Source organism: Meriones unguiculatus, chromosome 2 (assembly GCF_030254825.1).
Source record: "Meriones unguiculatus strain TT.TT164.6M chromosome 2, Bangor_MerUng_6.1, whole genome shotgun sequence".
NCBI lineage: Eukaryota > Metazoa > Chordata > Mammalia > Rodentia > Muridae > Meriones > Meriones unguiculatus.
Genome location: NC_083350.1, coordinates 111,481,700 through 111,625,878, shown reverse-complemented (window position 1 = coordinate 111,625,878; position 144,179 = coordinate 111,481,700). Strand labels below are relative to the sequence as shown.

At 37.2% G+C, this 144,179-nt stretch overlaps 1 protein-coding gene across 1 annotated transcript; it reads right to left on the bottom strand.

Moving 5' to 3' along the window:
• Positions 1-54,176: 54,176 nt before the first annotated feature.
• Slc6a15 (solute carrier family 6 member 15) lies at positions 54,177-110,427 on the bottom strand. The gene is made up of 12 exons (XM_021626431.2): positions 109,957-110,427; positions 90,265-90,718; positions 86,068-86,225; positions 84,910-85,036; positions 83,717-83,898; positions 76,334-76,444; positions 72,674-72,915; positions 72,380-72,572; positions 64,569-64,761; positions 63,102-63,261; positions 56,729-56,891; positions 54,177-55,544 (listed from the first exon to the last, which is right to left on the bottom strand). Exons 2-12 carry the CDS (start codon positions 90,551-90,553, stop codon positions 55,173-55,175), a joined length of 2,190 nt encoding a protein of 729 aa, XP_021482106.1. The 5' UTR covers positions 90,554-90,718; positions 109,957-110,427; the 3' UTR covers positions 54,177-55,172.
• Between the last annotated feature and the right edge of the window lie 33,752 nt (positions 110,428-144,179).

The following is a 144,179-nucleotide window of genomic DNA, read 5'->3' as shown; positions in this document are numbered from 1 at the left end:
AACCAGTTCATAAAATAGAAGACAATCAACTCTACCAGCACTGATCCCCAAGTTCAAATCAGCTAAGCAAAACTGAACATATGAATTATTTCTATGAATTTTACCAATATTTATTAAAATATTGCTTAAAATTTGTGTTTGGACAGCTTTGTCTTTCTTTTTTGCTTCATTTTATGTGTTCTCTAGTTTTCAAAAATATTGGGAATAAAACTCTGAGTGCATTCATTCCAGGAAAACATGTTATTCCTGAACAACATTCTTATCTGGATGATTTTAAAACATTATGTAAGAGCTGTTTTGCATTCGTTTTTGAAATTTTACTCAGTCAGTTATTATTTATCAAATATCTAGCTGTTTAGGCAGTGTGGAAACAACAATGATTACAAATGAAGAAAGTTAAATAATAGCACACAGAGAGAAACTGTAATAAAAACAACCTGAAGTGATATTTTTAGGGCATTTCCTTCTTATTTGAGAATTTCATAAAATATATTTCAATCCTATTTACCCCCTTTCCCATCTCTTCCCAGATTCACCCCACATCTTACCCACCTAACTTAATATTTTCACCCCATCACTCTTCTTTCTCTTATCAAGTCCAATTTGTGTTGGCCAACAACACCATCTAGGTGTTTGTTCTATGCGTTCTACCCTGGAGGGTGTTCAGTATCTCAGTTGTCACACCATTAAAAGCAAAGTGGAGAAACTGACTCTGCTTCATACAGCAGCTATCAAATGCCAGCAGGACTTCAGCTAAAGGTGGAACTTCATACCCTCTCCCTACTTCAGTGCTAGGTATTTGTATGGATTGAACTGTTTCCAGTGCGTGGTGTTATGATTGCTGTGAGTTCACATGTGCATCTGCCATGTTGTATCCAGAAATTATTTAAAATATATTATGTATGACATTTGTAATGATTTTTCAAAGGAGAGGTTATGAAACCAAAGCATTTAACAGTGAAAAATAATTGAATTCAATGAATAAAATACAAATTAGAACAGTATTTTTCAAAACTAAATGAAATAGAGTTCATAATAAATAAACAAAAAAATGTAAGTATTTAGCAAATTAAAGGCTGATCACAAGCACTTAAAGTGTGAAAACTCTGTACTTAAAATTTAATGACAATTATAATGTTATCAACCACAGTGTATGTTCAGGAGAAATTCATTAAATAAGAAAGAGACTATACTATACAGACATCACTGTGGATGGTACTCAAAATACATTACTTCAAAGAACTGTGACTTGGAATTTGATATGGTATAGATGTGTCTATTCTAGAGATGGGAGAATATAATTTGACATCCATTAAATTCTGAATTCCATCATGTTTATAACATACTTATTTTCATATATATATATTTATCTTAAATAAAAGACACATTCAATAGTTTTCTATGACAACTCTGGTTCATATATATTTGAAATGGAGTTACAGCATACTCTAATGTTTCAGCCTCTAACCTTAAAATGGACTTCAATTCAGTCCTTGGGGAACTGAATGGAATTTGGTATCTTGAACTTGTAACAGTGAGTAAAACTAGTCAATAATAAAAACAATAAAAGTAAAAGTGTTCAATTTTAAAAGACCTTAGTGAGATTTGGTTTCTACATACAAAAAGAAGTCTTAGCATTTATACACTTTTCTAATATTTTTATGTTACACTGGATAGCCTTGATTTATGTTCCTGCCTAGTATTCCAATATCTAGAGCAGATAAACTATGTAATAAATGATTGCACTTCATTCTCTAACATAATTCATAGATAAGAAAGACTTTCAAATAAAATCCACATTTTAATTATCTCTTCAGTTATAAAAGTCCATATCTATTTTGTACTGATTCATAACAAGAATTAAACTTTGTCTATCTTTCCATATTTGTTGATTGCATTTTTAATAGCAAAATGTATTACATTTGATGATGTTTTATAATTATTCTCTGACGGACATCAAGGGGTTTCTACATATGGATTGAGTTATTACTCTTAACATGACAGGATAATCAAAATTACCCACAGTTTCATTTCATTCTGCATTACACAAGAGTATCCAGAAAAATGGGCTTCCTGACAATATTCTGTTGACAGTTATAGGTAGGACAAGCAAAGTGTCAGCGTCAAAAAGTATCAGCATTGAAGGAGACAACAGATTATATATATATATATATATTATATATATATATATATCCTGAAGAAAAAACAAGGACACTTGCTTAGTTATGTTCATAGCAGCTTTATTCATAGTATACAGAAACTGGAAATGGTTTAGATGTCCCTCAGCTGAAGAATGGATGAAGATAATGTGGTACATTTACACAATGGAATATGACTCAGCCATTAAAAACAAGGAAATCATAAAATGTACAGGCAAAATGATGGAACTTTTCATCCTGGATGAGGTAACCCAGACCCAGAAAGACACGCATAGTATATACTCTCTTACAAGTGGAAATTAGTTATAAAATAGAGGATAACTATGTTATAATCCATAGACCCAAAAAAAGTTAATTAACAAGGACAGACCAAGGCAAGATGCTTGAATCTCACTCAGAAGGGGAAATAAAATAGACATCACAAGTAGATAGAGGGAGGGAACTGGGTGGGAGTTGGGGTGGAGAAGGGGACAGGGTGGGGATCATGTGTGGGTAGGGGGAGGGAAAGAGGGCTAGGAGAGAGAATGAAAATTAGTGGTGTGGGTGGGCATCACTGAGCCAAACTTGAGACCTGGGATGAAGGAGGCTCCTGGGAATCTGTGAGGTTGAACCTAGTTGAGACTCTTAGAAGCAGAGGATATGGAACTTGAAATGGCCTCCTCCTGTAGCCAGGTGTGATTTCCAGTGGAGGGAGGAGAACACCAACCCACACATAAAATCTTTGATCCAAAATTTGTCCTGCCTGCAAGATGTATAGAGATAAAAATGGAACACAGATTGGTCAACCACTGATTGCCCAACTCCATACACCCCTCCCCATGGGAAATAGCCACCCCTGACACTATTAATGGTGCTCTGCTATGCCTGCAGACAGGAGCCTAGCATAACTGTCTTCTCAGAGGCTTTATCCACCAGCTGATGGGAACAGATGCAGAGACCCAACAACAAATAATAGGTCAATCTCAGGGAGTTTGGTGGAAGAGTGGGAGAAAAGATAGACGGGTTAAGGACACCACAAGAAGACCTCTAGGATAATTAATCTGGACCCTAGGAGGTTCACAGACACTGTGTCCATCATGGGCTAGACCTAGGACCCCTACACATTTGTAGCAGATGTACAGCTACATGTGGGTCTTCATGTGGGTCCCCTAACATTTGGAGCAGAGTTGGGAGTTGTCCTGACTTTGTTAGCTGCCTTTGGATACCTTGATGGCCCATGGTTATTATTTAAAGGAGGCATGGGTGGAATGGGTAGAAGGGGGTATGAGAGAGAGACTACGAAGAGAAGGGTGGGTTGCAATAGGGATGTAAAATGAATAAATAAGTAATTTTTAATTAAAATACAAGAAAATTACATTGCAACAGTGAAAGGAAAGAAAAGAGGAAAAAAAAACAATTCCTTGATGGGAAAGAGAATCGCAAACAGTCTTAATAACACAGAAGATATAATTATGGACTATTAAGGTGGCTCAAAAAGTAAAATACTCGCATTTAAACTGTAAGATATTTTCAAGACCAGTGGTTCTCAACCCTTTAATACAGTTTTGCCTATTTTGGTGATCCCCAACCATAAAATTACTTTGTTGCCACCACTTAACTGTAATTTTGCCACTGTTATGAACAGTAATGCAAATTCTGCTATGCAGAATTATCTGACATGCTACCCTCAGAGGGATGTAATGCACATGTTTGAAACTACTGTTCTAGATTATTGATGTTTGATCTTTAAAACTAAGAGTGAAGAATGAAGCCCTTCAATATTCATGAAAGGCTGTTTAAACATGTATTTGCCAATAGTCAAATAAATCAGTGTCCAGGGTGAGAGGAAGGGTGAGGAAAAGCAAAGTATGCATGTTCCCTTCTCATCTCCAACCTCAGTAAGCCATTTTTTGAGGATCCACATTACAGCAAAATTTCCCAAAAAATAGCCCAATTTTCAATCAATTCAAACTTTGTTTCTTATTTTTCTTTAAATAATAATGTGACAATGTTCCAGTTTTCTCCCTTCTCTAGAGAAGCAAGAAAGAAAAATCTGCAGTGATTGCTTCGCTTTCTTTGATCACCTCCCCCTGAAATGGGGGCCAGGGGAGCAGCCTTAGCAGGCTACAGAGGAAGACAATGCAGCCTTTCCTTCTCTTACAAGCCATCAGTTGACAGATTTCACAAGTCACAATAGGAATTTTAATTGCCTTGTCTTGTGCATTTAGTCTCAGCAGGTATGTACTCATGTGAACAGTTGTGTTGTTACATTTGGTAGATAGAGTTTTGCTACAGTTCCTCTTTGTGTCTCATAATCTTTCCATGCAATCTTCCAAGATGATCCTTGAACTTACAGGAAAGAGGATGTGATTTAATGTTCCATTTGAGACTGAAAGTTCTACAGTCTCTTTTTCTCTGTATGTTGATCAGTTGTATCTGTACTCTCCCTCTACTGCAAAGAAAGTTCCCCAGATAAGATCAGAGATATACTATTCTACCAATAGAAAAATAAGTTAGGAGAGAGTTTATTACTATGTCCATTTAGCCAAGTAACAGTATTGGCTCTTTGGGTGTTTGTTTGTTTGTTTTTGTTTTCCTAATTAACCGTACTAGGTAAGCGTTTTGCCTCATAGAGTAGACTTTAAGTCCAATCAGAAACTTTTGGATACTTCCCTGACATTTGTGTCACTATTGAACCAGTGGAAACAACTGTAATGGCCTGTAATGGTACTTCCCAGGGTTCACAGCTAGGTGGAACTGATCATGGCTTTTCTTCCTGGTTTTTGTGTATAGAAACTTCCAGTACTGTCAATGCTGACCAGCAAGAAATAAGCTATATTAGTACAAGCTTGATTTGTCCATGTCTTACGACTTATATACTCATGCCTTAAGCAACATAGTCTTTCCATCAAATCAAGAACAATAGCAATAGCCTATGATGGTTTTGTGTGTGTGTGTGTGTGTGTCTGTGTGTCTGTGTGTGGAGAGGGTGTTCACTGGACTTCATTAAACAATAACTCAAAAAGAAGTAACCCATAGATGTGTGGTACTAGACTTTTGATTTGTTAACACATGGTGTCTGAGAGGTCACTGTCCCTCCTGTTACAGGCTAATTCCATTTAAACCCCTTTTACATAATGCATTTGTATGTATTTTAGGGCAGTAGTAGGTTTCCATATGGCATTTTCAAAAGTCTTTTGGATGAATTATCTTTCTCTATATTCCCTCCCTAATTCCTTCTTATAATTTTGCAGTACCCCAATACTTTCCTGAAACTAAGTTTACAGACAAAACATTACCTACTTAAGAACATCAACGCACCTACAAAAATTTCAAAACAAAATTTATCCTGTCTATAAGATGTGCATGAACAAAAATAAAGCAAAGATTGAAGGAATGTCCAACCAATGCCTGGCCCATTCTAAGACCTACTCCATGGGAGACAGCCAACCCCTTACACCATTAAAAATACTCCGCTGTGCTTGCAGATGGAGCCTAGCATAGCTGTCCTCTGAGTCACTCCACCCAGCAGCTGGTAGAATCAGATGCAGAGATCGACAAACATTGGGTGGAGCACAGGTAGTCTTGTGGAAGAATTGGGGGAAGGAGAGAAGAACTCAGAGAAGATGGGAGCACTACAAGAAGACCAACAGAGCCAACTAACGAAGGCCCAGGGGGCCTGAGGAGACTGAATCATTAACCAAGGACCATGAATGGACTAGACTTAGGCCCCCTACACAGATGTAGCTGATGGGCAGATCGGTCGTCATATGAGTTCCAGTAAGATGAATGGGGGATGACTCTGCCATAGACTGTTGCATTCTCTTTGGTCACTTTCCCCTGGCAGCACTACCTGGCCAGCCCACAGAGGGAAGAGGATGCCCTCAATCCTAATGAGACTTGATATGCAGGGGTGGGTGAGTAGAGAGAGCTCCCTTTCTCTGAAAAGTAAGGGTTGTGGAATAGGGGGAACATGGAGGGAGGCTGGGACTGGGAGGAGAGAAGGGAGGGAGCTACAACTGGGATGAATTAAAAAACAACAATAAAATGAAATAAAAATACCAAAAATATTACAATTAATCAAACATGTGTGTAATTCAAGAGAAATGACTTCTGAGAAGTAAAAACATTATTTTATAATTTAATATTTTCTTTCCTATGAGTGATCAAGATTTACACTATTTACATAAAATGATTATGTGTATTTGCTAATACCATCTGTGGATTTCTAACCAATTCTGATCTACACTATATGCTTACTTAAATAATATCAGAGTTACTATTACTTACTTCACATGCCACGATAGTAACTATCTGCCAGGTTCACAAATGCAATAGTGAACTTTAATAACTTTCCTTTAGTGTGCAGAGCAGTTGTTCTCATACATAGATGAGTTTGAATTAAATTGTGGAAAATTCTTTGTCTTTATTCTCAAATAATTTTATTCAAATTTATGACTTCATGGATATTAGAAGTCGTGCAGGATATAGACAAAGTATACTTTGCATAGAGATTTTCCTACATTGTAGAGTTTCTACCTTCTTCTTTACTGGCCCTGAAGCTAACTGCCTAAGAACTTGTCTTTTCCTACTATCTAGGTAGTAGTTATTTACACAACTGTTTAATAGCCACCGTGTTCTGTTGTAAACGAAGAAGTAAATACTTCAGTGGAAGAATTAAAAGAGTGTAGACCACAGCCCTGACACAGTTTACCAAATTACATTCCAGTAAGAAGGATCAAGGTTCGGAGAATTGCAAGGACGTGACTCCTGACCTGTCTCCTCTAGCTGGCACAGAAAGAAGGGAAGACTCTCCTTCAGGCCCAACATCCCACTTCCAAGCAGCACAACTAACAACAAATGTGCCACCACATGTGCTCTCGTCCTTGCCTGGCTGCCCTTGAATGTCTTGTGCAGCATTTATCAGAGTAAATGTTGGAAACAACTTCTGAACTCTTAACAGGAAGCTGGGATGTAGCCCTCATGCTTTGCTTAGAGCCAGGATGTTGAAGTTAATACACTGATACCTTGGAATTTGAAACAATTTATTAGTCCTCTTTTCATTAAGATTAAACTTTTAGTCTGCCACTAACAATAAACTACATATTTTTGACATACACTAGAAAAATTACAGATACTTGAGTTTTTAATTGTTATCAGAAATCTGTCCTTTGACTGATTTTTGAATGCACAGTGTGTTATTGTGAATCTGGGGGATGACTACAGTCCATCTAGAGCAGATCTTTAAAACTTACCTTGTACAAAATTTTCTAATTCCTGAGCAGTAGTACCCCTCTACTTGTTTTCTGCCTTTGCAATACTTTATTCACTTTGTATCCTCCTTGTGGTTCCCTCCCTCCTCCAGTCCGAATCCCTCCCTTCCTCCACCCTCTGCATGCATGCCCCTCCCCAAGTCCACTGATAGGGGAGGTCTTTTTTTTTCTGAAGGTTAAGTCTTAACTATAGAACAAGCACATCAGTCAACATTTGTTTAATGAAATTTAATTCATTATGATGTGTATGTCCATGGTTTTGTCTAAATTTTATTCATGTTATGGTTAATTATAATTGTTGGACTAATATCTGTAATTTGTTCTTGGTTTGTCATTTTAGAAATGATTGCTTTGATTTTAAACAATATTATTATTGTAAATAACACTATAATATTTTGAAATTGAAACTTGCAGTGATTGCTAATTTCTATACATTCTTGTAGAAGTACCTAAGTCTGGATAAACCACAAATGCCAAGCCACATTTGACTTTTTTTTTTAAGTTTGGTAACCTATGCTACTATCCACGCAAATAAACCAAAGGGAAAAGTTTTTTTTTTAAAATCACTGAAAAAATACACAGATGCCACATTCAAATCCATTGTACAACCCTGAGCATGCTTGGCTTGTGCGTGCCATTCCCGTGTGGGCAGCCTCAGCAGCTTTGGGGTCCCTAAAGTGCTTTGCAATGGTAAATAATAGGCTCTGTAAGATAAAAAGTAATCACACATGAAATGGCAAGCTTTTGATAGACCACAAGAATGTTCAAGTAGAAAACCAGCATCTCACCGTGCCATTCCTTCAGCCATGTGTGTGAATAGGCCCCAACCTGAGCCAGACCCCCAGTGCCTCCTCGCCTTTAGGAGAGTGCTGGGCATCTTTTGGAGCCAAGAATGTGGGGTGGAGGGGAAAGGAACATCTGAACTCCTGAGCTGTTCGTGACAAACCGACCAAATGGACTCACTCTGTTTCTAAACATTGCTCGATGAGAGGATCATGGCACTGATGCCGAAAAGAAGCCATCAACTGATTCTTTTGCCCCCACTTTAATAAAATTAATAAATCAACCGCCAATACTACCAATACCAATACTAGCCTTTTTTTTTAAGTTCTGAGAACTTTAGACCAAATAAATTACTTATTAGGTCACGCAAAGAATAGTTCTCTAATCCCAATTAAAAACCATTTAATATGTATTAGCCACCGACCTTCCTAGGTGATATTATAGCTGCTTAGTAGATTCCTTAAAGAAAAAAATAAAATCTGTGCTTAAAGATTTTATCTTTTCAATAAAACAAAAATTAAAAAAAGTTATGTATTTGTTCAAAGGTGTGCACATAGAAACAAAAGCAGGGGATTATAAAGTAGTAAAATAGGGCAACTTAACAAAGAGCTAACTGAGTGGGAAAGATATTGAAAAGTCTTATCATTTGCTGGGAGTGTTGGGAGTGACATTAGAGCTTATATGCACTCATTGATTTATAAACTGTACCTCATGCCATGGTTCTCGTCCATGTGGCAGTAGTTGTGAACAAACAGACAAGGTTATCCATCAGTTCCCTTCTAGTGATGGTAGAGAAGAGGGAAAAATAAAACTGTATTGTTCTGTGAAGAGCCTGATCTATGGCATATAAGGTAACACAGATAAAATGGGTCAGAAGAGTTCTTGCAAAGTTTATATTTACCTAAGGTGGCTAGGAAGAGAGCATATTGAGGAAACAATATTTGAGCAGAGATTTTTTTTTTTAAGTTAAGTGTTGTCTGAATTTTTCTCACCCCAGATAAAAGATGTGACAGATCAAAGAAATGATTCCTTTCAAATCAGCTTCAAGAAAGCAGTAAGTTTATGGAGGCTACTTACAAGAACAAGGAGAGGGGATGCACACATGAGCATCTGTGCATTAAAAGCCCTCCCCAGCCCTCAGACAACACACAAGCCAGTGGCAATGTCTCCTTCCCCAGCAGCCACTCACTTGACGATGGGCTTGTAACTTTCTAGGGTTTCCTGAAATTCGTGGTTACTGTTTACTGTTCAAGTCTTCTAAGTTTCCTTTACCTCCTATGTGTTAGAGTCTCACCGTCAGAGAGGTTGTTTCAATGCAGCAGAAACACACAGAACAAGAGATAAGGTATCCAGCCACAGAATAATTATAAGGGAATCAGCGTCAAAAGCAACATGAAGCAACGTTTGTCTCAGGTTTACAATAAATAGCAGGGTGAAGTATCTGGAGCATAGTTGAAAAGGGAGAGGTAGCAAAAACCAGTTTCGCAGAAGAGAAGACAGGCTCTATGAAACATTAGAAAGCTTTTTTTCTTTATTTCTTTTTTTTAAAGGTCTGTGGTTCCCCTCTGGATGTTAGTCTAATGACTGAGTGACACACTGATTTTTGACCCCCATATCAGTTTTCCAGGGTTTGAGAAAGGGTAAGAAAAAATATACCTGATCATACTGACACCTTTTTCCTTCTGTCTCTTGACCTCTAACAACTTTACCCCAAGTCTCCATCCCTCACTCTTTCTCCACCCTTGCAGTGGAGAAGAGTTGATAGTACATAGCCCCAGGTGAGATTCCATCATTGATGAAGTTTGTGAATTGCCCACAGATCAGAATCACCTCTGAAAAAAGCATGATTCAGGACTGGTCAAAATACAGGCCTCTATTTCAGTTCAATGGCTCCCCCAGGTGGACAGCTTTGTATGCAACCCACTAAGATCTTTTCCTAGCTACGCAGTTTAACCTGTTGCAAGAAATCCTATCTAGTTTTCATCACAGAACTTTGAGATCAGAAACTGCACTTTTTACTCCTCAGGTATTTCCTGATAATATTCAAGAATTGTTGAGATTAATTTCTCTAAATTGCTTCTGCACACTTCTTTTTCACCCAGTCTGTGTAAATATGTACAGGTGCTTCTCCTGTGTTTCTGACAGAAGTAACTCTGACCAAAGCCAGGAAGGTACTCTTTGTGACAAACACGATTCAGGAGGCTTTTCAAGCAAGGAAGTTCCGCTTTGTTGCCCATGTTTCATGATATGGAAACAATTTTTAAAAGTGTTCATGCAGTCAGAAATTCAATCATACTAATTCTGCATAGCTTGATATAATAACAAAACTACTGGTCAGTTAATTTCTAAAACCTTTTTGAAAGTTTGAGCAAAGGATATCTGTAATCTTCTCCTTTCTTGTCTTGGAAACAATGCATTTTCTGAGTGTTTGATATTGGAAAATGTTTAAATTTGTGGAGAAATAATTGTAGAGTAAGAATACATCTCCAGGTAAGGCAACATATATTTTTTATGTGTTTTCTTCTGTGTTTATCGTTTTCTTTTTCATTTTCTTGTTTGTTTTTCTAAAGAGATGTGGAGTTGGATGGGTGAGGAAGGTGGGGAGACTCTTGGAGGAGATGCAGGAGGAGAACTGTGATCAAAATATATTGTACAAAAATTTTACTTTCAATATAAAATATTTCAATAGAAAATAAATATGTACTGAGTATTACATGCAGAAAAACACTCATGCACACAATATATTTTGTTTTATATATATATGTATATATATTGTTATATATAACAATGTATATATATCGTTATATATGTATATATAATATATATGTATATTGTTATAGATAACAAATATATATATGTATTTTGATTACTTTTACATATAAATAAAACAAAAGTAATCAAAATTCAGCAATGTAGGCCATTTTGGTTTAGGAGACGGAAAGTTAGTAGAACACTTTGAAAGAATACATCAAAATTCTGTAATAAATTAAAGAGACAAAACACCACTAAAACAGCATACATCTGCTACATCCAAACTTGAAACAGATCTTCAGTTACGCTGACTTCCACTCTGACATGTGAAGACCCATGGCAGTGAGCAGTGTATACAGGGATGTAGCATTCAACACAACGGTGTTGAATGCTACACCATTCAGAGTCTGCGTTCAGAAAAACAAAGTGCTTAGGGTTGCTCCTAACGTGTCCTTGCTCTGCGCTCATAATGAATCTGTTTTCTACTTAAGCACATGCTTTCCCAACGTGACTCTTTCATCTAGTCCCAGTGAAGACATGAGGAGAATCTTCATTTGTTGTAAGATTTGTTAGAAAATGTGGATTCAAAACCACATGCAAACTGAGCTTCCATTTTTAGATTAATGAAAATATTATACAGTTAAAACTGTCTTCATTTTAGCTAAATCTGTCAAACTTCAATAACCACCTATTGTGGAACTGAAAGTGAAAAGAGTCTAAATTAAGTTAGTATGAATATTTCATGATGAGAAGTAGCATGTGACTCGTGTGCTAGAAGAGAATATGTGAGCTGTGTCAACTTCCGTAGGCAGAATGGAGAATGGAATGCTAAGAAAAGCAGTCAATGTGCATGAGGGGATTCAGCAATTCCAACACTAATCCCTCCTCAAAAGCAGTAGCCACAACACTAGCATCATGCAAATCTGAGTCATGGATAATCAGGACACTCTGGGGGTAACAAATTCTATAGGAAAGTCCAAATATTTTAAAACTCTTTTTAAAATAGAACAACTTTTATTGACAGATGTGTCTTTTTATGCTATTTCAGTACTTTCTGTTCTTGTACTCTAATGGATTTCATTCATGGTATTTAATAGAATTTGCACAAAATTTCATTCCTCAAGAGGAGTCTGTTCCACGACACCTCTCAACATGAAAGTTTTGCATGTATACTTCTGATACTCTAGATGTGTGTATTTGTCTACATATAAAGTACAAATGTATATTATCTTGTTAAAGATAAAAACTAAACAAAAAATTGGACATTTGTAATGCCTGCATAAAAGCCTGTAAATAGTATTCAGTATTTTGGGGTCAGCCTAGTTGAAGATTTAGATAAATGGTTTTATATAAAGCATAAAACCACACTTACTTTAGATCCTATAATTTTCTCTAAGATTGGCCATGTTGACCACAGAATACAACTGGGCTGTCAAGCCAATGTCCTGTGGTAAACAGAATAATTTCGGGAAAGAGAAAAAATGAAAAACATATCTCTACAATTATTATTTCCCATACTCCATTAACTCATGTTTATTCTTACCAGTGTTTCCTAGAATATTGCTCCATCTCTTGTTATTTTGGGATTTTGCTTGTGAAATAAAGGAACAAACTGCTACAAAAATTTTAGGGTTACTTAAAGAAAACGTTTTTTTTTTTCACATTACATATCCATTGACAATATGTCTTATGATTTCACTTACTCCCATGATGTTTGATACTTTTCAAATTCCTATATTTATTTATTACTTTCATTAAGAGAAAATTGGAAAATATATCAAGCTAGAATTTTAAGAAAAGGCCATTGACATTATTATATTTAATGACATCAACATCAGCTGACAAGACCATTTGCTAAAATAATAATGATTTTTGTTTTCAGACTTGGTAATTTTTTTTCATTCTGCTTTTTAATACTTTAGCTCAAAAGCACAATGGAAAGGACTATTTCTGACATGAACTCAATAAATGGCTCTTTGATCACCTTCCCCCTTCAAGGAAGGAGCAGCCTTGCTAGGCTACAGAGGAAGACATCGCAGCCAGTCCTGAAAATACCTGATAAGCTACGGTCAGATGTAAGGGGAGGAAGACCTCCCCTATCAGTGGACTTGGAAAGGGGCAGGGAGGAGTTGAGGGAGGAAAGGTGTGATAGGCAGGGAATGAGGTAAGAGGGTACAGCTGGGATACAAAGTTAATAAACTGTACCTAATATTAAAAACATAAAAATTTAATTTAAAAAATGAAAACATTTATACTGAGCTAATTCTCCCTTTCTCACTTCAGTAGTTTTTCATATGGAGACTGACAGAAACTTAGGGGAGGAGGAAGCAAAACAAAGTCTTCTCAATGGGAGAATACATGCACAAGGCTGTGTATTGGAGCTGAAGCCTTTTTATGTTTATACTGTTTTTTTATGTTTATACATTTTATGTTTATACCATTTTCACATAATTGATAAAGAGCTATTGCATGAAATCTTCCAAAAGATACTTAAAAAACAAACAAACAAAAACAAAAACAATAACAATACATTGTTTGTTCACTGAGCCCTTTCCAGATTGTTAAATCACAGTTCCTGAGAACTATGAAGCTACGTTTCAAAGGTGTTTCCAACTGCATTTTAATTACTGTAAAGTGTTAAAACTGCTGATACGAAGGGGCAAGTAAGCATTATTTGTTATACTTGTATATTTAGGAATTAACATAAGATCATCATGCACCTAACTTTATTCTGGGAGCAAGTCTTCCACCCTTCCCTCATTCTGAAATAAAGCCTTCTTTTTGCTACATTAAGATGGAAAATCTGTGGTAACATGATAAAGTAGTAACTAGGAACCCCCTCTCCATAATCCCCTCTTAATTCCAGGCATCTGATACTGCATTGCTATGTACAAGCAAATAATGAAGTATCATCTCGCACCATCTATGTATACCTGTTGGCTTGTGGCTACTCTAATCTAAATCAATGTGGTATCTATCTATATTTCTGAAAATATTTTTCAATACAAGAAATTACAGATGGGGTCAGATGTGCAGAAAATGGACAATTTTCATTATTCATCATTATCTGTCAGCCCTTCGTGTATGGCTTTATACATAATATGATCCTATGGAGAGGTAAAAGCATTGATGTCTGCATGGTAGGGAAAATACAATACAGAAAGCCAGGTGTAACAAAGAGGACCATGGACCACACTGACAATTATTATCTGTAAACTATAGTTGCATAATGTACAAGCACATGCACTTCAAATGTCCAATAGCAATTACATATTTGAGTGCACCTAGCCCATGTCAGTAAATCCAAGGATAAGTAACAAATGGAGCTGAAGTGTGAAGTATCAAAATGGGATTTGATTTTGTGAGCTTCATCTAAATCTAGGTGGCATTCAGAACAGTCTGTTTAAAGTTTGCCCACATTTATTCATTATTTATTTTAAACAGGATGACTCATACCACTGATTGTTTCTTTTCTTTCTTTCTTTCTTTCTTTCTTTCTTTCTTTCTTTCTTTCTTTCTTCAATTTACATCCTGGTCTTAGCCCCATCCTTCCTAACCTCCTAGGCCTACCCTTCCTCCCTTTGCCTCCTCCTCTCCCCTATTCTACAGCAAAGGGGAACCCCCCCTTCACATCTACTCCAGATCATCAAATCATTTCAGTGCTGAGCATGTTCTCTTCTCTTGGCCTGCCAAGGCAGTCCCTTCAGGGGGTTGTTGTTGAAAGGCTGGCAAAAGAGTCCATGTCAAAGAGAGTCACTGCTCCACTTATTAAGGAACCTACATGAGACCTGAGCTGCCCATCAGCAACATCTTTGTAGGGGCTATGTCAAGTCCATGCACGGTCCTTGGTTGGTGCTTTAGTTTCAGCAGGCCCCTCTTGGCTCTGGCTAGTAGAATCTGTTCTTATAAAACTCCTATCACCTTCTCCTCCCCCATACTCCCTACTATTCCACAAGACTCCCTGCACCATTCCCAATGTTTGGTTGTGAGTCTCAGCACCTGTTTGTAGGTGCTGCTGGATAGAGCCCCTTAGAGGACAATTTTGCTTGACTCCTGTCTGCAAGCATAGCAAAGTATAAAGTATTGTTAATGGAGTCAAGGGTTTGTTCTCTCCCAGAGGGTGGGTTTTGGATTGGGCCAGGCATTGGTTTGACCTTCCCTCCATCTCTGTTATGTCTGCTCTATCTTTATCCCTGCATATCTTGTAGGCAGGGTGGATTTTGAGTTAAAGTCTTTGTGGCAGGGTTGGTGTTCCCTGCCCTTTACTAGGAGACTTGTCTGGTTAGTGAGTATCCTCTTCAGTCTCTGTCGTTCTTGCTACTAGGAGTCTCTGCTAGAGCCATTCTTATCCCCCCAGGAGCCTTCTCTAATTCAGGTCTCAAGCTTGTCTGAGAGATTCCCTAACCTACACTGACAATTTAAACGAGCATGCCTTAAAATTGGGTACATTTTTACATCTGCAGGGTGCACTATGAATGGAAAGTGTGGGCCTTACTTTGTAGTTGTGACTGAAGTTCTCAAACGACAGAAAAGAAAATAGGATTTCTCTAAAAGGAAGTGTCTTTTATAAGATTGAGAACAGACAGACCTTAATGTGGGGGATCAGGACTAACTTTAGGCAATAGAACCATAGGTCATAAAGTCTACTGAACATTTTTTTAATTGAAAGCAAGATGGAACATCCCCACTTATCATAAAAGGAAAGATGTTTTTCCCTTTCTCAAAGGACATAAGTGGGAGTTGACCCATTAATTCAAAAATAAAATTAACCAAAATGCAAGCAACATGCAATGGTGGTTTACTATTATAATGTTATTTTAGGAAATAAAGGGAGGCCACCTCTTCCCTGAATTCATCTTGAATAAGTTGATATATTATTTACTGAAAGCTAAGGCTTATTGTTCCAGTTAAAAGGTAAGTTAATAAAATTAACCAAGTATTTATCAGCATTTCAGTATTCACTTGGTTGTAACTAAAAAATAGGCATTCCTTTATGGGATGACAAGATTTCATCAGTTTTTTCACAGGAAGAAAAGAAAAAGCCATTCTAATCAGGACAAAAGTCTTCAGATTTAAGTCATAAAAGTTAAATTTGTTCAATACAAATTTAAATTTAAGGATCAGTGATAAAAAGAGTAGATTCAACGATGGTTCTTATAAGCTTTGTTTCTTTTGGGATAATCAAATTAAAATTTAAAAATATTTCAAAATATTACTAAATATTGCAAATAATTTATTAAATGTATTCAATATTGACAAGTCCTTATAATTATATAAGTGGGACAAATGAACTGAGTCCAGCAAGAATCAGGAAGCAGTAGTTCTCTGACCTGCACTATTTCCCAGGACCCACCACAATTTGTGGTTCCCAAGATCAGCACAGATCAGGGAGCACCAGGAAAAATAAAGGACTGAGGCCATCTGAGACCATGTGCTCTACCTACAACTACAGAGACTTATTACCACTAGAGACCACCAGGCCTGCTAATGACAGAACCACCCAAATGGCTAGAAATCAACATAAGAACAACAGCAAGAAAATACAGGCACTATGATACCACCAAAAACCAGCTATCCTACCACAGCAAGTAGTTAAAATACTATCACACTGGAAAACCTATCTTAAACCTGAGGTTATGAAAATGATAAAGAACTTAAAAGAAGAAAATAAATCCCTTAAAGAACTGCAGGACAATACAACCAAACAGGTGAAGGAATTGAATAAATCCCTTAAAGAAATATAAGAAAATACATCTAAATGGGAGAAGGAAATGAATAAAACTCACCTGGACCTAAAAGCAGGAATAGAAGCAATAAAGAAAGCACAATCTGGGGCAATCCTAAAGATGGAAAACCTACAGAAGAGAACAGGAACTAAAGACACAAGCATCCATACCAAAATACAAGAGACAGGAGAGAAAACCTCAGGTGGAGAAGAAATGATTGAAGAAATAAAAACTTCAGTCAAATAAAATGTGAAATTTAAAAAGTTCCTGACACAAAACATCCAAGAAATCTGGAACAATATGAAAAGACCAAACCTAAGAATAATAGGAATAGAAGAAGATTCAAAACTCCAAGGCCCAGAATTTTATGAAAGAAGGGGGAGATAGAAAGACCTGGAGGGTACAGGAGTCCTACAAGGAGACCAACAGAGCCAAAAAAAAATGTGCCATAGGGGCCCTGAATAGAGGCACCCCAACCAAGAACCATGCATGGAGAGGACCTAAAATCCTTTCTCAGATATAGCCAGTAGATTCTGTCTCCAAGTGAGTTCTTTAGTAAGAGGATCAGGGGCTGTCTCTGGGATGAACTCAGTGGCAAGCTCTCTGATCACCTCCCCCTGGTGGCTGCAGCCTTGCCAGGCCACAGAGGAAGACAATACAACCAGTCCTGACGAGACCTGATAGGTTAGTGTCACATAGAAGGGGAAAAGGACATACCCTATCAGTGGACTAGGGGAGGTGCATGGGAGGAGAAGAGGAAGGAAGGGTAGGATCTGGAGGAGACAAGTGAGGAGGCCGTAACTGGGATACAAATTGATTAAATTGTAAATAATAATAATAAAAAAATAAAGATTCAAAAAAGGAAAAGCCTATAAACATACAAGAAGCCTATAGAACTCCAAATAGACTGAACCAGAAAAGAAAATCTTCCCAACACATTATAATCAAAACACTAAATAAAACTTTACAGGAACTAAAAGTGGGAATAAAAGCAATTAAAAAATAAAATCTGAGGTAATCCTGAAGATGGAAAATCTAGGGAACAGAACAGGAACTATAGACAAAAGCATCAATAACAGAACAAAGAAAAATGTTAAAAGCTTCACAGGAAAATGGCCAAGTCACATACAGAGGCAAAGCTATAAGAATTACACCTGACTTCTCAACAGAGACAATAAAAGCCAGAAGGGCCTGGACATATGTCATGGAAACACTAAGAGAGTACAGATGTCAGCCCAGACTACTATACCCAGCAAAACTTTCAATCACCATAGATGGAGAAAATGAGATATCCCATGACAAAACCAAGTTTAAACAATACCTAGTCACAAACCCAGCCCTACAGAAAATACTAGAAGAAATACTCCAACCCAAGGAGGCGAAAAACACCCAGGAAAACACAGGAAACAAATAACCCCACAACTGCAAGAGCAAAGGAAAGAAGCATGTACCCACAGTCCACCACCACCAACATCAATATAACAAGAATTAACAATCACTGGTCATTAATATCTCTCAACTCCACAATAAAAAGGATACAGGCTAACAGAATGGATGCATAAACAGGACCAACCATTCTGTTGCAAACAAGAAACACCTTGCTATAATGACAGACATTGCCTCAGAATAAAGGGCTAGAAAAGGTTTTCCAAGCAAATGGACACAAGAAGCAATCTGGACCAGCTATTCTAATATCTAATAAAATAGACTGTCAACCAAAATTAATCAAAAGAGATAGGGGGTGGGACACTTCATGCTCATCAATGTAATCCACCATATAAAACTGAAGCAACACACACACACACACACACACACACATTATCATCTCCTTAGATGCCAAAAAGACATTTGACAAAATCCAACACCCCTTCATGTTTAAAGTCTTGGAGAGATTAGGGGAAGAAGGCACATAACTAAACACTACCAAGTCAATGGCCAACAGCAAGTTAAATGGAAGAAACATAAAGTGTTCCCACTAAAATCAGGGACAAGACAAGGCTATCTACTCTTACCATATCTCTTCAATATAGTACTTGAAGTTCTAGCTACAGCAATAAGACAAGTAAAGGAGATCGAGCAGATACAAATTGGAAGAGAAGAAATCAAAGGATTACTATTTGCAGATGATATTATGGTATATCTAAGTGAACCACTATATTCTATTAGAGAACTATGATGGCTGATAAACACCTTCAGCAAAGTATCTGGATACAAAATTAACTCAAAAAATTCAGTAGCTCTCCTTTATACAAGTGACAAAAGGACTGAGAAAAAAATAACAGAAACAACACCTTTAATAATAGCAACAAATAGATCCAAGATGGCGGCGACAAGTGTGCACAGTCTCTGAGAGGTAGAGGAACTGAAGTGCCAGAGTTCGTGAGGGGAGAGAGGACTAAAGCCAGGGAAATGACAGTGAGGCTTTCTGATAAAAGAGGGAACATCACACGAGGTGAGACCTTTAGTGTCAGGTCACCCGTGGACTTCTTTGGGGAAGGAGAGAAATGCTTGTTTGATCTCCCTGCACTCCCCTTTTCGGGCCTCCCTCCTCCTCAGCACAGCCAGCTTACTAAGATTCTCAGCTCAGAACTCACTGCCTAGGGACTGCGGCGGCTGAGGTGGGGCTCTTAGCCCCTCAGCCACAGCTGCCAGCTGTACCTGCCTTCAAAGTCCCAGATCCACGGCACCATCCTCCCCAAGTACCACATCTGCAAGCAGCCTTACCGACTCCACAGGGTCTCCCAGCCACTGACTGTATAGCCAGCCCAAACCATCAGTGGCAGATAGTAGGCTGTACAGCCACCAAAGTCCAACAGACCTGCCAAACAAACTAGGCACACCAGGCGCCAGGCCTCCCAGGCCTGGAGAGCACAATGGAGAGCCCCCAGGACTTCCCAAAAGGCCTCTGGACTGGCATCACAGTCTCCAGCTGCAGCTGGACTTCCTAACCTGCCGGCTGCAGCAGCACTGAGCTGGCGGAGCTCATCAGTCCTCCTGCATATGACTAAGCAGGTCCAAACCAGAAAGTAGAGAGCCCAGATACCCCGATCCTTGCCAATGTGACCTGCTTGAGAATGAGTGCAACCTTAAGTGTCTGCAGAGCCCCAGATCCAGGGACCTTCTAAACTAGCAGCCAGACATCAGACCCCTCCCACCCACACACCCATTGTGGGAAACAGAGGGACTCTTGAGACAGCGAAGCCCCTGCACTGCAGGTCCAACAATGGAGTTTAGGCAAATAACATGGGAGCTCAGACAGAGCCAAATACCAGTAGCCTGTAGGCCACTGAGGTATGCAGGGAATTTGCATAAGGAAATTATGCCATGGTTATCACCAGCACCTGCTACATCTATAGCACATGCACAAGTAACCCATTAGATGCCTGCAAGGCAGAGCCCCTCCCACACACTCAAAGGTTCAACATTCTCTATCACTCTGTCCCTCAAGGCATACTTACACACACTTCCAAGCACACACTCACTAGCATTTGTCCTTCTGTGCCCACAGAATCTCCTCCCACAGGTACAGCTGAAACACCAACACACACCCTGAAACCACATGACCTCTCTCAACTTCCTGAAGAATTCTCCATACACCAGAGAAAGATGGTACCAGTCTGCACTGCAGAATCCAGGAACAAACAGGGAAGGTTCCAGATAAGCCAATGGCCAGGGGTCAGCAGAAGAGCACACCCAACAAAAGTCAGGATACCATGGCTTCATCAGCAACCCACAAAATTGATGGATACTCCAATTCATTGGAAACAGGAAAATTACTTTAAAGCTATGCTTATTCAATTATTTGAGGCATATATAAAGGAAACAAATGAATCTCTTAGAGCAATAGCCATACAAATATGTACAGTTACAGAGGAAACAAACAAAATTCTCAAAGATTTGGCCAGTCAATTGGAGGCAAAGAAAGAGGAATAATATTCTCAAAGAAACACAGGCAAATATAACCAAACAAATACAGGCACAAGTAGAAACACAATTAGTGGCATATAGAGAGGAAATGAACAAAAAACTGGAGACCATCATAGAGAGACAGGAATCCACATTCAAACAGATGAAGGAAATGGTGCAAGAAATGGACACAAAATTAGCATCAATAAAGAAAACACAAACTGAGAAAACCCTAGAGCTGGAGAACTTGGAGAAAAGATCAGGAACCACAAAGGTAAGCATCACCAACAGAATACAAGAGATGGAAGAGAGAATATCTGGAGCTGAAGACACACTTGCAGAAATGGATACTTCTCTCAAAGAAAAAGTAAAATCAGAAAGGTTCTAAATACAAAACATCCAAAAAATCAAGGACGCCATGAAAAGACAAAAATCTAAGAATAATAGGAAGACAAAAAAGAAGATTCCAGGCTCCAAGGTCCAGAAAATATTTTCAAAAAAATCATAGAAGAAAATTTTCCCAACTTAAAGAAAGAGATGTCCATAAATACACAAGAGACCTACAGAACACCAGATAGACTAGACCAGAAAAGAAACACATCACATCACATCATAGTCAAAACACTAAATCTACAGAAGAAAGAAAAAAATATTAAAAGCAGCAAGGGAAAAGGGCCAATTAACATATAAAGGTAGACCTATCAGAATCACACCAGACTTCTCAATAGAAACTATGAAAGCAAGAATGGCTTGAAAAGATGTCATGCAGACTCTAAGGGACCACAGATGCCAACCCAGACTACTATACCCAACAAAGCTTTCAATGAACATAGATGGAGAAAACAAAATATTCCATGACAAAACTAAACTTAAACAATATCTCCATAGCAACTCTCCTACAGAAGATACTAAAAGGAAAACTCCAATCCAATGAAAACAAATTCACCCAAGAAAACAGGGCATACAGATAATGTCCCAACAAAAATGAAAAGAAAACAAGCAATGAAACAGGGTTAGATCATCGACTCCATTACAAAAGGAACTAACATGCATTGGTCACTATTATCTATCAATATCAATGGACTCAACTCACCAATAAAAAGACACAGGCTAATAGATTGGTTAAGGAAACAGGATCCAACATTCTGTTGCATCCAAGAAACACACCTATGCAACAAAGACAAACACTACCTCAGAGTAAAGGGCTGGAAAACTGTTTTTCAAGCAAATGGTTCCAGAAAACAAGCTGGAGTAGCCATCCTAATATCTAATAAAATAGACTTTCAACCCAAGTTAATCAAAAAAGATAAGGAGGGCCACTATATTCTCATCAAAGGAAAAATCCACCAAGAGGACATCACAATCTTGAATATCTATGCCCCAAATACAAGAGCACCAACATTCGTAAATGAAACATTATTAAAGCTTAAATCATACATTGATCCTAATACCTTAATAGTGGGAGACTTCAACACTCCACTCTCACCAAGGGACAGATCAACTAGACAGACACCAAATAGGGAAATAAAAGCACTCACAGAATCCCTAAGTCAAATGGACCTAATAGACGTCTACAGATCATTTCACCCAAACTCAAAAGAGTACACCTTCTTTTCAGCACCACATGGAACCTTTTCCAAAATAGACCATATAGTGGGCCACAAAGCAAGCCTCAACAGATACAAAAGGATTGAAATAATCCCTTGTATACTATCTGACCACCATGGACTAAAGCTCGACCTCAACAACAACAGAAACAACAAAAAACCGACACGCACATGGAAACTGAACAACTTACTACTCAATGACAGCTGGGTTAAGGAAGAAATAAAGAAAGAAATTAAAGACTTCCTAGAATTCAATGAAAAGGAAGGCACAACATACCCAAATTTATGGGACACATTGAAAGCAGTGCTCAGAGGAAAATTTATAGCACTAAGTGCCTACAAGAAGAAATTCGTAACATCACATACAAACAACTTAATGGCCCAACTGAAAACCCTAGAAAAAAAAAGAAGCAGATACACCCAAGAGGAGCAGAAGGCTGGAAATAATCAAACTAAGGGCTGAAATCAATCAACTAGAAACAAATAAAACTATCCAAAGAATCAATGAAACAAAAAGCTGGTTCTTTGAGAAAATCAACAAGATAGACAAACCCTTAGCCAAACTAACTAAAAAGCAGAGAGAAACTATCCAGATCAGCAAAATCAGAAATGAAAATGGGGACATAACCACAGACACTAAGGAAATCCAAACAATTATTAGGTTATACTACAAAAGCCTATATGCCACAAAATTTGAGAATCTAAATGAAATGGATAATTTTCTTGAAAGTTTCCATCTACCAAAACTAAGTCAAGATCAGGTAGAAAGACTGAATAGCCCTATATCTCCCAAGGAAATCAAAGCAGTCATTAACAGTCTCCCCTCCAAAGGCCTAGACAGGTGTCATGCAGACCTGAAGAGACCACAGATGCCAACCCAGACTCTTATACCCGGCAAAGCTTTCAGTCAACATAGATGGAGAATACAACATATTTCATGACAAAACTAAATTTAAGCAATATCTACACAACAAACCACCCCTACAGAAGATACTAGAAGGAAAACTCCAATCCAACGAAAAAAAACTATACCCAAGAAAACATAGCATACAGATAATTTCCCAACAAAAATTAAAAGAAAACAAGCAATGAATCACAGTAAGATCACCAACTCCACAATAAAAGGAACTAATGTTTATTGGTCACTGTTATCTAGCAACATCAATGGACTCAACTATCCAATAAAAAAACACAGACTAACAGATTGGGTGCCGAATGAACTACAACATTCTGCTGCATCCAAGAAATGTACCTATGCAACAAAGATAAATGCTACCTCAGAGTAAAGGGCTGGAAAAATGTTTTTCAAGCAAATGGACCCAGAAGACAAGCTGGAATAAATCAATTAGAAATGCATAAAACTATTCAAAGAATCAATGAAACCAAGAGCTGGTTCTTTTAGAAAATCAGCAAGATAGACAAACCTTTAGCCAAACTAGTAAAAGGCAGAGAGAAACTATCCAAATCAGCAAAATCAGGAATGAAAAGGAGGACATAACTAGACACTGAGGAAATCCATACAATCATTAGGTCATACTACAAAAGCCTATATGCCACAAAATTTGAAAATCTAAAAGAAATGGACAATTTTCTTGATACATTCCATCTACTAAAATTAAGTCAAGATCAGGTACAAAGATTGAATAGTCCCCAAGGAAATAGAAGGAGTCATCAAAAGTCTCCCTTCCAAAAAAGCCCTGGGACAGATGGATTCAGTGCAGAATTCTAGTAGACCTTCAAAGAAGTGCTAAATCCAATTCTTTTCAAATTATTACACAAAATAGAAACAGAAGAAATATTACCAAACTCATTCTACGAAGCCACAGTCACCTTGATACCTAAACCACATAAAGAACCATCCAAAAAGAGAACTTCAGACCTATCTCTTTTATGAACATTGATGCAAAAATACTCAATAAAATACTTGCAAACCGAGTCCCAAGAACACATCAAAGATATCATCCACCATGATCTAGTAGGCTTTAACCCAGGCATGCAAGGGTGGTTCAGTATACGGAAATCCATCAATGTAATCCACCAAATAAAGAAACTGAAGGAGAAAAACCATAAGATCATCTCCTTAGATGCTGAAAAAGCATTAGACAAAGTCCAACATCCATTTATGTTTAAAGTCTTGGCAAGATCAAGAATACAAGACACATACTTAAATATAGTAAAGGCAATATACAGCAAGCCTATCTCCAACATCAAACTCAATGGAGAGAAACTTAAATCAGTACCACTGAAATCAGGGACAAGGCAAGGCTGTCCACTCTCTCAATATCTATTCAACATAGTACTGGAAGCCCTAGCTAGAGCAATAAGACAAATAAAGGAGATCAAGGGGATACAAATAGGAAAGGAAGAGGTCAAAGTTTCACTATTCACAGATGACATGATAGTATACATGAGCATCCCCAAAAATTCAACCAGAAAACTCCTTGAGCTGATGAATACCTTCACCAAAGTGGCAGGATACAAAATCAACTCAAAAAGATCAGAAGCCTTCCTCTATGTAAAAGTCAAAAGGGCCAAGAAAGAAATCAGGGCAACAACACCCTTCACAGTAGCCACTAATAACATAAAGTACCTTGGGGTGACTCTAACAAAGCATGTGAAAGACCTGTTTGAAAAAAGATTCAATTCTCTGAAGAAAAAAAAATTGAAGAAGATATCAGAAGATGGAAAGAATCCTGTGCTAATGGATTGGTAGAATTAACATAGTGAAAATGGCCATCCTGCCAAAAGCAATCTACAGATTCAATGTTATCCCATCAAAGTACAAACACAATTCTTTACAGACCCTGAAAGAAAAATTCTCAGCTTCATATGATGGAGAATCAAAATTTCCCGAATTTCCAAAAAGATTCTATACAACAACAGATCATCTGGAGGTATCACCATCCCTAATCTCAAGCTGTACTACAGAACAATAGTAATAAAAACTGAATGATATTGGCATAGAAACAGAAAGGAGGATTAATGGAACTGAATAGAAGACCCAGAAGTAAACCCACACACCTATGAATACTTGATATTTTACAAAGAAGCCAAAACCATTCAATGAAAAAAGACAGCATCTTCAACAAATAGTGTTGGTCCAACTAGATGTCTACATGCAGAAAAATGAAAATAGATCCATATTTATCACCCTGCACAAAACTAAAGTCCAAGTGGATCAAAGACCTCAACATAAAATCAGATACTCTAAATCAGTTAGAAGAACAAGTGGGGAAGAGCCTAGAATTCATTGGAACAGGAGACAACTTCCTGAACAGAACACCAACAGCACAGGCTCTAAGAGCAACAATCAATAAATGGGACCTCATGAAACTGAAAAGCTTTTGTAAAGCAAAAGACACTGTCATTAGAAAAAAGCGACAGCCTACAGACTGGGAAAGGATCTTCACCCTCCCTATATCTGACAGAGGGCTGATATCCAGAATATATGAAGAACTAAATAAGTTTAAAAGCAAGAAATCTAGTAATCCAATTAAAAAATGGGGTACGGAGCTAAACAGAGAATTGTCCGTAGAAGAGTATAGAATGGCAGAGAAACACATAAAGAGATGCTCAACATCCTTAGCCATGAGAGAGATGCATATCAAAACGACCCTGAGATTTCAACTTATAACTATCAGAATGGCTAAAATAAAAAACTCAAGTGACAACACATGCTGGAAATGTTGGAGAGAAAGAGGAACCCTCCTCCATTGATGGTGGGAATGTAAACTTGTAGAACCAGTTTGGTAATCAATCTGGTTCTTTCTCAAACAATTAGGAACAGTACTTCCTCAAGATCTAACTATACCACTCATAGGCATATATCCAAAAGATGTTCAAGTACACAACAAGGACATTTGCTCAACCCTGTTCATAGCAGCTTTATTCGTAATAGCCAGAAGCTGGAAACAACCCAGATGTCCCTCAATGGAGGAATGGATACATAAATTGTGGTACTTTTACACAATGGAATACTAATCAGCAATTAAAAACAAGGAAATCATGAAATTTTCAGGGGAATGGTGGGATCTAGAAAAGATCATCCTGAGTGAGGTATCCCAGGATTAGAAAGACACACATGGTATATACTCACTCATATAGTCCTATAAGATATTATAAACATGATGAAATCTATACACCTAAAAAATATAAAGAAGAAAGAGGACCCCAGGGTAAGATGATCAATCTTCACTTAGAAAGACAAAAGAGATGGACATGGAAAGTAGGAGAAAACAAGAAACAGGACAGGAGCCTACGACAGAGGGCTTCTGAAAGACTCTACCTCGCAGCATATCAAAGCAGATGCTGTGACCCATAACCAAACCTTCAGCAGAGTGCAGGAATCATATGATAAAAGGGGGAATTAATATGACCTGGAGAGGCCAGGAGCTCCACAAGGACAAAATATATCAAGGCATGGGGTTCCTCTATGAGACCATTTCTCCAATCAAGTGCCATGTTTGGATATAACCTAGAACCCCTGCTCGAATGTAGCCCATGGTAGCTCAGTATCCAAGTGGGTTTTCCTAGTAAGGGGAACAGGAACTATTTCTGACATGAACTCAAGGACTGGCTCCTTTACCTCCCCCAACCCCTGACAGAGGAACAGCCTTGCTAGGCCACAGAGGAGGACATTGCAGCCAGTACTGAAGATACCTGATAAGCTAGGCTCAGTCAGATGGAAGAGGAGGAGGATCTCCCCTAGCAGTGGACCTGGAAAGGGACAGGGAGGAGATGAGGGAGGGAAGGTGGGATTGGGAGGGAATGAGGGAGGGGGCTATAGCTGGTATACAAAGTAAATAACCAGTGATGAATATTAAAAAAATAAAAATTAAAAAAAAAGAAAACTCCCCTGGATTACATTTTCCAATGTTGATAGTTTCAATTCACCTTTTCAAAGATGCATACCAGTTTATGGGATTATGAAAGAAAGAAACAAATCCATGTTATCTCTAAGAGATAGTCTTCACTGGTAAAGAAACCTACAGACTGATAATCAAAGGCTGGGAAGTCATCCTTTCCAACAAGTGAAAGCCACCCACAAACAGGCTTTGCTATTCTAATATCTTCATGTCTTTTTGCTAAGTCATTTTCATTCTTAAAGATTTAGTTTAGGTGTAATCAAAATGTTAAATGGTTCCTTTACACATAGAAAGTCACGTGTCCTAAGTGTAGATATGGGAACATTAATGACATATGTTTTTTATGTTCTAGTTTTTAAAGTAAATTTGTTTCAATTTTTTGAGGTTTTATGTCAAAATATTGGTTAAATCTCAGACTCACTGAAGCGTGGCTCTGCTACTTGCTAATCATAATGAAGATGAGAAACAAGTTGTCATCTCAAAGTCTAAAATGGTGTTCGTTGTGTTGACTAACACTGCAGAAAAAAAATGAGATATCAACTATAAAGTCACACTTATGGACTTTACCTGTTATGCAGTTAGCACTTAGCTGACTTTCTGACACATTTCCTACATTCTCAAAGCCAAAATTATAAATTGCCCAGTTACAATAATAAAAAAAAAACTGAAGTTCTTTCTAAAGCATATTTTAACAATAAAAACTACTGTTTACTTCTGAGTGTATTCTTGAGAATGATGTGAATACATTAATTTTGTTACACTGTTATAAAAAGTTACTATTGTTTTAAGCCTGAATTTATTCTGAATTATAAATATTATGCTAATTCACATTCCTACAGAGAATTCCCACATTCCCACACACATAATAACGGTCTCCACAATGAAAAAAAACACTTAACTCATACTTTTAACTATCTTACTTAGATAAAATATTATTTTATGAAATATACACCATCATTAGCTACAAAAGCAACTCATTATTACCTTTTAACTTGCTTTCATTGAGGAAGGCAATATTTTTCTCAGTATATGTATTTTTCTTTTAGGAGTGAAAAATATTGTGTTTTCCTCTAAAACTAAAGATAATCTTTTCAACATCTGCTAACAATTGTGTTGGAATTTAGATGGGAATTACATTGAATCAGTAGATTGCTTTTGGTAGCATGACCATTTTTACTACGTTAATCCTACTGATCCATGAGCATGAAAGATCTTTCCATCTTCTGATACCTTCTTTAGTTTCTTTCTTCGGTGACTTAAAGTTTTATCATACAAGTCTTTCACATGACTGATTAGGGTTACCTCATGGTAGCTTGTACTATCTGAGGCTATTATGAAAGGTGTTGTTTCCTTGGCTTCTTCCACATACTGTTTGTCATTTATATATAGCAGGGTTAGTGACATTTTAGAGTCACCTTTTTATCCAGGAACTTTGCTGAATGTGTTCATCAGGGGTAGTAGTTTCCTAGTAGAATTTTTTATGATCAGTTATGTATCCTGTCATATCATCTGCAAAAGCTGATACTTGGACTTCTCCCTTTACAATTTGCATCCCCTGATCACTTTCAAGTGTTTTAATTCTGTAGCTCAGACTTCAAGTACTATATTGAATAAATATAGAGATACGGGACAACATTGTCTTGTGGACTTTGGGCTTTGAATTTGTCTCCATTTAAGTTGTTGGCTATGGACTTGCTGTAAATTGCCTCTGTTATGTTGAGGTAACTTCCTTGAATCCATAATCTTTCCAAAACTATTTTATGAAGGGATTTTGTAGTTTGTCAAAGATCTTTTCTGCATGTAATGAAATGAAAATATGACTTTTTTTAGTTAGTTTCATGGATTGCATTTATTAATTCACATATATTGACTCATTCCTGCATCTCTGGGATTAAGACTACTTTATCATGGTGACTGATTTTTTGGCATATTCTTGGATTTATTTTGCAAGTATTTTATTGAGAATTTTTTAAATCTATGTTCATAAGAAAATTTTGTCTGCAATTCTCTTTCAATTGGTCTGTTGAGTCTTTTGGGGCTTGGGTATGAAAGTAACCCAGAATAGGTAAAACAATATTAAATAATAAAAGAACTTCAGAGGTTCAACCTCAAATTTTATTTCCAAGCTACAAAAACACAAACATCTTAGTATCACACTGATCAATGGAATGAAATTGAAGATTCAGACATAAATTCCTACATCTACGCAGACCTCATTTTTGGTAAAGAAGCCAAAGATATACAATAAAACAACAACAACAACAACAAAATCTTCTTCCCCACATGGTACTGATCAAACTGAGTGTCTGAATGTTAAAGAATCTAAATAGACCATTTAGATTTTATGTATAGTTACAATTATACATAAAACTCAACTCCAAATGAATCAAATACTTCAACATAAACTCGGATACACAAAACCAATAGAAGAGAAAGTGGGGAATAGTTTTTAACTCATAGACACAGGAAATGACTTTCTGAATAGAACACTATTAGAACCAGTAATAAGCTCAACATTCAATATATGAGACCTCGTAAAGTTGAAATGCTTTTGTAAGATAAAGGACACCATAATTCAGACAAATCAACAACCTACAGAAGGGAAAAATATTTTTATCAATTACATTTCTGATAGAGGACTGATATTGAAAATATATAAATTAGGGGGAGCCAAGATGGCGGCGCCGGGAGAGCACCGCGTTTGAGAAGCAGGACAGCACTCGCCATACAGAAACCAGGAGACTGAACTCTGGGCCCTGAAACTACATCAATCGTGCTTCCCAGGTGAGGGGAGGCTCCCACGGTGTGGGAATCAGTCGGGTCCACTCACAGCTACCCAGCCAGAACCCAGAAGAAATCCCGGGTAACGCGGGCTTTGTGTCTCCTGGCTGGAGCCGCAAGCGTCCGTGTCCCAATCACTTTTCCAGGCTGATCCGTGAGCACAAGGGTGCCTGAGGCTGGGAGTCCCAGCCGCGGGGGGACCCCACTGGGAAGCAAAGATGCCAGACTGATCACGGGTCACCCAGTCTATCCCTGGAAGGTCGCTAGGACAGCTGGTACCCACCGCCAACACAACTGAGCTCCTGCCGCCCAGAGATCTGCACGCTCAGCTCAGCGGTACAGACAAGCTGTGCGCCCCAGTACAACAGGGACTGGGAACCCCTGTCCAGAGAGGACCCCACAGGGAAGGAAGAAACCGTGCTGCTGGGGTCACCTAGGGAAAGTCTAGCAGCCTGCAGATCGCAGACAGGTGAGTACGCCCAGCCATCACAGATCTGGGCCCAAACAGGAAGCACAGAGTGATCAGAAACTCAGCTTCCGCAGACTAGCAGGCGGGCGCACGCTCCACCAGCCCAGAGGCCTGCATTGTACCAAATACACCTTACAAGAAGAACTGTGCGCCCCAAGACACCAGAGCAGTACTCACCCGCCACAAATTACCTCTTGGGTTCTGGGGCACAGAGCCCTAAACTCAGACCTACAAAAGACCGGGAACCCTGAGATCAACACCCCAGATACTGCTCCAAGGGGCAACCAGTTATCCCTAACAAAACCAAACAAACCACGGGACACACAGGTTACAGCAGCTGATCACTAAATTTACAGCAAGAAACCCAGAAGGAGGGCAACTGTCTCCAGGACTTCTCCCAGTGAGAGGAGAGCCCTCTCGACTAATCAGGACCACAGTTACTACCCAGGTCTCTATGCCTGAGGTGAGCTGTAGCAACTCCTGAAAAACACTGGACATCCAGTGACTATACCCAAAAAGCTGGAAAAGGTTCTTTCAGGAAAAACCATCCTCCTGCCAAAGGGATTCTCTCCACTACAAGAGTCCAGGAACAACCAGAAACTAAATTCAAACAACTAAGATAGCCCAATGGGTAGAGGACAGCGTAAAAGTCCAACCAACAAAAGCCAGAGCAATATGGCATCTCCAGAACCCAGTTATCCAGGGGCAAATAGCCCTAGACACCTCAGCATAAATGAAATTCAAGGAGATGACCTAACATCTATGCTCATGAAGAAGATAACAGAGGAAACAAATAAAATACGAAAATAATTAGAGGAAGATAAAAAACAAACAGATCATGGCTATCCGTAAAGAAATGGAGGAAATTAAAGACAAGGAGATTATGGCCATCCGTGAAGAAATACAGGAAGCTGCAGCCAAATAGTCTGTGGCCTTTAGAGAGGAAAATCACTGAATGAAATAAAAGAAACAGTGGATTGTTCAAACAAATAACTGAAGGAATTGACGGAAAAACATGAAAATACAGTCAGACAGGGGAAGGAAACCAACAAAATAGCTCAAGACCTGAAGATAGAATTGGAAAAATTAAAAAAAAAAAACACAAATGGAAGAAATTGTGGAGAGAAAGAACTTAGGGAAGAAAGCAGGAACTACAGAGGTTAGCATAACCAATAGGATACAAGAAATGGAAGAAAGAATCTCAGGTGTGGAAGATACAATGGAAGAAATAGATGTATCTGTCAAAGAAAACGTTAAATCTAAAAAATTCCTGACACAGACCGTCCAAGAAATTCAAGACAACATAAAAAGACAAAACCTAAGAATAATAGGAATAGAGGAAAAAGAAGATTCCCTGCACCAAGGCCCAGAAAATATTTTCAACAAAATCATTGAAGAAAATTTCCCCAACTTAAAGGAGAGACCAATAAGAATACAAGAGGCCTATAGAACACCCAATAAATTAGATCAGAAAAGAAAATCCTCCCGCCACATAATAATCAAAACTGTAAGTGTACAGAACAAAGAAAAAATACTAAAAGCTGCAAGAGAAAAAGGCCAAGTAACATATAATGGCAAACCCATTAGAATCACACCTGACTTTTCAACAGAGACTATGAAAGCCAGAAGGGCCTGGACTGATATCATGCAGACCCTAAGAGAACACAGATGTCAGCCCAGGCTACTATAGCCTGCAAAACTCTCAGTCCTCATAGACGGAGAAAACAAGATATTCAATGACAAAAACAAATTTCAACAATACCTACAAACAAATCCAGCATTACAGAAGACACTGGAAAGGAAAATACAACCCAAGAAAGCTAGCTACATTCAAGAAAACACAGAAAATAAATAACCCCACTACAGTAAAACAAAAAGCAACCAAGCACACAACCTGATGACCACAGCAAACATCATATTCAAAGGATCTAACAGCCACTGGTCATTAATCTCTCTCAATATCAATGGACTTAATTCTCCAATAAAAAGACACAGACTAGCAGAATGGATGTGTAAACAAAACCCAGCAATCTGTTGTATTCAAGAAACACACCTAAGTCACAAAGATAGACATTACCTGAGGGTAAAGGGATGGAAGACCGCTTTTCAAGCAAATGGACACAAGAAGCAAGCAGGAGTAGCCATTCTAATATCTGATAAAATAGTCTTTCAACCAAAATTAATCAAAAGAGATGGGGAAGGACACTTCATACACATCAAGGGAAAATTCCACCAAGAAGACATCACAATCCTGAACATCTATGCCCCAAATACAAGGGCACCCACATTTGTGAAAGAAACATTGATAAGACTTAAACCACACATAGATCCTCACACACTAATAGTGGGAGACTTCAACACCCCACTCTCAACAAAGGACAGGTCAACAAAACAGAAATTAAACAAAGAAACAATATCTCTAACAGAGGTCATGAATCAAATGGACCTAACAGACATTTACAGAACCTTACACCCAAACACAAAAGAATTTACCTTCTTCTCAGCACCTCATGGAACCTTCTCCAAAATAGACCACATAGTTGGTCACAAAGCAAGCCTCAACAGATACAAGAAGGTTGAAATAATCTTTTGTATCCTATCTGATCGCCATGGACTAAAGCTGGACCTCAACAAAAAGCCTACACACACATGGAAACTGAACTTGTTACTAAATGACAGCTGGGTCAGGGAAGAAATAAAGAAAGAAATTAAAGTCTTTCTAGAAATCAATGAAAATGAAGACACAACATACCCAAACTTGTGGGACACAATGAAAGCAGTGCTAAGAGGAAAGTTCATAGCACTAAGTGCCTTCAAGAAGAAATTTGAGACAGCGCATTCAAGCAACTTAATGGCTCACTTAAAAACCCTAGAAAAAGAAGAAGCAGACACACCAAGAAGGAGCAGACGACTGGAAATAATCAAACTCAGGGCTGAAATCAATCAATTAGAAACAAATAAAACAATTCAAAGAATCAATGAAACCAAGAGCTGGTTCTTTGAGAAAATCAACAAGATAGACAAACCCTTAGCCAAGCTAACTAAAAGGCAGCAAGACACCATCCAAATCAACAAAATCAGAAATGAAAAGGGGGACATAACTACAGACAATGAGGAAAACCAAGCAATCATTAGGACTTACTTCAAAAGTCTATATGCAACAAAATTTGAAAATTTAAATGAAATGGACAATTTTCTTGATCGATTCCACTTACCAAAGCTAAATCAGGACCAGGTAAATCAATTAAATAGTCCTACATCTTCCAAGGAAATAGAAGCAGTCATCAAAAGTCTCCCATCCAAAAACAGCCCGGGACCTGATGGTTTCAGTGCAGAATTCTACCAAACATTCAAAAAAGAGCTAACTCCAGTTCTCTTCAAACTATTCCACAAAATCAAAACAGAAGGAACATTACCAAATTCATTCTATGAAGCCACAGTCACCTTGGAACCTAAACCTCACGAAGACCCAACAAAAAAAGAGAATTTCCGACCAATCACCCTTATGAACATTGATGCAAAAATACTCAACAAAATACTCACAAACCGAATACAAGAACACATCAAAGATATCATCCACCATGACCAAGTAGGCTTCATCCCAGGTATGCAGGGGTGGTTCAATATACAGAAATCCATCAATGTGATCCACCATATTAACAAACTGAAAGAAAAAAACCACATGATAATCTCCCTAGATGCTGAAAAAGCATTTGACAAAATCCAACATCCATTCATGTTTAAAGTATTGGAGAGATCAGGGATACAAGACACATATCTAAACACAGTAAAGGCAATATACAACAAACCTATAGCCAACATCAAACTGAATGGAGAGAAACTTAAAGCAATCCCACTGAAATCAGGGACAAGACAAGGCTGCCCACTCTCTCCATATCTCTTCAACATAGTGCTGGAAGTCCTTGCTAGAGCAATAAGACAGTTGAAGGAGATCAAGGGGATACAAATTGGAAAGGAAAAAGTCAAATTATCACTATTTGCAGATGATATGATAGTATATGTGAGTGACCCCAAAAACTCTACCAGGGAACTCCTACAGCTGATAAACACCTTCAGTAAAATGACTGGATACAAAATTAACTCAAAATTATCAGTAGACCTCCTGTATACAAAAGACAAAAGGGCTGAGAAAGAAATTAGGGAAACAACACCCTTCACAATAGCCACAAATGACATAAGGTACCTCGGAGTAACCCTAACCAAGGAAGTCAAAGACTTGTATGAAAAAAATTTCAAGTCTCTGAAGAAAGAATTAGAAGAAGATATGAGAAGATGGAAAGATCTCCCATGTTCACGGCTTGGCAGGATTAACATAGTAAAAATGGCCATTTTACCAAAAGCAATCTACAGATTCAATGCAATTCCCATCAAATTACCAACACAAGTCTTTACAATCCTAGAAAGAAAAATTCTCAACTTCATATGGAATAACAAGAAACCCAAAATTGCTAAAACAATCCTCTACAATAAAAGATCATCTGGAGGTATCTCCATCCCTGATCTTAAGTTGTACTATAGAGCAACAGTTTTAAAAACTGCATGGTACTGGCATAATAACAGAATAGTGGATTATTGGAACCGAACAGAGGACCCAGAAATAAACCCACACACTTATGGACACCTGATCTTTGACAAAGGCGCCAAAACCATACAATGGAAAAAAGATAGCATATTCAACAAACGGTGCTGGTCCAACTGGATGTCTACATGTAGAAAAAATGAAAATAGTTCCATACTTATCACCCTGCACAAAACTGAAGTCCAAGTGGATCAAAGACCTCAACATAAAACCTGACACATTAAATCGGCTAGAAAAAAAAGTGGGGAATACCCTAGAACTCATTGGTACAGGAGAAAACTTCCTGAACAGAACACCAACAGCACAGGCTCTAAGAGCAACAATCAATAAATGGGACCTCATGAAACTGAAAAGCTTCTGCAAAGCAAAGGAGACCATCACCAAAACAAAGCGACTGCCTACAGATTGGGAAAGAATCTTCACCAACCCTTTATCTGACAGAGGACTCATATCCAGTATATATAAAGAACTAAAGAAGCTGAAAAGCAGCAAACCAAGTAATCCACTTAAAAAATGGGGAACAGAGCTAAACAGAGAATTCTCTGTAGAATACCGAATGGCAGAGAAGCACTTAAAGAAATGCTCAACCTCACTAGCCATTAGGGAAATGCAAATCAAAACAACCCTGAGATTTCACCTTACACCCATCAGAATGGCCAAGATCAAAAACTCAAGTGACAACACATGCTGGAGAGGTTGTGGAGAAAGGGGAAGCCTTCTGCACTGCTGGTGGGAATGTAAACTTGTACAACCACTCTGGAAATCAATCTGGCGCTTTCTCAGACAACTAGGAATATCGCTTCCTCAAGATCCAGCCATACCACTACTGGGCATATATCCAAAAGAGGCTCAAGTACACAAAAAGGACATTTGCTCAACCATGTTTGTAGCAGCTTTATTTGTAATAGCCAGAAGCTGGAAACAACCCAGATGCCCCTCAACTGAAGAATGGATGCATAAACTGTGGTACATCTACACAATGGAATATTACTCAGCAATGAAAAATAAGGAAATCATGAAATTTGCAGGTAAATGGTGGGATCCGGAAAGGATCATCCTGAGTGAGTTGTCCCAGAAGCAAAAAGACACACACGGTGTATACTCACTTATATAGACATACAACATAGGACAAACCCACTAAAACCTGTGCATCTAAAGAAACTAAGCAAGAGAGAGGACCCTAACTAAAACATCCAATCCCCATCCGGAAAGGCAAAGAGGATGGACATCAGAAGAAGAAGAAAACAGGAAACAACCTAGGAACCTCCCACAGCGGGCCTCTGAAAGCCTTTGCCCTACAGACTATCAATGCAGATGCTGAGCCTGATGGGCAACTGTTGGGCAGAGTGAATGGAATTTTATGTAAGAACTGGGAAATAGTAAGAGCTGGAGAGGACAGGGTCTCCACAAGGAGAGCAACAGAACCAGAAAATTTGAGCATAGGGAACTTCCCAGAGACTCATACTCCAACCAAGAACTATTCATATAGATAACCCAGAACCCCTGCACAGATGTAGCCCAGGGCAGTTCAGAGTCCAATTGGGTTACATAGTAATGTGAAGAGGGACTGCCTCTGACATAATCTGATTGGCCTGCTCTTTGATCACCTCCCCCTGGGGGGGAGCAGCCTTACCAGGCCATAGTAGAGGACAATGCAGCCACTTTTGATGTGAACTGATGGACTAAGATCAGAAAGGAGAAGAGAACCTCCCCTATCAGTGGACTTGGGGAGTGGCATGCATGCAGAGGGAGGAGGGAGGGTGGGATTGGTAGGGGATGAGGGAGGGGCTTATAGGGGGATGCAGAATGAATAAAGTGTAATTGAGGAAAAATTAAAAAAAAAGGGGTGGTGAAATAATTTAAGAACCTTAAATGACTTTCAAATGTGGAGCAAAACATGGAGTTAGTCAATTTACATGGAACATGTCTCGCCCCTGGGTGCAATGGTCTCCTGAACCTACTCAGACCTCGGATACCACCACTGCTAGTTCTAGAACTGATGCAAGATGTTCCAACGAAGGGGTTAAGGCTTCTCATAATATTTCCTATAAGCCCACATCTGTTTGTTTATATCCCCCATTTTTATTCATTATTAGCTAGATAGAGCCAAGTAATTGTGGTGATGATACTTGCTTTTTTGCCCAATGCTGGAATGCTAGTGAATTTAGGTATGCCCTGGTTACTCGCATGCCTCGCTGGGTGCCTGTGCCCATTGATGCCCCTCACGTTATGACTCTCTTCAGACAGAAAAGTGATCTTGGAACTACAGCCACCACTGTTACTGCCATCTCATTGGTGGCTGTTGGAACTACCACCGCGGCATTAGCCCTGAGTCATACTGTGCAGACTGCTCAGACCCTGAATAATCTTTTAGCCAATGTAGCTCATGCCTTAGATGTACAAAAAGGAATTAATGCTCAACTAAAAGGAGGCTTGATCGTGTTCAATCAGAGGATTGACCTCGTGCAGGAGCAAATTGATACCCTATGGCAAATGGCTCAACCAGGCTGTCAATGAAAGTATGCTGGACTTTGTGTCACTAGCATACAACATGAGAATTTTTCCTGTGCTGCAAATCTGTCTAAACAATTGTCTAGCTATATTTTAGGTAATTGGACTGGAGAATTCGATACTACGATGGAGCAGCTGAGAGTGGCCATTATCACAGTAAATTCTACCAGAGTGGACGCAGGACTAGCCACAGGATTATCACCATGGATTCCTGCAGCCATGAATCATCTGAAGGATTGGGCGGGAATGGGAGCGTTAGCAAGCCTTCTGGTGTTGGTCTCCTTGGTTTGCCTGTGGTGTATATGCAAGATTAGAGTCTCACAACAGCGTAATGCAGCCATGATCATTCAGGCCTTACAGCCGTTGAAGCAGGACATTCTCCCCAAGCATGGTTGGCTACCATAAAAAGCTAAAATGTTACTCTCAGGATGCGAGGCTAAGCACTGCACTCAGGGTCAGCCGCTTTCAACCCAGAGAAGAGCATGTCTGATTGCATGCGGGTTGATGGCCCAGGTACTGCCTCTGAGAAAAAGGTATCGGACGGGTCTGATGCTCTTTGGGTGGATGACACCTAAATGAACATCAGTACAAAGTCCCAATTTATTTCTAATATCAGAGATCAGACCTCTACTCTTGCCTGATGCGTCTAAAACAAAAAGGGGGAACTGTAGAGAGCTGCGTAATGCCGCGCCTTAAAGATGGAGTTGGTTTCCACCTTCCATCTTCCCGATGGTGAGTGCTCTCTGTCACGAACAATTCCACATTTGGCTAAGGCTGAGGATCTGGCTTGCTTCCATGTATGTGGACCTATCTGCATTGCCCACGTGGCACGCTGGGGTTGGCTACCCAGAGGCTATTTAAGCTGTGGGCTGGCTTTCCCCAGGGTCAGATGATTGTTCAAGGTTCTGAATAAACTGCATTGAAAAAAAAAAGGAAAATATATAAATTAATCAAGAAAATAGACATTAAAAATCAACCCAATTAAAAAATGAGATATAGTTCTGAAGAGAGAATTCTCAAAAGTGGGAAATCAAATGCCTGAGAAATACTTAAAGAAATGTTCAGCATACTTAGTCTCATGGATATGCATATCAAACCTACTTTGAGATTTCATTTCAAATATGTTAGAATAGCTAAGGCAGACAGAATAAGTGACAACTCATGCTGGCAAGGATGTAGAGTAAGAGGAACACTCATCCATTGTTGATGAGAGTGCAAATGTGCACAGCCACTGTGGAAATAGATGTGATGATTCCTCAGGAAGATGAGAATTATTCTCCATCAAAATCCAGCTATACCACTCTCAGGCATATAACTAGAGGATTTTTTTCATCTTACCAGAGAGACAGTTGCTCAACCATGTTCATTTCTGCCAGAAATTGGAAACAATTTATGTGTCCTTCAACAGATGATTGGATAAAGAAAATTTGGTACATTTAACAACAAAATATTACTCAGGCATAAAAATGAATGAAATCATGAAATTTTTCAGGTAAACAGGTAAGAACTAGAAAAGTCATTCTGAGTAAGGGAACCAAGACCCATAAAGACTAATATGTTATCTACTCATTTACATGTGTGCATTTCCTGTTAAATTAATAAAAACAATGCTACAGTCCAAGAAACACAGAAGTTAAGTGTACAGTAAAAACAGATAGTAAAGATAGTTCTTTCTAGGAACAACATAGAATAGATAGTTATGAATGTATGTGGATGGACCTGGAATAATAAGATCAAGTGGGGAGCAGGGAGGAAGAAGAGGAGAAGAAAGGGAATATATGGATTGACAGGTAAAATTCAGGGTCACTTGAGTGGTGACCCTAATATGGAAGCCTAATGCAGTTCTTCCTAAAATATATACATATCTAAAGATTATCTAAAAGAAATCTCCAAATAATGAGGTAAAAAGAACCCAACTGGATGTCTTTTGTCACCAGTACCAGAATTGGGTTACATGTAATTGAGTTGTCCAAATGGATCCCATAACAACTGCGAAACAACTCAGAGCAAGATTGCAGATTGCTCTCCATAAACTGATGGCAAGACCTTATTGGTGAACACAACACTTATATAATTCATTGAACATGGAGAAGCCAAGCTGGTGGCCTACATACAGCCTTTACCACTACTCGCTAGAGTCTTTGGTATAGGAAGGTACTCTACGTGCTATCAAATGAGAAAGGCAAACACCAACCCAGCCACAAATACTTTGATCTAAAATAGTGTCCTGTTCTCTCCAGATCTTACTATTTCCCACTGCTTTTCTAAGATTCCCTGCACTCTGCCCAAAGGTTGTTCATAAGTCTCAGTGTCTACATTGATAGTCTGCAGGGAAGAGCTTTTCAGAGGTCCTCTGTGTTAGGCTCCTGACTTGTTCCCTCTTTTCTCCTTCTTCTGATGTCCAGCCTCTTTGCCTTTCTGGATAGGAATTGAGCATTTTAGCAAGAGTCCTCCCTCTTGATTAGTTTCTTTAGGTGTACAGATTTTAGTAGGTTTATCTTATATTATATGTCTATATAGTGAGTATATACCATGTCCATCTTTCTGCTTCTGGGATAGCTCACTCAGGATGATTTTTTCCAGATCCCACCATTTACCTGCAAATTTCATGATTTCCTTGTTTTTTATTGCTGAGTAATATTCCATTGTGCAATTATACCACAATTTGTGCATCCATTCCTCCACTGAGGGGCACCTGGGCTGTTTCCAGCTTCTGGCTATTACAAATAAGGCTGCTACAAACATGGTTGAGCAAATGTCCTTATTGTGTACTTGAGAATCTTTTGGATAAGAGCAACAGAACCAAAAAAATCTGAGCACAGGGATCTTTCCTGAGACTGATACTCCAACCAAGGACTATGCATGGAGATAACCTAAAACCCCTGCACAGATGTAGCCCAGGCAGTTCAGTATCCAAGTGGGTTCCATTGTAATAGGAACAGGGACTGTCTCTGACATGAACTGATTGGCCTGCTCTTTAATTTCCTCCCCCTGAGGGGGAAGCAGCATTACCAGGCTACAGAAGAAGACAATGTAGCCATTCCTGATGAGACCTAATTGACTAGGATCAGAAGGAAGGAAAAGAAGTCCTCCCCTATCAGTGGACTTGGGGAGGGGCATGCAGGCAGAGGGTGGAGGAAGGGAGGGATTGGGATGGGAGGAGGGAAGAAACCACAGGGGGGATACAAAGTGAGTAAAGTGTAATTAATAAAGATAAATAAATAAATAATAAATAAATAAATAAATAAATAAATAAATAAGATAGTGTCCTGCCTGCAACGCATGCTAGTGCAATGGTTGTACAAATCTAGGTAACCAAGAAGTATTTAATTTGACTTGAGGCCCACTCCTTAAAATGGAACCAATACTTGTCACTGCTTGGGTAACCAAGGACCTGAGATGAGATCGCCCAGTAATGTACAACAAAACCAAACACAACTACTTCTCTAAAGGCACAGAGCAAAAAATGAATATTAATAACAATCTACTGTAATCATAGATCAGTGTCTTGCTCAATATCATCCGAAAAGCTTCCTCCTGCAGACGTCAGAAGCAAATACAGAGACCCAGGGCCAACAATATGGGTAATGTGAGAGACATCGGAACACTTAGCCCAAAGAGTATGTTACCATCCAATCCCTCCCCTCAGGATGCTGAGAACCCTGCAGAAGAGGTGGCAGAAAGAGGGTAAAAAATAGGAGGAATTGGAGAAACCAAGGTGACATGGCCCCTTAAAGCAATGGTGTTGACACACATATAATCTCACAGAGATGGAGGTAGCATATAAACACAGGGCCTTTTTTTTAAATTTTTATGTTTTATATTAATCACAGGTTATTTACTTTGTATCCAAGCTGTAGCTCCCTCACTCAGTCCCTACCAATCCCACCCTCCCTCCTTCATCTCCTGTCTTTTTCCAAGTCTACTGATAAGGGAAGTCCTCTTCCCCTTCCATCTGATTCTAGCTTATCAGGTCTCATCAAGACTGGCTGCAATGTCCTCCTCTGTGGTTTAGCAAGGCTGCTCCCCCCTCAGAGGAGGGAGAAGGTTAAAGAGCCAGCCATTCATAAAAACAGAAAGGAGAATCAATGGAACCGAACAGAAGACCCAGAAACAAACCCACACACCTATGAATACTCGATTTTTGACAAAGAAGCCAAAACCATTCAATGGAAAAAAGACAGCATCTTCAACAAATGGTGCTGGTCCAACTGGATGTCTACATGCAGAAAAATGAAAATAGATCCATATTTATCACCCTGCACAAAACTAAAGTCCAAGTGGATCAAAGACCTCAACATAAAACCAGATACTCTAAATCTGTTAGAAGAAAAAGTGGGGAACAGCCTAGAACTCATTGGCACAGGAGACAACTTCCTGAACAGAACACCAACAGCACAGGCTCTAAGAGCAACAATCAATAAATGGGACCTCATGAAACTGAAAAGCTTCTGCAAAGCAAAGGACACCATCATCAAAACAAAATGACTATCTACAAATTGGAAAAGAATCTTCACCAACCCTTTACCTGACAGATGGCTAATATCCAATATATAGAAAGAACTAAAGAAGCTGAAAAGCAGCAAACCGTGTAATCCAATTAAAAAATGGGGAACAGAGCTAAACAGAGAATTCTCCACAGAGGAATATCGAATGGTAGAGAAACACTTAAAGAAATGCTCAACATCATTAGCCATTAGGGAAATGCAAATCAAAACGACCCTCAGATTTCACCTTACACCCATCAGAATGGCCAAGATGAAAAACTCAAGTGACAGCACATGCTGGAGAGGTTGTGGAGAAAGGGGAGCCCTTCTCCACTGCTGGTGGGAATGTAAACTTGTACAACCACTCTGGAAATCAATCTGGCACTTTCTCAGACAATTAGGAATTGTCTCAAGTACACAAATTTGCTCAAGTACACAACAGAGATATTTGCTCAACCATGTTTATAGCAGCTTTATTTGTAATAGCCAGAACCTGGAAACAACCCAGATGTCCATCAATGGAGGAGTGGATACAGAAATTGTGGTATTTTTACACAATGGAATACTCCTCAGCAATCAAATAGGAGGAAATCATGAAATTTGCAGGCAAATGGTGGGATCTAGAAAAGATCATTCTGAGGGAAATATCCCAGAAGGAGAAAGACAAAAACGGTATATACTCACTTATATAGACCTATAAGATATGATAAACATAATGAAATTTATACACCTAAAAATGATAATCAAGAGAGCAGACATGGGGTAAGATGATCAATCCTCATTTAGAAAGACAGATGGGATGTGCATTGAACGTATGACAGGAGTCTACCACAGAAAGCATCTGAAAGACTCTAACTAGCAGTGTTTCAAAGCAGATTCTAAGACTCATAACCAAACCTTCAGCAGAGTACAGGGAATCATATGAAGAAGGGGAGTTAGTATGATGGGGAAAGAAAAGGAACTCCACAAGGACCAAATATATCTGGGCACAGGGTCTTTTCTGAAACTGACATTCAACCAAGGACTATGTATGGATATAACCTAGAACCTCCACTCAGATGTAGCCTGTCGTAGCTCAGTAACCAATTGGTTTCCCATAGTAAGGAGAACAGAGACTATTTCTAACAGGAACTCAGTGGCTGGCTCTTTGACCTCCCCACCCCCCAAGGGAGGAGCAGTCCTGTTAGCCCACAGAGGAGGATTTTGCAGACCTGATAAAACAGGGTCATATGAATGGGGAGGAGGTCCCCCCCATCAGTGGTCTTGGAAAGGGGCAGGGTGGAGAGGAGGGAGGGAGGGCGGGATTGGGAAGGAATGAGGGATCGAGATACAACTGGGATACAGAGTTAATAAAATGTAACTGATAAGAAAAAAATAAAAATAAAAATAAAGAAAGTAAACATCCTAAAAAAAAAAGAGCCAGCCATTGAGTTCAGGTCAGAAATAGTCCCTGTTCCCTTTGCTAGGGTACTCACTTGGATACTGAGCTACCATGGGCTACATCTGAGTAGGGGTTCTAGGTTATATCCATGCATTGTCCATGGTTGGGAGAAACAGACTCATAAAATACCCCTGTGCCCTGACAAATTTGGTCCTTGTGGAGCTCCTGTCGTCTCCAGGTCATACTAACTCCCCTTTCTTTCATAAGATTTCCTGCACTCTGCCCAAGGTTTGATTATGGGTCTCAGTGTCTGCTTTGATCTACTGCTAGGTAGAGTCTTTCAGAGGCCCTCTCTGATAGGCTTCTGTCCTATTTCTTGTTTTCTCCTGCTTGCAATATCCATTCCATTTGTCTTTCTAAGTGAGTATTGCTCATCTTACCCTGGGTCCTCTTTCTTGTTTATCTTCTTTCAAATAACAATAATAATAATAATTGAAGTGAAATTAAACTCAACACCAAGCAACTGAAAGAAAGAATTCCACAGCGGAGGTTTTGTTTCACATAAAAATTTCAGGCATTTGGATCCAATTTCCTCTATAAAAGAAAACAAAATGCTATGACCAGTGTGGCGAGAGGATGCTGTATTTTCATTTTTTTTTTATTTGCTGTAAAACCTACTGAGTCTTTTCTGAAACTGATAATCCAGCGAAGGACCATTCATGGCTATCACCTATAATCACTTCTCAAATGTAACTCATGGCAGCTCCGTCTCCAAGTGGGTTCCCTAGTAAGGGGAACAAGGACTGTCTCTGACATGCACTCAGTGACTAGCTCTTTGACCACCTACCCCTGAGGAGGGAACAGCCTTACCAGGCCACAGAGGAAGACAATGCAGCCAGTCCTTATGAGACCTGATAGGGTAAAGTCAGATGTAAGGGGACGATGTCCCCTATCAGTTGACTTGGAGAAGGGCAAAGGAGATGAGGGAGAGAGGGTGAGATTGGGAGGGACTGAGGGAGAAGGCTGCAACTGGTATACAAACTGAATAAACTGTAATTAATATAAAAAATAAAAATTAAAAAATAACAACAACAAAAACCACAGGGCCTGCACAGGTCTATACCAGATGGTTCCCAGAACTGAAATTGTTGTTTTATTTATTTGTATTTTGACCTTTGCATATATATTAAGAGTTTCAGTTTTGCGTTTTTATGGAAATCTTGAGTGTATGAATGAGTGGGTATCTGTGTCTATATCTGATTTTTGCACCTTTTCTTGGGTTTTCTTCCTTCTCTTTGTTTATTTTGTCAAATTTTGTTAATGTTTTGGTTTTCATTATATCATATCATATTGGCCCTTAGAAGCTTGTTTTCTTTCTAATGATAGACAGAAAGGGGAGGTGGGGAGGAATTCATGAAATAAAGAGAGGAGAAACCATTATCAGGATGGTTCATATAAGAAAAAATCAATTTCAGAAAAAGAAAAAGAATAATATCAGTCATTTTCTATTTTTCAGTGTAAATTCTTCACAAAAATAAAAAATACTCTAGTTTAAATTGCATAACAGTAAAAAGTTATAATATAAAATGGTAAGTCAAGAAAAGAAGAAATTATGAAAAAATGACTTTCCAATACTAAATTATTAGTGTCAATGACTTGGTCATAGCATAAACATTTACAATCCTCTAGTGATAAGGAAATGTGCTATTGCCCTCTTCTGGAAAATACACAAATGACAGGAATTCTACCTACCCAGTTCAAAATGAAGCTAGATTAATAGTGTCTAAACACTATGATTCTTTCTTTGGTTTTATTATGTTTCTTTATTGTTTTCTTTTATTAGTTATCAAATTTAAATCATATTTTGAATATTTTTCCAAATTTTCTCTTATCCCCTAGAGTAATCAGTATATCACTTCAAGGAAATTTTTTTATCTCTTTTCAGAATACTTCAAACTTGTGTTGGAATACAAGAGTATAATTTATGGGGAAAATTAGACATAATGGTGATACATTTAGGTTTGAGGACAAATATGGGTATGGTGGTGCACAACTTTTTTTAATTAAATTTTTATGTTTTTAAATATTAGTTACAGTTTATTAACTTCGTATCCCAGCTGTTTCCTGCTCCCTCATTCCCCCCTAACCCAACTCTCCTTCCCTATCTTTTCCCTGCCCCTTTCCAGGTCCACTGATAGGGGAGGACATCTTCCCATTTTATCTGACCCTAGCCTATCAGATATTTTCAGGCCTGGATGCAAAGTCCTCATCTGTGGCCTAGCAGGGATGCTCCTCCCTTGGGTGTGTGTTGGGGAGAGGTCAAAGAGCCAGCTATTGAGTTCATGTCAGAAGTAGTCTCTGTTCTCCTTACTAGTGTACCTACTTGGATACTGAGCTACCATGGTTTACATCTGAGCAGGGGTTCTAGGTTATATCCACACATGGTCCTTGGCTGGAGATACTGTCTCACAATAGACCCCTGTGCTCAGACATATTTGGTCCTTGTGGAGCTCCTGTCCTCTCCAGGTCATACTAAGTCCCCTTCTTTCATATGATTCCTGGTACACAACTTTAACTCATAACTCAGAAAGTGTTAAACTGAACTCTAGTAGTCTGTGAAACCTAGTCTGCAAAGTTACTTGCAGACTTCCCAGTGCTGTATAGTGAGACCCTATCCCTATATATACACATACAAAATAAGGTAATGTCAATGGCAAAATGAGAAGGCTCAATTGAGAAATAACTTGCAGTGCAGTTATTAGGAAATGAGGCAGAGTCCCCAGCACCCACACTAAAAGCCAACTACGATGGCATGCACATTAAGCCCAACCCTGGAGAAGCAGACAGGAGTGTCCTGACAGCTTGCTGACCACCCTGTGCATTTAAATAAATGAGCTCAATTCAACAAAAGATCCTGTCTTAAAATGTAAAATTGAGAAAAGGAGACTTTTGTATTCAACCTGTAACCTCCACATACATGCATACAAACACACACACACACACACACACACACACTCACACACACATGTTTAGGTCATAGTTAAACCATGAATTACCTTTCATTATTGTTCTTGCTTCATAGCTAATGACTCTATGCTTTTAGCTGCTATGTTCTCATATAAACCTTGAGGGTTGAGCACAATTTCAGGTGTTGAAATGGAAGAGTAGAGAAACTGCATAAATTAGTCACATGGGTATTAAGTAACTAAGGTAACATTTTGTGAGGGTAAGAAAGATAACATAGAGTTGGTGAATTCATGCCTAATTAGACAATTTTAACTTTCAATAATAATTTTGGCCACTAATGTAGTGATACACAAATACTTCTTTTTTTTTTTGACCTTAAAAGTTGCTTTATTTAAACAAAATCGATGCCAACTTTTCTATCTATATACAAACGTGTTTCAGAACCAGAGCAGCAGACACAAACTGTTCACCAGGAACTGTAACGCTTGACATGTTAAGACAAAGTTTTGTTTTTGGCTCATAAAGACATTTCCAGATTCAAAAGTCATTCTGAAGGCTGAACAACACCATACCTTCATCTTCTTATGTAAATTCACCATGTGGCTTATGCATATTCTAAAGAAAGGGCATGGAACTTTGGAGAGCCAATACATGGTGTTTAGTTCAACAGTATGTGTCCCATGATGGGGGCTCACAAAATGGACACAAATACTTCTTAAAATAGATGAGCTAAAAATAAATTTACTTACATTATTTTTAATAGTACGTTTGAAAGCACAAAAAAAATTTCAAACCTAAAGCAACTAACAGAAATAATAAGGTATTGCTGTCACTGTGTCCTTTCAGATTTGTATAGACTGGGGGAAGAGCATGGGAGGAGGAGTGGGAGAGAGGGAGGTTGGGATTGGGAGGGGATAAAGGAGAGCTACAGCTAGGATAGAAAGTGAATAATTTGTAATAAATAAAAAACAAATACATAAATGAGTAGACTGTTTTAAACCTGTAATTTCAATCTGATCAAACCCTAGTCGGGTTTGAGAACTCATGAATTCAAGTTAGACAAGCCAGCTATGGCTGACTAATCAGTGATGGACAGCCCACACTGGAAAGAAAAACAAGAACTCCAGTTTGTTCCTCTGTCTAATGCATGCCTTTCTTTAATTGTGTTACAGAGGTAGTTAAAAGAAAAGAGACTCTCATTCAACTATAAACTACTTCTTCCTTACTGATGAATAGAATGATAATATGCAAGTAAAATCCTACTCAGTCTTGGAGATATCAGAGATACAAGGCACATACCTATACACACAAAAAAGGGAACATACAGGAACCCAATAGCCAACATTATGTTATATAGAGAGAAACTTAAAACAATCACACTGAAATGAGGGTGGGGAGTTGATGTGGGGAGAGCAAAAGGGAAGGGGAAGCAGGACAAATACATGCAGTGAGAAGAGAAACCCTGGCCTGGGGCATCTCTGAAACAGGCTGGAGACCAATGACAGGGTAAAGGCTTCTGGGAGAATATGTAAGTGTAGCTGAGAACGCTGCTGGCAGGGTTCACGTAGACTCAAAAGGCCCCCTCTAACCAGACAGGACTCCAAGGAGAGGGAGGGGAACACCAACCCACCTACAAAATCTTTGACACAAAATTGACTTTGTCTACAAGATGTGCAGGGATGGAGCAGAGATGGAGGGAATGTCTAACCAATGTCTGGCCACACCATGGGAGAGAGCCAACCCCTAACACTATAAATGACACTCTGTTAACCTTGCAGACAGGAGTCTACTATAGCTGTCCTTTGAGAGGCTCCACCCAGCAACAGATTGAAACAGATGCTGAGATTCACAGCAAACATTGGGCAGAGCACAGGGAACCTTGTGGAAGAGTGGGAGTAAGGATAGAAGGACCAGGAGGGAACAGAATCTACCCAAGAGGACCAACAGAGCCAACTAACCTGGGCTCGGGAGGACTTGCGGAGACTGAAACATCAACTAAAGACCATGTATGGGCTGGACCTAGGTCTCCTACACATATGTATACAATGGAGAGCTTGGTCTTCATTGGGGGTCTTAGTGGCAATGGGAGCAGGGCTGTCTCTGACAAGGACTCTCTTAGATGCTTTTGGACCCTCAGGGCTGCCTTGCCAGGCCACTGTGGTGAGGATGTGCTCAGTCCTGATATTATTTGCTGAGCTGGGATTGGTAGGTGGGGGTAGGGAGCTCTGAGATGGAGGAGAGGAGCTATTCTGGCAGGAGGGAAGAGTGGTGGGACCAGGAGGACATGAAGGAGGGGACTATGATTGGGATGTAAAGTGAATAAATTTTTAAAAATACACTTGAATAAAATTTAAATTAATAAAAAAATTCTACTCAGTTTATTGTCGAACAAATTCTATGATTATTTTTTACTTAGAAGCAGCCTGCCAAAATTATTTTCACTATTCCCCTGATTTTTATGCAACAGTGTTACTTAAAATTATATGATCATGTCAGAGACAGTCCCTTTTCTGACATGAACTCAGTGGCGGGCTCTTTGACTTCTCCTCCGTCCATGGGAGGAGCAGCCTAGCTATGCTGCAGAGAAAGACATTGCAGCCAATCCTGATGAGATCTGATAAGCTAGGGTCTGATAATCAGTGGAACTGGATGGGGACATTGGAGGAGATGAGGTAGGAAGGGTGGTATTGGGAGGGAATGAGGAAGTGGGATACAGCTGGGATACAAAGTAAATGAATTGTAATTAATATAAAAATTTAATGAAAAATGAAAAAATATAATCATAATAAAACACTGTATCTTAATTATATATAATACTAAATTCCCATGAAGATAATATTTGCAAAGAGTTAGGCACTTTCAATTAGTCATGGAAGGATTAAGTAAAAAAAAAAAATCCCAGTATATGCTTATCTAATTTATTATCACTGTGTACATTACACTAAGTGTTTTCTGGTCAACAGTTTGAAAAATATAATTATTTCTATTTATGATCCCCATCCTGGAGATATCTACATACTAAGACTGAAAATAGAGAATTAGGTCAGTCTAAATTGAGCAAATGATAAAAAATGAAAAAAATAAAAATAAAGAAAAACCTCTGAGCACTGTGAAAACCCTGAAATTTAGCATAGAAATTATTTTTTTCTAAATTAACATAGAAAGACAAATAAATACCGAGGTGTTTGATTACAGCAAGTATATATTGTGCTACTGGATGGGTCCTTACATTTCAATCATAAAATAAGTTTATATACATGTTGAAGTTAGGATTTGTTGGAATGTAAGCATTTTATTTTCTAAGTGGAAACAATTTACTTTTGAATAAGAAAAAAATTGTTCCCTGTGTTTCAGGACTATGACTTATTATTATTATCCAGTTTCAGAAAATAAACATATACTATGATGTTATGCAAGCCTTCTAGAAATGATTAGTTGTCTATTGAATAGAAGCTTACTAGTTACTACAACTGGGTAAAGAAAATGAAGACTATGGACTTCTATTGAGAATGGCACATTGGTTGGATCTGTGATATTGTTGTGTTATTTTTCCTGGAGTAGTTAATAGAAAAATAATTGATATAATTAAACTTAAAGAAGAGCTTTGAATGTCTGAATTTAAATGTTGTTGTTTTTTTTCAAAATGGATTAAGCAACTATAGAATTGAAAATTAAATACTTTTGTACTTTTAGTAGTGACTGGCCTATCTGGGCACCTTTTTACTGTCTTCGTTTTACAATTTCATAAGTGAGTTGTCTGCATCTTTGGGTGGTGGATCAAAGATCAATGTTAGTGAAGGGAAGATTAAATGGATGCTGTATTGCCCACTCACTTGAAAACGGCAAACTTTATTTCTGCTTCTCAGGTGAGGGTAGACCTGTGCTAATATCCAAAGTCAGTGGACTCTTGGTAATCATTCTTTTAGTTAAGGGTCTTCTGGGATACCATGATCTCCAAAGAGGTTAAACCAAAGTCGCAAGTTGTAAGGTCAGGTTAATCTAAGGTAAGTACTATGATCTCAAAGCAGAGTGTACTAGAGCAATACACACACACACACACACACACACACACACACACACATTGAGGTTAGAGCACACGGAAGTATAATGATCTTATGTCAGGGTATAGTAGGATATAATCTAATGACAGGGAATGGGCTGATATCATGCTCTCAAGTCAAGGAAGAAGGGGGTATCATTTTCTTGGGATACAGTACACTGGGGTATGATCTAACGGACACTAAAACAACATATTTTTCTAACTGGTATAACTGCCTTTAGTGAGTAAATTTTATTCTTAGTACTATATATTGGTCCCTTCTACCTCTTTTTATAATTAGAACTGCTTTAATTTTAATATTTTTAATCCCTCTTTCATGTTTTCCAAGATTTCTATGAACAATTTACTGGATTTATAATGAAAAATGTGATTGTATGAAAAAACATTAAAATATGCTGGCTTTATCGTGGAAATTCATATCTCAGCAGTACAGGCTGTTTCATCTGGCAGGTCTGTTATGCTACCTGGTAGTAAATGACAACCAAAGGATATTTATTTGTCTGGGAAGTGAGAAGTGTTTTCATGGGTAAAACATAACCCATTACTATAAAGAGAGAGATGGGCTCTCAAACTTTAGACAAGTTTGCTGCTGGTCTAAGATGCAGGTATCAAGGTGATGGAAAGATTGGAAAAATCACATTCAAACGTGTGTGTGTGTGTGTGTGTGTGTGTGTGTGTGTGTGTGTGTAGAAAGTCACAGAGATTTGATTATATTGAATCTATACTTTAGTAAAATGATTGTTTTCACAATAGTAATTCTACCAATCCAAAATAAGACTTCCCATTTTCTAGAATCTTCCTTGACTTCTTCAGAGACTTAAAGTTTTCGCTGTAGAAATCTTTCTCTCTGCTTAGATTTGTCTCTGGCTATTTTACTTTCTTTGAGGCTGTTGTAAGAGGGAGTGTGCCTGTGATGTTTTCTCAGCCTGTTTGTTCCTGGAAAAAAATTTTAAGTGTGATTTGTTTTTTTTTCTTTTATTGAAAATAATTTTGGCATATAATAAATTCTAATTAACATTTATTCTCCCTCTATTCCCCTTGGTTCCCCCCAAAACCAGATACATCCTCTTTATGTCTCTCATTAGAAAATAAATATGGGACTTGGAAAGGGGCACGGTGGAGATGAGGGAGGGAGGGAGGGATTGGGAGGGAATGAGGGATCGGGACACGGCTGGGATACAGAGTTAATAAAATGTAACTGATAAAAAAAATAATAATGAAATCAAAAAAGAAAACGATGATAGAATAAACCTTTAAAACCACTTAAAAAAAGAAAATAAATATGTTTCTAAAGGATAATAATAAAATAATTGTAATATCATTAGATAGTATGAAAGATAAGATGTCAGATGCACAAACAAAAAGAAGGGAACTAGCTTTTGTGTGTTAAGGCAGAAGAGATTTAGACAGAGGGACCCACAAAGTTCAGACACTCATGCATCTCACAGAAACACTAAACTGGAAGCTGTAGTGTATGTGCAAAGGTCCTGGAATATAAAAAGAGAGAGAAAAAATATATAAAAATAAAAATACAAAAATTAAAATATCTACTTTTACATTCATTTATTGATTTGTGTCTGTGTCTGTGTGTGTGTGTCTGGCTGTCTGAGTGTGTGTACGTGTGTGTGTGTGTGTGTGTGTGTGTGTGTGTGTTAGGGCATCACAGTATGCAAGTTGAGGTCTCTCCATTTACCCTGTGGATTCTGGGCATTAAACTCAGGCTGTCACGGTTGGTGTCAATCCTCTGAGAAATCTCAGTACATTTTTATCTTTCTTACCAGAAAACTGAGTGTAACCTATAAAGTATATCATCTCTGCCTAGTAGAAAAAGAAAGGATCTTATATTTGTAGCCATTGCATCTTCTTGCCATCTTCCCACTGCCAGGAATCATGGGAGATACTAGAATGGATAGAGTGAAAAGTTGATTGAAAGGCAGCTCCACAATGTACCTTCTGTGTTTCTGTCCGTGATGGAGTAGAACTTGTGGTAATGAAGCTGTGTTTCCCTCATGCAGGCTTTATAAGCAAGTCCAATAAAGCGATTGGTTCACCAAAAAAAAAAAAAAAAAAAAAAGAAAAAAGAAAAAGAAAAGAAAACTTACCCTAAACAAATGACAGTTAGACAGATGTTTAAGACTTGATGTGCATCTTAATGAAATCATGTTGCATCACCTGATCGAATCATAATATTTCCTATACTGAGACGCTAACTCCCACACTTAAGAGCATTTCCTCTGTCACCATTCATTTTATTCTCATCACTGCATTAAGGATTCTACCACTGTTCCTTCTACTTTGTAACTGTAAAAAAATCTCTCTTAGCTTTGGCTCTTAGGTGTAATTATGGGCCAAGTCTTGAAGAGGTAGTACAGAAAAACAATTGACTTAAAATTTTAGACTATAGATAAAAATATCTCAAATTACTATCTTATTTTGTTGTGGTGGTTGTTCTTGCTGATTACAAATACAATAGCTGAAAAAGAACAGATACAGTTCTCACTGGCAATAGGAAATGAATAAGGAAAAGATGATTGTACCTATGTTTTAATTATCACAGTGCATTGACTCAGTATGTATGAGGAGTAATGTTGATCTTTATTTACTTACGTATTTATTTGGAGACAAGCTATCTATTTAGCATTGTGTCTATCTATCTCACTGTGTAGATAAGGTTGGAACTGAAGTGCAGCAATCTCTCTGCCTCATCTTATGAGTAATGCGCTCACAGACAGGAACTGCTGAATCTTGCTTAGACTTTTATTTAGGAGGTGCTGAAGTCAAGGCAAAGGCTACGTGAAAGGACAACTGAAGAATTAATTGCATGGCAATACTAAAAGGGTCATTTTGCTTTGCTATCCTCATGTAGCAAGTGGGAGGATTGGAACAGATTTAAATTGTTTTCTAAACCAAAATTATACTTCCTAAGTTTTTCTTCATTTCTGAGTAGAGGGTGGATATATGTTTCACTGTGTAAGATGGGATCCCAAACTACCAGAAGATGAAAATGTTACCAGAAGAGACATGAAATCATCCCTTCATAGAGTTTATCTGCTGCAACATCACAGGGAAGACTGAGGGTATGGAAGCAACATATGTGTACAACAAAGCACTGAGACGTAAATAAGTGGTCATATATAAAACAGTGGAACATTATTTAGCCTAAGAAAGGAGATAGTACCATCTGTGACAACACAGAAGGAACCAATGGAGTGAAAAGATTCAGAAAAAGAAAGTCAAATATTACTTTCAATTATGTGTAAATTTAAAAAAAAATTACATAGTTGGAAACTGAGGGTAGAACAATAAGCATCAGCTTAGGGAAGGAAATGGAGAGAAACAGACTTGCAATTGTGTGTGATGCATGAATGAAGAGGGCAAATGTGAAGCATGGCTATGAACATGATTGGTAATGCGTTCTAACTCAGTGGTAGGACACTTGCCTAGATTGTAAAATATGATAGGTTTAATATCCAGTAACGGAAAGAAGGAAGGGAAGGAGGTAAACAAGCTTTTTATAATTAATAATATTATAATGTATATTTAAAGTTGTTTTATGTGCATTTTCTATTCTTCAACTAATGTTATACATGAAACAGTTGAAAGTACCAACTGCATTCAGAGATTGCTAAAAGCTATATGATTTTTTTTCACATTTTGAGGCTACATTAAAGCAACATTCAATCATTAAACTCTATTGTGAATTTGTCTATGAAGTAGTCTCAGCCCTGGGACATTTTTAATCTTACTTGGAATGTGAACATTATTACAAAATGCATTAGTACTGGCTGAAATGCAAGACAGTGTAGCTCACAGGTTGTAAGGGACAATCCAGTTCAGGTGAGTCGAGGAAAATCAATGAAGGAAGCAAACACCATTGTTTAAACTTTGTTTATTTGTAGGTTAAAATGTAATGCCATACAGTTTTAACAATCACTTAAAAAAGGATTTATGTTTGCAAAAAATGAAGCAAAACAGAAATATATGAAATCAAATGCTATCTTGCTTCAAGTTTTCAAATCAGCACTTAAGAGTCTGATACTCACCTCTATACATTGCAAGTATATTATATAAATATACTATAAGTGATCTCAAAACCACAATAAATATTAAGTAGGTTTTTAGGCACACGGCATAAGAAAAATGCAGTCTGCATAATTCTTGAGAGTGTGGAGCGACTCACTTGGGTCATTTTCACACACCTATTTTACACAAAACATTCAGCCATCACATGTGATCCTCAGCCACCTCTGAACTTAACCTCTTCATCCAGGATTAGTGCCTTCTTGCTCTTTGATACTATTGCTCTATACAGCTATCATATAAGAAAATACTTTGCAGTTTTCTTCAGCTAAGTGCCTAAGAAGGTTTCAGTGCTACCAAAATAAGTACAGACTATCTACAGAACTTATGCATGGAAATGTGCCGAGAGGCACCAGCTCACACAGCTCTTCGTGGTAATACTGGGACTTACTCTGAAGGCAAAATTATCAAATGTAAGATACAGGGATTTTTTAAATTGCCAATAATATTAAATTCAGAAATTATTAGAAACTGAGGTAACACCTGTTTGTTTATTTTTGTTTGTTTGTTTTTGAAGAGATAGAAATACTTGAAAATATGTCAAAAGTGCTTTTTTAAAAATACTGGCAAAATATGACCCCAGTCACTGTAAGCTTTGTCTGCATTCATTTCTGTGCAAATGTAAACTGAGGATTGCTGTTCTTGAACTATCTTAAATTGTGGGGATTAAAGATCGCAGCCATGGAACCTGAGATCACTTTTGATAAGTGAAGCCCAATGCTTCTCATAGTAGAACCACTGTTCATTACCAATAATGAACCAAGCTTAACCTCGGCTTTTATCCCAGCTACAAGTCAGACTCCGGCATATCCGGCATGTCTGCCATCAAATACCCAATCCCATAGCGTCCATTGGGAGCAGTGTCCAGAGTCGGGGAACCACTTTGTTTTCGGTAAATATTTTTACCAAAACTTGGAGATGACATTTCGCTGGGTATCTTTCCATGAATGAGGCTTGCGTCATCTCCTTCTAAGTTTACAGGCTCTTTCAGGACTCTTCCTCTCTTATACGTCACAGAGGCCAAATTACCAGAACTATCGTCTATGAGGTTGCAGCGACGAATGATGAAAACAACTGGAACAGGAAGTATTGCAAGAGCCATCAGAGAGAAACAGACAACCATCCCCCACATTGGGTAGCTCAGGAATTCTTCTGATGCCTGGTAAAGCCGGGAGAAAAATGAACGTCAACCATCTTTCTATGTGCTCATATGAAAGTTACATTGGTCTTGGGTTTATTTATCAAACGCTAAGATAATTATGACAAGGGATGTGCTGTGACTAACAATAAATAATGGAAGTGACATTCAGCAAATTCAATGATTATAAAGTTAAATCACTTATATTTTGGTTAGAATTCTGCCCTGGACCCATGAAAACTTGAGAGAACCTAAGAATGATACAAAGAGAGAGAGAGGAAGAGGGGGAAAAGACCAATTGACAGACAGACACTCATACACACACAGAGAGAGAGAGAGAGAGAGAGAGAGAGAGAGAGAGAGAGAGAGAGAGAGAAAGAGAGAGAGAAACAGAGCAAGATATTCAACTCCCTAACCCAACAACCCAAATACATATGCATCTGTTAACCTAAGAAAACCCCAAAGAATTGACAATAATATAGCAAAACTCTCAGTCACTAAGTTTTGGGGTATTCTGTTACTACCAGCTATGTCTACCATACTATCTTTCAAAAATCTAAAAACCTGGGCTTTGATGCACATCTGGTCCCAAAGGTTTTGATACAGATGTCAGGCTGGTCTGTGTTTACATTGTGAATTTGTTATTATTATGTAGAATTATTGACCATAGACTAGGTAAAGCAAGTGCGCTGTCTATAACAATTAACACAGATCTCATATAGATCCAGTGTGGATAGTGCTGCTTGAAAACAGACCTTCCGTAGCTACTGCTCATAGAAGACAATTGTAAAAAGACATCTTTTCAGTACTTCTTTAAAGGATGTCTCAATCACTAATATGTGTTATAAGTGTTGTAAGTAGCTGAGATGTAATGAATTTCTACAGAAAAAAACAAATATTTCTGGAGGTTTTCTATGTTTCCTAGTCCAGCCTTTGACACTAGGAAACATAGAAAACCTCCAGAAATATTTGTTCTTCAACTACAAGATGAAGAGATTTGGTTGAATAAATAGGAGACTAATGAGTCTCAGTTGCTAAAGAAGTTTACAATGTATGAACATTGGGGCTGTGAGAGGTACATAGCATAAATCTTAATATCCCCATACTGGAGCAACACAGTCCAAAGAAAAGAAAAAAAAGGCTCTGAAGCAAATAAAACCTTTGTAAAATTTTCACTCCAAAATAATCTGTAATTTGTGTTTTACCTTCTCCTCGATCCATGCATTGTAGCCAGGAGGACTTAATCCCATGTTCACAATGCTAGCTATTAGCAAAGTCAGTAGCATTAAAGGAGAAATGTACTTCCACATGTAATAGTAGTATTTGCTTGGAGCAAAGCCTAACATATCGGTTAGGTCTTCTATAAACCTGGGTGTAAAAACAGTATTTAATTATCCTTCCATTTTAGTACATTGACTTAATAACTTAACAGAAATCTAGATTTAAACACTTTGGTATGTTTTCTTTAATGGACCACATCTTCAAGGAAGAGAGGGATGGCTCTGTGGACCAAATGCCTACCATTAAATCAAGTTCAGATTCCAACTCCCACATAAAAAGCCAAGGCACATGAGTTTGCATCTCATCCTCAGCTCTGGGGAAATGAATATTAACAAATTCCAGGGGCTTCCTTGCCAGCCAGTGTAGCTGACATGAACAATAAGAAGGTTAGAACAGGAGAACTCAGTGTTAACCTCTGGCCTCCACAAGCACATGGACAGACATGCTCACTTTCACATAGATGCCTAAATACAAACACAAACATTCACAATGACTTGTGCATTACATATTTACTTACAAAATAAAATAAAGCTATTATCATCGTGTTTAGTGAAGCCCTTGACAAATTATTGAAGTGGTGTTTATAGTTCTGGGAAATCTCACTGTTTTTGTTCAGTAGTGTCATAATTGAAACAGTGTTCCCATTTTTTAATTCATTTACCTGTCTCTTGAGTCCAATCTTATTATTCAAGTTCCTCTCTTACATTTTGTGTTTTTCAAGGACCATGGTTTCTTAGAGGAAATTACCTGAGTCCATCAACATTGTCTTGTTCACAAAGGCATTTGATTCCTTACTACTCACAAATTAACCATAGTAGCAGAGTCTTGATTGATTAGACCTCTAAGTCGAATTTGGGAAATTTTGTCTGACTATTGTGGCATCATTTACAGGGAAAGAGACTCAGCCTAACACTGTAACAGCACTGAGCCACTGCAAAATAGTCAACCTTTTTATTTAGTTAAGAGTGAGTCTTGGGGCCACCAAGATGACAAAGTTGGAAAATGTGCTGGTCACCAAGCCTGATGACATGAATAAGATCTCCAGGAACCACATAGTGGAAAAAGAGTTTCCACATTTGAAAATGGTCCTCTGGTCCCCCTGGGTTCACTGTAGTACGTGTTCTACACACAGATGTAAAAATGAAATGAAATGAAGAATATCAAGATAGATAAGTAAAAAGTGAATCTGATTGCCACCCATTAGTTTTGTAGTGATGTTTTCCACAGACTTTCTAGGAATCTAACTCCAGATCACTGGTAGTTTCTTCAGTGAGATCGTAATAATTTTTCCTATGATTTTTCACAAGTGTAATTGTTGACAACCGCTACACTTGAATGTCAGTTTATCTATGTTGAAAAATAGTTTTTGTTTTTCATTTTATTGTTTATTATTATTAGTTACATTTTATTAACTCTGTATCCCAGCTGTATCCTACTCCCTTATTCCCTCCCAATCCCACCCTCCCTCCCTCAGCTTGTCCCTGCCCCTTTCCAAGTCCACTGATAGGGGAGGACCTCCTCCCCTTTCATCTGACCCTGTTTTATCAGGTGTCTTTTGGGCTGGCTGCAAAGTCCTCCTCTGTGGCCTAGCAGGACTTCTCCTCCCTTGGGGGGTGGGGAGGTCAAAGAGCCTGCCATTGAGTTCCTGTCAGAGATAGTCCCTGTTCCCCTTACTATGGGAAACCAATTGGTTATTGAGCTACCACGAGCTTCGTCCAAGCAAAGGTTCTAGGTTATATCCATACTTTTTCTTTGGTTATAAACATACCCAGCTAAGAAATAATTGAAAAAAATATTGACAAGCAATTATTTTTTTTCTATTAGAAATAATATTGCTTAGTCTGAACAAAGTTTTGGTATGATGCTCAATATTTTTATTCTTGTACTAATAACTTAGAGATGTGGTATTGCCGATTATTTCTTGTTTTAAAGAATTCTGCGTGTTCTTTCAACAATCACTTACTTCAGGTCAGTTTCTTCAGCATAGTTTTTTTGTGTTTGGTCTGCTATACATATAACTTGCTCTGAAACACACACACACTTATATATGTATATGTACACTTATATATGTATATGTATATATATGTATATATATATATATATATATATATACACATACATCCTTCCTTAACTTCTGCCCCATTCCCTTTCCTAAACCATTCACAATTTTTAATTGATTTTGTTAAATAAATAAATAATAAAAATATTTTCTATTCTCATATAATTAATTACTGTGCTTTCTCTTATGTTCCTTTTATTTTAAGTCTCATATGTGACATATTTACATTTTATACAGTTATTTCCTGAGTTCCAACACTGCTGCTTTTAAGTCTTTTTCTTTGTCATATTTTTGAAGGTTTAAATTATTACACAATTCCACCCTTTTGATGTATTTATCAGTTGTAAAACTTTACTTCAGTATCTTGTGAAATATTTTTACTTTTGTTTCTTTGCTCTGTATCTCATTCCCTTGTTTTCTTTCTTTTGAAATGATTTGTTTTACTTAAGACTTCACTACACTTAAATAAAATTTACTTTTCTGAATTTTCAGGAGGAAAGAATTAAGACACTTACATATTTGCAAATGATCAGGGTCTAGCCTTGTAATGGCCCAGACCTATGATCTCTGCTCCTCTCATTTATCTGTTCTTTCTTTTTTTGTACTGTCCCTGACTACATCTAAATTAATTTTTTCCTGCTATTTTCTTTTCAGATTAGAGTTTAATTTTAGAACGAAACACTGGTTTGTTTCTTTTTTTTTCAGAAACTGGTTCATTCTCTCACTAATGTTCTTTCTGTGGTTTGAACTCTCTGTAGTCCTTGCACCAAGCAAAAGTATCTGGGACATTCACTTGACATTTGGCCATGTCTTCGGAAGAGCATGGTACCCTTTGATGCAATGAATTAAATATATTAAAGAAGGTGCCGTAAACCTGGGGGCATGTTCTCTGCTGCTCTCCTCACATGTGTGACACCGCATAGTTCTTGAGGTTGAGAGTGGCTTATCCTTAACCTTTCATGAAACTGTCTTTCATGGAGGCATCTTCTTGCCAAAAACTGTATTATTGCCAATGAAGAGATAAAAAAGCAAAACAAACAAAGCAAAAACTCAAACAACCAATAACTATGCTGCCACCATTCCCATTTTCTTAGAGTACTCCTTTTCACATTTGTATTCATATTTACTAATATTTACTGTGATGCTATGCTTCAATATATTCCTCTTCTGTGCTAAACTATTTGCTATCTCAAAACTTTAGATTTAGGCTACTTAATATTAATTGTCTATGATCTTCCAACTGTATTAGTGGAGATTCTGGTGAAAGCTCATGAGGTTACTGAACTAATAAGATCATAAAATCACTGGAGGCAAACAAGAAACGTTCAAAGCTACTCCATGATGTGAAAGAAATAATTAAATAGAAAAATTTCTGTTTGAAAAGTTTATACCAAATCCCAAGGTAAAATGTGAAGTTTGAAATCAACATATGTTACTTCAAGTGACAATTCTGCTATCTCTTAATATTCATCTTTCTTTCTCTGAACTTTACTTTGGCATTTCAAAAAATAATGTACCTGCCTTGAGATATTACTGTTATAATTATAAACTGCATATGCAGAATATATTATTTCACACACAATAGGTATTCAGCAAATGCAGTTATTGTCAGTGTTACTTTTCTTCCTGTTGTTACTACTGGCTATGAAATAGAAAAAAATATATTCTCTAGCAAGCCTTCTGCAAATAACGAACTATTTAAATGTAAATCTAAATTGGTAACTTATTGATTGAGAGAGAAGTCTGATAACAAATCAGATTCTGTTACAATGAAGGTTAAGGGTCAGTGTCTATGAGTTAACACATCAAGAGATGTGGATTTGGAATGAAGATCTTAACCAATATTCTAGCTGCACAGTTAGAACACTGTATCTTCCTACAGAGGAAGGAACAGTTTGCCATCTGAATGGTGTGTAAAATTTTAGCCACTAGAGAATATTTCCTCATATATATTTAATTTTTAGAACAAGTTTAAGTTCATAACAAAATTATTGAGAAGAGGCTGAATCAGATATATTCCTGACCCCAACTCATAAATCATATCCTCCATTATAGACATCCTATACTTAAGTTGTATATGTGTTTGAAATAATGAAACCTTATTGACATACCATTATCATCTGTTGCTGATGACTCAATATAAGGATTCACTGGTCTCATGCTTTCTATAACTTTGGACAAAACCACAACAACAATATCCATTATTATAATATCTGTTCTAAATATCCCTTGGGCTCAACCTATTCATCTTTCATTATCCCCAACACTTGTCAAACACTGATCTGGATACTGTATAAATAGACAGTAATAAGTTGACTTCCAACAGGATGCAGCATTATCAAATATGGCTTCTGTCTCTTAGCAATACACATTTATATTTCTAACATAATTTTTGTGGCTTGGTAGAAATTTATCTAGGACTAAACATTATTTGATTCTCCAGATGAATTTACCCATTCATCTGTTGAACAACATCCTGACTGTTCCAAATTTTGACCATTGTGAGTAAAACTGCTATAAATATTCCTGTACATATTTTTGTCTGAAATATATTGTCAACTACTTTTAGTAAATATCAAACTATGCATCTGACATGTCGTATGATGAAAATATCTCCATTTTTATCACAGGTTATAAGACTGTATTCTGAAGTAGTTGAACTCTTTCATCTCTCCATTGGCAACAAAAGAGAGTTTCTTTTAACCTACAGTCTCACCATTGTTTTGTGTTGTTGGTGTTCTGAATGTTGTCCATTCTAGTAAGTATATAAGGATATCTCATTACTACCATAATTTGCATTTCCTTTTTGATGTGCATATATGTAGGCATAGAATGTATGTATGTATGTTTACATATCTGTGTGTGTGTGTTTGTGTATGTGTTTGTGTAGTGCAGAGGTTGACACTGCATGACTTTCTCAATCATTTAGTCAGACAGGTTTTTTTTTTTAATGTTACCTTTTGGCTAGCCAACTTACTAGCAATTTCTATCTCTGTTTCCTTCGTGGAAAGATAAGCAGGCCACCATACTCGACTCACATCTTTCATATGGGTTATAAGAATCTGAACTCCAGTATTCACGCTAGCTGGAAGTGCTTTATTTACTAACCATCTCCCCAGTCCCGTATCCTATTAATTTTCATGACACAGATATTTTCACCCACAATTAAAGCATAAGACTTTATTTACTTCTAATATTTATATTGCCACTTATTCTTCATGAAACATGATTAGTGAATGCAATTTCCTATTCTTCCTAGCTTTTAGCTTTGGACAACAATAGTAAGACACTCTCAACTTTGTCAAAACACTTATTCAATACCAATAATATTATTCATATTACAAAAGTAAACTTTAGTCTTTATACAGACTGCACTTTACACAGACTCTCATCACTCAATCTATGTGTCAGGTGAAGGCAATGAATTTAAATTTTAAAATGATTTATACTGAATAAATACTTCAAAGATCTCTTATCCACTGAGGTGAACTTTCTTTTTTATTTCATGTCAAGTTCACAGGCTTTACACATAAAAAGTGTGCAACTGAGATTCAAACATATAGAAAATTTAGTTAATTACACATGAAGTTTGTGTGCATCAAATTATGTACGTATCTCAAAATAGAACAATTTTCCCAAATCTTTCTGATACTATAAACCATTAACTCACACTCTCTTTTTCTTTATCTCTCTCTCTGTCTCTCTGTCCTGCTCAGTCTTTTTCTCTCTGTCTCTTTCTGTCTGTTTCTCTCTGTCTCTCCCTCTCTCTGTTGCCATCTCATAAAAATTCAGCAAAATAACTAAAGCATAAGCTTTAGAAAAAGTGGGGAAATCTGTGAATCACAATTATGCAGTTGTTCAGGCTTTAAATGAATAAGGTGCCTCCTGTTTTTCTTATTATTTTTTTTCATACATGAAATGTGGGCAGCAATAACAAGCCAAAGAAACCTGAGGATGTTGGAACACATCAAGTGCTTATCGATTGTGGATGTTAGTCTTTCATAATAATTAAACAAATGCTTAGAATTCTAGGCAAACTTAACATTGCATGTAATTTTCAGTCCTTATGCACTGGGGTAATAGACCTCAGTAAACTATTGAATCAACCAAAAGCCTGTGAAATATTTGACTATGTGAGGATTAGTCCATTTTCCTCCCTCTTCCCTTTGAAATGAAATATTGATCGAACTTCTCGAAACAAAGTTGAAAAATAACTGAATGCAATTAAGTATACTTACTTATCTATGCCGTAAACAAAGCTCACAGCAATATTCTCCAAGATGACCACAATTAGCAGAGGCAAAGTAGCAGAATAATCATCAAACATTGTAACAAAGTAATTTCCAGAGCGCTGCACAAATATCAGGCCAATACAAAATGCTAGGAGGCAACAGATAACTAAAGAAAATAAATAAATAAATAAATTAGCCTCTAGCCAAAGCCCAGTCTTTCCTTCATTATAAATGACTACATTCAAACAATGTTTTTCAACTTTTATAATTTGTTGTAGGCAATAGTTTCTCTGATTCTATGGAAAATTACATGTTGGTAGTTAGATTACACAGGGTTAACCTCTACTAAACTTAATAATACATAGCTCATATCCTTAATTCTGTGGAATCTTACCTACCAAGTGCAAATAATAGGAGAGCGGAATTGTATGAAAAATTTAAAAATTTCTATTCACACTGTTTCTATCATTAATAGAAAAGTGACCTTCCAGGCAGCACTGTCCTAGGTGATAACTACATTTAATAAGCTTTTGTAGTTTTGAAATCCCTATGCAAGTTGTATTTAATAATGTGTCTAGTGTGGCTTCTAATGAGATTATCAATCTTAAATTCATATTTGATTGAAATATGATTATCATTATGGCATAACAGAAAAATCTTCATCATTAACCCATATTTACATATTTATCTTGCCTGGACATCTTCAGTGTGCAAAGAAAAGTGATGATTATAGGGCTGAACATTCTGATTATCCAAGCAACATCTAGGAAAAGCTATTTGTCCTGTTTAACATCTAAGAAATAGATTCATAAACTTAGGGACACTTGCTGTTTCTAGAACAAGTTGTAGACACATTTGTAATCTGTGTGCTTCCCCCCCATACTTTAAAGCTATTATAATAGGCTTCTTGGCAGTTAAGATAAGTAAATAATGACTATATTATATGTCTCAATCCCAGTTTAACATAGATGAGTAAAAGTAAAAAAAAGCAGGCATAGCTTTCTCTACTTCCTCTTTGAGGATCCAGATGGGAGTTCTCAACTGCTGCTCCAACTACCTGCTACCTTAGAGTCTCTAAGGTAGTCTCTGAAAATGTAAACCACAAGTAAGCATTTTCTTCTATAAGTTGCCTTGAACAGAAATTGATGAGTAACCAACATAGAACAGAAATAAAAACTACTTTTGTAGAAGATAAATATGCAAATGTAGCTTTTATTAAGTATATCCTTGTTCTGTAAAAACTAATACACTAACATAATTATACTTAGTATTAGTGTATTATTATATACATTATTATATAATTATATTATATAATATATATTATGTAACTAGTATTATATAATATAATAATTATAATATAATATATTGATAGTAACAAAATCCGAGAGATAACACAGTCTAATTACAACCTTTAACTTCTCACCAACATAAATGAGATACAGTTCATGTTGAAAGTCAAAAGTGAAATCTCACCAGTGAGGACTTCCTTCCTCACTTTGAACGTGTCCACGATAGGAGTGATGATCCCTTCAATGGTTCCAAACATGCTGCCAAGCCCGAGATTTATCAGCATGAGGAAAAACATCACTGACCAGAAGGGAGATGCAGGGAAATGTGTCATGGCTTCTGTAAAGGCAATGAAAGCCAACCCAGTGCCCTGTACAGCCTGCAGAACACAGAACAGAGGAACATTAACCAAGAGCAAGAGAATGAGATGCTTCTATTCATCAGTGAAGGTAAAAAAGTCACTAAGTAATGGTCAGAGCTACTACAAAGAAATACACTAACATATGCTTTTGTTTTTTAAATCATGGTCCTATTTCCAGAACCCATATGGATAATAGTGAGTAATCCCAAGAATGAAATATAGTTCAAAGTTGCTAAAAATAATGTACAACTATACAGTATTGCTTATTTTTTCAAAGATCTTGGAATAATATAGTGTAATATTATATGATATTTTTAATAGTGTTAAGGACTGTGAATATGAATATAAGTACTGATTTATTGTAATAAAAACAGAACACAATATGTATGCAAGTATTTCTGGCCTATGAAATAGCTTAGTTAACTAGAATAAAGAAAGCAGACAATGTAAAAAATAAGCTTTTTAAAATAAAAGACTTCCAGAAGAAGGAACTGTTGAATTATAGAAAGTCAATTTTCAATATTTTTATTTTTAATTAGTTAATTAATTAATTTAAATAATTTATTCACTTTATATCCTGGCAGTAGCCCTCTTGTCTTTTCCCAGGCCCAACCACTATCACTCTTCTCCCCCTGTGCCCTTTCCCTAGTCTAGGGAAGGACATCCTCCCATCCAATCTGACACTAGCCTATCAGATCTCATCAAGGCTGGTGGCATCACCTTCCTCTGTGGCCTGGCAAGGCTGCACTCCCCAGGAGGAGGTGATCAAAGAGCTTGTCACTGAGTTCATGTCAGATACAATCCCTGGTCCCCTTACTAGGAAACCAACTTGGAAACTGAGCAGCTTATAGGCTTCATCTGAGCAGAGGGTCTAGGTACTCTCCATGCATGATTCTTGGTTGGAATATCTGTCTCTGAAAGCATCTCTGGACCCAGGATTTTTGGCTCTGTTGGTCTCCTTGTGGCGCTCCTGCCCCCCTCCAGGTCTTTACAGATTTAATGCAATTCCCATCAAAAAACCGACACAATTTTTGCAGACCTTGAAAGAACAATTCTCAATTTCATATGGAAAAACAGAAAACCCAGAATAGCTAAAATAATACTCTACAATGAAATATCTTCTGGAGGTATCTCTGTCTCTGATCTCAAGCTGTACTATGGAAGAACAGTAATATAAAAGACATGGCACTGCCATAGATACAGAATGGTGGATCAAATGAATCTAATCAAAAACCCAAAAATAAACCCACACACCTTGATACTTGATTTTTGACAAAGAAACCAAAACCATTCAATGGAAAAAAAGGTACTGCTTTTTCAACAAATGGTGCTGGTCTAACTGGATGTCTACATGTAGAAAAATACAAATAGATCCATATTTATCACCCTGCACAAAACTAAAGTTCAACTAGATCAAAAACATCAAGATAAAACCAGACACACTACATCTGTTAGAAGAAAAAGTGGGGAAGAGCCTTGACCTCAATGGCATAAGATACACAAAACACCAACAGCACAGGCTCTAAAATCAACAATCAATAAATGGGACATCATAAAACTGAAAAGCTTCTGTAAAGCAAAGGACACAGCCATCAGAACAAAACGAAAGCCTACAGACTGGGAAAGGATCTTCACCAACCCTTTATCTGACAGAGGGCTAATATCCAGAATATATAAAGAACTAAAGAAGTTTAAAAGCAAAAAAAAAAAAAAAAAAAAAAAAAAAAAAATCAAATAATACAATTAAAAATGGGTACAGAGTCAATTTTCGATATTTATAAAATTCATTTCAAAGAAATTTTAAAGAAAAAAACAGCAAGAAACATATTTTGCTCTGTTTGGGTTTTTTTTTTTTGTCGGATTGTTAATTTTTTTTTGGTTTTGTTCTCTAATTAGAAAGAGAATGAAAAGGAATAGAGTTGGGTGGATGGGGAAATGGGGAGGAGGTGGAAGGAACTCAGGGAGGGGAAAATGTGATCAGAATGTATTTTGTGAAAACACATCTTTTCCTCCTATTGGGTTGCCTTTACCATTCTCAATATGAAGGATATTGCCTTGTATTATTGTCTCTTCTTTTGTCTTGTTTGGTTGTTGTCTCTCTGAGGCCTGATCTTTTCTGAAGAGGAAACTGGAGGGAGTGTGAATCTGGGGTAGAAGTGAGGTGGGGAGCAGCTGGGAGGAAGAGACAGTGGGGAAACTGTGCTCAGAATGTATTTTGAGAGAGAAAAATTTATTATCAATGATTTTTTTAAAATGCCAGTCCCCACATTTTTCTATAACAATGTATTGCATCATTTTTCTTATCTAAAACTAGTACTCCTATATTCTAATATTAAAAAAATGGGTTAATTATAATTCTTATAATCACTGAATCTGTTAGAGAAAAAATTAGGAAAAAACAACAAATTACGGGTACATACAAACACATATACAAAACTAGGAGTTCATTTGAAGATAAAATTAATGCCAACAACTGAAATATTAGATATCATGAAATTAAAACAATTCAGGGCAACAAAAGAAACATTCAAGTGAATATACAGCATGCAGATGAGAGGAAGTCTGCTAGCTTTACAACTTGACAGATGATTAATACCCACAGCACACAAAGAACTTTAGCTACTGGATAACAACAAACAACACAATAAATAAACAGGCTAAAAAAATGAGCTGATATTTCTCAAAAGATGAAGTTAAAGTGACCATATGCAAAGGGCTCAACATAGTTAACCATCTTAGAAAAAGAAAATTAAATCTGCAGTGCTATCCTATCTTTCTCGTTAGAGAGGCGGTCATCAAGAAAAAAATCAACCCCTGGGGGGTGGAGGGGTACACCTGCCATCTTGCCAGGCCACAGAGGAAGACCATGCAGCCAGGCCTGATGAGACCTGATAGACCAGGGTCAGATAAAAGGGGAGGAGGACCTCCCCTATCAGTGGACTAGGGAAGGGGCATAGGGAGAGCTGAAGGAGGGACAGTGGGGGTACAGCTGGATACAAAATTAAAAAAGTAATCCAATTAAAAAAATGGAATACAAGGCAGGAGAGTTGGCTCAGAAGTTAAGAGCACTGGCTGTTCTTCTAAAGGTCCTGAGTTCAATTCCTAGCAACCACATGGTGGCTCGATAAACCATCTATCATGAGATCTGGTGCCCTCTTCTTCTGGCATGCAGATGTATATGCAGGCAGAATACTGTATAAATAATAAATAACGTCTTGCAGATTATACTTCAATTCATGTTAAAAAAAATGGGGAACAGAGCTAAACAGAGAATTCTCAACAGAGGAATATCAAATGGCAGAGAAACACTTACAAAGAAATGCCCAACATCCTTAGTCATCAAGAAAATGCAAATCAAAACCCTGAGATTTCATCTTACACCGATCAGAATGGCTACGATCAAAAACTCAAATGACAACACATGCTAGAGAGGATGTGGAGAAAGGGAAACCCTCCTCCACTGCTGGTGAGAATGTAAACTTGTAGAACCAGTTTGGAAATCAATCTGGTGCTTTCTCAGACAATTAGGAATAGCGCTTCCCCAAGATCCAGTTATACCACTCTTAGGCATATATCCAAAAGAGGCTCAAGTACACAACAAGGACATTTGTTCAACCATGTTCCCATGTTCGTATCAGCTTAATTCATAATTGCCAGAATCTAGAAACAACCCAGATGTCCCTCAATTGAGGAATGGATACAGAAATTGTGGTACATTTACACAATGGAATACTACTCAGTTATTAAAAACAAAGAAATCATGAAATTTGCAAGCAAATGGTGAGAAATAGGAAAGATCATCTTCAGTGAGGTAATCCAGCAACAGAAAGACACACATGGTATATACTCACTCATAAGTGGTTATTAGACATATAAATAGGATAAACATACTAAAATCTATAGTACTCAAGAAGCTAAACAACAAGGAGAAACCCTAGGAAAGAGACTTAATCCTCATTCTAAATGGCAAAGAGGATAGAAATTGGAAGTAGGAGAAGACATGGAACGGGACAGGAGCCTACCACAGAAGGCCTCTGAGAGATTCTACCCAGCAGAGTATCAAAGCAGATGCTGAGATTCATAGCCAAACTTTGGACAGAGTGCAGGGAATCTTAGGGAAGAAGCGAGAGATAGAAAGACCTGGAGAACATAGTCATCAAAACAAAACGACAGCCTACAGTCTCAGAAAGGATCTTCACCAACCCTACATCTGACAGAGGGCTGAAATCCAGAATATATAAAGAACTAAAGAAGTTAAAAAGCAGCAAATCAAGCAATCCAATTAAAAAATGTGGAACAGAGCTAAACAGAGAATTCTCAGTAAAGGAAAACAGAATGGCAGAGAAACACTTAAAGAAATGCTCAACGTCCTTAGCCACCAGAGAGATGCAAATCAAAACGACACTGAGATTTCACCTTACACCCACCAGAATGACTAAAGATCAAAAACTCAAGTGACAACGAGTACTGGAGAGGTTGTGGAGAAAAAGGAACCCTCCTCCATTGCTGGTGGGAATGCAAACTTGTACAACCACTTTGGAAATCAATCTGGTGCTTTCTCAGACAATTAGGAATAGTGTTTCCTCAAGATCCAGCTATACCACTCCTAGGCATATATCCAAAAGAGGCACAAGTACACAACAAGGACATTTGCTCAACCATGTTTGTGGCAGCTTTATTCCTAATAGCCAGAACCTGGAAACAACCCAGATGCCCCTCAGTTGAGGAACGAATACAGAAATTGTAGTGCTTTTACACAATGGAATACTACTCAGCAATTAAAAATGAGGAAATCATGAAATTAGCATATGGTGGGACCTAGAAACTCATAACCCAACCTCTGGCAGAATGCAGGGAACCAAAAAAAGAGAGGGGGGTTAATACGACCTGGAGAGGACAGGAGTTCCACAAAGACCAAATATATCTGGGCACAGGGGTCTTTTATGAGACTGTTTCTCCAAACAAGGACGATGGCGGGCTCTTTGACACCCTCCCCCGCCCAGAGAAGCAACCTTGCTAGGCCACAGAGGAGGACTTTGCAGCCAGTCCTGAAGACACCTGATAAACCAGTATCAGATGGAAGGGGAGGAGGTTCTCCCTTATCAGTGGACTTGGAAAGGGGCAGGGAGAAGATGAGGGTGAGAAGGTAGGATTGGGAGGAAAATAAGGAGTGGGATACAGCACGGATACAAAGTTAACAAACTGTAACTAATACTAAAAAATAAAAATTAAAAAAAAAAAGACCTGGAGGGGAGCTCCACAAGGGAGACCAGCAGAGTAAAAAATTCTGGGCTCAGTAGGTCCTGCAGCCACTGATTAATCAACCAAAGACTATGCATGGAGAGGATCTAGACCTCTGGCTCAGATGTAGCCTGTATCAGCTCAGTCTTCATAGGGATTCTCTAGTAAGGGGAGCAGGGGCTGTCTCTGACATGGACTCAGTGGCTGTCTCTTTGATCGCCACCCTCTAGTGAGGTGGCCCAAACAGGCCTCAGAGAAAGAGGATGTAGACAGTCCTGATGAAGCCTGATAGGCTAGAGTTAGACAGTAGGGGAGTAGGACCTCCCCTATCAGTGGACTAGGGGAGGGACATAAGGGGAGAAGAGGGAATGAGAAGAGGGTGAGATGGGGAAGAGATGAGGGACAAGGCTATAGCTCATGAATAAAGTGTAATAAAGAAAATATTAAAAAAAGAAATGAAACAATTAATTAATTAAAAAGAAAACAAATCACAACAAAGACCTGTGAGACTGTGGGGAAAGAGAAAGCTTACACACTACAGATAAGAATGTTAACTGGCCCAATCTTGTGGAAATTGCTATGAAGTTTTCCTTCAAACTACAAATAGACATAGCATAAAATACAGCTATACTATTCCTGATGTTCACTCAAAGAACTCCAAAATAACATGACAGATATAATTGCACATTAGTTATTGTAGTTATGGAACCAACTTAGATGTCCGGCAACAGGGGAATGACAGATATGATGTGATATATATATATATATGTGTGTGTGTGTGTGTGTGTGTGTGTGTTTGTGTGTGTGTATGTATATGATGGAATTGTTTTAGCCATAAACATAAAAGTTACATCATTTCCGGAAAAGTGTGTATAACCGGAGATAATCATGTAAAAGAGGTTCAGTCAATTTCAAAAGGACTGATCTTTCATGTTTTCTCTCATTTGTGATTCCTAAATTGTGTGTGTGTGTGTGTGTGTGTGAGAGAGAGAGAGAGAGAGAGAGAGAGAGAGAGAGAGAGAGAGAGATTAGGGGAAAAGTAGCCCATTTATTGATTCAGTGGTTTGATTCTTCTTATTTTGTTGTTTTCTAGCACACACACACACACACACACACATATATTTGTGTATGTATGTATGTATGTATGCACGGATGGATAGATGATATATGTATATGTATATGAATGTATGTATATGAAGTTTCATGTACATGAAAGCATAGGCAACATTGCCTGGGGGAATAAAATGTAGGAAGAATTTTGAAGAGGAGTATGTATGGGAGAAATAAAACTCCCAAACAAAAATTTTCTCATGTAACTTAGTACTGTGTGCATTGGGTATCCATCCGTGGGACAAAACTAAAAGTAAAATTTAAATTAAAAAAAATGAGGCCGTGGGTCAGTAGGTGAAATGTTGGCTATGCAAATATGAGGATCTTACTACAGATCCTCAGCACACATGTTTAAGTAAAATCTGCTATGCGTCTGTAACTGCAGCACAGGGGTGAGGGTTTGGTGGCTTACACAGACGTGACGAGCACATCCCTCTAGATCACAGTGCTAAGTTCCAGGTCTTTGAGAGACACACTCTCAAGTAACAAGGTAGCAAAGTGATGACTGAAGACATCTGACAACCTGCAGCGTCTCTACATGCCCACATAGGAGAGTGACTCACATGCATACCCTACCCTACACACACAGTGAAACATCCCATTATTAACCTACCTGCAGCAGATATCAGATATTTTTCAATTACTAAAAGCTAGAAATTGTATTTTCTTTTAGAATTTGAGGTTATTATAACCATTTATGGCTTCAGCCATTCATGACTTCAGCCATAGTTGCTAGCAGGAGATCTTTATGTTGAGTTCTAGGCATAGTTAACTTTCTTACTGAAAGTGACTAATGGGCAATTTCTACCTTCCTTTCTGACAACATGAGCAGACAGTAGCAACCAACAGAAGAATATTTATTACTTTTCTCCAATTCCTTGTTGATTAATATAATATAAATATAAGAGTCTACAAAAAAAGACATAATAAGAATGTTTAACTGTACTGTCAAATAACAAAAATTATTATTTTTTATTCATCCAGAACTCAGGATTCAAAATTTAAAGTCTGTACTAAATTTTACAGCAAAATATATATCAGATTAGTCCTCATTCTGGAAAGGATATTAATGTATTTATGGTAAGACTCAATCAATGAGACTGCTTTCTAAAATAAAGAAAACCTTAGTATATAAACATATTCTATCCAATAAAAAATTATCTATAAAAAATTTAAAGATGCATCCCCAGGCATTTTGCAACCCACTCTCCTGAAGAAGAGTTTTGGATGATGCATACTTTAACTGAATGGCAATTGCCTGACTGCTCAGACATGTCCTACTAACTTTATTTAGCTCATCCTCAATTTGACAGGAGTTGATATGAAGAGCTGCAAACTCTTCTTCCTTCACTTTCTGAATGATGTCATAAACTAAATGATAATCTTCTGCGGTGACAGCTGAGAGGTTAATGTGATGGGGAATGACATCCCGACTAATGTTTCCCAGTTTCAAAAATTGCAAGATCATTTCAGAATTTCTGAAAAATAGAACAGATTGAAAATGAGCATTCGGGTTCTTTGATCCATATTTCACAGAGAATTATGCCATGAAAAACTAATGGAAATTTATCATCCATACTGTGAAATGCATTTTTCATTTATGATATTGGCTTTGAAACCCAGAACTGCAAACACCACCAGTGTTGCCAGAACAGACGTGAAAAAATTGATGAAGGACACGAGAACAGCATCAAAGTGGCAGTTGTTGTCTCTCTTGTTGTAGCTTGAAAAGGCAATGACTCCACCAAATCCCAGACCTAAGGCAAAGAAGACCTGAGTGGCTGCCTCTCTCCAAACCTTGGGCTCCAGCATCATTTCAATCTGTTTGAAATCAAAGAGAACAGAAGCAGTAAGAAATCCATAGTTCTGTGCACGTTGGTCATACGAAATTAGATAATTTTAATCTGGATAAATTATATGTGAACCCAAATATTATTTAAAATAATGAAATAAATTATCCCTTATGAATAAATAACTATTTTTTTTCTAAGATAGCAGCTAAGAAAGTAACTAGAGATACTATCAAGTCCAGACATGGAGATTTTCTAATTGTAAAGGAACTTTTCAGTGTTTTCAGGTAAATCATCACGGGATACTATGACAAAGAAATTACTAGTCTTTGATAATTCCCCTTTACATATCTTTCTTTTTCTTTTCCAAAGCATAATAAATAAACGACCAGCACAGATGAAATAACTACGTCCCATCCCAATCCTTGTGAGTTTGGCGTTTTCTGCTTGAAACCTGATGTCGGAGCTAACCGGTATAAGATTGGTGGGGCTAGGCTGCCGGTAACCTTTCCACCGGTATTATTCATTCACTTTGAAGTTTCCCGAGGGTCATTTCTTTGAAAATAGAAGAAACTCTATTGCATCATTACTGTTCTGAATGTGTAAACATGTTTAAGAGAGTGGTGCCTTACTTAAAAAAAAATCAAATCTTTCAATAAACATTTAGGTTCATTTTCAGGCATAAAAAATGCTTACTTAGTACTTGTTTGTCTTTCTAACATTAAGGTCAAATTGTCTTTATTGAGGGTAATGTCAAAGGTCAGGGGGGAGTCCTAAGAGTGCAAGTTCTGTCAAGTGTCAGACGGTGATGCCGCCACTAAGTAATTTAACAAAAGAGCAAGCGAGGTAAGTCATGCTTCTCTGGATTCAACATTGTCAATAGAAATATTCCCACAGTATCAGACAAATTCCAAGTGTCCAATATTGATGGTGTGTGAAAACTGTACGAGGCAAACACAGATAAGTGCTTTGCATGATTTTTCTGGTTTAATATTCACAGGGCCCCACGTAGTTGTTAAAACTATTAGTTGAGCCTTTAAAAGGATGAAAACCTAGCCCAACATTACACAACAGGTCAGAGGCAGAAATAGTCACATGTGTGCCCTCTGAAACTCCCACTTTTCCTCAGATGTCGGAATGCAGTGCTTCGATTAGCATTGCATCTTTATTTATTTTTAATATTTTATAAATTATTATCACACATAATGGTTATATCCATATTTTAGCAATCAGCTAATATGCACATACAGCTTGTGGAATATGCCTACTTTACTGCTCGGTGCCGACGTGCTCAGCAGCGAATACAGTCGACTGTCTGTCACAACATGACCACTAGATGGCAGGAAAGAGCCATTTCTAAAGACTTCATTGCTCTTGTTTCCAAATTCAGAACTGAATTTCCACTTGCTGTTTCAGAGTGTTCTGTGTGCTTAGGCACTTTCTTCCCAACATAAACAACGTACATTAAAAGTAACCGGTAACGTATAGCTGGGTGTGGTAGCTCATGCCCGCTATCCCAGCACCCGAAGGCTGAAATAAGAGGGCTGCCACCGGTTTGAGGCCAGCCTGAACTAAGGTCGAGACTATCAGGGACTATATACACCCTGTCTGAAAGCAAACAAACTAAGACTAAGTTTACAATTATCAGAATTTTATATCAACACCTTAGAGCAGTGGTTCTTTACCTTCCTAATTCTGTGACCCTTTAATACAATCCTTCATGTTGTGGTGACCTTCAGTCATAAAATTATTTGTGTTGCTACTTCGTAATTGTAATTTTTGCTACTTTTATGAATCATAATGTAAATATTTTTTGGAGATTTTTGTCAAAGGGATAGTGACCCACAGATTGAAAACCACTTCCCTGGATAAACTAACACCATTTTATCAATGGTAACTGGAAAGTAAGCTGAAAAAAAAAGAAGGAAAAAGAAGAAGAAGAAGAAGAAGAAGAAGAAGAAGAAGAAGAAGAAGAAGAAGAAGAAGAAGAAGAAGAAGAAGAAGAAGAAGAAGAAGAAGAAGAAGAAGAAGAGAAAATGAAAGAAACTAACATTTTAATGTGGATCCCTAATGCTAAAGAAAAAAACGTTAATTTATGCTGAAATTTTAAATGCTAGATCCATTTAAATGTCTGTATCAGTTCTAAACTACGTACAAAAATAAAACTTCACAACTACACTGTATAACAACCAGTGGCAAGCTTGGAGAGTCGTTTCCAGAAGTTTACCCAGAAAAATTAGTTGCATTGAACTCAGGAAACAATTTCTTCAACGCTCTGAATATAAATAGTTTTGGTTATTAAGTATGTGAGGCTTGAAGTGGATATTAATTCTAACGAGGCCACAATTTATGATTCTCCAGCGGTGTTTCATTGAAAGTTCTAAATGGCACCAAATATTAAAGAGCACTTTTGAACTACAGAAGAAAACCAGACGCCCACGTCAGCATTTTTGCTCCTACAAAATGAATACAAACTCAGAACCAGACATGCAAAGAACACAGCTCCTTTTACCTCTGAACAAGGCAGCTGACAAAAAATTCCACAGAAGCTAATCCCTCCCGCCCCTGCTTAAAGGACCACCCTAGCTCCACACTTGTCCTTCACATAACCTCCAGTGTCTGAACCATCTTAACTGCATCTTATGACCTCCCTACCAGCATCTTAACAAGCTAATGGTGAGCCGATCCTCTAATTTGGTGAATCACAAAACACATGCACACCGAAACCTATTTCTGTTCTCTGTTGTTTAAAAACAACAAGGCATGATTAATTCCACAAGCTCTTTATGAACAATCAGAGTCGAGGTGCACAGCAGTATGTTTAGATCTATTTAATAGAACAGCAGTATAATTTCCAAACTCTCTATGAAGCCAATAGAAATTTTCCTGAAATATGTATGAGTCTATAAAAATTCCCAAGCTTACCACTATAACTATGACCCCAAAGGGGACAAAACATTCTCAAGAAAACATTAATTTTTATGAGATCATATTTTCTAGGAAATAGTAGGCTCATACCTAGAATCTCTGGATTTTAGATTATCTAACACGCAGACCCTCAGAAGATTAGTATTTCCATTAGTTCTTCTAACGGAAAGATACTGTTGTTGATGTTTCAGATAATCACTGATGCAAGATGGATATGAACCACTCAGGTAGAGGGTGATGAGTAAGTGCAGGTCAAAATGTCTCAAATTTATCAGTTTAAAACCTTAAACTATTTCATAAGGAGAGCATTTTCTCATTTAAATAATGACAATCTTCCTCAAGAACCAGAATAGTTGGTTTTTAAAAAAACTGGATATGGACTTATTTGAGAATACAGAAAAGTGGATGGTTAACATACTCTAATTTAGAAATCTAATATACTTATGTTAGGAAGAAACAGGCCTTAAACATAGACATGCTGACATTTTTATAATAAGTGTCATGGAAAATAAGATTCCTACCTTAGGAGTGAACATGTGTCGGATGCCATCTAGTGAACCATTTAAAAGGAGAGATCTGATTAGGAAGCATATAAGTACCACGTAAGGGAACAGAGAGCTAAAGTACATGATCTGCAAACAAAGAAAAGTAGCAGTAGGTGAGAAAGACTAATGACCAGTCTTATACTTCAAACTACACCCTTGATAGCCATTGTTTCTGTAGCAATATTAATAACAACTACTAATGTCACTTTTTAAGGGGATTGTTCTGGATCCAGACCGCTTTAAAGTCTTACTTTACACATAAATAAAACTTTGTTCAGACTGATTCATACTGCTGCAAATATGTAAAGGGTGCAACATAATTAAATACATGTATAAAATGTTTAAGATAATTAACATTTTAGGTTGGGAACCGTTAAACACTTCTCTTGTTATTATTTTATGATGCACAGTAAATTGGTATAAACTATATTCACCCCTGTGTGGTACAGAATGCTAGATTGTGTTCTTCCTTTTGTCTTTTGGGTGGCATTGTCCATCAGTTCTTTATTTTCCTCTTCCCTCCCCAGACTCTAGAATGACCTCTAAATCTGTGTAATAGACTTCTTTACTATCCAGACAGGAGAACACACAGAACTTGTCTTTCTCTTACTGATTTATTTCACTTAAGTTATGTTCCATCTGTATTTCTGTAAATGACAGGACTTCATCCCATTTAATAGATGAATAATATGCAGTGTGTGTGTGTGCATAGAATTTAATATATATTATATTTAGATATGCAGTGTGTGTGTGTACATAGAATTTTATATATATATTAAATATATATATATATATTTACCATCTATGCTGCTTCAAATAGCAGGACTTAATTCTGCTCAGTGACTGAATAGTATATCACTATGTGCCTGCGCATAAAAATTCAAACTTTACTTCCTTTGAATTGGTGAATAAATATGGTGTAGGATGAATGGTGTTGGCTGTTTATAATGCATCCACAAAAGCAGTATTAGGAAGGAAATGGCATGAACTTCCTAATAAATCCTGGTTCGTGTTTCACATCTATTTTGCGCAATGCTTCATGATGAATCAATCTGTAAAACTCCAAAAGTACTAAGTAATTTTTATGCATTGTGTTCAGTATAAAACCTTTAACCATATTTTCTGCAGTGTTTCCCTCTGAGAAACTCAGCAAATTGCTATCATGGAAAGGAACCATTTTATCCAGGCATTAACTATCTCCTTGAAATCTCCACGTGGTGATCTAATACCTCTAAAACTTTCCCACTGGAAAAGCAAACTTCTAAATTTCCCTCCAAACTGTGCCCCTCTATTTCAGGAATGGCCCCAGCTACTTTGTTGCTGAAGTCAAACATGCAGAAAGTTCTAAGACAATCTGCAATATGCTCATGGTTTTCAGATCAGCTTCCCAGCTGCATTATTTTCTGCTAAATGCACCCTAAGTGTTCTAATAGCATTGAACAAATTGCTAATTGTTCCCTCAGCCCAGTAAAGCTTTAAACTCCTGTGTTTTCTTCCTGCAGAACTCAGACTCTCAGGTCATTACCATCTGGTAGGTGCAGCATGATCAGCCACTCCCTGTAGGCATATTCCTCTGCTCCTCCTCCTCTTCACTACACTCGGATCCATCTTCTCCCAGAATTCTTTCTGAGTATCCCAAGTAAGACTGCTTTTTGTTTGTTTATTTGTTTTTTGTTTTTTTTTCCAAACTAAAATCCACCATCTTCTGTCACGTCTGCCACAATACAGGTGATGATATCACCTTGGAGATATTAGCATTAGGTTGGGTTATGTCTGTGGCAGACTGTAGCATGCTGAAGTGACCTTACTTGAGTTTTCTTATGCTCTGTCCAGTTTGCTGTTACTTAAGCTCTCTCTGGATGGAGGTCTTGTCTTTCCTGCTCCATAACAGATCTTGAAATCCTCAAACACTTGCAGACACAGAATAGCTGCAAGATATGTTTATGGGTAAAGGGAAATGAAGGGGAGCTGGGAGAATAAGGGGGAAACTGTCAAAGCAGAGGAAGCATCCCAGGAGGGAGCATGTGAGTTGAGAAACTATGAAGAACATATAACATAAAGAGAGTTGTTTGTCTGTGCTTCCTCTGTAGCTTATCCTCTGTAAGTCGTATTTCAACATGTGGAAGATAACAGGGACAAATTAGTTTTATGTATAGGATGTCAATATATTAAAATCAGTATTTTGCTGAAAGAATTCTATTTTCATTAGTGAAAACAAACATCTTTTCCATAAACTTAGACTGGCCTCTGCTTTGATGATATGGTTTCATTTTCATTTCCTCATTCCTCCTTATTAGGGTGCTTTCAGCAGCGGGGGTTACTTTTCTGTTTCTCTCTGATGACTTTAACATTCTTTCAATCTGCCAATTCCCTAGGTCTCATTTGATTGTAGTTTTCCAAAATTTTGTGGTTACCAAAATCATAAAGTCTTTTCCGCACACTTTTTAAAATCAAACTCAATTTGCTGCTCCATAAGTGACTTGGAAGACTCTCCTGATTCTCATTTAGTTTATTTCCTGCTCATCTTTCTTCCAGAGTCTCTGTGTTAGCTCTCCTCTGCATTCCAGAGATCCGATATCCATGCCCCTGCTCTCTGGAGTTTCCTAGAAATCCGATGTTATTGTTTGCTGAACTGTTAAATCTCTTCAGATCTTTACAGTGCTTATTATATAACAGCCCATCGCTTTAGCATTTTCTGCACACACTTCAGTGTCCATCCAAAACCAGGTAACAGTTCTTGCTTTATCTTCCTCCGACTGCGCAAACTGTGTCAGAGTCACAGAGGAGCACTTAGCACCTCGGGGCTTGAGACTGCTGGATTCTGTGCCTACCACCCCCTTCTCTGAACCTCCTGGTGAACTTTCCTTCAACAGTCTTAGGGACACCAGAAATTACCCACTTTGTGAAACCTCCCAAACTCCAGGATCATTTCAGTGATTGTCTTGTTCACGTTCTCTTTGCCTCTATTACCGTAACACAGCAATGAGCTGCCTAGCTACTTACACTGTAGACTTTTGGGGATAGAGACTGCTTAGTCAATATCTATATTTATTAGTGCACAGCATACAGTAGATCAAGAGAACTTATAGAAGGTTAAGGTTTCTTTTATGTACATATTCTCTAAAATACAAATTCTTTATTCCATACTATTTTAAAATTGTATCCTAATTGTGAGGTCCCAGTTATTTCCAGTTTCTTTTATTATTTCAACATACATTTGTTCTTAAATACACTAATCTGAATTTAGTGATAAGAATTTAACATGCATTCTTAAGAACAAAACAGAAATTTTTCGTTTACAGTGTGAAAAACTGTCAAAATTCCAAAGAGATGAACACTAATAAGTATGCCGAACCCTTGACTCTATTCTTCTCTAAGCAGATAAAGGTTTACATGTTCACATCTAAAATTCTAAGGGTTAAAGGAATGTGTCTTAAGTCAACTCTATACAAAGCACCTTTTTCTTAAACACAAACTTACATTTACACAAATGGCTATATTTTATATAAAAATCTTTTATAAGATTGCTAATAAAAAATTAAATCTATTGGTATATACCACAGATGCGTGTATATTGGTATCTGAAACTGCTTCATTTCATATAGCTACCTAAATCTTAAAGTCTTATACATTGTATACATTGGTGTTGTACACTTGTTACCTGGAATTATTTTACGAATTTGTGGTTTGCCTCTGTTATTAGAATGGAAACTTCATAAGTGTCCATGAGCCTTGTATAGTCTGAGAAGTACATTCTCTGTTCTTAGAATAGAGAAATGACATATGCTTCTTTATTTAATATTAAGCCTTCTTAGAGTTGTCACTTCATAGCAGTTAAATAAGTAAAAGATTAGTTTATCAACCAAAATATTATATAGGATGCTTCCGTTGTTACACTACTGAATTAGAAAATACATAAAAATCTCATAATTTTCTAATTATATTAAAATGTTGGTTATAAACACACACTCAGAAATAACCTTACTTTTGCTAGCTTAGTTGTTCTGTCTCTTATTGGTTTCTTGATTCTGGAAAGTTAACCTACTCCTTCTAAACTTATCAAATTTGTTGTAAATTAGAGCTAAAATCATATGAGCCATTTGATTGACAAACTAAACAAACCAATATATGCAACATATTTAACAGGGTAATACATTAATAATGAAAATATACCAACAAGAAACATCACCCTGGGGCTGGAAGCAAGTTGATGGCAATTTATATCACTCTTATATTCTGGGGGCAGGAATTCAGTAAGATGCTGTTTCTGTAATGAGGGCACACACAGCCTCTGAATGTAGCCAATGCTACAATACAAAATAAATAGATCAATGCAAATGTCCATGAGCCTTGTATAGTCTATGAAGTGCGTAATCTTACTATAGAGTAATGAAATATGTCTCTTTAATTTTAAGCCTCCTTAGAGTTGCCAACCAAAATAATTTTGGACTGTGTACTCTGGAGGTAATTAATTTCACTGTCACCAAGCTTCATTCCTAAAAAGGTTTTCTTCATTTGAAGATTTATAGTCCTTCTTTATTCCATCTATAGTCTGATATTGGGTCAGAGTCCTAGTCTTTGAAGCTGCACTGTCTCCTTTTTATTCAGCTAGATGTTGATTGTGATCACCGAACAACAATGTCTCCTCTCCATAATAAAGGCAGAATAATAAAAGCTAGACAATTCAGTGCTGCTGTTGCATTCTGGGGCATGTTTACCTGGCCTGAGAGATTACCAACATCCTTCCCCTTGTCCCTCACATGGCTTCAGTGAGCATTTCTTCCTCCCCAAACTGTGTATATTTGCATGTTTAAGAAACAATTTAAGGAATTCTCTTTAGCTGGGACTTCTCTACTTCTCTAGGACAATTTACACGTGCTTGCATCAGGCACTCTACTTAATGCTTACATAATTATTTTTTGAAGGCTTTTGTTTGATTGTTTAATACACATACAGAGCTTTAAATTCCTCCTTTCCAGCTCTGCTCTCACTCCTCCATCCTAAAGAACTGTGGACTTAAACATTCATTACTACTGGATTTTGTCCCAACTGTACTGCTAAACCATTTTTGTATAAGGATAAATAGCTCAGTGGAAGAGACCCTGGATTTTATGAGAGCATCTTGTTTCAAATAATGCCTCAAAGTCACTCACTCGCTAAGGTCCTCCCACTGGATTAGTAAATCACTTGCACTGCATAAATTGTACTCCATTCTACTGATACAATTTTATTGCACGACATTGTAGACAAAAACAGGAGAGTAACACCAGTATCCCTGGGAGTAAATTTCAAATAGTCTCATTATAAAAATTGTGAAACATTTGATATCACAAATGTATCAATTAACTTGAACCAATTATCGTATATTTTCCTAAAAAGTTGTAACATCAACTTTGCATTTCATACATGTATACAATCAGAACTTAAAAATATAGCAAAAGAGAAACTAGTGTACTTTTTTAAAGGAAGAAATTAGTCTTTAAGTGGCAAAAAGGCACAAATCAGAAATCCTTAGCGAACTTGATCGTGACAACTTTTAAATATTTATGGCAGATCAGAGGAGGCATAACATTACCTTAGCATTTATGTACACGTGGTTAGACATGGCTTAAGAACTTATTCCTGTATTTATAATCTAACTTCAGTAATTCTTACATAGCTAAGGTGCCCTCAATCAAAACAGTGTCTAAAATTACTAAGTTGCTGTTAACCTTAATAACACTTACAAAAGATTTAAAGCCGTTTAGTTGTGTTTGCTATTATGTTCACTTATTTATATGAAAAATAAGTAACAGCTACAACCAAAAAAAAAAAAAAAAAAAAAAAAAAAACAAAAAACGGGGGGGGGGGGTGTCAAGCCAAGTGTGATTCACATGTTAAAATGGCATCAATATTTTTTTTTTTACTAAAATTAAACTAACAGGTAGCAAAAGTGAACTAGATCAACTTCTGTATACCCTCATCCCATCCCCAAGTCATCATTTGGTGGGCAGCAATACATTAAGAAGCAACAGAGCGTGTTCCATACCAAGGGCTCTTCAATTAAAGACAGTAAGACAGCATTACTACCATATAGGAAGCAGGAAGACCCCATCTCAGGAAAAGCTGAGCTATATATATTAAAAATAAAACTAAGAAAAAAATGAAAGGGAATAATAAAATAATAATAATAATAATAATAATAAATAACCCCTTTCTCTTCTCTCTTCATATTTATGTGCTTATTTGAGTCCTGGGACTGATTCCTCATGAACTTAAGCAAGTTACCTAGTTTCCCAAGCCTCTTTTTAAAGTCAGTAAAGTGGGTCTGAAAGTACTAACCACATCTTAGAGCTTTTAGGATTAAGTAAGATAAAAACTACTACTAAACAAACAAGCATGTACTAAGCATCAGTGCCTAATACAGGCTCAAATAACCTGTGCCAATATTACTTTATTATTATTATCAACATGCTTTATTGTTATTAATTATTCTTATCACTGATAATAGTAGAATAGCCCAACTGTCACTTTTCCCACTGCTGCTAACCTATGATGCCCACTTAGGCTGAAAAGATACATTATCGCAGCCATACATTGAGAAGAAAAATTATAATATACTGTTAGGGGTCAGAGAGAAGAGCCAAAACTGAAATCTTGATATGAAGCAGCTGAGAGATGAAAAGAGCTTTAAAACAATGGCAGTGATAAGAATAGGATTTAATTCTTTTAAAAGCAAAAGGATGAACACCATTACATCCCTAGTGCATCATTTTAAATGAAAACTATGTAGTTGTCACACTTCACATAATGTCTTTTTCAAGCACAGTATCGTAACATTTTTATTTTGACTGAAAGGCATGGTCTTATCATCTTTTATTTATTCTGTGTTCCTAGTTTGAATTATTCTAACTACTTGAAGACAAAAAGAACTTTAAGAAATACTCAACAGCACATAAACTCAATGTTTATTATGCAATTATTTCTTAAAAAAGGAAATGATAAAAAGGTAACAAAAAGAAAAAGTAAAGTCTTCATTTCATCAACTTGCATGAGTATAGCTGACTTGTTTGTACTCAGAGAACTAAAGCATCAGATGATGAATAAATTGCAAAATAAACAGACTTTTAAATATGAAAAGTTTTTTCAAGATTTTGCTGGAATAAAATATTATAAATGACATTAAATGTTACTATAAAGCATGTTAATTGTTACTTTTTTTTACACAGTTTTTAAAATATCATATTTCGGCCAATATGGAAATACCTAAAGGAAGTATTCAAGAAATTTGTCAGTTGAATTTTAGGGGAGAGCCGGAAGGGATTGATAGAACCTACAAATGGTGCTTGACAGAATCAGGAGAGATTCTAACATACTAACTTTTCCAGATGACTGAATGCCTTTGATCATGGCCAGACAAACCATGACCCAGGCAGCCAGCAGGCAGACAGTCATCTTCCAGTTCAAGCCTCCACTTTCGGAGATGGAACTAGTGATGTTCAGTGCTTCCCGGTACCAGTAAAAGGTGGTGGCGGAACTCTTTTCACATTCTGGTTCGATATCTGTGGGGAAAAAAGAGAAAAAAAAAGCATAAAAAAGCAATCACTCAGATTTTATGAATAGTAATGAGTAAAGCTGAGTTTTGCTCTGCAAGCCCATAAGACAGTTCTTACCATTTCCTAGACAAAACGTTAATCTGATGACAGCAATCATGTTTGCAGGGAGCAGCAAAAATATGAAAACTTTGTAAAATCAGGAAACAGGTAACTTCTTTGATATTTATTGAGAATTCTTAAAGAATATGTGAACTTCTTACAGAAATAATTAAAATAAATAAATAATGTCTCACCTTCCAGACCCATAATTATCTGATACATTAACACAGCACAGTGAAATGTGGTATAGCTTCTGACCAAAGGGATTTTGTTGAAAAGCTAGAATTATGCGATATGTGATAGAAATGTAAATTTCAAAGTTTTTTTTCAGAATTGTCACATGAAAACTAATGTAAATTATTGTGCTAATAAAACAACATTTTCATATATTGGAATTTCATATGGTAATGTTTTATATATACTTCATTAAATAAAATGCTTCACTTGTATTTTACTTTCTTAAATGCGGCTAATAATAAATTTTAACTTCATAAGTGACTTGCCTTCTAATTTATGCAGTTGTCAATACTGTTTTATTGCATAAAACAGTAAGTTCACTTCAGTTAGTGGTTTGTTTCCTTCTTGTAGATTTTAATGATAATAAGGCTTATCAGGAGTGTACATGGTTTACAATACAAAGCTTGCAAGCTTAGAGTCTTTTAACCTAAAGCCTTAAGTACATTAAATTAACTTAAAAGAGTCAGTCAAATTATACAGTAACTACTTTATCTATAAGGTTGGACTGCTCCAATTATTGAAAAAAAGTGGCCATTCCATAAGCAGAAGAAAGCTTGTTACAATGCTCATTTCAGGGGGGATTTTCCCACTCACCACAGTATTAGAAAAGCCAAAAAGAAAGTTTATGCCTTTACTAATTTTTTAAAAGTTGTATGTAAAAGACTATAACATATGTCTTACAAGTATGAGATGCATTTTTCACCAAGGGGCACTGATCCCAAGGAAGAGGTTGTTGGAAAGACTGAGAAAAGTAAAACAATGTCCAGCCAATGATTACATTGTAGTAGAGAGCCACAAAATAGCACACCTGCAAAAGAAAAGAACTGGAAATCAGTCTGGCTCTTTCTCAGAAAGGTGGGAAGACACAGCTATACCATTCCTGCGCATACAACTTAAAGATATTCTATCATAAAACAAGGACATTTGCTCAACCATATTCATAACAGCTTTATTCGTAATAGAAAAAAACTAGAAATAACTGAAGAATGGATTCAGAAATTTTGGTATACTTACACAATGAATACTACTCAGCTATTAAAAACAAGGAAAACATTAAATTTGCAGGCAAATTAATGGAACTAGAAAACATTATCTTGAGTGAAGTAACACAGACCTAGAAAGATACATATGGTATATACTTACTTATAAGCAGATTTTACTCATATAGTACAGGATAGACTACTACAATGCACAGACCCAAGAAAATAAGTCCAATGGGCATCGCAGACTTCATGTGGGCATACTAGTTAGGGGAGTGGGGTATATCTTTGAAATGGACTATTTTGCCTGCTTTTTGATTACTTTCCCCTCATGGAACAGTCCCACCAGGTCACAGGGGAGGAAGAACTCAGTCCTCTTGTGAATATATGAGCTGGGGTGTATGAGTAGGGGAGCTCCCTTATTCTGAGGAATATGAGAGAATGGATATTGGAGGTAAGGTAGGGCTGAGAGGAGAGGAAGGAGGGGGCTATGACCGAGATGTAAATTGAATTAATAAAAAGAATGTGATCACATCATGCATCCTCTGCCACAGCCTTTAAAAGAGTGAGGAGGAACTCACTCCATCTAACAATTTTTAAGTCTTGAACTGTTTTTTTCTATCTGAAAGACATTATCTTATCTTTAAAATAATATTTTAATTAAACTTTTAAAATACATTATAAAATTTATTATTAATGATCATAAATAGTTTTGTATAGTGAGTGTTCTGTGTCCCAGTTGATTCTAAAATATGATTAGAGAGCTGTACAGAGACAGATATTTGGAGATTACAGAGATGAAGATTACATTAATCCAAACCAGCCCAGGTAAGAGCAAAGTTCACCAGAAGAAACTTACAACACAGCTTGCGAATCCAATCCCACCCAGTTTAGGGCTTATGTAATTCCAAACCCCAATGCTGCCTCTTCGGATTCTTTGACCCACAGAAAGTTCCAAGAAAAAGAGGGGAATTCCTATTACCAGAAGTAGTATTAAATATGGTAAAAGATATGCACCTAGAGAGATAAGAACAAACAAAATTTGTCATATTTTCAATAGTCATAGTATATACTGACACTAATCATTTCATGAAAAGCAATATTTGGGGTTTTTCTATAATACAAATAGAGGTCTTTGAAGAAAACATAACTGATTTTCTTTAAGCTTTTAAAAGTTTGAACCCTTATTACACAGGTCTGATGACCTGAGATTTATTCCTTCCACAGCAACTGATTCCTAAAACCTCCTCTGACCTCTGTATGAATGTCCCCAATACACATGTGCACCATGTGTGCACAAACACACATATACAAAGTAATAGCAAAGTTTAACATTTTAAAAAAAGTAGCTAAATGATATAATTCTCACGAAAATTAACCCACTTTCCTTTTCTTTTTTCTTTTTTCTTTTAATTATTATTATTTATTACAGATTATTCACTTTGTATCCAGCTGTGGCCCACTACCTCTTCTCCTCCTAATTCTACCCTCCCTCCCTCTTTTCCCTCTATGCTCCTCCCCTAATTCACTGATAGGAGAGGTCCTCCTCCCCTTCTATCTGACCCTAGCCTATCAGGTCTCATCAGAACTGTCTGCATTGTCTTCCTTTGTAGTCTGGTAAGGCTGCAGCCCCTCAGGGGGAGGTGATCAAAAAAGCGAGCCACTAAGTTCATGCCAGAGACAGCCCCTGCTCCCCTTACTAGGGTACCCACATGGAGACTGAGTCTAAGGACTGAGCAGGGGTTTTAAGTCCTCTCCATGCATGGTCCTTAGTTGGGGTATCAGTCTCTGTAGTTAGCTTCATTTGATAATTAAAGATCAGTTCTTTAAAACAATTCTTTTTGTCAGTAGGCTTCATAAACTCAAATCCGTCTTCACACAGTGTTTACAATGTTATTTACTGAATACTAACCTAAACTCATTTTAAATCCTGTATTCCAAAAGCATGAATTGAGCTCAGTGGCATTTGACAGAACTAAAACTTTTTGTATTCTAAATAAAGTAATACCATAGAAGAGCAAATACCTAGTCTGGAAGACAGAAAAAGGAAAAAAAATAATTTCTAACAAAGACAATATAATTTTTTCATATACATTACCATAAAAATTTCACTTGAGGAAGTATATGCTTTTGTTTCCAAAATCATGACAAAGTGTTTGAAAAAGTGAAACTGACACACTGTTTATCTGTTATTAATGTATATGTGCTGTTATATTCATAGCACAACACTCATAGTCAAGGAAATAACCATTTTTTTATCAAAATCACATGTAAATTATTACTCATGGCTTGCAAATCAACTGAATAGCTTGGTAATGTTACCCTTATGTTTTATCGATAAGACAAAATTTATGTACATACATTTTAATATGAGGTCATTACAAATTACTGTGAAATGACCTATACACTGGACTTAATACTTTCAAATTTCTCGGCTGGTAGCCTACCTCTGGGTCATGGATACATAAACCCTGTCACAAAGGAGTAAAGTGAAGAGAGCTAAAGCAGAGCACTGGTTGTGTTCCTCTATCTTCCATGGGTGTACAGGAACATGTGCCTGTAAAATGCATGTGCAGGACTTCACATACCACACAGACACATACACGCACTCACACACGCACACTCAAACACACAACACGCACTTAGTGTGTTACAAGTGCAATCTTTCATATGTATGAACTGAGCTTGAGGAAATGAGGCAGTTAGAGAAAGATCACAAGGCTTCGAACAAGGGAAATAGCCAGGCTTCCAACTGTCAGAGTGACTGAAAAATATGAGACACCGTCTATGTTCTAATACTGTTCAACCCTGTGCATTAAATGTAATATCTACACTAATCCACATGTGTATTAGACTTGGGTTTGTTTTCCTGTTATCCAAAAGACGCTTCAAATGATTTGTGAATAAGGATTTGAGATAGTTTTGTGTTTAATAAGATATTCCTTAGCTGTCTAGAAAACTATACTACACATTATTTGTCCCTCTCCAATCCAACCTGTGTCTCATAAGAAATGCAATATTGCTCTCTATTTTCATTTGTAGGCAAGAAATCAATAGCAGAAAGAGTACTTTGACTTTTACATTTATCAATGTAATAGAGGGATTCATCTTGATAATAACTGACAAATAAATTTCAGATTCTTAGTAGCTCTCCATCAAAGCTGAGATCATACTAAGAGGAGTAAAACCTGATTTTAAACTGAGGCTTCCTTCATCCTTAGTAGGACATCTTGTAAGGTGGAGAGAGTGAAATGTCTTAACATCAGAATTTACTTTCTGCCAGTGTTAGCAATTGAAATGTGTAGTGAGTAATATACAACAACAACAAAAAAAAAGCATACAAGCAAGCAAACAAATGAAAACAAATTAAAAAGCAGTCATACACAGGTGCTAATTTTTGACACCATAAGTAATGCTCATGTGTTATTATCAATTTCCTAGAGAAATACTGTTTTCTGAGCAAGAAGTAGTGTGAGGCTCACGTCATATAAAATTAAATTCTTAGCTCGCAGGAAGATCTGTTATCTAGTTTACTTTCCCAAACCTGTCACTGTGTCCTGAGTGGAATTATCTAACCATCTCAAACCTACTTTAATCACCACAATACCACATTTTATTTTGGCAACTAAGAAAAAGTTGTGGATGGATAGTTACATTCGACCTGGTGTGTGGGGGTTATAATTACTGCCAAATAGAACAATATTTGTTTTCATACAACCAAACTATCAAAGACCAGAACAAAATATCAAAATAATCCTTCTGATATTTGATAATAAAATACAATCATTATAGAATATATATGCTTGTGTTTGTACATGTAGGGGGAGGAAGGTCACTTGTATATAGAGGCCAGAGGACACTATTAAGCATCTTCATCTATCAACATGCACCTTTTTTTTTGAGACAAGACCTTTCACTTACTGTTTTGGCTGGACTGTTTGTCTGGCGAGCCCCAGGGATTCACCTGACTCGCTGCCATGAGCATTCGAGTTTCAAATGTATGCCACCATGCATGGCCTCCATATCTGGTGTAGGGAATTCAAACTTGTACGCCATGTACTTTTCCTGCCCAGCCATCTTCCCAGCCCAGAATATGTATTTTTATCCATATTTACTTCAGCAGAATTCATATACATATATTATAAAATTTAAAAACAATCTGGTTTATTTTTCCCTTGAGCTGGGAGTTGAATCTGTGATCTCCTGTGTGGTAGAAAAGCATTTCCCTCTTGAGCCACATCTAGAGATCTCTCACTGCTTTGGTAGGACACTACAGAAGTATTAGGATTTTCTCCTTTGTATTCACTTAAAAAATAAACAACTGGATATTTTTAGTCAGCTTTTTATTTCTTGTTAAAATGTTGAAAATTATGTGCACACATTTACACAGTAAAAATGTTGATAACCCCAAAAATATTTTTTGTTTAAAATTAAGAGTGTTCTCTTTTTTAAAAGTATCTGTTGAAAGTGGACATACTATTACAGAACTGGAATCAAAGGTGTAAAGTCCATAAGGCTAAAAAATGCCTGGCGTTATGGTAATTATGTGGTTCAGCTTGGTCATATGAGTTCTCAAAGTGCTAGCCCGAATTTAAATATCATAATCATTTTAAATTCCATGTTAGTGCTCTTTTGGCTAAAGAATGAAACAATTTAACATTCAGGGGTAATAAGTCATGGAGAGAACATTCATGCTCCCTCATGTTGTTGGCTTTAGATTCTTATTGAAAACAAAAGTCTGGCATACATAAAAAACATACCACGTGTTAGAAAAGTTCTCGTCAGTACGTTAGCAATGTTTATAGTATCCAGGGAAGAAGTTTGAGAATGTGTTACTTTAAGCAATTCCTGAGATTTGTAGGACGCCAATCTGTTCCTATGGAAACTTGATCTGAACACAGAGCTGGGCTGGCTTCCCACAAATGAGTCTCCCTAGCTTTGTAATGGAATTCACAATTTCAGAAATAATGAGACTTCAGGGACAATGGGAGCTACCTGAAATAACGAACTCCAGTAGTGTAGCAATGCAACATTAAAGCAAAAGAACAGGACTTACCACCACCATTCTTCTGACAGAGGTATGGGAATCGCCACACATTCCCCAGACCTACAGAAAATCCAACTTGTGCCAGAATGTACTGCAGCTTACTGTTCCAAGCGGGCCTCTCATCATCAACTTCAGATCCGTCTTCAGCATCGGCATCTTTCTCTTCTTGAACATCGACGATTAGTTCGCTCTTCTTGAAAGCATCTTCTGCTGAGTCCTCATTGGACAGAAGGTCTTTGACAGACTCAATGACTTCATCATCTAAATCTCTCTTTACCACTTTGCTATTCTTAGGCATTGGAAAGTATTCTTCTTAAAGACTCCCTTGAGGCAAATATATGTATTTATATTAAAATGTTAATTAAAATTAAGTAAATCTGAGAATAATATCATACAAATCCTTGATTTGAGGTGAGAAATTCTTTTGGATCCTGGATGTAATCCCAATACTCTGTATATATACCTGTGAAATACAAAGTTGAAATGTGGTATTTAACAATGAAAAATAACAATACTTCAAGATCCTTTCTTGCTCAATTTTATGATTAAAGTCTCTTTCTAAGACAGTAAGACATAATTGATCTTGGTCATTTAGAGCTCAGTAATTTCAAAAGTATATAGATTAGAATGTATAAGAGGTTCACATATATTTTCTTTTATTTAAAAATCTTCCTTGAAAAATATACTTTAATCTCCATTTAAATGTACAGTATATAGGCTGTTCATTATTAGTTATGTTTTACAATTCTTAATATATTTTCTCTCTAACTCAAGTAAATTTATTATATATATATTTTTTTCTGATTACAAATTATATTTACATATACAAACATATGAAGTTACAGGGTAGACTTGAAGATATAGACAGACAGATATCTATGGGCAAAGTAGATGATTTAAGAAAGAGATGATTTAAGAAAGACTTATAGTGTGTACTTGAAGATATAGATGGATAGACAGACAGACAGATAGATAGATAGATAGATAGATAGATAGATAGATAGATAGATCTATATATAGATATTCTCCATTCATTTATTTACTTACTCATTGTCCATTCACAAACTTGTTATTAACTGTGAGGTCATCCTATAAATTGCAATAATGAAACATGCAGGGCCCACTTTTATGGATCTAATATCTAATAAAGAGAAGTGTGTCTTAAATAACCAAACTACAACAAAGTATTTCAGTAAGATTTTGTCTACTAAATAATGGCAATGAACTAAATAAACCAAGTACGTCTCTTCCACACTAACATTTTAGACTGGGGTATGATAACTCCCTTTTGTTCTGATCTACTGAATTCTATTTTGTCATGAAATTCACATTTTTTCCAGCAGTGTGTAACAAAATTATACATCTTGCCTGTCAGCCCTTGATGAAAACCACTCATGTACTCAGTCACCTTTTAAAGAGGTCAGCACTGTTTACATGCAGATATGTTTTATGCATGTTTTATGTACCTGTTTCATCTGCTTTTCCATATGCAAAAGACAGGAAATATAGTATATGAATATAAAGTGGGAATGCTGTCAAACTGATTGGTAGATGACACCGTGAAGTTTAGGAAATCTATCGTGCATTTCACAACTTCCCACCTCTATTTAGACTTTCCCTATCATTTGTTTGTTTGTTTTTGTAAAATATAGTATTTTTTATTTTTATTATTAGTTACATTTTTTAACTCTGTATCCCAGCTATATCCTGTTCCCTCATTCTTTCCCAACCCCACCCTCCTTCCTTCAACTCCTCTCTGTCCCTTTCCAAGTCCACTGCTTGGGGAGGCCCTCCTCCTTTTTCATCTGACCCTGTTTTATCAGGTATCTTTGGGACTGGCTGCAAAGTCCTCTTCTGTGGCCCAGCAGGACTGCTCCTCCCTTGGGATGTGGGGAGGTCAAAGAGCCTGCCATTGAGTTCCTGTCAGAAATAGTCCCTGTTCACCTTACTATGGGAAACCAATTATCCCTATCATATCTCCTTACTACATTTCATCCTAACTGTAATGTCCCTAGTTCCTAATCTTTCCAATTTAAGTATTATCTAACACTTAATTTTGTGCTATAGCAGAAGACTTGTTGTAACGGATTCCAAAACCTAAATTATGCACAAACTTTTCTCCCCAAAGATGTTTTTCAACATCTCTTTTAAACCATAAATCTTAGTCTAAGAAGTAAATTTTTTCCCAGCTATCTTCATTTACTTTTCAGTGTAAGGAAATGGTTTACTTTATTAAAAAATGCATTCCATTGTAGAATTTCTCCCCTCACAAATGTGTCATTATGATGAATGAAATAGTATTTTATGAACACAAGAAACAATGGCTTAGAGCTCAAAGAAGTTGCAAAAGCAGGAAGACAAATACAGAATGTAAGTACAAATGAGGGAATGGGTAAATCAAAGCTAAGTAACAAAGAGATCACATGGGTAAACCAAAGCTAAGTAACAAAGAGATCACATATAACAATTACTTTTGGCTGGAGAAATGGCTCAGAGGATAAGAGCACTGATTGCTCTTCCCAAAGGTCCTGAGTTCAATTCCCAGCAACCACATGGTGGCTCACAACCATCTAAACATGAAATCTGGTTCCCTCTTCTGGCGTGCAGGTGTACATGCTAACACACATTGCATAAGTAATAAATAAATCTTAAAAAAAAACAATTACTTTTGTTATAAATGTCATTTGAAAATATTCCATTCTATAAGAAAAGTGAAGAGTCCTGTGAGGCAGTAGATTGGTGAATTAGACTACAGGATCATAAGATTCAGTCATATGGGATAGAGAGAGAAAAAAGAGAGAGAGAGCAAAGATTCCCCCCATAAAAAAGACATGCAGTACCTGGGACTTTAATCAATAGGAATTACAATTTATGTTTTGTATAACTTATGTGGAGGGACAGGTAAAAATTAAAACAATGTATCAAATTGGGAAGTAAAATAAGAGGAATAAGTACAAATACACGTTTAAATGTTATATCTTACAAAATGTAGGATTATTTAGAAAGCACACTCATAATGTAAAAGAAGATATTTTTCTCTACTTCGCCATTCCTTCTTGGTCTCACATAAGCTTTCTTTTTTTATGATAATGGAATCTTACAAGAACTGATTTGTCCATGAGACATATCAATGGCAAACATTTAAATCTAGTTTGTAAAGACAGGCCTTCTGAAGTTGAATCTCCTCTCTAAATCTTAAGCATTTTATGATCGTGGCCAAGTTAAGTAACTCATTTATAAATTGAGAATGATAATAAACTTGCCCACCAAAGCTTCTTTCGAAAATAAAAGGAGAAGGTGTAATAAATGTCCACTTTCACTAGTGTGATTATGTTCACTCTTTGGCTGTATTAGTTTCATGTCCTGAATAAATATAAATGTTTCACATTTAAGAAGGGTTTTTTTTAGAAGGTTTTTTTTAATTTTAATTTTCATTTCATTTTATTGCTACATACCAGGTTATTTCAAAATCTACTGACTTCAAGCAAAGCAGAAGTGTTAACTGTGTGTGATTTACTGACTCACTAAGGAGAGCTGGGTTTACACGGATAGCTGTTGCGCTGGTTGTGGCATGCTGTATTGCTGCAGCAACGACTCCTTTCAGCTCCAATATAGTAGCCTGAGTGTCTCTACCGCAACCAGGTAGGAGACAAACTAGAATTCAGGTCACTGTGTTTCTTCTAGGGACAGCCTTTCCAAAATGCTGGTTCCCACTGTCTATATTGTAAACACAGATTACCAGCTCTAGCCTATAGAAGGTAAGTTCGAGAAACTGCATTAGTAAGCCACTGAACCATATTTGAAAATGACTCACTGGTCAGAGGCAGGCTCACAAAAAGAAATCCACACTGACTTGAATAAAATAGATATCTAGATCTATGGAACAGAATAGAGGACACGGAGATAAACCCACACAGCCATAGCCATGTTATTTAAATGACAGCCTATTCAACACACAGAGCTGGCAAAACTGAATATCTACCTTCAGAAGAATAAATTTAAATATATATATTCATATATATATCATATTCTGTAAAATCGGTCTTAATTTAAAATCAACCTGAAATTTAAATCTGAAACACTGAAACTTCTAGAAGAAAACAGAGGACGCACTTCAAGCTATAGGCAAGAACTTCCTTAGTACAACACTAACAGCACAAGGAAAATGTTTAATTAAAAGTTACATAAAAATCTAAAAGTATGCACATGAAAGAAAAGCGTCAGGACAGTGACCAAACAGTCTATAAGAAAGGGAGAAAAATCTTTGACAACTAAACTGAATATAAGACTCTAATATCTGAAATATATAAAGAATTGCAAAAGAAAAAAAAATAACATTTGCCAAAAATAAATGGGCCAATCAACTAATCAGGAAGTTTTCAAAAAAAAAAAAAAAAAAAAAGAAAGAAACACATGTAGTCAAAAATCATTTAAAATGTGGTAAATATATCAAAAGAAAGAGTCCTTTACAGTGGGATGAGGGTAAGCTGACATAGCCGTTGTGGAGATCAATATGAAGTTTTTCACATATATTGAAAGTAGAACTGTGAAACACAGAAATTGCACTCCTGGTAAAAATCCAAACGACTATTTCTGGCCACAGAGATACCTGTACACCCATGTTTGCATTGCTTTATTCACAATAACCATGGAGTTGAGTCAGCGGAGATTGGACAATGTATATGTAGCACATATTCACAATGGAATTTTACTCGGCCATAAAGAAAAGTGAAATTATGCAACTTACAGGTAAACAGAGATATCTGGAAACAAAATTGTGTTAAGTGAACCATACTAGGCTTAGACACAGGCCATATGTTCTCTGTCATGCAGACATTATCTACTAATATTCCATATGTATATTTATTTGAAAGTGAATGTAGTTCAAGCAGTGAACCAAGAAAGGGCCCATAGGATAGAAAAGGTCTTAAGAAAGGGACCTAGGGAGGATGGTCAAGCACATATTATTTGAAAGTGTAATGGAACGTACTGAGAATGAAAAGGTAAAGGAGATTCAAAGGGAGGTGGAAGACAGGAGCAGGCAAGAATAATCAACTACTACAAGAAATATTTGAAGCCATAATGAAGTCATAATGAAGCCATTTACGTTGCTAGCTGATTTTTTGAAGAGTTTTGTTTGTTTGTTTGTTTGTTTGTTTGTGGGTACTTGAGAAAGAGTCTCACTATAGAGTTCTAGCTCTTCTTGAACTTATTTTGTAAATCAGGCTGGCCTGGAACTTACAGAGATCCACCTCCCTCTGTGACTCAAGGGCTAGGATTAAAGGCCTGAATCAACAACACACCTGTCCGAGTTTATCTTTAAATAGAAATAAAGAAGAGATAAATCCCATTTTTTGAAGGAGAGGGCAACAAAGTCATATGTCGAAGAGTGTATGGCAGAGGAAGGGAAAACTACCATCAGCATCTTTGAAAATAATGTTCCATGTTTCCTATTAGATTATCTTTCTTGTTTTGAATCATAAGGAGAAGCATTATCAAAAAGTTGGTAGTTAATTCAGATACAATGATCATGTGTACCATGGGCAGAGCACAACTACTTCTGTAGTCATGGATACTGCTTTCTGTCTTTTAGAATTACTTTTATTCTTTCCACTTTCCATCCCATTGCCAAGCAACCTGTTGTGTCTATGAGGCTTGAAATTAAACCGGTTTCTTTTTGTTTCTTTGCCAGCATCAGTTTCCACAACTTGCAAAACAAGAACTCTAAATAAAACATCACTTTTAAATGTCATTTTTATCTCTGTGCTAAACTGTGTATAAGAATAACCCACTTGTAAAACATATTGAGAACCTTATTGTTTGAATTTGTATTTAAACTTTTCCATGGCTACATATTTTCATTGATTTAATTATATAAACACATAAGTTTTCAGAATAAAATTCCTTTGAAACACTTAGAAACTGACCAAAAACCCTTTGTAACCAATACATATTCCCATTAATACTACTTTATATTTTCTTCTTGTTACAGAATGCTTTACCTATTTTGGGTCTTTGTCTTCCCACATATGTTTTGAAATCAGCTTGTCAAAGTCTACCAGAAAACAAAAATAAGAAACTGTGAGACAGCCCAGCTAGAAAATATACTCCCCACCAGGCCTGATCAGCTGAGCTTGTTACAAAGTACCCATGTAGTAGATGAACAGAAGCAACTCTTGCTGCCTCTCACCTACACATGAATGCCATGGTATGTACACACACACACATACATGCAGAGAGAGCGAAAGAGACAGAGAGACACACAGAGAGAAAGAATTTAAGAATTAAAATTTTAAAACATAAATAATTAACTAAAACCAAAACCCAAATGTATTGGTATTTTAAACAGTATTGCATCAATTATACAAATTTATTTGGTAACAATGGCATCTGAAAGTTTAGGTTTTCCAGTTTGTAATTTGGCATATCATTATGTTTACAAGAGTATTCCTCAATTTTACTAAACAGTGTTTCATAATATATTTTGTTAAATGTCCCTAGTTACCTTACATTTTTATATTATTGTAATTATTTCAGACTGTTTTTACTGTATATAGAATAAAGGTGATTTTTAATTCTCACATTCTCTTCTAAGGATAATAAATTAGATTTTGTCATCTTTATGATCATGTTATCAATAGAGATAATTTAATGTATGCTCTTTCAACATAATATTTTTTGATTCTCTGTGAATTTCACATCATGCATCCCAATCATACTCTTTTTCCATTCCTTCCATGTCCACCCCCAAGTCTTGTGTCCTCCCACACCCAAAAGGTAAAAATAGTAACAATAATGATAAAATATCAAAAAGTATACTATATATACTCTATATACTCACTGGAGCACAGTGGAACTCTCAGTGGCCTGCTCCTTAAATACAGCTGCACTCCCATCAGAGGTCATCAATGGTGGAGAGCCAAACTTCAGCTTCCCGGTTTCTGTGGCTTCCTGTCTAGGCTGTTACTGAGGGAGGCGTAGTTGGAGTAGGGTAGGGGTTGTCACAGAAACTTTCCATGCCCCTCTCAACTGTGCCTTCACAGTCATTACAGCAAAAGCAGCCCCCCTGGCTTTTCTCAGTAATTGGCAGCATGGGATCAAGAACCTCCAGATGGTTTCTGGCTAGAGCTTATACTGCAAACATGACTCCAGGCCTGCAATGTGACCGCTGACCTGGACAAGGCCCTACGAGGGAGCATGGACTGCAGATATCAACATTACCTCGGGTGGCAAAGCAGGCCATTCACACCCGTATGGCACCTGGAGGCACCTCAACCTACTGATGTTAATGTGGTTTCAAGCTGCAGCACAGACCATAGCCATGCCCATGGCCCTCTGTGGTAACATGGGCACAAATGTCAATTCAGCCCTGACAAGAGGCAGGCATACCCTGGTCAGCCTGTTCTTTTTTAATTACTTAATTTTAATATCCCTTAATTAACTGATATTACTGGCTAAGAAATGTTAACAAAGATGCTAAAAGTAGACATCCTTCTTTATGTCCTAACATAGCTAGGAAAATATGCTCTGTTTCACACTACTATACTTTTTAGCAATTGAATTTTGGGGTAAGTATTTTTTTATCAATCTAAAGATGCTACATTTTGTTACTTATCAAGTGGGGTTTACAATTTTTATTTTAAAACATAAAAGAGAGACTGCATTTTCACCCACACATTTCTGCCTTTATTATATTATAATAATTATGTAACTCCTTATCATGTTACTACTAAATACTAAAAACTGTTTCTTAACTTTATTTCTTTTAGGTAATAATGTATGTATTTTGTGTTTAATGTATCACTAGAACAAGCCTGTAAAAATTATTTTAAAGATTTGGCTCTAGTATGCTTTATTTTTTAATATATATATATGTATTAAATTCCTTATTAATTACACCTTATTCACTCTGCATCCCCACTTTGGTTCCCTCCTTCCTCCCATCCAAATCCCTCCCTTCCTCCACCCTCTGCATGCATGGCCCTCCCCAAGTCCACTGATAGGGCAGATCCTCCGTTCCCTCCCTCTGATCCCAGTCAACTGGGTCTCATCAGGAGTGGCTGCACTGTCTTCCTCTGTGGCCTGGCAATGCTTGGCAGGATTAACATAGTAAAAATGGCCATCTTACCAAAAGCAATCTACAGATTCAATGCAATTCCCATCAAATTACCAACACAATTCTTTACAGACCTGGAAAGAAAAATTCTCACCTTCATATGGAACAACAAGAAACCCAGAATTGCTAAGACAATTCTCTACAGTAAAAGATCTTCAGGAGGTATCTCCATCCCTGATCTCAAGCTGTACTATAGAGCAACAATTTTAATATATTTTTAACTGAAAAATAATTACAATAATGTTTTCTCCCTATCTTTCCTCCAACTTCTTCCATGCTTGCCCCTCTAAGCTGATAGCTTCTAATATTGGTGTGTGTGTGTGTCTGTGTGTGTATGTGTGCATGTGTCTGCATGACTACATGTAAATATAGATACAGCTTTCTGAGTTCATTTTTCTTTTGTTGTGTATGTGATTCCAAAGCTGACCTCTGTGTATTTGATAACCACTAAGGGCGTTCATCCCTGGGAGAGGCTGATTCTTCTCCCAGCAATCTTAGTTGTCTGTAGTTCCTTGTCTAGAGGCGGGACCCCATAAAATCTATGAACTTCTACTTTAGCATGTTCATTGATACTGCCTTCACTCCAGTCTTACTAATTTCTAGGAAAGACTATTAAAGTGACCAGTATTCTGGCTCTTACGGTATTTCTGCCTGCTTTTCTGAGACTTCCCCAGAGTCATAGAGACTGGAACCATGATCTAGATGTATCACTTAGAACTGAACTGTTGCTCTGTGCATTGTGTCCAAGAAACCTACTATCAAATGTTTAACCAGAGTAGTCCAATTAACTCTCAAAACACTACAGACATCTATGTTGCCATTGGCTGTCCCCTAGGGGTTGAGCGTGGGCCGCTATTGCTGAAGATACCACACAAACAGGACACAGAACTCAAATGACTTGAACTGTATATGGCCTGAAACCTTTTTTACTTGTGACCTGGTTTCCACAGCTCCAGAAAACACCATGTGTGCTTCCTTGGGGAAATGTCATTTACAGTCCTACTCAGCTGCAATACCTACGAACCACAGCAACCAAAGGTGTCCCATGTGACCCTCACTCACATGTTGGGTCAAGCAACTGTTGTCTAGTTAGAGGTAAAAACACTCAACATGGGGTGGGAGAGGGTGATGCCTGGTACTTGGCAGTTTTCTGGAGCTAGTGAAATCATAGATGGTAAAAATAAATAAATAAATAAATCTAATATGGCCACTTTACTGGAATACAATAATTCCTTACTAAGTGTGGCTACCACACCTCATCAAAGAAGCTTCTCCTTATAGCAATTTGTCAATTTGTGGTCATCTCTCTCTCTCTCTCTCTCTCTCTCTCTCTCTCTCTCTCTCTCACACACACACACACACACACACACACACACTGAATATTTTATAACAGATATTTCTAAGACTGTAAGTCTGTAATGTTTTTCTTACATTTTGCTTTCTTAGTTATAATGCTTTTATAAAAGAAGGGGGTTTTTGTCATGATTTTTCTTTTATTTTTTGAAAGAAAATGTGTAGGATACGTTTTATTTCTTTTTAAGTGTTTGGCAGCACCCGCCAATAAAGCCATCTGCAACTGTGACTTTCTTTTCAGAACATACATTTAAATCAGAAATTCAGTTCATCTCACTGATATACAGCTACTTAAATCATGTCTTTGTTCGCTTGGTTTTAGGAATCTATCTTTCAAGGATTTTATCCATTTCACTAAATTTATTTATATAAAGTGACTTCTGATAATCCATAGAATTTCTAAAAAGCAAATTGTCCTTTTATTTCATTTTCATGACATTGTTATTAGCTCTTTTCAATGCTTTTCTCCTTCTTATTCTTCCCAGGTCATACTAATATATATATATATATATATATATTTTTTTTTTTTTTTGCAGAATTACCTCAATATTTTGGTCATTTTGGGCCCCATATTTCAAGAGTTTTCAGCTCCAAATTATTACAACCTCTTGGGAAATTTAACACTCATAACGAAAATAAGCAGAGACATTGCAGACAGAGAGAAATGTGCATCCTATAGTCTATTGATGATAGTTTCTACAAGCCTGACTGCACAGCATTAAAACACAATCCTGATAAACTCATCTGCATTGTGACGAGGGATAGTCCTGAGAGGCCACTTAGCACTGACTCAGCTTTGGCATTTGCCAGAAGTTTTATGTTCATAATGTATTAAAAGACCCATGAATCTATATCAGGAAATTTAAATTTTAACAAATTAATCTTTTACTGGCTAAAGTTTTCCAATTAGTAATTTGTGTATTGAATTTGAAATCCATCCTGGATTTAATTAGATACATTCATTTTCTAATTTTAACACAAAATAAAAAGAAAAATTTATCTGAATAAAAAGAAAATATTAAGCCTTACTAGAATGCTCAGAAAAAAAAAGTGACAGAATTTTCAATTTGCTCTAAAGTTGTGAAATAATTACAAAAGAAAACAAATGAGAAATTTATGGAATACTGAAATAATGATGTTGACAAATAATAAAATATTTTATCTATACAGAATATAATCTAACAGTGTCTTTTGTAAATTGTATCCCCCTACATCTATATCTGTTGCATTAAGCAAAAAGATAACTAAATGACACATTAAAACATCAGGGAATATATTTTACAAATGACTTATATTTTATATGTGCTCACCTATACTCTATCAGAATAAGACAATATTAAAAAGTATTGGCATAAAATACTGGTGAAATTGTGAAGAAACTTGACCATATTACATATAACAGATGATAGCATAAAATGATATATCTGATATGGCTAAAACGATGAAATAATTTCTGAACCTAATAATAAATTTCTTTGAGTGATCACTGACTGCATTCAGTCGTACATACCAGAGAAATAAAAAACTTACAAAACTTAGAAAAAGTGTTTATAGTGTTTACTTACACACAGTTAAGCCCAAACCAGAAATTACACATATGTGCCTAATTGAGGGTATAGTTAAGACAAACTATGTTCACACCATTCAGCATTATAGGGGCACGTGCTATTCCTACCTGTCTCAATTTGAGTGGGTATCAAGAAGATGCTGATCATAAAACATTAAAAAAAATGAGTAGAGGTCAGCAATAATACGAAAAGGCCATTGGGAGGAAGTTATGATAGAGTTCAGCGGAACACGCTCATATAAAAGGTTAAAACAGAAATGTGGAACAGGAAGTGTTAAACTGAAAGGGAAATGGACAGGGTATAGGAGGGGGCCTGGAGAGGAATAGATAATATTAAAGACTATTCAGAAAAGACATATGGAAGCCTACTACTGTAAAAGCTTCACACACATAAGTCAAATGGAGTCACCCTACAACAGCAGAATGGTGAACTGCTGGACACCAGGAGCTACCAAATGAAACGTCCAGCACCAGGATTGGGATTCTTCAGTGAGTTTCCTTTGATTCCAGCCCTCCCCCCCAAAAAAAATCAAGCCATTACTCTGTTTCCTGATTACCCTCCAGAGCCTGCCAATTAAACCCTACTATAGAAGACACCAAATATTGGAATCATAGAACATGGCAAAATTAAGCTGGTATACACCTTGAAGCTTTACCCCTACTGGGTAGTTCCGTACTGTCAGAAGTACTATTCACACTATCAAAGGAGAAAGAAATCGTTAGTGATACCCAGCTGTGGACCCTGTGAGCTACAATAATGACAAGCCTGACAAGAAATATTCACCGGTACACTTAGAAGCACAAAAATCATGGCAGCAAACAACTACTTTCTGATTAGATTTAAATTTCACTTCTCAAGAAGAAACCCATATCCAGCACCATTATCAGGAAAACAAAACAAACAAACAAAAAAACAAAGACAAAAACTATGGAGAGACAGCTCATTGGCCACAGAGGGGGATCTATTAGCATTGCCCTGCTAAATGGACATGATATTAAACTGACTCCTAATGTCTTGCCACTATACTTATAGATCAATATATCACATAACCTACATCTGAGAAGTTGCCATTTGCAGTAGACGATGAGTCAGAACAACAGGTTCTGGTGCAAAGAATAAGAGACTAAGAACACTCAGCTGTAGAGAGAATATACATACTGTGCCCTGGCCTCCCAGGACTCATGGGTCATTATAGAACAGGGGGTGAATGAGAATGAATCTAATAGCTGGAGGCAGGGGTTGACTACAAAGAAATGTTGTCTTCTGGAAACAGCTGAGAAGCTGCACATAAGATCTCACAGTGATTAGGACAACTTTCACAAAACCAGCACAAGGTCAAGCCTAAAAAAATCCTAATAGTCAGAGAGGAATTAGTCACATAATCCCTCTCCAGGCTTCTGGGAGAAAAAGATTTTTATAAGAGTGTAACCTCTGCTAAGTGGAGCCAGTGATATTTTGGCAGCAGAAGTTGGTCTTGAAGGGTTTGGAAAAAATAAGGCACAGAGCGAGAACACCCAATTTCTTCTCCAGTGTCTAGCCTGGGAGTTTCCCTGACTTCCTCCACATATGCATTTGCAACAAACCACCAAAATTAGCCTGGATCCCTAATACAAAGTCCATCCTTAATATTTCTACCCAAGCCTGCAGGGCAACCAATATTTAGGATTCTATCAGGACCCACCCACCTGGCACCAAAAGCAAGTCCCTTCTGAATTGCATCAAACTTTTCCAACCACACAGACCTGCGACTTTCTATAGGATCTAACCTGGTGAGTCTCTTAGCCCTGCCCCCATTGCGTGCATTCGCTCCAATCCTCCATCTTAGTCCAAGTCCTACATGCATTGTGTCAACCTAGTCTGCCCTCCCCTTCCTGCACCACAACTATCTCCAGGCTCCTACCAGAATCCTTCTTACCTGTCCACCCTATCCCTCAGGCTTGTCTCATGTTACATTCAAACTTTCTACCCAGCCAGATCTACTTCATACTCCTGTTTGGACCAAGCTTGTCAAGTCTCCTCTATCCACTGGACTTCAATCAACCCAAGCCATTTCCAATCTCCAGTTCCAATGTCAACCTTAACTCACATCTTCCTTTTTTTTTCCTCAACATGCTTTGTCTATAACACACTCTGATTTGACAAAGAAAGCCCACCTGCCCAGATCACATGACAAAAATACTAACAACAGGGAAGAGTGGGCCAGTACCTTCTCTCCAAAACCTATCAGTCATGGAGAAATGTTAGCTAATTAAGAACTACTTAGGATACCTATGTAATTACCTAATGACAATGATACCCAGGACACAGAATTTTAAAAGAACAATCATCAGCCAGGTGATGGTAGCTCACAAATTTAATCCCAGCACTTAGGAGGCAGAGGCAGGGGAGTCTCTGAGTTTGAGGCCAGCCTGGTGTACAGAGTGAGGTTCAGGGCAGCAAGGGCTACACACAGAAAAACTCTGTTTTGCAAAACAAAAAAAAAACAACAAACAAACAAAGCAAAAACAAAACAAAACAAAAACAAAACAAAACATGAGAACAAAGAATTCAAAGAAGACACAAGAAAATAACAGCTCAATGAATGAAAGTAAAGAGAAAAAGTTTAATCGGAATAAATGCCTGAGTCATACCGGAGAAAACACAAATTGATGACAATGACAAAGACAATTCAGGACTTGAGAAAAGAATTCAGTAAGGAAATACAAATATTGTCAAGGAAGCAATCTGAACTGTGGATGGAATTGAAAACTCCAATAACTCACCAAAAAAACCAAACCAAACCAAAACAAACAAACAAACAAACAAAAAACACAAAGGAAAACCTTACAAGTAAATAAAAAAAATCAAGACTGTCAGGACTCAAAAATAATGTGGATGATCAAGAATAAATAAGCAAGGAACACAAAAAATATAAGAAACTGAAGAAAATTAATATACTAGGGATATGAGACACCATGAAATAAACAAACTCTTACAGGCAGAGATGTGGGAGAAGAATCCGAAGTCAGTAAGACCAGTTCTTCAACAAGATCACAGAAGAAACTTCCAGAAACTAAGCAAAGATACACCCAAAAATAGATATAAGAAACACACAAAACACCAAATAGCCAAAACTAGAAAAGATAATTCCCTTGGTGTATTATAGTTAAAACACTAGATATATATGGCAAAGAAAATGGATGGAAAGCTACCAAAAGGTTTTTTTTTTTTTTAAGTTCAAGCCACATATAAAGAAAAACCCATCATAATAACCACTGACTTTCTATGGAAACTGTGAAACCCTGGAGTAATGCTTTTCAAATTTTAAAGGACTATGGAATCCGCCTAGACTAATATACCCAGCAAAACTATATACCAAAATTGAAGAAAAAAAGAAAAACTTTACATGTTGCAAATAGCCTGAAAAAAATATATTCAACAAGCAAAACAAAGAGAACACGGGGAGCAATATCATACACCAAAAAGAGGAATGAGCATAGCAGACAGCCTGTGGAAAGAAATGTAAAACCAAAATTATTAAAACACAAAGTATCACTTAGAATACAAGCAATTAAAAAATACAAATAATAGCAAATAATACAAGTTGAATTGAGGGCAATACAAAAACAGATTCATAAACCAATGGAACAAAACACTCTATCCAGAAAAAAATAGACATGTATAAAATATGCCCTAAAGTTTCTGATAAAATTTGAAGGTAATGCCAATGGAAAAATGACAGCTATTTTAATAAAATAATCTGGAAACAACGCAACATCCTTAATCAAAACTGCAGTTCTGAGTGAACTAAGCCTGCAATATTGTATAAAAGCTAACTCAAAATGGTTTATAGCCTTGAATATAAAACACAAGATATATAACCTGGTATCCACAGAACATAACCAGGTAACAAGAGAAAATATTTTGAGATCTAGATATAAGAAAAGAGACCTCAGATGTGACAATTAAAACAAGATTCATCAAAACAAAAATTAGTAAGCTGTGTTTTAAAATATACTTTTCCTCTATGAAAAGAACTATTAAGATGATAAAAACAATAAAAACATCTATATCAACAAAGTAATGCACAGATCGATGGACAGCATCGCACCTACACACACATATACACACACTCACACACACACACACACACACACACACAAAATCTACAACCCAAATCCTGCACCTAAGCCTCAGGGAATATTGGAGAACAGAAGACAGAAAGTTTGTATGAGCCAGAAGATCAGGAAATCTGCTGTGACAACTATGCGTGTAGAAAGGCTGTGTGTTCTGCATGACACTTAGAACTGCATGGTTCTATTACATAACATTATTGAAATGGAATTAAGTGGCTTTAGACACGAAAAGCAGGCCCAGGATTTTCTGTGTGTTGGGAGGGTTCTGTACTGTGATTATAACAAGGTTAATGTTTTGAGGAGAAAAACTATATTCTAGTTTTTTTTTCTTATTTAAAAAATTTTTTATATTAATTACAGTTTACTCTGTATCCCAACTATAGCCCCCTCCCTCAATCCCATTCTTCCTCCCTCTTCTCCACCCATGCCTCTCCCCCAGTCCACTGATAAGGGAGTTTCTCCTCCCCTTCCATCTAATCCTAGTCTATCAGATCTCTTCAGGAGTGGCTGCATTGTCTTCCTCTGTGGCCTAGTGGCAAGAATATTTGGTGATCGTTGTTTTAACTCATACACTCATTCTGTCATTCCTTAACAGCTACCTGTGATTCTATAAGCATTTCAAAACTAAAATTAAAATCTTACATACACTCACTAATCATGTTTGTATGTTTGTTTGATTTTATGCCACTATATACTTGGTTATATTCAGTTATCCAAGTAAATCTACTCTAAATAAAACTGAGGATGATGACAAGTTAATCGTATCTTAAATTTCTTCTCATACAATTATTTTTTATAAAAAAAAAATGTTTAGGCCTTTTGAGCTTTCCCCCAATCACTTATCATGTTCATTGTTGTATCTTGTTTAGCTCATGCTTAGGTGGTCATGCTGCTGAGACTGTGGGGGTAGCCTCTGTCATTATTACTAAAGCATATAGTCTTCCCGATCCTCTCCTCTTGCAATTTTTCTACTTCTTCCTCAAAGTTCCTTGAGCCTTAAGTATGGGAGTGTTTTGTAGAGGTATCCATTAGGATTGGGCTCCACATATTGCAATTTTTTTGTTGTTGTGGTTTTTCTTAATGGTCTTTACTGTAATTGCTAAGAGATCCCAACACTATAGAAACAATAACAACAAACAACCTACAAACAGCTAAGGAATGCTGAGACCAGAGCAGAAGGAACAGTCTTACCCGGGAAAGATCTCATCAGCTGGTTATCCAACACCAAATTGTAAACCTTGAAAACATGCAGGCAAGTAACACAGGACTGATTGCTAAGTATGTATGCATGTAACAACAACCAGTGGCAAAATTAAATAAGGCCATGAATTTAAATGAGAACAAAGAAGTCTGTATAGGTGAGTTTGGAGGAAGAAAAGGAAAGGGGGAAATGATGCAATTGTCATCTCCAATAATAAAATAAATAAATAAAAATGTTGAAAGTAAATTCCCTATAAATATGGAAACAACAGTATAAAGGCTACAAACCATTTGACTTCTCTACTTAACATGAATACCTGAATTGATGTCTGACTACAACTCTACCAAGGACCTCCTTAGATCTTTTCACCTTACAATGTTTTCCTCTCTTATCTGTTTCTTTTCATACAACTATTTAATTCTAAATCTGCATTCTTTTGTTGTTAAAAATCAACACTTTTGATCTCATCAGACTTAGCTTATACAATATTTCTTGTGTTTATACTCTGTAGAACTATGTTCTATCTAATCACTCATTAAAATTTTCTAATAAATTGATCTGAATATCTTACACTTATAAATCTATAGAATAAATTTCTGGAGGTGAAACTGATTGATCAAAAGTACTTTTATAATCCTGATAAGTATTACTAAGTTGTTTTTTGTGAAACTCTCTGTTTCCAAAACTTCTCATGACATCTGAGAGTGACTGCGCCTTTTTCCAGTCACTGAGTCATTTTTGTGATCTTTTCCAGTCTAATGCATAAAATAGCTTTCAAAATGAGCATTCTACTTAGAGGTAACATTCAGTCATACTTAGAGAATAGATTTGTGCATTAATTTAAATAAATAAATACATAAATACATAAACTACCTTGTCATCAAGGATAAAGTAGTTCTCTCCTATATCAGGTAATACCATTTCTTTTAACCTATACTGCATCTCTATTGTAAAGATTGGTAACCCTCAGAGAAAATGATAGTTGCTGATCACAGCTGACATTTTACGTAAAATGTTTATCAATATTTACTAATTACTAGCGAAAGAGTAACTTCCTAATAAATCAAGACTAAATAAGAATATTCTGGCCATGGGAAATGGCCATATCTTTCATGCATCAGACTATGCTTATGGATTTTTGTTAATTTTTGTTAATTCCATCTGTTCAGAAATCACTTTTAAGTCAAGTCTGCATTATATTTGATCCTGCATAGCATATCTAGTTGTAAGGAATTAACATAATCATCAACAAAAAGTTGAGTGATAAATGAACTAAAAGAAAAACAACTGGAGGTTTTAATAATTACTGAGATCTCTTTCAGCTTTACCATTCTAAGGGAACTATGTTCTCAAACTGGCTGCATAATAACTCTAGTGTTTGAAAAACATCAAAGTTTCTCTTATTTATACAATTTTTAAGATAGAAAAAAATTTTAGCAAGCACATGCTAAGACTGGGTAAGTTAATGATTATAGCTCTAAAGTTCAAGGTGTAATATCTATTTCAGCTCATTTTTAGATGTTTCAATAATTTATAAAAAGGCATCTTGTTTTTATTTTGTTATCCCTGAAAAGCTAGATCATCAAAATTTAAAACTCCCTATTTATTGTTAATTAGATGACAAAACACTTGTCTTCAGGAAACATGTGCCTTTTAAATTCCATTAGGATAAGGTTTATTGGAATTATACAGCGATTCTTGAATCAACGAGGTAATGTGTAATAATATATCCTTTAGTAATTAACACAGAGACACTAACTCCATTTTGAAATTTAATTCTTGTCTTCTAGCAATGCAAAGAAATGCACTTCGAATCTCACTTGGAGAAAAGTGGTTAGTTAATTTTAAATATGCTAGGGTAATTCAAAATCGTCAATGAACAAACGAGAAACTTCATTCCATCAAGTATTTATAAACTGCCTAAACAACTCCAGGGTAATTGGGTATTACCCTGGTAAAACTATTATTTGGTCTGTATTAAAGAAATGCTCAGGTTTTGAAGCTTGATAGGATTGCTCTGACGGCTTTCCAGGAAGCGACCAAGCACTGACAGTTATAAAATACCTTTTACAGAAAAGACTAAAAGGGGCCCACATGGAGCACCCAAAATATAGTCTTCATTCCTCCCATCTTTCTCAGCTCTTCAAGGAAGAGCACCTTTAAGACCTGAAGAGACAGGGAGGGTAGACCAAGGCAATGGCTGCAGTCTTATTTGCATAAGCACCCAAACACTTTCGACGTCACCACGCTGGCCTTCAGGCCCCGCCCAGTCTTACTCCAGCCTTTCTCCTCTAGGGCGCAGGATGAATAGGGAAAAAGAAAAGCCAGAATGCGATCGCTTCTTAGATTAGCTATGTTAATGAGCACATTCAGTGCGACTTCTCGGCTCACTGAGAAAGATCTCCTACCCATGGAGCCCTTGGAAACGGGGTCTCTCTTACCCCCCAAGTACCTTTCTGGGATTCGGATTCATTACTCTGCTAAAGGCTGGTGCGCAAGTTAAAAGTACAGTTTTCGCTACAGTATATATATTTTTGCACTGTCACACACAGCCCACCCAAGTGCATCAACTACCTAGAAGGCATAAGGATGCCTAGTCCCTCTAGTCGTTCCTTTAGATTCCAGGGCCACCATCCTTTCCGCCCCTCTCTCTGTCACAGGTTCCGATTCCGGGATGCACAAGAGAAGCCCTAAGCTCTGCTTTCTCCAGCAGCCACGTGCCCAGTGTATGCCTAAAGGCTGGTTTTCGGACAGCCCATCACAGGATGTCTCAGGCGGGAGAGAATCAAATCCGGGTCACGTGAAAACGCTGCCTTGATAGTCTGTGTTGCTGTTGCCAAAGATCCCCAAGCTCTCAGGAAGGAGCCTCGGTGCTCTTCTGCCTCAGCTCCCACCCGTACGAACACTGGATTCCAGTTTACCCCTAGAGCGCATCTCTGCCCTGATACCAACTTTCCTCCCGGACTTGCCTTGTTGAACACCGCTCTTCAACCCCCAACTTGATTTAGAAAGGACCCGGTCTCCACAGATACGCTAGGCACTTTCCAGCTAGGTTGGGAAGGATGGCGGCACGTTTCCACCCACGTGCTTCTCCCCACAAGTGCTGCCCCACCAGCTGAACCCCAGTTTGTGCAGGTGCAGGAGTCAGAGCCAGAGAGTATCCTCAGAAACCATCTTCATCCTTCTGCGTTTCCGTCGCCCCCCTCCTCCCATCCCAGGATCCAGCCGAGTCTTTCTTGAGCTCCATCCACGCACCCTGCTGTCCTTCCAGGCACCCGACTCCTGGGTGGTTAAGAGAGAGCCCCACCCTACCCCTGGAGGAGCCTCAGCAGCGGAGCGTGACCTTACCTCTGGTGCTTCTTGAGCCGCTACCTCTTACAGGTTCCACGTTCCTAGGTCGCCAAAGGGTCGGATCCAAGTGGTGGTACCAGAAGCCGCAGAGGAGCTGTCTGGAGAGCAGAAACAAACAGCTTGCCAAGGGCAGGTTGGTTTCAGGAGTCGCTGTCCTGCAGGCTGGCACAGAGACTCGTGAGTGCCTGTGTCTGCCAGGGATGTGGCACGGGATGCTGGCGCGAGGTTACTGGGGCTCCTCTGTGTGTGTGTGTGCATGCGTGTATGCGTGTATGTGTGTGTGTGTGCGTGTGCGTGTGTGTGTGTGTGTGTATGAGTAGGGTGTGACGAAGGCTCCCACGTGCCCAGCTAGCTGGTTCTGCGGTCCCCGACAGGCTGCGGGGGAGAGTGGGGGTGGCTGCGGGCGGGGACCCGGCGTCAAGGATCTAGCCAGGTCTGCAAGCAGGGAGCCGCCTCCCCGCCCCGTGACGCAGAGGCCACTGCGGCTGATGGCTGCGTCCTCCCAGCGCACAGAGTAGGCCGGCGGGGGCTGTGCTGGATGGATCTGGGGAAGCCCCACGAAGAGCCAACAAAACAAATTGGACGCCTCGCCTCCCACTCCCGCCATTCTAATATCTGTCTTCTAACGCACTCAGCCTAAAGGCGAGGTTAGCAATTGCAAAGGTCCTGTTCTGCTACTCCCTTGGAATCAGTAAAGAGCCTAGTTAAGCTTTCTCCCCCTGTCATCTTTTACATACTTTGTGAAAGGAAAGCATATGAAGCTTTAGTTCTCAACTGAGTCCTGGCTTCCTCGAGGGTTCTGGTCGGGCTGTGTAAAGTGGTTTTAGGGAGCCGGTCCTCACTCCAGGTCTGTGTCTATGTATCAGATTCTTTTGCAAAGGGTTTCCACCAGCTACCTCTTCCAATACTCAAAGCATGCTTGTAATTAAGCCATGTGGAGAATTCTTCAAATATACCTCGATGAACACAAAGCTTTGCTTCTGTAAAATCATTGAACTGTACCCTAAACAGGACTATGTTCTAGGCATTAAGTTTATGGCCGTTAAAACTTTAAATGTTTGAAAAAAAAAAAAAAAACAACTTTAAATTCTTGAAAGAAATGCAAAATGAACCTATAACATTACTACAAAAGAGTGGGTTTTGTTCTTTGGCGAGATGAGCACTTGTAGGCCTTTCAAGGATCTCTTTGGTTTTAAAGGTTTGTATCCAATTCATATCGACATTAGTAGTAAAGATACTCCTAGAAAGGTCTTCACAAATAGACAAGTGTCTTGGGAAGAAATGTCAAGGACTAAATTTCAGGTCAGAAGATTGTTACTAATCCTTTTAAAAGGAACCAACAGAGACCTTTCCATCAGCCTGTCTTCAAACTCACCTTAATTTTATTTTATTTTTTTAAAATGTCAAAGTTGATCCCTGATCTGCCTCTGCTGATGCTCTTTTGTAGAAAAAAAAACACAGGGGGAAAAAAAAAGAAATGAAGACATCTACAAGAAGCTTCTACGGAAGATCTTAGTTAATAATGTGGTTTATCCTTCATATACTGGGAGCAGGAAATTCTTTGCATAGTCACATACATTGCTTTATATGTTGGAACTGAGATCATATCACTTTAGGTAAAGAATGTCAGAAAATGAATAGCACTGCCCTCTAAAAACAAGAATGAGTTTACCTGTGGGGGAAAGTGATATGTTTGCTTCTAGGAATGATTTCTTTGGAACCATTTCATACTTAAAGTTCACATCCCTTATGCTACTCCACTGATAACTGAACTCTAAAGGCATGTAACAAGCCACATGTCACAAAATACATGATGATGTTCCCAATAATGACGGGTGCTTGATATCCATAAGAAAAACTTGAGAGAGCAACTGAAATGCCAAGATTCTGGCTAAATACCTGGGAGTCTTATCGTATTTTCCTTAACCTCTTCAACTAATTAATATAGTAGTTGAAATTAGTTAAAATTAGTGAATTTACTTAATTCAGAGACTCCAGACAGGTCATATTCAGAAAAAGAAGCTAGTTCAAACTTACATGGCTAGTGGAAAATTCAACGTAGATTTGCTCTCTTCTGTAGCTCTGTCCACAGTACATGCTTTGGAATATTTTGTAAAATTTTAGTTAGTCTAAGATTTCTTTAATGAGAAAAAAGGGAATTTTTTAAATAAGAGTTAGGCACCTAGAAAACAAGAAGTGGAGTAAGAGTAGAAAGATTTTCCTGCTGAACACAGGGAATTCCAGTCACGGGTAAAAAAAAAAAATCACATTTTCATTTTAATAAGAACGCTTCCAAGATTTAAAACTCAGTTCGCTAATATCTATTATGCTACACCTTATTGAGTGCTTTCTCCGCCATGCTGTATAAAATGACCACAGGAGGCTAATACAGAGGAGAAAGCAGCACACAGGAGAAGAGAAGAAAGACTATGTCAACCCATGTAAGGGGATTAAATTTTACTGACCACACTCTATCCAAGATAGTAGCAAGCATCAAACCTATAATAATTGAGTTTACAGCACATGCAATAATTTATACATCTCTTACTTAATAATCCTATACTAGCCCATGAATAATTTACAAGCATACTTGTAATTTCAGTTTTATCACTGATTATTCATGATGGCATTTTGTTCATATTGTTGATGTTTAGGATATGAATTTTGTTGGAGTTTTTCAGTTGTATTTTATATTCTGATACTGTAATGATCAGGTGTGTTGGCTTCCTAGGAGTACATATATATACTGCACTGGAGAAACAGTTCAGGAGATATGAGCACTTGCTTCATAAAACATGACGACCTGAGTTTGGACCCCAGCACCCACATTAAAAAAAAAAAAAAGAGCTAGCATTCCTGCAAACAGGGGAAGTAGAGACAGAAGGCTTATTGTACCTTTCTGGCTGTCAGCCTAACTCTGGGTCTAGTGAGAAACCCTCTCTCAAGGGAATAAGGCTGAGAAAGATAGATTAGGACATCTGACATCTGGCTTCTGTGAGTACAGGCATATATGTTCTACAGACACATACAAATACATATATGTATAGACACATACACAGAACAAAACAGGAATGTTTGTTTTATTTATTCAATTCAATTTATTAATTGTGTGCTTTAAACCTTTGAATATGCTGCCTCCACTGTCAATGTTCCATGTGACTGCACAATCCGTTCCTAATCTGAGTTTTAAAAGCAAAATGTGGGGTTCCTTTTCATGTAGTTGGTTTATATTTGACCTCTAACACTTTCCAGGTAAAAGACTGGCTGTGTTTAACCCTGTGCGTTCTTATTCCTGAACGTTTCTAAAAAGGAAGTTCAGTAGTCCATAATAATCAAATAATCCAGATGAAACTCCTCCAACAAAGTCATTATTAGCAGACAAATAACAATTTAGGTAGTCAAAAATATAAAGTAATAAGAAAAATATAAAGTAATAGGACACATACACACAGAGAGAGACAGAGTGAGAGAGAGAGAGACTAATTTCATAGCAAGAAAACAAACTTTGTAATCACTACAGTTACTTTGGATTTTAAGAAGCAGAGCATTTGAGTCATAGAGAGAATATTTGAGGTTCTGATAAGTAATAAGAATGTCAATTATCTGAATATCAGATCAAGGTTTGTCAGGACCCAAAGGTAAAGGACAACTAACCATCACCTATCTCTGAGATGAGACAGATCCTGGCCTCCCACCTCACAGCCTTATCAAAGGGGAAGACTTACAGAACCCTATTTTACTATTTCATAAATTGGATTTACCTCCAGGAGATTTGGAACTTTGGTCACTCTAATGTACATAGAGTCAGAAAGCATATACTTTTATAAAGGTTGTAGCTTTTTACTTTTGCCAATTCCAAAATGTAATGTTGGTGTGGAAAAGCATGACTAAGTAAATCTCCTGTGTTTAGAACAGGCCACATTCAGCAGCAGCGCTTCCTGTATTTGGAATAAAGTAATTTTTGACTCCTATCTAATTACAAATAAGCTGGAAAATTCATTTATTAAGAGAACTTCTTGCATTTTTCAAGCATCTTCTGTGCCCTAATTTCACACCTACGTACTTTTTTAATCAATGATTTTAGAACTTCGTGTAAGATTCAGCTACCAGAGGTGGCTCAACTGATTTTTGGGTAACAGCCAATAGAAAAATATCAGTAAAAATTCACTTTCAGATTACATTTATTTCTATTCCCCATTTTTATTGTAGTTTTTAATGAATCTGCCAAAACAGAATCTTTTGCTTAAGAGTTTCCCAAACCTAGAATTAATATTTGCCTATTCTTTGTTTTCTTTAAAAATAGATGCAAATAGTAAGCCAGAAGCTATTCAAAGTATATTAAATAAGCAGTGTACTTACTATTATATCAGTACCTTTGTGTGCTCTTGTACAGACCCTTGTGTACCACCATGGGGTCTTCTTGTTTTAATTCCTATATTGTTTCATTGGAAAGCACACACAAAAGAATGACATCTAGAAAATTAAACACCTTAGAAAAATCCCTTGATATTTCCTAATTTCCTGGCCAGAAGAGTAAATGCATCATAGCAATTGTACATAGAGAATTGTTTTTAAAAATCACAAATACAACATTTAGGTTATAAATAAAATTACTTATAATAAACCATATTGCATGAGGATGCCACATATAAAGAAAGGCAAAGATACTCCGTATAATTCAATAAGGCATGGAAGAGGAAGCTTGTAGAGAAAAAAGCCTCAACATCCATGAAAGTCATAGTTTAAGACATAAGCAACCAAAATTCTCATAAAATATCTCAGGTTGTAAAATATATATATATATATCTCAGCTTGTAAATTACAGACCTGCAGCTCCTATTTGACTGAGCTCTGCATTGCAACTAATTGCCCATCAATACTTTCAAGACACAGTTCCACCCCTGTTCACTATGTTTGTTGTTGCTGTTGTTTTGTTTCTTGACAATGGGGAGTTTATCTCAGCTCAGTGGTGTGGTGCATGCCTGTTGTTTGTTTGTTTGGTTAGGTTTTTGGTTTTTGGAGACAGGGTTTCTCTGTGTAGCCATGGCTGCCCTGGATTCACTTTGTCACCAGGCTGGCCTCAAACTCATAGAGATCTGCCTGCTTTTGCCTCCCTGCGTGCTTGGATTACAGGCGTGTGCCACTGAATCTCACTAAAATATACTGCAGCTGCCCTCTCTGAGTTTGGACTCAGGGCCTTCAGATTAGGAGATTGGAGACATCTAGGTGCAAGCCTTTAATCCCAGTACTCACTCAGGCAGATCTCTGAGTTCAACACTAGCCTACTGTAAAAGAGAGTCTCAGAGCAGCCAGAAGAGCCTTGTCTCAAAAACTAATAACAAAAAAGTTCAAATCACAAATAGATTCTGAAATGGTTTTCATTCCTTAAGAACTGTGCACCTAAGATTATTCTAGTTTGAATATTTTAGTTATCTTTGATTTGATCAGAAAAATGGCACATCATAAATATTTGAGGAAAGATGCTTTCATAAATATTTGAGGAAAGATGCTTAGTATAGAAAATATTACTTTATATATGTGAATGGAATCATGGTAAAAAGTAAAGGTTTAGGACCATGATGATTAATGTTGTCAATATGACAAACTCTAAAATCACTTGAGAATGTAAGCACTATAGTTGAGGGTTGTCTTAATTATGCTAATTGAGTTAAGCAGATGTGTCACTATTTCCTGACTGCAATCCTGGACTGTATAAGTGGAGAGAGAGACCTGAGCATAGTTAGGCATGCTCTGCTTCCTGCTTGTGGTGGGATGTGAAGAAATGCTGTTTACTTTTGCCTCATTGACTTCCGTGTCTTGGTGGACTCTTGAACTATGAATCAAAATAAACTCTTTTCTTAAATTATGTTTATTGAAGTATTTCATCATAGCACCTGGAAATGAATGTTATTTAGAAAATCAGGTATTCACAAACATATTCAGATTCAAGTACTGTAGTAGGTAGAGGTTTAAGAAAATTAAAGAAGACACTAGAAGATGAATGACGCTCATGAGAATGGCAGCTTCCCATTTATTCATGTGCTTTATAATTTTTCAACTATTTTTAACAAAATCAATTTATTTTAACTCATGAATAAAAACATACAGACTGGGAAAAGATCTTCACCAACCCTACATCTAACAGAGGACTAATATCCAGAATATATAAAGAACTCAAGAAATTCAACATCTACAAACCAAATAATCCAGTTAAAAATGGGGTATAGGGCTAAACAGAGAATTCTCAACAGAGGAATATTGAATGGCAGAGAAACATTTAAAGGAATTCTCAACATCCTTAGTCATCAGGGAGAAGCAAATCAAAATGACTCTGAGATTCCATCTTACACCCATCAGAATGGCTAAGATCAAAATAATAATATAGCAGAGCTAGTTTAAGAAAGACATTTAAGCACATGCCCTATCCCAGATTTTATGCATTTCAGTAAATGTTTATGTGGTTAGAATGGTCTGTCTGCGGCAGCGGAGTTTCACTTGGTATGAAGATGTATTTCAAAGAGCATTAATGTTTACAGCAGTCTGTAGAGCCTAGGGAAGGAAATTTTTAGAAACAAGCGTCCATTGAACTCTAAGGAAGTCGTGGCATGTTGTGGGTCTGTTTCCTCTCAACTGCAGCACTGCCTTCTGTGGAGGAAGCATTGAACATTCAGACCCCCTGATCAGATGTAGATCATAGGCACTCACTCAATCTCCATGTGGCTTCCTGAGTGAGGGGAAGAGGGGCTCTCTGACATGGATTCAGTGGCCAGCTCTTTGATCACCTCTCCTTGGGAGGGGGGAGCATTTCCAGGCCACAGAGGAAGAGGATGCAGCTAGTCCTGATGAGACCTGATTTGGCTAGGGTCAGATGGAAGGGGAGGAGGACCTCCCCTATCAGTGGACTAGGAGAGGGTCATAGGGGGTGAAGAGGGAGGGAGGATGAGATTGGGAGGAGACAAGGGAGGGGGATACACCTGGGATACAAAGTGAATAAATGTAATACATAATTAAAAAATAAAAAATAAGACTCAGAAAACAACGTTTTTACAAAATTCAGAACTTTGCCGGAGTCACGGGATCCTCCCCCAGTCATGAGAGCAAAAAACCACCACTGAGACAAGAAGTCTGGTGGAGCTGCCTGGCGATGTGAAATGAGCTCCGCGGACTCAGCTTCAGGAGGAGGAGTCCCTGGCGCCAAGGATGGCTTGGAGCTGTCTCTGTTCACTTTGTTCCTTGCTCCTGTAAGGAAAGTGACTGGTTAAACTTGGATAAAATCTGTTGTTTGGTCTTTTGATGCCCTCTCTGGTGATTGTTTCTCTTGTCCCCACAGGGAAAGTCACACAACATGGCAGTACCAAAGTGATAACACACAATCCAACAAAAAGCATCATATGACTACTAAAATACTTTGAGATTCCCCTCCTCCTATAGTCTTTCTTTTCCTCCATCTATTCCTTCTTATTCTTAGGAGTCTGTCATTTTCTCACTCCCTCACTCCCTTCACTTTCCTTTTAGTTGTTTATGTCAGGTGCTATTTTGGCTGTGTTTATTTTTACAAAGTGAGGTGTGATGATTTTATAGCTTACTAAATTGCTGAATAGTTTGCATGCATCATTTAGAAAGAATATCTTCTTAGAGAGAGTGAAATCAATTGGCTTATAGAATTGTCTGGACATAGAAGCCTGTCAGTGAGAAGTCATATTTTTCAGTATTTAAAAAAAACATATGTATATTTAGACATTTCTTTTTTTGTTAGTCATTTGGAAGTTTTTTTTTTTTAAGTTTCATAGTATCAAACTAATTTCAAATATGCACAACACTATTAAATATTTTTAAAGTTCTTTCACCAAGCATGCATTTTCATGAGTTCAAATTGCTTTAAGAAGTTGTCATAGATTGGTCGCCTGAAACAATAAACACAAATTTCTCCCAGTTCAAGAGGCAAGGTCTACAGCAAGGTCCTGCCAAATGTGGAGTTTGATAAGGTGTTCTCCCAGGAATGCCAATTGGAAGCCTTTTAAAATATCTTCATATGGCAGAGAGATGTGGGGAGCAGAGCAAAGACTCTTTTCCTACTAAGGACACTAATGACTCTCCTGAGGGCTGCACTGTCATGATACAATTCCCCGAATATGGATTACAATATACCAACTGACATTAGCCAGGCTTCCTGTCCAATTCACCCATAAGCACTTCGGTTGCTCACAACACAATGAAAGCTTACTCTTGCTTGCTCTACACTTCTATGCTATCCTTTGCTCTGCTCTGTTTCGTGCTAAGTGCCTTCTCACTGTAGACCTCACCTAAAGGAGAAAATTTGATGCAGTGCATATCTCTTACCCTAACAAAAGGAAAGAAAAGTAATCCAAATGGAATCATGCAGCAAGCACTTACTGCTTTCACAGGTGCCTCGAGTTCAGGTTCCAGCAGCTACACTGTAGCTAAGAAAGGGTAACTGCAATGCTAATACTGTGGGTACTGTGTGCATGTGGTACACAGACACACCTGCATGCCCATGCAAAATGAATGAATGAATGAATGAATGAATGAATCCTCAAAATAAGATGTGTGCTAGCCATGCCCTCATACTGTATACAGAAAAGTCAAGACATTTTTGCATCTCCCCCCTTTTGTTCATTGGAAGTGAGAAATCTACATAAATTTCTTCATATCCTGGAATTTCCTTCTCTTCTTTAGAAAGAAACTATCTCTGGGAACTGCAGAGATAGTTCAGCAGTTAAAGGAATCATTGTTCTTGTAAGGGAACTAGATTCAGTTTTCAGTATCGTTGTCAAAACAGCTCACAACTACTTGCAACTCCAGCTCCAGGGCATCAGACAATTCAATATTCTCTTCTGGCATCCATGGGGGCTGAATTCATATGCACAAACTCACACGCATACACATGCATACACTCATAATTAAAAATAAAAATAATTTTAAAGAACCAAATCTTATATTTATCTTTTATTTTGAAATATTTTATTAAATCCAGCCAAAAAGAAAAATAAAAATCAGCCATTCACTTTCAAAAACCTTCCTCCTGTAACTGTATTTTTTAGATATAGTATCTATTTTCTAGGTATGGAGGCAATTGAATTTGTCAAATATTTCTTTTTGTTTTATAGATTGCTATTTTTCTGGTCTTTGGCAATTATTAATGTTTTACCCATTACCAAAGTGAATGCCCCCAGTGTGGTTTCTTTTGCTGCTGTTGTTTTGTGTTACAATACTGCTTAGCTCAATCACTTTTACGTTGAGCCAGCTCCTGCCATATCAGACAGGCTTCAGATGGCTTTTGACTTCAAAGCACAGAATAAATGACCAATGACTGTAATGGAACGGCCTACTCATCCAGGAAGACAGGAAGGGAAAAGGGCAGAAGCCAACCCATGCAATTGTACTTAAGTTTGTTAAGAATGGGAAATGCTATACTTTGGGAAGGACGCTTTTTGGTTTTATTTCCATTTGTTTTGTTTTCCTATTTCTGGATTTGCTAAATTCAGCCTTAACATTTTTATAACCTCTTGAATTTGTACATTTGGCGATATTTTACATCTCTTGCTCTTATTGATACTTACGGTTCAATGTTTCATTCTTTCTTGTATGAGGGGTGGGGCTCACCAATCATAGCGGCACTACCGTCAGTATCTCTCCTAGTGCCATTGCTCAATGTCATGGCTTTTTGTCACATACTACTTCAGCTTTCTAAAGGTTGTTCGTCATCCTTATCTTGTGGCTTAAAGTTGAGCTGCTTTCAAATATATATATTTCTAAGCTCTGTGTTTCTGAACTCCCTGACACATGAGGGGCTGAGGCACTTGGGCCTGAGAAAACAGGACAAGCTTGGACACTATTCTAAGACTTCATATTCTTGTATACATACACAAAAATTCCCACACGCAAATAATTCTTCTTCATAGTCGACAGAAGACTTGATACTTGCTCTGCAAGTCAGAGTACACTTATGATGACAAAAGGTTTATCAAGAAGGGACAATATGAATTCGAAGAAGAAAAATAGCTTCTTGTGTTTTTTTCTCAATATCTAGTTAAAATTCATCACCATCAGTTCTTCTAAAAATTATTCTTTAGTTTTCAGTATGCATTCAGGAACCCCTGTAGGATTTCATTTGATCATTGCAGTAGGATCCAAAGAGGAGGTAATTGCCTGTGCTTATATCATCATCTTACCCAGCAGCATTAGCTGAATTATACATATAGAGTATCTTCTATGATTTGAATAATGCATAAATCACTCATGTAGAGAGACAGCCTTTTGACTGATGCAGAAGTATTTAAAATATGCAATGATGCATGTCACATAAGGAAAAAATGCAAAGATGAATCTTCTGGTGCTAGGGTAAAATTGAAGACTTTCAAATAAACTCATTATTTAAATATATAATTTAAATATACAGTTTAATTCAGTAAACTTTCATGAATTTTATATGACTATAGAAACCTAAAGGAAATATAACCTCAGCAATCAGATAGATCTCATGTCTTGACTTCTCAATATTGTTCTCCAAGAAAAATAATCAGTTTCTAAAAAGAATGGATGGGCTCAGGAGTGGTGCCAAGTATTATTAGCTGCACATGGAAAAGAGTCTCCTCTTACAACTGGTTACAAACGTAGATTTATACCAAAGGAAACTAAAGGTAGTCTGAAAGACTAAGTTTGCTAAATATTAGAAATTTTAACCTTGGATATGAATAACAAAGTAATTTAATGTAAGTAAATAAGTAAAATAAAATACAAGAACATGACTTCAAGATACAACTCGGTAATTTAGAGAGAACAAACTGTGCTTTCACGTAGTAAAATACAAGATAATGATGTGATTGGAATGAAGGTCTTCCAAAGAACTACCTTTCTGTAACCAGGAAAGAAGTTACTGATTCGGAACAAATAAGCTCTGATTTTTAAGAACACTGGTTAAAAAATATTCGAAAAATTATTATGAAAAAATATGAATATATAGGTAAATTATATAAGCATGAGAATTCTCCAGGAGGCACATCTGTGAATGTGCTTATGTGAACACAACACATATATTTTTCCATTCATGTTTTAGTCTCTGAGGTTTATCACACATTATTATGTCAGAAATCTATATTAGGTATCTGAATTCATGTCCAAACACAAAACTCAAAATTCCTTGGTAATTTTCAGGGTGATATCAGTAGTTTTGATTCTAAAGTGGCTGCTGTTTAGCTTTGGGATGAGGGCTGACCAACAAAAGGCTAAGCTGAGTTAGATACCACACCCTCTACTTTTAGCATTAGAAGGAACAGCTGGAAACTGAGGTGATAACTTGTGAGATAAAATTCTTGTAAAAGTCAACATGATAAGGTGATGAGCCCTTGAGCTGAAACTACCCATGTATCCAAAGAGAACAACACCCCCATCCATAGAAACAAAAATTCCTCTGCTTGAGAACTTGTAGCTCTGATGAACCTACAAGTTTTTAATTTATCCTTAAACTGTAAACTGTATAAAGTGTCTCCTTGGGATCTAAAATTAACAATGAAACATGAGATCCTGTTAGAGAAATCGTCAGTTAGTGACCAAGTTTGGCAGAAACTGAATTGCACATCGTCAGAAATTATTATATAAAGTGATGAGTTTTGACACAAGTACATAACCCCCAGAAATGCCATCACTCTGTGGTGGTATGAATAAGAATGCCCTTATAGGTTCATGTACCTACGTGCATGGCCCTTAGGGAGTGGCAGTATTAGGAGGTGTGGTGTTTTTGAGGGAAGTGTGTCACTTAGAGGTGGGCTTTGGTGTTTCAAAAGCTCAAGCCAGATGCAGTGTCTCACTCTTCTTGTGGCATTCTCAAACTACATCTTTCAGCACCGTATGAGCCTGCAAACCATCGTGATCCCAGCCATGATGACAATGGACTAAGAGCTTCTGAAATTGTAAGCAAGCCTCAACTAAATGCTTCCCTTTATTAGAGTTGCCACAGTCATGGTATCTCTTCACTACAATAGATCACTGCCTAAGACACATTACAAAAAGTTTGCTACTGCTCTAGGCAATATCTATACCAATCTCGACAGGCAATCACTTTCCTGATTTTCCCAGTACACATGCAAGCAAATCTCACAGCACTGGTATTTGATTAAGTCTTGCTAATAAGGTAACTGTTACTAATCTACACTGCTTGGGGTCATTTGTCTGTATTGCGTAGGAGTAGTTCACTTAAACACATATAGACAGTGGTTACATACACTGCAAATGGTCCGTACTCAGGGTACAGACTATGGGTTTTGGGCTCTTTGACTGCTGGTCTCTTTGTGAATTAAAGACCACTCTGGGCAGTTGTAGAACTACTGACTAAGTACTTGGATTTCTTTCGTGGTTTACTTTATATTTTTCCCCTGAGGGCCATATCGTCAGTGAAGGGGTCAGCATTTATAATTTGGTCTACAGTTGGTTGGAAAAGTGAGGCAAGAAGACTGCCCTGAAAGGAAGCAGAAATTTCACTTAATATTTAGCCAGGCAGCCTTTAATATCAATTCTTTGAGCAGTGATAGGCAAACCTCTGAGTTCAAGGCCTGCCTAGTCTACAAAGGGATACCTCATCTTGAAAAAAAAAAAAAAGTGAAATAATTTGTGACTTAACATGTAATTTTCATCAATAAAGAATTTTTGGAAAGTGAAAAAAAAGGATTGATTGACTACAAATGAATATTTTTTCAGATCAAGACAATTATATAAACAAGAGCATAAACTTGTAGGAGTCCATCTTACTGATCAGAGAAAGTCAAGGCTGTGATAAGAACATGGCTTGCAAATGTATCCAAATCATCTTCTAGAGAGGTTCCTGATCAAAGTATTACAGATTTGGGCATAATGACACAAAACTTTGACACGTATAGGTCTTTGAGAGGAAGAAGTAAGTACTTATCTCTTACTCTTTCCCTACAGATAGCATGTGTTTAGTGCTCACATACGTGAACGCCTCAGGGGTCCTTTTAGTTGTTTGAGAAGTTTTGCGGAATGCCAGAGACAATGCAATTTAGAAAAAATACATCTTGATAAACACTAAGAAAAAAAATCTAGAAGAATTCTGAAGTTGATTAAATATCATTTCCTGGAAGACTATTCTATTAACCAATATTTGAGTAATCATGTCAGATCTAGGAATCTGGAAGCATTGAATATTTAATAACACACTTCCTAAAAATTGTAAGATTTTATCCCAATACCTCATAAAAAAGTTTCTCATTCAAACTATATTTATAGCACCTAGATTTTTTTAAGGAGAAAAGTACTAAAATACTTACTCTATAAGAAAAAAGCTATTTCAGTTGTAAGTTGGGATATCATAGTTCAATACAATTACAAGACTCTGTCTAGTGATTTCTTAGAATCATTTTGTTTGTTGTAGGAAAAACAACCAAGATAGATGTATTTCCTTTGTAATATACAATAGTTTTAAATTTTACATAAAAAACAATTTCATTGTTCTTTACAGCTATATAGAATTTCATTGTGAATAAGCATCACATTTTCACGATACACCCATCAGTTGAAGGGCGTTTAGATTGTTCCTATTTCCTAGCTGTCATGGATAGAGGAGCAATGACAATAGCTGAGCAATCTATTAAGTAGGATGTTTAATTTAGGGGGTTATGGTGGCTCGAATAGGTATGGACCTCATAGATTTATATGCTTAATATTTGGTATGGCCTTGTTGGAGGAAGTTTGTCACTGTGGGGGTGGGCTTGAAGTTCTCCTTTGCTCAAGCGATGCTCAGTGGCACACAGTCTCCTTCTGCTTCTGTGGATCAAGATGTGGATTCTCAGCTCCTTCTCCAGCACTGCATCTGTCTGAATGTTGCCATGATCCTTACCATGTGAGAGTAGACTAAAGCTCTGAAACTGTAAGCCAACCACAATTAAATGCTTTTCTTTATAAGAGTTGCTCTTTATAAGAAGTTGTCTCTTCACAGCAAGAAAACCCTAACTAAGACAAGGGTATATACCAAGGGGTGGTATAGCTGTGCAATGAAGGATATTTATTTTTAGCTCTCTGACAGTTTTCCACACTGACTTTCATAGTAGCAGTAGCAGCTTGGAGTTCCAAGAGTCAATGAAAGTTCCTCTTTCTCTACATCATCATCATGATTTGATCAGCTAGTTTCCTGATCATAGTCAATATAACTTAGGTAAAATGAAATTTTAATGTATTTTATTTGTATTCTCCCAATGGCTAAGGATGTTGAGCACTTTTAAAGATATTTCTCAAACATTTATTTCTTTGAGAACTCTGTTCAAATCCACAGCTTATTTTTAATTAATTCATTTGTTGTGTCTATTTCTTTGGTTATTCATATCACTTGGGTATTAATTCTCTATCAGGTGTGTAGCCAGCAAAGATACCTTTCCACTCAGTGACTTTCTGCCTCACTCATATGACTATTTCATTTGTTATACAGAAGCTTTCTCATTTTATAAGTTCTCATGTGTCAAACCTTTCTTTGCCTTAGTTCTTGAGTGAACCCGAATCCTACTCAGAAAACCTTTTCTAACACTTATGTTTTATAAGGACACGAAGCTCCTATGCTCACAGATCAGTGCTAGAGATTTTTCAAGGGTAGAAAATAACCTCTATTCAGCCAGAATGCTTTAGTGGATGTCTAACAAACTTCTGGTTGTTTGGTCTTCTATGGAGCCAACCTTCACCTGAACACCCCCAAATCCTGAGCATTGTTTCTCAGTCAATAGAACATATCTTTATTCTTACTGCAAATCCTTCATCCCTAGGCCCAGACACCTAAGCACTATTGCTCATCCAATAGAATTCATTCTTCTTTGAAAGATCACAGGTGCATTGCTAAAGAATTGTATTTTGCAGAGGAGTTTTGATGTAGCCATGCCTAAAGCTTCATTGTAAGAGTTGTCATATACGACATTTCTTGCTGAAGTTTTTCTGTGTTTAGATGTGTAAGAAAAATAAACCACTTGGTCAGACTCCTGAGATTTTGACCCACCATCAGCTAAGCAGTGCTGATCTGACTTTCCTTTTTTACGACACCAGGATCATTTCTCTGCCTGCTGTGACACTTACAGGGACCCCAGCATCATGTCTTTATAACAGAGTGCCTATATTTACCCATAGAACTCCCAGAACTTTAGGTTTCACATTGAGAGCATGATGGTAAGGTGGTAGATATGACTCCAAAATCACGTGAGCCTCCATGTTCTCCTATTCGACATGCCCACATTAACAATTAACAAAAAACACAAATAAGTGAAGCAACTCATGAATTTGGGGCAGAGGGAGAACAAAATAAACGCACATCTAGTAGATGAGAAAAAATGATAAAAATAAGAATGATAAACATGTTTGAATTTTTGTCTATAAGCTGTTGCAAGACAAGTTAGAAGTATATAAATGTAGGTTTATTGGATGCAGCTCTCAGTCTCCATGCAGGGGGAAAGAGAGAGAAGAGAGGAGAGGAGAGGCAGAGAAGAGAGGACACCAAAATGTCTAGATTATATAGTGAAGGGGGAATAAAAGCCCCTGTCCCTGGGATGGAAAGTTTAGCGTGGAGGTGGAGTATGCTAGCCATGCCCTGCAGCAGATAGTAACCAAGGGATGCTGGGAAAACCTGGTAGGCCAGATCCACTTTGATATGTTAAATATGCACCTCAGCCCCAGGATCTGACACCCAACAAAGGGTAGAAATTAATGAAATAGAGAAGAAAAGAAAAGAAAAAAAAAAAAAAACAATAGAAACAGACAGTAAATCTGAGCTGTTTCCTGAAAAAGTAAGCACATTGACATGCCCTTGGCCCAAGATTTTAATTTGAGTTAAACAGCAAAAGCTAACCAGTCAGGGACAACAGCAGACTCAGTCCATGCCTTTAAACGTTCATCTTGTAACTATTTAAGCAGATGACAAAATATTATTGTACTCAGGGATTGATTGATTATGGCCACAGAACAGACTCAGGAGCTGAACTAAAACCCTGAAGAGAAATTGTACAGTATTTGTAAAGGCCAGAAACCCAAATTGAGGAGGAACAGGGCAGGCTTGTAGCATGGTCCAATAACATTTTGAGCAAGGAGTAAATGTAGAGTGACTGGGCCTTATCTGGACCTGATCTGGACATGATTTCAGGACCCTTGATTTGTAGTCAGGTACCTTCCTGGACTTCTGGTCAGGAAGTCAGATGATAAGGTAACGAAAGAGTGGGCAAGCTGTGCACAGTCAATTAAATCAAGATAGGCAACACATTTACAACTAGTGTGCCTTAATTTAGATAATCAGGAACTTTACACCTTACACTCTTTACTGGTTAGCAGACAACCAAATACCACCTAAAGAAACAGAAAAGAAGTTGCTTTAAGGAACATGAACTCAGATTTGTCACTGCCAAGAAGACAGAAGTTCTTCCTGAGATGGCTGGACTCAGGCAACTGTATCTAACAAGAGCATATTAATAGATGATCAGGGAAGCCTTATAACAGGCACCAAAGGAAATTACAGAGCTACAAATAGGAAATGTCAAATGATCCCCATTTGCAGGTAATATTGAATTATAGATAACAGATCAAAAGTATTCTACTAGTAATCCAGAAACAAGCAAAAATTTCAGCAAAGTGACAGGATACTTAAAATTCCAAAAATTAGTAGCCATTCTATGAACCATAACAAACCAAGCACCAATCTGGAAGAAACCACCAAAATTCTCCTGTTCACAGCATGAAAAATAATAAAATATGTAGGAATAAACAATCAAGGAGGTAGAAGATTTCTACAATGAAAATTTAAATCTCTGAGAAGGGAGACTGGGACAGATACTAGAGCACCAAAAGCCACCCATGATAGTAGAGTAGCCGAACTGATGTATATTTGTTATTCTACCAAATGTAATTTAATTATGTGAATCGATCATAATGAAATTCCCATGAAAATCTTCACAACACTAGAAAAACGATCTGACATTTTTTTTTGGGGGGGGGAACTACAAAAGACACTGGACAGTCAAATCAATTCTGAGCAAAAAGAACAATGCTACAAGATTTATCCTACCCCATTTCTTTTCTTTTTTTTTTTTTTTTGAATTTTATTTTTTTCTTATCAGTTACATTTTATTAACTCTGTATCCCAGCCGTGTCCCAATCCCTCATTCCCTCCCAGTCCCTCCCTCCCTCCCGCATCTCCACCGTGCCCCTTTCCAAGTCCACTGATGGGGGGGACCTCCTCCCCATTCATCTGATCCTGTTTTTTCAGGTATCTTCAGGACTGGCTGCAAAGCCCTCCTCTGTGGCCTAACAGGACTGCTCCTCCTTTCGGAGGTGGGGAGGCCAAAGAGCCAGTCATTGAGTTCCTGTTAGAAATAGTCCCTGTTCCCCTCACTTTGGGAAACCAATTGGTTACTGAGCTACCACAGGCTACATCTGAGTGGAGGTTCTAGGTTATATCCATACATGGTCCTTGGTTGAATGTCAGTCTCAGAAAAGACCCTGTGCCCAGATATATTTGGTCCTTGTGGAGCTCCTATCCTTTCCCCATCAGACTAACTCCCCTTCTTTCTTATGATTCCCTGTACTCTGCCAAAGGTTTGGTCATGAGTCTTTGCTTTGAAAACACTGCTAGTTAGAGTCTTTCAGATGCGCTCCTGTCATACGTTCAATGCACATCCCATCTGTCTACTCACTTATATAGACCTATAAGATATGATAAACATAATGAAATCTATACACCTAAAAAAATAATCAATTGAGCAGACATGGGATAAGATGATCAATCCTACCCCATTTCAAGCATATTACAGAGCTATAATAACAAAAACAGATTGGTGCTAGAATAAAAACATATATGTAGGTAAACAGAACAAAATAGAAAACCCAAACATGAATGCGCAAAACTACAACCATCTGATATTTTACAAAGATGCAAAAAATGCACTGGAAAAAAGATATTGTCTTCAACAAATGGTGGTGGAAATTATTTTTAAACTGGCCTACTCTGCTGATTCCATATGGTTCTTGCTCACTTTAGGCTGATGGTCTCCAAGCAATGTACTTCCCTTGGAAATATTCTAGAACATCAAAAATTCCAACAGAAACTTGAAGCTTTAAAGACCAGAATTAGAATTGGCAAATTTTTACTCTTTCCTACATTTTATTGGCCAAAACGTGTTCCATAGGTTATAATTATCTAATGTATCTGCCTTAAAATGAAACGGAAAGGACTGGAGATGTAGGAAAGCTAATCCAATAAAACACAATATTAATCTAATTGCTGGCGGAAGGGGGCCTAAACGCTCCCCCAAGTTTCTCACTTATAAAACCCCCTATTTCACCGTCCTCCAGAAAGCTCAATTTATTTGTCCTTGACAACTGCAATCTTAACCTTAGCTTGATGTAATGATCTTCCATGTTTAGACACAACTTCACCAAGCCTGAGTCATTAGTCATGAAGAAAAGCAGTTTGTTAGTCACTCCATTTCTATTAGGTTTGGGCTATAGAAAGTAAGCAGCATTGTGCCTGGAGTAAGACCTATAATTTTACTATGCATCTGTTTATTTTTTCTAAAACATTTTGAAAAAGGCTAAAAGAATTTAAATGGGATCAAAGATTTCAACATAAAACCAGGCTCACTAAATCTGTTAGAGTTAAAAGAGCCTTGACCTCATTGGCACAGAAGACAGCTTCCTGAACAGAACACCAACAGCACAGGTTCTAAGATCAACAATTAATAAATGGGACCTCATGAAAACTGAAAAGCTTCTGTAAAGCAAAGGACACTGTCATCAAGAAAAAAAGACAGTTTACAAATTGGGAAAATATCTTTATCAACCCTACGTATGACAGAGGGCTAATATCAAGAATATATAAAGAACTGAAGAAGTTAAGCAGCAACAAACCAATTAATCCAATTAAAAAGTGGGATACAGAGCTAAACAGATAATTCTCAACAGAGAAATATCAAAAGGCAGAGAAACACTTGAAGAAATGTTCAATGTCCTTAGTTATCCAAGAAATGTGAATCAAAACAACCCTGAGATCCCACCTTACATCCATCAGAGTGGATAAGGCCCACGTGGCATGCCTGGGTTTGGCTACCCAGAGGCTATTTAAGCTGTGGGCTGGCTTTCCCCAGGGCCCGAGGATTGTTCAAGGTTACTGAATAAACTGCATTGAAAAAAAAAAACAAACATATTACATTATAAAGATTATAAATATAAATCAAAATCAATATACAATAAAAATTATTGAAATATTTCATGCAGTACATTATTACAAAAATGTGAATATTTCTGATATCAAATGAATATAAACTTTAATATTTCTTGTTGGAACAAAATTTTTATTTTTTAACATTTTAAGCAGTCATAATCATAAATAAAACCAAGACTAACTACAGCAAATACTGCTTAGTTCTATAATCAATCTAAAGTTGATGACAGGTGGACACTTGTCATCATATTGACTATGTAGTTAGGAACACTGTGTGCTACTATTCATTTTATAAAGTTGATGGCATTGGTTATGTGGCAGGCACTACGCTATTATGTTAAAGCAAAGTGGAAATAAAGTCAATATTCCTGGTCTTTTCAAAAAAAAAAAAAAAACTCAAATGACAACACTTGCTGGAGAGGTTGTGGAGAAAGGGGAACCACCATTGCTGGTGGGAATGTAAACTTGTACAACCACTTTGGAAATCAATCTCACACTTTCTCAGAAAATTGGGAATAGTTTATAGTATAGGTAATAGGCAGATTTGTAATAGGCAGAATCTGAAAACAACCCAGATGTCCCTGAACAGAGGAATGAATACAGAAAGTGTGGTACATTTACAAAATGGAATATTACTCAGCAATTAAAAATAAGGAAATCATGAAATTTCCAGGCAAAGGGTGCAAAATGGAAAAAATCATCTTGAGTGAGGTAACCCAGAAGCAGAAAGAAACATACGGTATATACTCATTTATAAGTGGATATTAGCCATATCATATAGGGTAAACATACTAAAATCTATAGTCCTAAAGAAGCTAAACAACAAGGAGGACCCTTAGGGAAGAGGCTGAAACCACACGCAGAAGGACAAACCAGATAGATATCTGAAGTAAGAGAAGACAAAGAACAGGAGGGAACATGAGCTTCACAAGGAGATCAACAGGGGCAAAAAACCTGGGCCCAGGGGTTACTGCAGAGACCGATACTTCAACCTAGACCCATGCATGGAGAGGACCTAAAACCCCTGCTTAGATGTAGCCCATAGACTCAGTTTCCAAGGTAGTTCTCTAGTAAGGGATCAGGGGCTGTCTCTGACATGAACTCAGGGGCCAGCTCTCTGATCACCTTCCCCTGGGGGGTTGTAGCCTTGCCAGGCCACAGAGGAAGACAATGCAGATAGTGCTGAGGAGACCTGATAAGCTAGGGACAAAGAGAAAGGGAGGAGGTCCTCCTCTATCAGGGGACTAGGGAAAGGGCATAGGGGAAGAAGAGAAGGGTGGGTGGGACTTGAATAGACAAGGGAGAGGGATGCAGAGGGGATAAAAAGTGAATGAATTGTAATAAATATATAAAAAATAAATAAAATAACAAAAAAGATTTAAAAAAAGAAAAATCCAACCATGTGACTAAACTATTGCCAAATAAAGAGTTTATTTTCCATAGCACATGGGTCATAAATATTTTAGGTATTATGATTGAAGAAAGTCCTTGAAGACATTAACCAAATGAGAAGTAAAATAGTAAGGATTGTGGTGTTAGCATTTCTTTATAACTTTTAATTGCATTGTTTATGATCCAGTTCTGATTTCAAAGAACACTCTCAAGATTGATTGTTTTATGTGACCTTTTCCATTTCCAATAGTTACTCAACAAACCTTTTATATACAAAATATAACTCTAAGCTTTAATATACAACCTGTCACATTTAAAATGCAAATACAGAAATACAAGAGCTTGTTCTGCTAGCCTTCACAAAGACTCCTGATAACCCTGGTGGGGTCTGAAGTTCAACTGTACTCATACTTTAGAATCACGTGATATGTTGTGCTTTAGATTCCCTGAGTAGAACATGAAGAATACACCATCTAAAGTCCAAAATAGTTCCAAAGATTAAGAGTGTATGCAAAAATTCACAATAGTGCCTGGCATGTATATGACTGTGGTTACATACTGATTCAAGCATATGTATATGTTTCTATATGTTTAAATTCATGTATATAAACAAACATGAATTCATCATATGTACATATGTATACATATACACACTTACACACATACGAGTTCATCATATTGTGTAAATATATGTGTGTGTGAATTGATTATATAGGATTTCTGTTGGAGTAATTGAAAGTAGGAAGGCATTTATAACAGGGTTTGCTTTTTTCTTTGCCTTGTAAAACCTATTGTACCTTGTATTCTTCTCCAGCTGATGGAATATCATCTATTCTTTAAAGCATAGTCTATCTTTTGTAATGTAAAATAGACAACAAAGTGAAAAAAATAGCTGTATATATTCTAAATATTCTAGGCAGAAGATATGGAAAACAAGACCCAAATGACAGAAATCCTCAGGTAATAATCTGGAAAAGGCATGAAAGTTTAGGCAATAATATAAAGCTTCTTAATTTTTCAGGAAAACATTGTTTGTTTTATTAGAAGAAAACTGTAGGGTTCAGGGAAGTAAAATAATTTTCTAATAGTCAGCTATCTCTAGTTAAAATTAAAATTATTGGGAGAAATAAAACACTTCCATCTACACAGAGAATTGGATCAAGTGTTGACCTTGGATATGTAGATGAAGATATGCACTAAGGATGACAGAACATAAAGATACAATTACCATGCATGTTTTAACTTGAAAAAATTTACAAGAACAAAAGAAGTGAAAGGTTCATGTCAGAAATAGTCCCTGTTCCCCTTGCTAGGGTACCCACTTGGATACTGAGCTGCCATGGGTTACATCTGAGCACGGGTTACAGGTTATATCCATACATAGTCCTTGGTTGGAGAAACAGTCTCATAGAAGACCCCTGTGCCCTGATATTTGGTCCTTGTGGAGCTCCTGTCCTCTCCAGGTCATACTAACTCCTCCTTTTTTCATAGGATTCCCTGCACTCTGCCGAAGGTTTGGTTGTGAGTCTCAGCATCTGCTTTGATACACTGCTAGGTAGAGTCTTTCAGAGGCCCTCTGTGGTAGGCTTTTGTCCTGTTAGTTGTTTTCTCCTACTTCCAATGTCCATTCCATTTGTCTTTCTAAGTGAGAATTGATCATCTTACACCTGGTCCTCTTTCTTGTTTAGCTTCTTTAGGTGTACAGATTTTAGTATGTTTATCCTATTTTATAGGTCTAGTTCCCACTTACAAGTAAATATATACCATGTGTGTCTTTCTGCTCCTGGGATACCTCACTAAGGATGATCTTTTCTAGATCCCACAATTTGCCTGCAAATTTCATGATTTCCTTGTTTTTAATTGCTGAGTAGTATTCCATTGTGTAAACATACCATAATTTCTGTATTCATTCCTCAGTTGAGGGACATCTGGTTTGGTTCCAGGTTCTAGCTATTACAAATAAAGCTGCTATGAACATAATTGAACTAAATTTGAACATATTTTGGATATATGCATAGGAATGGTATAGCTGGATCTTGAGGAAGGACTATTCCTGACTGTCTGAAAAAGCACCAGATAGATTTCCAAAGTGGTTGTACAAGTTTACATTCCCACCATCAATGGAGGAGGGTTCCCATTTCTGACATGAACTCAATGGCAGGCTTTTTGACTTCCCCCCACCTCCCGAGGGAGAAGCAGCCTTGCTAGGCTACACAGGAAGACATTGCAGCCAGTCCTGAAGATACCTGATAATCTAGGATCAGATGGAAGGGTAGGAGGACCTTCCCTATCAGTGGACTTGGAAAGGGGTAGGGAGGAGATGAGGGAGGGAGGGAACAATTGGGCGGGAATGAGGGAGGGGCTGTGGCTGGGATACAAAGTAAATAACCTGTGATTAATATAAAAAATAAAAATTATTTCAAAAAACAAAAACAAATAACATAAAAAAGAAGTGAAAGGATGGAAGAAGACATTCCAAGAAGAAATACAGAATCAGAAAATTAAAAGGAAGTCAGATAATAATTTTGTGATAGTGATCTGTTTCTGTTTAGAGTTCTAATTGGTTTTAGATACATTACAAAAAGAATCAGCAGCAAGAAAGAAGTCTGTAATGAAGTAAAATGACTAATCAGTGAATAGGTTGTAGTTGGAAAGAATATAATAAGAATTTATTATTAACAATCAATTGATGATTAGTGTAACAAAGAAGATGCTGTTTCCTTATGTTCATTACTTTCTTCAATAAATATGTGTGCATCCTATAGCTAGTGCTAGATCTTCATAAAAGCGTAACATTTCAGGATTGGGAAGGAAACATTTGAACAGAAAGGACTGCATGTGATAAGAAGCACGACTGACAGCTTCAATTAAAAAATAGTTGTTTTGATTTTCAATTTGATATAATCTACTCTATAGAAAATAATTTATTGTTACCGTATTGAAGTCTATCAACTCAAAACACAGAAAATAAAAACAAACAAAAACCTACATGCCAAAAATGTAAGCCAAATACATTGTGTTTGAAAAATCTCAGCTCTTAGTATTAGAAATTCTGAGAGTTTTTTAAGTTATCGGAAGTCAAATGATCCTACACGTGCTTTTCTTAGGATGTAGTTGTTTCACAGTATCCTAATAGTCCATCCTAGAATACTGATTTCTTGACAGTGTTATTCAGTAATTTAAAAGTTTGATTATTACAGAAAGTAAAAATTCAAAGACATGATCAGCTGTAATCGAAAGAAAAAATGGTACCTAAGACTAAAAATATAAAAAATAATTATTATTCAGGTTGAGAGCCTTCATCTCTATGGACACCAGGACATGAACTTGAAAAAGTGGGTGTGTCTATATGCTTTTATGCAATGAGAGAATAAGGACTTATAAATATAAGTATGGCACTTTAATTCAAATATTGTTGTATGCAATAATAAATAGCTTAATAATAAAATAGCCAATTATGTTTCTTTTAAAAGACATTCATCACTTTAGAAAAAAGTGTATTATATTCATATTTATTTAATTTTAAGTTTGAGAAAGAACAGTGCAGACAACTGAAAGCTAATTTACTTCAGCATCAAAAATAATGTTTTTATTTTGTGGTGTCTTATCTTCCAAAATAAATGATTAACATGAACAAGTTGCTTTTAAATATTTAGTGTGAAAATACAGTAATGTCATTACATTTGAATTAGTAAAACAAACAAACAAACAAACAAAGCACCTGAATTTCATATTATCAAAAAGGGATCTTAAAATAAATGTCAATGAAAACGAGCTGAGTGGCACATTTAAAATTGTAATCTGAGAAGAAAATACCTTAACGATACAGAAATATTTCCTATTATTAGAGGCTTAATACAATGTGGATAAAGAAGGCAATCTATTATTTCATCCAGTTAAAAATGAACTCAATTTTTAAAATTTACTTCTGTAGTTAAAAATTGATTAGGAGGATCGCTAATTTACATAAAACTGGCTTATTTTCATGCCAGCTGCTGAAAAATTTGTTGAACAAGTTTGAGTTTGGCAAGCAGAGCTGCAGCCTGTCATAGGAGTAAAAATATCTGCAAGCACGAGAGATGTCTGTGAAGCTAGAGAATACAAATGCATGTTTTATTCCTCTGATGCCTTTTCTGTGGGTGGTTTTCATTCATATGGGGAGGTGTAAGCAACATTGCTGGACCAACGGAAGGGTCTGTAAAATGTGTGCTCCAGTGCAAAGTTTAAGTGATCAACACAGCTAAGGCGGCATGATGATGTTCATGTGGGTGAACAGGCCAGCTTCCAGATGTGCTGGTGTACCTTAAGCACTTCTTGTGATAAGCTAGAATCCATTGGCCTTTCTCGTTTTATTCTCTACTCGAGTCCGTTATTTCTGAAAACAGACACTTTAAAATGATTGTTAATGGTTCTCCTTGAACCATTTCCCATGTAGTAGTAACATAGGAGATTCTTAGATCTTCTCTGTCTCTGTCTACCCCTCTGTCTGTCTGTCTCTGTCTCTGTCTCTCTGTCTGCCTCTCCTTCTGTCTCTCTGTGTCTCTGTCTCTCCCCCATTCCTCCTTTCCTCCCATTCATCCTTCCTCCCTTCTTTCTTTCTTTCTTCCCTCCCTCCTTTCTTTCTTTCTTTCTTTCTTTCTTTCTTTCTTTCTTTCCTCCTTTCTTTCTTTCTTTTTCAAACTCTACCTCTACATTATATCCTAGAACAAAAGACCTATGCCTGCACCATCCTGAACTACTTCTTTTCTTTTTTATCCTTTTAGCTTTTGAATTGATCCAAGGGCAAAATAATCCCAGGAAAAGTGCTTCTAAAATAATTTTCTTATTAACTTAAATTCATTACCGACTTGGAGTATACAGCTCAAACCAGACTCAATCCCAGAAATTAGAAGACGTAGGCATACAATTTCAGCTATTTGCAGCTGATACCTCCTAGGAAAAGGAAAATCAGTTTTCTCCAACAGATAACTACTCCAGGACAGCAAGCGTACCTGGCCTACACAAAATGCACTCTCAATTTCTTTGTGCACTTTGTGTTTTTTTTATTTCATTTTGGTACTTTTTGTCATACAATCTTGTTGTTTGTTTGTTTTGATTTTCTTTTTATTGTTGCATTGAAGAACAGGAAGTTGGATGGGCAGAGTAATGGGAGAATCTAGAAGAAACTGGGGAAAGGAAAATACTTTTATCAAAATATAATTTATAAAGACTATTAATTTTAAAAGTGACTTTAAAAATTATCCAATATACTCAGATTTATAAAGAACAGATGCTGCTTTTTTTTTATTTTTTGTAAGCTGATGTCTTCTGTTACACAAAGTCCTATTAAAGCTATCACTAATCATTTTGTTCAATGCCTGGACTAGCTGCAACTTATTATTGCACTTACTAATGTGCTTCTAGATTTAGCCAGAAAAACCCTTATTTTCTTTTTTTAGTAAATATTATTTTTAATTTTTTATTATTAGTTACAGTTTATTAACTTTGTATCCCAGCTGTATCCCACTCCCTCATTTCCACCCAATCCCACCCTCCCTCCCTCACCTCCTCCCTGCCCCTTTCCAAGTCCACTGATTGGGGAGGTCCTCCTCCACTTTCATCTGACCCTGTTTTATCAGGTAGATTAAATTTTAAATGACAGTTTAAAGGAAAGGAAAGTCTTAATTTTATAGGGCATCTCAATAATGTTCGTAGGATCATTTCACTGTTTACTGGATATATTCTTTAATATCTGAGACTATTGTCTGTTTTGTTGTTGTGTATTTTTGTTTTGTTTATTGGGTTTTTTTGAGACAGTGTTTTACTGTGTAGCCTTGGCTTTGTAGACCAGCCTGGCCTGTCTCTGCCTCCTGGGTGCTTTTTCTAAAGGGCTGTGTCATGATTTTCTGAAATTATTGTTTTCATGTACATTGGTATATTTAAATGAGAATAAAGAAAAGCAAAACAAAATTGCTCAACTAAATGAAGTTTTGCTTTACAAAATCATAGCATAGATTTCATCCAATAATTTTTACTTTCAGACAAAATACGTGCACCCAGATCAAGAACAAAATACATTTTACTATTAGGGAAAAAAGATAGTATACATATTTTCAATGTGTTTCAGAGCCTATATTACTTTTCTTTATAGTTTTACAGGTATAGAAGCTGTTGACTATTTCTCTTTTTCATGCTAACAGTAGCATAATATTTAAAAACTATAAAATCAAAGGTAATTATATTTATTATAATAGACTTTATGTCTTTCTTTAAGGCACTATACCCAAGCACACTGTGCTAATTGACTTGTTAGCTAATTGACTTAATTTATTAGAATCTGTTTTATTATTCACCTTATAGCCTGATTGCAGCCCCCTCCCTCCTATCCTCCCAGTCCCACTCTCATACCCGCTTCCCCGTTGCCTTATACTCAGAGAATGGGTGACCCTTCATGGGTACCAACCCACCCTGGTATATCAAGTCCCACCAAGACTAGTTGCATTTTCTACCACTGAGGCCAGATAAGACAGTCCAGGTATGTGAAAGGGATCCAAAGGCAGGCAACAGAGTAAGAGAGTCCCCCCAGCCCCCACCCTAATTGTTAGGGACCCACATGAAGAACAAGCTGCTCATTGGCTAAAAATGTGTATTGGACCTAGTTCTAACTCATGCATGTTATTTTGGTTCAGTCTCTGTGAGCCTCCATGGGCCCTGGTTAGTTTACCCTGTAGGTGTTCTTGTGGTGGCCTTGATCCCTCTGGCCCTCTCAATTCTTCCCCTGTCTCTTCCACAAGACTCCCTGAGCTCTACCTATTGTTTGGATGTGGGTCTCTGCATCTGTTTATATCAGCTGTTAGTTGAAGCTTCTCAGATGAAAATAACAGCACACAGAAAGGGAAAAGATCTTCACTAACCCAATAACTGACAGAGGGCTAATATCCAAAATATATAAATAACTCAAGAAATTAAACATCAACAAACCAAATAATGCAATTTTAAAAATGGGGTATAGAGCTAAACAGAGAATTCTCAGAGGAAACTTGAATGACCAAGAGGCACATAAAGAAATGTTCAATGCCCTTGCTTAGCAAGAAATGAAAATCAAAAGGGCTTTGAGATTCCATATTACATTCCTTAGAATGGCTAAGATAAAAAACAAACAAACAAACAAACAAACAAAAACACCTCAAGTAAAAGTACATGCTGGAGAGAAAGTGGAGCAAAGGAAACACTCTTCCATTGCTGATGGGAATGCAAAATTATACAACCGCTGTTTAAATCAAGCTGACATTTTCTCAGAAAATTGGAAATAGTTCTAACTAAAGACCCAGCTATAACACTGCTGGGCACATACCCAAAAGATGTACCACCATACCACAAGGAAACTTGCTCATCTAAATTCAAATCAGCTTTATTCATAATATCCAGAAACAAGAAAAAATCTAGATGTCCCTCAACAGAAGAAAAGATAAAGAAAATGTGGTACAGTTACACAATGGAGTACTGCTTAGCTATTAAAAACAAGGAAATCATAAGATTTGCAGGCAAATGGATGGAACTAGAAAAGATCAACCTTAGTGAGGTAACCCAGATCCAGAAAGACACAAATGTTATGTACTCACTTATAAGTGGATATTAGCCATCAAACATAGGATAACCAGTCTATAGTCCACAAACCCAAAAATGTCAAGTAACAAAGAGGGACCAAGTAAGGATGCTTGAATCTCACTCAGAAGGGAAAATAAAATAGACATCTGAAGTAGATGAAGGAATTGAACTTGTAGGAGGGGGATAGGAAGGAGAACAGCGGTGGCTATCAAGAGTGGAGAGGTTGGAAGACTGAGAAAGAAAATCAAAATCATTGGCAGGCCATATCTGGGAAATGGGGAAAGCTTCTGGGAGTCTATGGAGGTGATCCTAGCTTAGACTTCTACTAGTGGATGATATGGACCCTAGAAAAGCTAACTCTTGTAGCCAGGCAGAAATTCCAGTGGAGTGAGGGGGAACACCAACCCATCCACAAAACCTTCAGCCAAAAACTTGTTCAGCCTGCAAGTAGTAGAGGTTGGGGAAATGGCCAAAAAATGGCTGGCCCAACTTGAAGCCCACCTCATGGGAGAGAACCAGCTCCTGACACAATAATGATACTCTGATATCCTTGCAGACAGGAGCTTAGCTAATTATTTTTAAAAGTATCATATTAGCATGAATTTCCCTATTTTTCCTTGGAAGAACTTTAATCATTCATTCTTACCTCTTTCTGTCACTTTTTCTCTATCACTAGTGGCATATCTTTCTTGATTGTGCATTGTTAAGAAGAGATACATTTAAATTCTGCTTCTACAATAATGTTGTAATTAATGAAAGTACTAAATGAATTGACCTTTCTAATCATATTGTTTTATTAAAATAGTTAAAAATAACTAATCTCTAAAATTTTCCTTAGCTAGTAGAAAACATTTTTATCACAAAAACTTTAATAAGCAAGGACTATGCATGGAGATAACCTAAGAACCTTGCATAGATGTAGCCCATGGCAGTTCAATATCCAAGTGGGTTCCATTGAAATAGGAACAGGGAATGCCTCTGACATGAACTGATTGGCCTGCTCTTTAATTAAAACAAACAAACAAACAAACAAAAAAACACCTCAAGTAAAAGTACATTCTGGAAGACTACACAAAAGACAATGCAGCCACTCTTGAGAGACCTAATTGACTAGGATCAGAAGGAAGGAAAATAAGATCTCCCTTATCAGTGGACTTAGGGAGGGATGTGCATGCAGAGGGTGGAGGAGTGGAGGGATTGGGACAGGAGGAGGGAGGGAACCACAGGGGGGATGCAAAGTAAATAAAGTGTAATTAATAATGAACTTTTTAAAAAGTAACATATTTCCTTAACTTCCTTATAGTAGCTCCAACATTCAATCAAAATAAATGTTTCAAAAATGAAGAAAAAATAAGCAGCCTAGACTCTTAAAACTCTCAGTTCTATTGATCCATAGCATTTCTAGCACTCCTATGAGCAAAAATTATTTAGCTGTCCGACATGATTCTTGACTACTTATATCCCCTTAGTCCATGAAGCTAAGGATATTTGTGTTACACATGTTTCTCTAATCAGTAAAGTAATGCAGCTTTCAAGGATGACACACAATTAAAAGAGGAAAGAAAGAGAATAGAGGAAATTGTGTATTTATATTATAATCTCAAAAACTGAAAAAATAATTTTTGTGAACCTCCTTCCCAGGACTCCTTGACCAATATTAGAGCCATAAGGGCAAAAGGAGCAGAGGTGAGACACAGGGGATTTGGATGGCCCTTGAGTAGGATGGATTGATTGACTTCCGAAGCAGCTTCAGGGAGAGAGCTTAACTTTATTCAGAGTAAACAAAGATTATGTAGTTTTTGAGGGGTGGAAGAGGGGTTCCCAGCATGGGTGTATACTATTGGCTGTGGCCTGAGGTGCAAGAAATCTTTATATTCCAGGAAATCCAGACACTCAGCAAATTCTTATGAGGAAAAAGGAAGTTGCCACTGTATTTTGGCCATGGGCTATGTGACCTCCCTCAGGGGTAGGGGTAGGGGGACGTACCTAGAAACATTCTCCAAATGAGTTAAACAGAAAAATAAGCCTCCTGCTGAGAAAGGGAGTCCTGAATTCTGCCTGGAGCTTAGGAGAGCTGTCCTAGCATGGTGACTTTGACCTGAAACAGAATTTAAAAAGTATGAATAAACAAATATGAAACACTACACACACCCCAAGGTGTCACTCTTCATTAAAAAGCTATCTGATGTTTGGGTCTTTATTTTCATTATTTTTATAATTCTAATTATTACTTTTGCCAGAATCATATAAGATATTGACAACATATATGATGAAAACTAAGAAAAATAGAACATTAATTAATGGGGTTTCCTTCTGTGCTATTGATCAAACATACAAATTTCCAGTTAAGTTCTAACGTTTTTATGTTAGTCATGAAAAATCATCTCTTCTGTTGTTAAATCAGATCCCACATCCAGATCAAATGCTGTGCTTGGAGCCCTTTTTAGAGTGTAGCATTTTATGTAGGTTTAAGATAGAAGGAACAGACTGGACAACTCTTCCCCTTTGATGAGAACAAAACTCTGCCAAACTGTTTCACTCCTATTTTCTCTTCATTTGGTGTTATCATAGTCATATCTCTGCATGTTATTCACCATAGATAGAAATGTTGAAGTAAAAATTAGGATTGTATAAAACTAATGTCCATGTTAACCATGGCTGTATGTCTTTTACTTCTACCAAAAGAAAAAAATAGAATACTAGGAAGGTGGAAATTTTGTGTATTATCTAATTGATTTTCCTAAAAAATATCTGAACATAATAAGTATTGCTTCTTCCCTACCAATAAATCTTGTGCTGGGACCAGAAAGATGACAAAACCACAGATTTGACGTGAAGAATCACTACCCAGTTAGGCAAGCATTCAGAACACAAGACAAGCATTGGAATCTGACATTAACTCATTGCTTCATTCAGCTGTTAAATAGGTCATAATGGTTAGTTTTTATTTAGAAAAAAATGAAATAATGTACCAGTAGGGGAGAGATGGGAAGAGAAAAGCACAGTTAGAGTCAAATGTAAGCAAAACTTTAATAGGAGAAAACAAAATGAAAATGTCTTCCCCGTAGAAATAAAGAGTTAACTAAAATTTACATATACTAAGACTTACATATACTAAGTATTCTCTATTCTCTATTTTTTTTTCTTTTGAGAGTAGATAGTATCTGCACACAGTAATGGCTAACCTTGAACTTAGAACTTAACCTTGAACTTCTTACATCAACCTCTTAAGTACTGAGTACTGGGATAAGAGCCTTATTCTACTACACCTGTTTTGGTTTTGTGATTCCATATTTACCTTGAAGTTCATGAAAGTATGCATTCATAAGCTACATCTTTCATGTTGATATGAATGTTCTAAGAATCTATTTCTGGAATAAGAAAGAAAGGAAGAAAGAAGAAAGAAAGAAAAAGATAGGAAGAAAGAAAGAAGAAAAAAGTGGAAGGAAGGAAGGAAGGGAGAGAAGGAAGGAGGCAGGAAGGAAAGAAGGAAGGATGGAAAGAAGGAAGGAAGGAAGGAAGGAAGGAAGGAAGGAAGGAAGGAAGGAATAAAAAGAAGAACCTGAGACAAATGGGGAAGTTAGTTATGAAATAAAGAAAACTGAAGCTATATCTTAGTATCTATGTCTCATGACTGTTAGAAAGTAACTTTGCAGTGAAAACATCTTTGAAATTCCATTTAGGCTCTTCTCTCTACATCAGAAACTCAGAGACTAGGTGACAGTCATAGTAGAGGGACTGGTATAGTGGTGGAACATTTTCATCCTCAAAACACATTGGTTTTGTTAAACATCATTGACATTCTGATTTTGACTCTCTCGTGAGCCTTGCAAGAAGGCTGAGAAATGAAATACTTTAAGAGGGAAATCAGACACAAATGATTTGAGAATGGAAAAGAATCAATTTATTCTCATGAATATCCTAAGTAATAATCTATCCTAATAAATAATTCATCAAAATTTCTTCAAAATCCATAATACAAGACTCATTATTAGCCCACTGTGATGTTAGTGTTGTCAACTTGACATGATTTAAAATCATCTTGGAGGCAGTCCTTGAGGGTGGGATTATCTAGACTTGAGCCCGACTGTGAGGGGTTATGATAGTTGGCTTACCTGAGGTGGGTGGCACTATTTTCTAAATTTGGATTTTAGACTGCATGAGTCCAACAGAAGCATCCACTATTCTCTGTTTCTTCTTTACAGATCACGGAAATGGTGTGACCACCTCCTTGAGTCTGTAATGCCTTAACTCCTATATCTTGATTCCTTTGAGCCTTCATTTGTGAGCTGAAATAAACCCTGTCTCTTCTGAGTAGTTTTGTTGTGCTATTTCATTACAGCAACAGGAAAATAAACTAAGAAAATCCCCACTGCCTTTTTGGATCAGTCTCCTCCTCTCTCTCTCTCCAGAGTGTACTATCATGATTTTGTTATGCCACATAAACTTCATAACTTCTTGTGAACCTCTGCTGAATTCCCCCAGCTGTTTAATATGCACAGAATTGTATGTAAAGTTTATCATTTTTATATATCACATTTTGAATAGTTGATGATTTTTCTTCTATTTCTGGCTGAAATACCTTTGTTATCTCTTTTTAATTTTTTATATTAATTACAGTTTATTCACTTTGTATCCCAGCTATAGTCCCTCTCTCATTTCCTCCCAATATCATCCTCCTTCTCTTATCTCCTCCCATACCCTTCTCCAAGTCCACTGATAGGGGAGGTCCTACTCCCCTTCTATCTGACCCTAGCTTTGTTATCTCTTATAGTATTGGTATGTAGAGAAGAAAGATAAATGGAAATTCTAATGAATTAATTTGGCCACCTTATATTTTTTTGTCATTCTTTGTTTGCATTTGTAAGATTGTTTTTAAACATCTTATTTTACTACCTACATTCCAATAAAAGTAGCAGCTACCTTGGTTCACCAGGCCTAAACCAACTTAAAATACCTCTATTTTAGGGTAATAGAAAACTACATTAATTTATTAAAGTTGTGGTCAAAATGGTTTCTACAGGGAATGTAGTCTCATTTTTGCTACTTTTTTATAAATTTTTATTTCTTTTTGTATTAATTACAGTTTATTTACTTTTTATCCCAGCTGTAGCCCTCTTTCTCATTCCCTCCCAATCCCACCCTCCCTCCCTCATCTTCTCCCTGCCCCTCTCTAAGTCCACTGATGGGGGAGGTCCTCCTTCCCTTCCATCTGAGCCTAGCCTATCAGGTATCTCCAGGACTGGCTGCCATGTCCTCCTCTGTGGCCTAGCAAGACTGTTCCTCCCTTGGAGGGGGGGGAGGAGGTAAAGGAACCAGTTGTTGAAATAGTTCCTGTTCCCCTTACTGGGAAATCCAGTTGGATACTGAGCTACCACAGGCTATGTCTGAGCAGGGGCTCTAGGTTATATCCATACATGGTCCTTGGTTGGAGAAACAGTCTCAGAAAAGACCCCTGTGCCCAGATATATTTGGTCCTTGTGGCACTCCTGTCGTCTCCAGGTCTTATTAACTCCCCCTTCTTTCTTTTTTTTCTTTTTTTAATTTTTTATTTCTATCAATTACAGTTTATTCACTTAGTTTTTTATTATAGTTTTTTATTTTTAAATATTATTTACAGTTTATTAACTTTGTATCCCAGCTGTATCCCTTCCTCCTTCATATCCTCCCTGCCCCTTTCTAAGTCCAGATAGGGCACGACCTCCTCCCCTTTCATCTGATCCCTGTTTATCAGGTATCTTCAGGACTGGCTGCAAGGATTGCTCCTCCCTTGCAGTGGGGGGGGGGGCACAGAGCCAGCCACTGAGTCAGACAGTTCTTGTTCTTCTTACTAGGGTACCCACTTGGACACTGAGCTACCATGGGCTACATCCAAGCAGGGGTTCTAGGTTATATCCATACAAAGTCCTTGGGTGGACAAAAAAAGTCTCATAAAAGACCCCTGTGCCCTGATGTATCTGGTCCTTGTGGAGCTCCTGTCCTCCCTAGTTCATACTAACTCCCCCTTCTTTCATATGATTCTCTGCAT

Bases quoted from the DNA above. Each gene is read 5' to 3' on its own strand.
- Slc6a15 (XM_021626431.2), bottom strand. From the start codon at position 90,553: ATGCCTAAGAATAGCAAAGTGGTAAAGAGAGATTTAGATGATGAAGTC. The intron at 63,262-64,568 runs GTGAGATTTCAC...TATTTTCTTTAG, and splicing joins GAGGAAGGAAGTCCTCACTG to TTATCTGTTGCCTCCTAGCA. The intron at 55,545-56,728 runs GTAAAACACAAA...CGGCTTTACCAG, and splicing joins ATGCATGGATCGAGGAGAAG to GCATCAGAAGAATTCCTGAG.